This window comes from Octopus sinensis, linkage group LG16, assembly GCF_006345805.1.
Source record: "Octopus sinensis linkage group LG16, ASM634580v1, whole genome shotgun sequence".
NCBI lineage: Eukaryota > Metazoa > Mollusca > Cephalopoda > Octopoda > Octopodidae > Octopus > Octopus sinensis.
The window spans coordinates 34,907,888-35,034,131 of record NC_043012.1 but is presented as its reverse complement, the minus strand read 5'-3'; the positions used below and the strand labels follow the sequence as shown (position 1 = coordinate 35,034,131).

Below are 126,244 nucleotides of genomic sequence, written 5' to 3'. Positions count from 1 at the left end.
ATATATATATATATATATATATATATATATGTCTATGTGTTCGACGTCTTTTGGTGTCCTGTACACATATATGCGTGTATATGTACATGTAGAGGTAGGTACGTACATATATGTTTATATATATGCATATGTTCTATTTTATTAACATATATATATATATGTATATATATATATATATATATATATATATATATATATATTGTTGTGGTTCGGCTGGTATAGTATTTCTTGACCTACTTTGTTGAGAGTGGAGTCTGGAAGTCTGGAATAAAAAGTTATAGCCCTTTGTTTACGGAAGAGTAATGGCTTTTGGAGGGACCTTTGGCCTTTCGTCGGTCAAGAAGGGGCCGAGGAAGATAGAGTAAGGAAGAATCTAGTGACAGTGAAGAAGAGGAAGAAGAAAGTAGTGAGAAAGACAGATTAAGGAATCTGAGAACTAGGAGGGAGAATGACAGTGACAGCGTCGATAAAGATAGGCAGATAGGGCTGAGAGCAGATAGAGAGAGTATTAGCAGTGCTAAGACAGATTGAGGGTGTGAGAGAGCAAGAGGTTTTGGGCAGTCGGTTTTTGGAAGTCAAAGCGAGCGGTTGGAATTTTAGGAGCGAGGATTTGAGAATTCGGGGCAAGAGTTTGGCAAGTTGGAGCTAGCAGTACTGAGAGAGATGAGGTGCAATATGAGGCGTTGGCTAATGTAAGGTACGTGAATTGTGTATTGATATGTGAAGAAAAAGAAGGAAAAGGAATCGATGTATCGAAATGTTGAAAAGAAATGAGACAGTAAAAAGGAATTTAATGAACAATGTGAATTGAGTAAAGGACTTGTCGATGTGTCGATTATCGAGTGTGGTATTTATGTTCAGAATTGTGTTGATACATGTTACAAAAGAAAGTAGAAAAAGACTTTAAAGAACTGTGAACGTTATTTGTTTAATTGGATTTGAACATTGATTTGTAACGTGAATTATTTGTGACATGAACATTGTATACCTGTTTCTTGCATGTGTTTTCTTTAATTGCTGTTGTTATTGAATTTGATGTGTTGTTACCGGACGGTTATATTGTATCTGCATGTTGTTAAATGCTTTGATCTGTGGTATACCTGTATGATGTATTGAGTTGTTACTTGCATATCCTCTTTTAAATGTACCTGATATGTATTTGATGTTGTAACAATTGATTGTCATAAAACTAGTTGTTAAATGTAAGCCAGTTGCCTTGCCTCTTTTTGTCTCTCTCGATTGCCTCTGTGCTGCTGCTGCTGTTGTTGTTGTATCTCTCTCTCCTCTCCGAGTTTCCGTGGCGAAAACATTCGCTGCATCGAACGGGCCTGGGTGTGAGGAATTCCGTAACAGTTTTCGGAGGACACCCCCCGCCTCGTAACAATGTATATATATAATATAATATATATATAATATATATATATATATATGTGTGTGTGTGTGTGTGTGTGTGTGTGTGTGTGTGTGTGTGTGTGTATGTTTGTGAGTCTGTGTCTGTCCCCCAACATCGCTTGACAACCGATGCTGGTGTGTTTACGTCCCCGTAACTTAGCGGTTCGGCAAAAGAGACCGATAGAATAAGTACTAGGCTTACGAAGAGTAAGGCATGGGGTCGATTTGTTAGACTAAAGGCGGTGCTCCAGCATGGCCGCAGTCGATGACTGAAACAAATAAAAGAATAAAAGAATGTACTCAATGCATGAATTGTCATTTTGGGGCTCAAGGACTAATGAAGAGCCCTCCACAGGAGCTAGCTTAAAAGCCGCCCGACACACACACACACACACACACATATATATATATATATATATATATATATATCACGCTGACGAGAGGTCAATACCTCGAAACTCGAGTCCGTGTGTATCATAAGTTGAAGACGGGAAGGATGACTTCCCTTTGCAAATACTGACAGGACACAGAAAGTGTGTCTATGGCCAGCTGGAGGAGTGTGTCCTCCTGGGGCTAAAAACTACAGTAGCATCCACCCTTAGGGGTTAGCCATATTGAAATGGCAAAAATACGTCACGATGTGTTACCGCTACTGTATATAACTCACTTTGATATTTATCATTGTTTGATTTCACTTTTTCAATATCAGCGACAGTGGGCGCTGGAAAAAGTATAAGTATTTGTGAAGGAAATCTAATTCTCGGCGACAACTATGATTGTCACACGCTGACGAGAGGTCAATACCTCGAAACTCGAGTCCGTGTGTATCATAAGTTGAAGACGGGAAGGATGACTTCCCTTTGCAAATACTGACAGGACACAGAAAGTGTGTCTATGGCCAGCTGGAGGAGTGTGTCCTCCTGGGGCTAAAAACTACAGTAGCATCCCCCTTAGGGGTTAGCCATATTGAAATGGCAAAAATACGTCACGACGTGTTACCGCTACTGTATATAACTCACTTTGATATTTATCATTGTTTGATTTCACTTTTTCAATATCAGCGACAGTGGGCGCTGGAAAAAGTATAAGTATTTGTGAAGGAAATCTAATTCTCGGCGACAACTATGATTGTCACACGCTGACGAGAGGTCAATACCTCGAAACTCGAGTCCGCGTGTATCATAAGTTGAAGACGGGAAGGATGACTTCCCTTTGCAAATACTGACAGGACACAGAAAGTGTGTCTATGGCCAGCTGGAGGAGTGTGTCCTCCTGGGGCTAAAAACTACAGTAGCATCCACCCTTAGGGGTTAGCCATATTGAAATGGCAAAAATACGTCACTATATATATATATATACCCTCCGCAAAAAATTCTAAATTTTATTTAATTCGCTCTGAGAAAAGGACTGTTTCAACGATGTCGCGTTTTGTCCTTACATTCGATACGCGGAGAAGATGAAACAGGAACAACTGAAGAAGGGGAATATTCCTTGTGTTGTATGCCTTGTACTCTATTTTTTTTCTTTGTTTAAAAATAGTTCGTTTCTATGTTTTTGTTTTCGCTTTTATGTCTTCGTTTCTCATTGTGTTCCACGTTTCTATGTCCTGTGCCCATATATGTATGTATATATGCATATATATGTAGGTATGTACATATATCTCTCTCTATATAAACGGCAGTTTGTCTGTGCGTGTTTCTGTGTGTCTGTTTGCTTGTACCCTCACCCTGACCACGGCTTTCAACCGATTCTGATGAAACTTGACACACACATAGCCCAATGTCATAATTCAAAACTAACGCAGCGAAAATTTTGAAAAGTTCCCCCAGTTCTGAAAAAAATCGATAAATTCGACATGGGGTCGAGAATCAGGAACACAAACCACAAACTGTGTAGGGGACGCAACTCCACCTTTTTTAACTATCAAAAAAAAATTTACCATAATTTTTTTCCATTTTTTTGCTACTTTTTGGCTATAACTCTCTAAAAATGCTTTATAGTTATTTCCCTTACAAACCTGAGCAACGCCGGGCGATACTGCTAGTGTATGTATATATGCATATATTTATATATTATTTATAATATATTATATCATATTATATTATATATATATATAAATATATATAAGAGTGTGTATGTATATGTACACAAGGAGGGAATTGGGCTTCTCTGCTCCCGTGAAGGTGGAGGACTGTCGGAGTCAGAAAACTCGGAACAACATAATTTCGAAGGCCACCTTCGACTCCCTCTTCATCCAGTCAGACCAGTTTTCAAGGTGCCGCTTATTGTCTGCTAGCGCCAAATACTCGCGTGACTGGATTGATGCCATCCCTGTGGCTAATGGTTGGTGTCCTTCTCAGCTTGGACGAACTTCGTGTCTCCGTTGCCCTCAGAGTGGGAGCTTACGTATGCACGGGTTTGATCTATCGTTGTGGCAAGCTCCTCCACTCCACAGGCCTCCATGGTCTCTCTGGGTGCCTGAATGCGGGTTGCTTCGTGCATCATACGGAGTTGAACCGGATACTCAAGAGGAGCTTGGCCCGGGCAAACATCCCCTCCATCTTGGAACCGTCTGGATTAAAGATCTGACAGCGTTACCCTGTGGCCCTGGGCGCGAGTCAGATGCCTTGTCTGGGATATCACACTTACTGACACCTTTGCTTCTTCTCACATCTTGAAGCTGCGGTTTTATAAAAGTTCGGTCAGAGGACAGACAGTCTCTGTACAATGAGGAATGAATCTACTGTAAAAATTAATCAGTCCAAGAAATTCTCGTAGTTTTCATAAGGAATGAGGAATAGGGAAATTGCGAATAGCTTCCACTTTAGATGGCAAAAGACGTATAGCATCTTTATCAATAGTATGTCCGAGAAAAGTAAGAGAAGAAACACCAAAAAGGCATTTACTGAGATTGAATTGCAACCTTGTATTGCAACAGGCATGTAGAAAGTTGTAGCAGATGTTCCAAGGATTCTTTTGTAGAACTCGCTATCAATATTTTATCAGTATAGGTAAAAACGAAATTCAAACCACAAGCGACTTCATCCATAAATCGTTGAAAGGTGCTAACGGCGTTATGTAATCCCCAAAACATTCAAATAACCCAAAAGGAGTGGTGGTAACAGTTTTAGGAATGCCCATGAGGTTGATAAGAATTTGTTTATAGGCATATCCCAAATCGATTTTTGAGAAAATCGTGCAACTGTGCGAAGAGGCAGGAAAATAGTACCCGTTGGGGACCGGATAATGGTCTGGCACTGTAATGGCATTGAAACGTCTGTAATCACTGCACAGGCACCAGTCTCCAGATCATTTAAATATGAGATGTAACGGAGAAGACCGATTGCTGCCGGAAGGACGAATTATACTAAGGTCTGGGCAAAATTCTTCCTTGTTGGTTTAAATATAGTTTATAGTTTTAGAAATTTTGTATGAATGGAGTATCTTGAAAAGGGTGTAATTCATAATTTCGCCACATACAATTAAGAATAATAAAGCAAGGTATGGGATCTTTTCGGTTTGACCGGCAGTTTTTTCTAGCAGTGTTATATGAAATTGTCACCCATAATTATGACCCTAGTATCGATCTATTGCATTTCAATCTGTTTTAGGGTTAGGGGTGGGGGGAGGGTATCTTTCTTTTCTTCAGAAATGTAAATAAACCCAATCTGGTTCTTAAACGAGGGACATATTCATACGGCACAGAATATTTTCACCTCAATAGACGTCATTGATTGGTTGAAATTACAGAAATTGAAGAAAAAAAGCAATAAATATCTTACAAACTATAGAATTTTCTCAATAAAGCCAAAAGAAAAAGATGTTTTATAAACACATTCTACCAGTATACGAAGTTTAAAAGTGTTTAGTTACGTGGAAATTATTTTAAAAAACTGCCGGTCAAACCGAAAAGATCCAAGGTATGTTATAATTTTCTGTGTGTTTTTATTTTTTTTATTATTTCATGCACAACACAGCGAGAATCAGAAGTAGTGAACTAACTATTAATTATATAGTTCCACAGTTTACTCTCATGGCCAAGGTCGTCTCGTATTTAAATTCATTCAGTGTCTTTTGTTGTTTGCTTTAACACACAATGAACCAGTAATGTTTTTATTTGATCTCCAAAATACCACGAAGTTAGAAAAATTCAGAACCACTGCCCTAGAAATTCGACAAAATAAAACACGCTGGATAATGGAGTCCTAAAAAAAAGGGTGGTCACATTTGGAAAGCTTTTAATCATATATATCTGGTGCTAGGGGAAAACAAGGGCCTCTGGAACTTATTTTATGCCTTGTCTTCTTTTTATAGAAGTGGCATTCATCAATAATAATGTGAATCTTTCACTCGAATAATACATCTGGATTTAACGACAAATAAAATTTCTTGATGTTTGACTTTTCTGCTTCTAGTATTTGTTGTAAAACATTCAACAAATACTGGAGGCAGAAAAATCCAGCAACAGGGAGATAACTCTTTTGTATATAAAGGGAGCTAACTTAGTCCTACAACTATCACTAAAATACCTCTGAAATTTTAATCGGCATGAGTTTTGAAGAAATAAAAAAGCACGTGTTTGTATGTATTTGTTTTGCAAGATTCTTCAAGTGAAATCGTGTGTTGGAACACATATTGGGTACTATTTAAGAAGAGTGGTCCCGGTGCGCGCACTCGCGTATCCGCGTTAGCTAGTTGTGACTAGTCGATCCTTACTTTGTGTTTTGTTTAACAAAAATTATTTACTTTGTGTAAAAAAAAATATTTATTTTGCGTTTTATTTACTTTGCTAGGTAGTCGTTGTAGGATCGACTAGTCACGACTAGCTAGTGCGGATGCGTGACTACGCGCACTGGGACCACTTTTCTTAAATAGTACCCACATACTGTTGTATTGGTGATGGTCATCTTTTGCCAATTAAACATACGCCCTGTTTATCTTCACTTCAGCTTTATTTTTGCAACTTTAGTTTTTTTGTCAAAACTCTTCCAAATGGAATAAGCAGAACAAGAAAAAACACGTGGGATAAAGAGTCGATGAAGAGGTCACGGAATACGTGACGAAAGAGATTTGACACAAAGAAACTATAAAGATAATAATAATAATAAACCTGAAGTGAAGACTAAATAGATAGGAGGGCGTGTGTTGAATTGGCAAAATATGACCGTCCCCACGTATAACAATATCCTTTACTTGTTTCATTTGTCTTGCTGGAGCACAGCCTTGAAGGATTTTAGTCAAACGGACTTTTCATAGATACAGCCAACTCTGTCATATTCCTCAATGAATAATGCATTAATTGACCCTTTTTCAACATTATTAAGAATACCATAAATAACTTGTCTGACGCAAGTGGAACCAGAGAAGACAGATGGATAACTCGTAAGTTCAATCTGATTCATTAGAATGATTCGCCATCAGCATACTGAACTAAGAAATGATACAGACAGTTGATATCTTTTTAATCTGTGAATGAACCGTTCTGGTAGAATACAGTTGTGACAACACTTCCTGGGACCTGGTGATTTAAAAACTAAATTGTCCGTTTCAAAATATTCTTTCAAATCAAAATAAAATTCTACACCAATATAACTAGGAACTGATTTACTTATTAATTTTGGCAATTTTTTCCTCTCTGCAATTTTGAGAAAATTCAAAATATTTGTAATAGCTTTTTCAAAGGAACTTTGATTATGAAGCCAATATAAAAGTGACAGGAACTTAGTATTTTTCTTCCGATCAATAATTTGGGGGCCAAAATTATTTTGGGCTTTCTTTATATTGCAAAAAAAAGATTTATCAAATATTCCTTTGGAACTAATACAGTCATTCCTACAAAGTGTACTAAAAAGTGGCAGTAAACTTTTATTCAATCCAGGGAAACAAATCAATGAAATTTTTGCTGACATAAATTCGACATTCCAAAAACTTGTACATTTTGCCAGAACTTTCTTCATTGAATGATTTGGGGTTGTAATCCACACTGTCCGACATTATAAATCCTCCAGTTACATCATAAATGTAAAAATCACTATCATTGCTAAGCACTGGACAATTCCATTGGTTAGCCAAAAGTATGATTTGACTGTCTGCTTCAAAATCTCATGCAACACAAGGAATGCCAAGATCTTTTATAACATTGAGAAATGTTTGTGAAGTCAGAGCTGGTGTCACATTTCCAGATCCTCCTCGTGCCAGAGACTGGGATGTATGTATGCATTTATGGGCTCTAGAGAGGCAAGTATCTAATTTTTGATTATCAGTTTCATAGGTGCCAAGAGCACCATCCGAGCGTGATCGTTGCCAGAGCAGCCAACTGGCTTCCATACCTGTGGCATGTAAAAGGGCACCATTCGAGCATGATTGTTACCGATGTCACTTCACTGGCACCTGTGCCAGTGGCAAGTGTAAAAAGATTCGAGCAAAGTCATTGCCAGTACCACCTGACTGGCCCCTGTGCCGGTGGCTTGTAAAAGCACCCACTACACTCTTGGAGTGGTTGGCGTTAGGAAGGGCATCCAGCTGTAGAAACTCTACCAGATCAAGATTGAAGTCTGGTGCAGCCATCTGGTTCACCAGCCCTCAGTCAAAATCGTCCAACCCATGCCAGCATGAAAAGTGGACATTAAATGATGATGATGATGATGAAATACAAAATAAGGTGAGATATTGCAAGATTCAAATTTTCTTAAAATACATTTTGATTTTAGCAACAAATTAATGATAATCTCCACTACATCAGTAGGGTACTTTATGATGATTATACAGGTATACCTCACCCTAAGTTGTTAACTGGTTCCAGGAGACTTAAGTTGAATTACTTACTTATAAGCTAGGCTAGGCCTAGCTTAGCTTAAACTGCTAATAGCCATTCCCTGGTGTTATACTTTATTTATGAATGTATTTTCGATAAGATACAGTTAATGAAAACCTATTTTAAGCTTACAAACAAATAATTATTATTTTGTAATAAAGTATAAAAAAAAAAAAAGGAATTTTTAATTTACCAATATGTAAAATTTGGTGGTGTTTACATTGTAGATGTAGATGGCTGAGGATCATCATCATCAGTTGATTCTGGTAATTCCCATTGTTATTAAAGAACTGCTCAAAAGTGCCTTGAACTGTCTTCTTTTTGTCAAGGGCTTCATTATAAGGAGCAAAAGCTTCATGACAAGCTCCCATAATCTTGGAAAAGCACTGAACATTTGGATCCAAAGTTTTGAATATAGCAACACCTTTTTTGATGCATGCAAATGCTCTCTGCATTTTCTTAATGGTAATGTGGCATGGCTCAGGTTCAACTTGCTCTTCTTCTGTATTTTGTTGCTTGTGAAGCTCCATCAAATCCTCACTCGTCAGGGGCTGCTTGTCTTTTTCAAATAAATCTGTGAAATCCTCTTCCTCCAAATCCATTTCCAGTTCTTTGCTCGTAGTCACCAAAGTTTTGTTGATAACAACACTATCCAAAGCCCTTAAAATCATTCACAAAATGTAGGCATAACTTCTTCCCCACACCATTCATAGCCATGCTCTGAACATCATTCCATGCTGCTGCTATGTTCTGTACCGCTTTGTAGATGTTGTATCCCTTCCAAAAGCCACAAAGTGTGATGGACTCATCAAGATCAGTTGCAGCTATTTCTTGCCACAGTGTACACAGTAATGCTTGAAGATAGCAATTATTCCTCGATCCATTGGTTGCAGAAGAGACGTGGTGTTCAGAGGGAGGTATAGAATGGTAACGTTGGGGTGAAAATCTACAATACTTTGCAGGTGACCAGGAGCATTATCCAAGACAAGTAAAACCTTGAAAGGAATCCCATTCTTACAATACTTCTCTGCTGCTGGGATAAATTCTTCAAAAATAACAACAGTAACTCACACTTTTGAATCAGCCGTCCATATAACAAGATGCCTTGGGTATGTTCTTCAGGCTCAGGGGTTGTGTGCATGATACACAAGCAGTGACTTTAGTTTAAAATCTCCTACACAATTACCACCCAACATTATGGTCACACATTCTTTTGAGACCTTGTAGCCGGGAATTATTTTCTCTTCCTTGGAAATGAATGAATGAACCTGCAGTTTCTTTCAATACAATTCAGTCTTAACTATGTTGAATATTTGTGTGGGAAAAAACCCATTTTCTTTGATGATCTTCAATGTCGCAGGAAATTCTGCTGCTGCAGGTTCATCAGCTGATGCACTTTCACCTCGCTTCTTAAAGACTGACCTTCCTCATCCGAGTTATAAAGTATTTTAGTTCCCAACAAATACTCACCTAATGAAAAGCTCATTTTGCCCCAGTTACCAATTTTATCTCTTCACACACACACACACACTATTAAATTAAACTATTGTCATATTGCCATTGAAAGATGCTTTCATAGTCTCATCATGAAGGAAATAACTGCAGAGCAGGAAATTAGTTATCCAGTGGTTCTGAATGTTGGAGAACCATTTTGGTGGTTATTGAGTAGAGACAAGAAGTAGCTTCTTGATGACACTAGTTATGACTGCTTACTCATAGTTTAGCCCTGACTGAAAAAGCCTCTGATCAAAACCGTTCTGGCCATGACCATTCCATCTCTTTCTCTTGCTTTGCTTATCCAAGTTCATGTTTGACATTATATCCCCAGCAAACCCTGCATATTATGGGCATAAAATACAAGCAGAAACTAAAATGACAATACAATTACAAACGTCATTAAACAGTGGAAACGTTTAGAATTAAGTAAGGCTTAAGATATTAAAGAAAAAAAAATATAGCATAACTGGCACTTGTGCCCGTGCTAGTAGAATGCCAAGAGCACCATCTGAGCGTGATTGTTGCCAGAGCAGCCAACTGGCTTCCATACCCGTGGCACGTAAAAGGGTACCATTTGAGCGTGATTGTTACCAACATCGCCTTACTGGCACCTGTGCTGGTGGCATGTGTAAAAAGATTCGAGCGAGGTCGTTGCCAGTACCGCCCTACTGGCCCCATGCTGGTGGCACATAAAAAGCACCTACTACACTCTCGGAGTGGTTGGCGTTAGGAAGGGCATCCAGCTGTAGAAACACTGCCAAATCAAGATTGGAGCCTGGTGCAGCTATTTGGTTCGCCAGCCCTCAGTCAAAATCGCCCAACCCATGCTAGCATGGAAAATGGACGTTAAACGATGATGATGTATTAATTCCATTGTGCAGAAGACAGAAATGAAAAAATTTTGTGAAAATTTTCAAAAATAAAAAAGTTATGAATGGTTTTAGCAAGTGCTTCGATCTGAACTCCACTCAATCATGTGCACCCCACCCACTTCCAGTTTTTTTTACCCAAAATTTCTTCAGATCCTGATGTTTTCAATATATGAGAATATGATTTTGCCCAAAAATCATGTTTTCAAAATTTTAATTTCTCACCACCACACCCTAATTTCTTAATTTTAAACTTTTTTTAGAATTTCTTTTTAATCCACATAGAAAAATACAAAGATTATGAATCTGGGAAATTTTTCTTTTTTTCTAAATTTAATTTTCCTTAAATAAACATACAATGCCCCTTCCCCCACCTCGCCAACCCATCACCTCCCCGCTTTCAAAAACCTAAAAACTCCGACTGTTTCACTTTCATGCATGCGTAGAATTCTACTGAAATAACAACCGTCAATAATATCAGACCACCACCAGAAAACCCGACATGCTAGAAATAATAGCTAAATGACAAGATTTCTGGAAAAACTTCCCCGCTTTCAAAAAAGCTAAAAGTGAAACATTCAGAGTTTTTAACTTTTTGAAAGTGGGGAGGTGATGGGTGGAGGTTGGAGATGAGGATTTGAGTGTTTCTTTAAGAAAAACTATTTTTAAAATTTCTGTGCTGGTGGCACGTGACCTGCTGTGCTTGAGGAGACCTATTGAGTCAAGTACATCAACATCAAAATAAATATCAAATGGAAATAGTAGTTGTGATACCTGTGCCGGTGGCACATAAAAAGCATCATCCGAACGTGGCCAATGCCAGCACCACCTTGACTGGCTTCTGTGCCGGTAGCACGTAAAAAGCACCAACCAATCATGGCCGCTGCCAGCCTCCCCTGGCACCTGTGCTGGTGGCACGTAAAAAGCACCAACTACACTCACGGAGTGGTTGGCATTAGGAAGGGCATCCAGCTGTAGAAACACTGCCAGATCAGACTGGAGCCTGGTGCAGCCTCCTGGCTTCCCAGACCCTGGTCGAACTGTCCAACCCGTGCTAGCACGGGAAACGGATATTAAATGATGATGATGATGATGTAATATCTCTATTTGTATATTTCTATGTGGATTACTGTAAATCCTTGAGTATAGTTCACCCTTGAGTATAATACGCAGGGGATTTTTAGGGGGCTGTACCTCTGAAAAACCTAAACCTTGTGTATAATACACACCCCTTCTCTAACTTGAGTCAAGGAGGTCTGTAAAAATGTTTACAGTAACGTCCTTTATTATTGCCTTCTTGCCTTCTTTATCTTTGGCGTCTGTTTAATTTCATCTTTATATCTTCTCCATAACCTGACATTGCTTTCGTCAACATCAAATTTTCTTCCGGCGGCCCTATTACCATGCTCTTCAGGAAACACTCAAACCCTCTTCCCCAACTTCCACCCATCACCTCCCCACTTTCAAAAAGCAAAAAACTCTGAATGTTTCACTTTTAGCGTTTTTGAAAGCGGGGGAGTTTTTTTCAGAAATCTTGTCATTTAGCTGTCATTTTTAGCATTTCTGGTGGGGATCTGATATTTTTGACGTCTGCTAGTTCAACAGAATTCTACGCATGCGTGAAACATAAAAATGAAAGTGAAACATTGAGCTTTTTAGCTTTTTGAATACGGGGAGGTGATGGGTGGACGAGGTGGGGGAAGGGGCAGTGAGTGGTTCTTAAAGAAAAATTGAAATTTAAAAAAAAGTTTCCCAGATTCGTAATCTCTGTATTTTTCTACGTGGATTTATAAAAAAATTCCAAAAAAGTTTAAAATTAAGAAATTGGGATAGGAAAGGGAAAATTAAAATTTTGAAAACGTGATTTTTAGGCAAAACCATATTCTCCTACATCTAAAACATCCGAACCCGAAGAAATTTTGACCCTACTTAAATAGAGGTTAGGGTTAGGATTTTTTGGAGGTTAGTTTTAGGCTTGGTTAGGGTTAGTTTTTAGGGACCTCTGCATGTAAGTAGTCCCAAAATTCTAGGGAAAAAAAACTAGAAGGGGTGCACGTATTTTACGTACGCCGCGATCTAATATAAACTTTACGCATGAAAATTGCTTTACGTAATGAATTAAGCAGATATTGGATAATTTTGAAATTTCTTCTAAAAACAAAACTTACCTAAATTACAAACAAAACATCGTTGTAACTAAAATCCAAATTAGTTTCTCTATATTTGGAGAAAAAAAAATGTAGTTAACATAAACAAACACTTAAGGGAATTCTTAGAAAAAGCCAAATATTACCGAGTAGTGAAAGGGTAATAACATAAGATTCGCTTGAAATACCGGAAATATCGTAATGGTCAATATAAAGATCCTCACCCGTTAACGAAAAAAGGAAAAAAACAGTCTTTTGGGTGTTAACAACTGTGTAGAAAACGAATATGAAAAGAAAATTGCGCAAACGAACCTGGCTGTGGTGGAAGGAGTTTCGGAAAATTCACAAGATCCGATTTTCTGAGATTTGGCTGCTATTTCTAGCATGTGGATAGTCCGCTTGAAGGCCAAGGCCGTAGAATTAAGAGCGGGTTGGATGTATATATATATATATATATATATGTGTGTGTGTGTGTGTGTGTGTGTGTGTGTGTATGTATGTGTATATATTTTGTCTCTAATTTAATATAATATATATATATATAATAATAATAATAATAATAATAATAATTGTGTACAGTGCTCAGGTGCACTACATATATATGTATGTATATAATAACAAAATAATAAATAAAACATGCATATATACATATATATATGTACATGCCTACATCTATATGTATCATGGTTTTGTGTTTATGTTTTCGTTTCTCATTGTGTTCTTCCTTTTTTTTTTTGTGTCCTGTACCCATATATGCATGTATATATACATATAGATGTAGGTATGTACATATATGTATGTATATATGCATGTTTTATTTATTATTTTGTTATTATATGATCGAACGACACGCATCCACTTCCAAGTAAATAAATAAATATATATATATATATATTAAATTGAAATTATACAAACAATTTCTTTTCGGAATCGGATTCTCCATGGTCGAAAACGTGTGATTCCGTAAAAAAAAATATCAATTATATATCTATTTTTCTGAAAGTTACAAGGGAAAAATCGGATCTTGTGAATTTTCCGAAAGTCCTCTCCATCCTCAGGATCGTTTGCGCAATTTATTTTCCCATATTCGTTTTCCACACAGTTGTCAACACCCAGCAGGTTGGATTTTTTCTTTTTTCTTTTTCGTTAATTAACAGGTGAGGATGTTTATGTTGACCTAGAAAACTTGTTTGCTTAATACGCTCGTCCACTAATTCTCTGCCTCGAATGAATAAATCCATTTTTTAAAGAAGACATACAGCACACACACAGGCCACAGATGAGGTCCAGAGATTCTCAGCATAGAAGATATTTAGTAGTGCTCAAAAGATTCGAACTTAGACGCCGATCCCTTCACAGGGGATTGATTCCGCAAGGTGAAGAATTAGAAGAGGGACCAAGTTGAACGGATGTAGAGGCAATCAGGAAGATAAACTAATTTGGCACAAAGCCGAAAAATTTTTTTATAATTTTCTAATTCCAAAAATAGATGATGTTCACGTCTCTTACCTGTACCAAAAAAAAATTATAACTTAACTTTTCAATTGTTGATATAACATTTTTTTTTCCCTCCGCTGCCTTCCTATTTTCTTCGTGGTAGTTGTCTGCAGACTGCAGAACTACTAAGGACGGTCGTCAAATGGCTAAACCGATGCTAAATTCGACACCGAAACTAAAGGATTATATATTTGCCGAGAAACTTGGCAGTGGGAGTTATGCAACTGTTTATAAATCATGTAGAAAGGTAAGTGTAACCGAAAATAAAAAAATAATTGAATGATTTTTGTTAATTTGAAGGCATTTTTATTGGTTTTGTTTGATACGAAGCCAACACCATGTCCTGTTTTGTCATTCATCGTCTGCTTTTAACAGCCTACAACACACCTTGACACCTTCCAGGATGGGAACATATCTTTATTTCGAACTTGGGGACAAGGTCCTGAATTTTTAGTCAAAGTATGGTCGATAATATCGACGTCAGTGCTTGACAGTTACTTATTTTATCGACTCCGGATGCCGAAAGCCGACGCCAGCGAGATTTGAACTCGGAACTTAAAGGACTGGAGTTAAAAACGCCTGAAGGCGCCTTATTTTCTGTTCTAACGACTCTGCCTGTCCAAGAAAATATTGATTTCAAATATAAAGACGAGAAGCAAATTTTTGGATAGCACTTAGTTGATCATATCACCCCCAACACCAACAACACCAGTGCTTGACTGGTACCTTGTCGACCCCAAAATTGATGTAAAGCAAAGTTGCCCATGGCGAGATTTGACCTCAGAACGTAAAGATATGGAACTAAATACCGCAAGGTATTTTTGTCTTGTCAAATTCCATTTAATTGCTTTGAATGGTGTTTGACAAATTACATTCTTCTCATATATATATACCGTGTTTGATGAATGTAAATCTTCGTTGACTGTGTAAATATCATAGATTTTTTAATTAAAGGTGATGTGCGTTTTAATAAATGGTTACCTGTTTATATTTAATTTTAATTCAGGTGTTCCCTAATTGTCTTTGAAATACGGGAATACAAGACACTAGCTAAAAGGTTGTCCTTGTTAACAATACAGCAGTTTTATTGTCAAGTTTATTAAGTCCCCATTATGTAGGTGTAAATAGGTAATATTAAGTTGCGTAGTTCCTTCCTCTAATTAGAGAGAATTCATTGGGTTTGAATATGTCGCAAAACACATCTAAACAATTTCAGTATTGCTAGCCACGGGTAACTCAGTTTTTTATCTTTAAGAACACAAGACTGCAACGAACCAACCAAACCCAAACATGCATGTTTCCAAGGAAGCATGTTAGGAACTAGGGACCTTCAGTCGATGCAACATCGTCTGCCCCATTGCACACCACAGGTCTAACCCGGCAGTGCAGAATGTGAAGACACCTAAGCATTTGATTAGCCACACGTAAGCGGAACTATCTTACTATAACGAAGGAACCGCTGCGTAGTTGCTCGATCTGCTAGAAATAGCAGCCGACACCCCTTCAAAACTACACCCTGCTCTTAAAAAAGGACACAATGTAGTTCTACATCAGCGTCGTCAGAATTTTAATTTATTTGATAATCCTGCTCTGAGGGTGTCTAACGTATACATCATCATCATCATCATAGATAAGGAGAGTGTTCATTGAGGCATAGCTTTCTAAGCCGAATTTCCTTCCTGGCATCAACCCTCGGCTGCTTCCAAGCAAGATTATAATTCTCCAGTCTACTGAACCTCAAACAACCTGGACATGGTCAAGCGGAGAACTGGAAACAAATGACGGATGGGATGAATGAGCCTTTTGTTTACAAAGATCGCACATGTCAAGAAGCCTGGTCATGTTTTCATGGTGGACTGCAAGCAAACGACACCGTAATGGACCGCAGGTGAAGACAAGGAAAATACCGACTCACACCCGCAGACACACTTTACATACAGACAGACATACGACTTGCTTCTTTCGGTTATTATACAGTTTAAAACACCTGGTTATCAAAAAAAAACAAACTGTTTATTAGTGGTAAAAAAAATGTGTAGAAAACGAAGGTACTACTAGCAAACAGCGGTCCCGGTGCGCGCACTCGCGCATCCACGGTAGCTAGTCGTGACTAGTCGATCCTACAACGACTACGTAGCAAAGTAAATAAAACGGCGATACTTCGGTATAGGTACACACGTGAATTTGTTTACATTTCTGAAGATAACAGAAACCCTTTTCTTCCACCCCTAACCCTAACCCCCCATGTATATAAAAAAAAACCCACTTTCTTGAAATGTATCCGGTACTTACACCGGTACATATACCGAAGGTTCGCCAATAAAACACAAAATAAATAATTTTTTGTTGATCCTTCGGTATACGTACCGTAATTACCGGAAGTGGCTTTGTTTACATTTCTGAAGATAACAGAAACCCTAGGTTTTTTTACACAAAGTAAATAATTTTTGTTTAACAAAGTAAATAACACACAAAAACACAAAGTAAGGATCGACTAGTCATGACTAGCTAGCGCGAGTACGCGTGTGCGCGCACCGGGACCACTGTTCGCTAGTAGTACCGAAAACGAATATGAAAACAAAAAATTTGCACAAACGAACGGGGTTTGTTGAGGAGAGGATTTTCAGGAAAATTCACACAATCCGATTTTGCCTCGAAACTTCCAGGAAAACGGATATATATTAGTGAAGATATATATATTAGTGAAGTTTTATAGAGGTACCTTTCAAATGGCATTGATTCAGAAATAGGGCTTTTTATTGCCACACATACATATACACAAACACATACACACAGACATATACACACCGTACTGGTAGGTTTTGCTCAACAAAGACAGTGCAGGATGCCTTAGGGAGATTTGGTTATTTCCAAAAGGACGAATGCTACTGGAAAGGTTCCCTTGCGAACAAGTACTGACCCTCGTGTAAAAATTTTCCCTGTGAAATTGGAAAGGGTGGGAATTTCCGAGGGTTCCAGCCCCTGGTTTTGTGGCATATTAAAAAGCTCACCGTAATTCATTCAACGGTGAAAAACAAATTTTCCAAAGAATCCGAGGCGAGGGGTGGGGGTCACCCCCTACTTTTTTTTTTTTTACCGAACCACCAAAATAAGGAATTTGTGATCAGGGGAGTTGATTCCATGTGAAAAATCCAATTTTTTTTTGTGGGTGCAAAGTGTGAGGGTGAGTTTGTAAAAATTTACCAAAATTTTATCCTGGATGTGGGGAGAAAAGATTTGAAAAAACGGTGTTTTGGATCAGGAAGACCACATAAGTTCTGTTTTTTTTACTCCCCCCTCTATCCCCGCCTCCGGACCGATTTTGGCTAATTTTTTGCCCTATGGGAGGAGCCTTTTCAGTAAAAACAAGACAGAAATTGTAAATATTTTCAGAGGGAAAAGTGTGATTTAAGGGAGATTTGGCTGCCATTTCTAGCACATCCCAAAACAACCCTCCTCGTTTCTTTCTTACTCTCGCATGTATTGATGTTTTCCAATATTTTTCTCCCCATAAACACATTTATGCTATAAAAAAATTTCCAAAATTTATGATTTTTCTTCAACCCGACTCGCCACCCCTGATTGTTTCTATTTGTAATTTAAAATATTAGAGAACCTGAGGTCATTTCTGGTATTTATCAAGTGATTTTTAAAAAATAGCTATGTTAAAGATAATTCATTTTAAATAGCATACTTTCTGTTAGAAAATGTTTTGTTTTGTTTTTTCTTACACACATGGCCTCGCTTAATTAAAGTTGGAGTAAAAGTTTAAATTACCATTTTTTTTGTTGATCTCACCAATGGAGCATGCATGTGGTCCATTGGTACCATCATTGGCACTTAAAAGGCACCATTCAAGCGTGGTCGTTACCAGCGTCGCATTACTGGCACTCAAGCCCCGTGCTAGTAGGGTATTAATAGCACCATCCAGGCGTGATCGTTACCAGAGTGGCTATCTGGCCTCCGTGCCAGTGGCACGTAAAAGACACCATTTGAGCGTGATCGTTACCAGCATCGCCTTACTGGCACCTGTGCCGGTGGCATGTGTAAAAGATTCAAGCGAGGTCATTGCCAGTGCCGGCTAACTGGCCCCGTGCCTGTGGCATGTAAAAGCACCCACTACACTCATGGAGTGCTTGGCATTAGGAAGGGCATCCAGCTTTAGAAACTCTGCCAGATCAAGATTGAAGTCTGGTGCAGCCATCTGGTTCACCAGCCCTCAGTCATACGTCCAACCCATGCTAGCATGGAAAGCGGATGTTAAACGATGATGATGATGATGATGATTAAAGGGTGAGGAGAGTAAAAAAGATCATAAATTTTCCAAACCATTTTTTTTCATAAAAAGATGCTCTCCATCATTTTGAAGTCTGTGGTGAAAAACAATTGGAAAAATCCCCGTCAAAATGGAGAAATTCTAACTTATGTGGTCTTCTTGATCTGAAACTCCTCTCCTCACCCCATGGAAAAAATTCCACCCCACCCCCAATTTCTTTATAATTATAATCTATGCCTTTTGAAAAGTATTTGTATAAACTTTCATTTAAAGACATCCATTTTCCTGAAAGTTATGAGGGAAAAAATCAGATTGTGTGAATTTTCTGAAAGTCCTCTCCCCACCCACCCTGTTCATTTGGGCAAATTTTGGTTTTCATATTCGTTTTCTACACATTTTTTTACACCTATTAGACTGCTTTATCTATTTATTTACTTATTTATTTTTTGGTGACCGGGTGTTAAACTATGTATTAAACCCTTCTTTCAGGTTTCATCAACCAAATGAAGTCACAAGGATTTGGTCAACCCAGAGCCAAAGAAGACACTTGCCCAAGGTGTCATGCTGTGGGATTGAACCATGATCATTGTTGGTCACCCCACAAAAATCCCTACTGGGCCTCATTGTAGATTCACTTGTCATAGGTTCACCATCACTGTCCTAGATACTCTGTCTGAAAATAAGGTGAGCTGACCCTGGCTAAAATACAAAGTGCATTCCAGAAGTTTTGAGACGTTTTTAGGTGAGGCAGTTTTTTTTAGCTGTTATAGATTTATTATGATTTTAGTATATCAAGATATATAATAATGGTACACTAAAATCATAATAATCTATATCAGCTAAAGAGGCTTTAAGTGAGGCTATAACTGCCTCACTTAAAAAAGTCTCAAAACTTCTGGAATGCACTTTGTATTTTAGCCATTATTATATACCACATGAAGGCGTGTGGCTTAGTGGTTAGGGCATTCGGCTCATGACTGTAAGGGCGTGAGTTCAATTCCCAGTGACACGTGTTCTTGAGCAAGACACTTTATTTCACGTTGCTCCAGTCCACTCAGCTGGCAAAAATGAGTTGTACCTGTATTTCAAAGGGCCGGCTTCGTCACATGCTGAATCTCCCTACGTTAGGGGTACGTGTGTCTGTGGATTGCTCAGTCACTTGCACGTTAATTTCATGAGCAGGCTGTTCTGTTGATCATATCAGCTGGGACCCCCCCTCATCGTCATAACCGACGGAGTGCTCCTTATTATATATCTTAGTAGCTGACCTACAGCCAACTTTTGTTATTCCAGATTCAAGGATACGACTGAAATATCAATCTGAGCACACCCTACTAAACAGTGCTTGTCTCAGCTGACTAGTGAGCAGGATGTGAAAATAAATTGGAAGCTTCCTATGCAATAGAATTTTGTATCAAACTAGGCAAAAACGTTACAGAAGCTTGCACCTTTTTTCCTTTTCCTGGCACAAGAAGCCAGGAAAAGCATGTCCTATGGGAAGTTCATGATGATCCCCTTTTTTTGACAGCAAGGGCATCATCTACTGGATTCTTCTGACTAAATGGTTTAGCAAAGAATACTTTGTGGATGTTTTGAGGGAGTTCAGGAAAAGATTTCATCACAAAAGGCCAGAAAAACCTGTACCAGGACAACACGCCAGTCTACAATTACATCCTGGTAACCAATTACTTGACAAAGATGGGCATCAAATCTATCCCTCATCCTCACAACAATCCAGGCCTTGTGACCTTTAGTTGTTCCCCCAGCTGAAGGAGTCTGACAAGGGTCTTGGACACCTTCAATTTGGAGGACTTCCATGGGGCCTTCATGAAGTGTTTGGAGCACTATCACAATTTGCATTAAAATCAAAGGATCTTATTTTGAAGAAGATTAGAGTTTTGAACATCTTTGAAATTAATGAATGTCATACTTGAAAAAAGTCTCAAAACTTCTGGAATGCACCTTGTACCTATGATTCCTAGGACTGCTCAGTCAAGCTGACCTGGAGCCCAACAGAAGACCAAATAGGCCTCCATAAGTTTTCAACTAAGAATTGGTTGTGTAGAAAACTAAGCTCCAGTGTTTTAGATACACTCATTTTTCTTGTAATTCTGATTCTAAAGATTTGGTGTTTTGCTAACTTCCACTGGCCACAAGGCCAACCATTATGATGCTACGTCAGTCAATTATTCATAGTTCTGACCTTGTAGAAATCGTTATCATTATTATTCATAGATAAATACAGTAAGAATTTTCTTTTATTACATTAAAAATAGTTGAGTACATCTTGGAAAACATACATGAAGGTTAGTAAATTCTCTGTGTGAATAGCCTACACTAGCTACAGATCCTGGTATTTGTGTTTTCTGGTACCTGTAAATCTACCTGTGTTTTTACACAAGTGATTGTATATGACTGCAGATGTACCTGTTACAAATTGGAAGGCAGATTACTGCCAAAATGGTTTTAATTCAGCCCCTAAGTAGTTGCAGTTCCTTAGCTTTTCAGCAACACATGATAGTCCTTTAGTATTTCTTTGCTATTTATAAATGTACTCAACAAACTGATGCAGCACAGAATTTTGTCAGTGAACAGGTCGCGGTCTCAAAGTGCCAAAACTATTTTGACAAATTAGATTTAAATGATGAAGGGGATCTAACAGTTTTTGTGTGTTTCTTAAATGGCTTATAAACACCTTCCACGTTGCAATTGTTTTCGTTCCAGCACATGATCTCAGATCAGGTCACTTGCTATGCAAGTACATCTCCGTAATATAAATGTACTGTTATTATTTGGCAGAATCACTAAAGTGTTAGACAAAATGCTTTTCAGGCAGAATTGTTAGTATGCTGGGCTTAGCGATATTTCACCCATCTTTACATTCTGGGTTCAAATTCAGCTGAGATTGATTTTTGCCTTTCATCCTTTCAGAGTCAGTACTAGGGTTAATGTAATCAACTTAGCCCCTCCCCCCAAAACAGCTGGCCTTGTGCCAAAATGGGAAACCAATATTTATTCCAGCTCTTCATATGCTGACTTATGTTCTGAGTTCAAATCCTGCTGAACTCAACTTTGCATTTATCCTTCAAGGGTCCTTAAAAAAAAATACCTGTCAAATACTTGGGGACGATATAACTGATTGTTGGCCCCTTTCAGAATTGTGTCCTGTGTTTTATGTAAGAAACCATTATTGTTCGCTTCATATTTTCAACAGTTTTATGTGAGTTCCTTCTGCACGAGCAGATGCACCTCTGCACTACTGTGAGGTGTGTGCTTTATTGCTTTCTGGGATTATAGAATTATGTTTCTGTGTTATATCAGTTGCTTCGATGAGGCACCTTGTTTTTTTAATTTATTTTAGTATTTTGTCTGCTGTGTAGAATCTGTGGTGTGTGGTTTTTGTTGTGTTAACAGGTACAGTTGTGCACAATATGAGTTGTGGTGCAAGAAACTTGAGTATCAGTTATATAAGGGTGTATTTCGTGTTATTCTGTTGGATGTTGATGTATTGAGTACATGTCAGGTCAGTTGTCTTACTTCGTGAAGTGATTGTTGCATAGAGTATAAATTGTGTCTTGTGGGTGCACTTTCTGAAGGTTATGATTCTAGATTGAAAGTGACTTGTGTAGACTTGGCTGTGTAGTAAGAAGCTTACTTCCCAACCACATGGTTCCAGGTTCAGTGGCACTTTGAGCAGCTATCTTCTACTATAGCCTCAGGCTGACCAAAGCCTTGTGAGTTGATTTGGTAGTCAGAAACTGAAAGAAGCTCAGCGTATATATATATATATATATATATATACATATATATATATATATATATAAGTAAATAAATGGAGTTGAACGCAGATGCTATTCAAATTCTTTTACTTTCGACATATGTTTCGAAGACAACGTTGGTTTAATTCCAAAGGAATAAATGGTGTAAAATGCAACCTTCTCATCAGGAAAGAAAGAGAACCTATCTCAATTGTTATAATGTTATAAATTGTTATAATGTTTTGTTGTTGAGATAGGTTCTCTTTCTTTCCTGATGAGAAGATTGCATTTTTTTACACCGTTTATTCCTTTGGAATAAAACCAATGTTGTCTTTGAAACATATGTCGAAAGTAAAAGATTTTGAATAGCATCTGCGTTCAACTCCATTTATCTACTTATAATACACAAATTACTGCACATTAACCCGGAATTTCTACCTTTGAATAGGTTGCTACCTCCTTGTTACTTGCTTGAATTTTGTTACCCTAGTAACTGTTTATTGAATTTTCCATGTTAATGGTAAACAAAGGATAATTCATTCATCCATTTATATATATATATATATGATGATTGCTTCATCTTGACAGATGATAGCCATCCCATCAACACACACCACACCCAGTTGACTTTTAAGACCAGCTGCTGACAAGGTTTAAAACACAAGTGACAGATATCATACAAATTTCTTCTACATCTTTGCCCTTTGGAATCTGATCCTAAAGGAATGTTTTTGTGTTCTAGCATATGTCTTCTAAGTCTAGATATTGTCTTACAAGTTTTGTGACATATGACACAAGTCATAATCAGCAGTTGGGGTTGAAGATCATTACCTACCTGGGCATTTCGATTTTCATGTGACTTCATATGATTCCTGTATCCTGCTTCTGACAACAGAACACGATCACACATAATACATATATCCAATATTCACTCTGTATTTTAGTTCCAATTGTTCCTTTACAACTGGCTCAAAGTGCTTGATTATTTTTTCCTCCCAGGTGTTGCAACCAGTCCTAACAGCACCTCTCCACTTGTTCCAAACCAGAACATCAGTTTCCCAATCACTTTTGTTCATATCTAGTTTCTTCAGGTTTTCCTTTACACAGTCTTTATACTGCTTCCTCGGCTTATGTTGAGCTCACCATAAAAAAGACACTTTGGAAATCGCTCATCTTTTATTCTAATAACATGTTCAGCCGATCTCATTTGAGCCAAGATAACATGTTGTTCAATTCAGCTACTACGTGCCATGTGCAAAACTTCTGTATCTAGTATGAAACATTGCCACTTGACGTCTGAGGCACTTTTGATGAAATCTCTCCAGCATTTTCATATGATGCTTGTAAGTGGTCCATGTCTCACCCAAATAAAGAAGTGCTGTTAATACAAGCATTTTACAGACACTGACTTTTGTCTGCAAGAAAATACCTCTATCTGCCCATACTCACTTTCTGAGCTTTCCAAATGCAACACATTCTTTCTCTATTCGATAGTATATCTCTGCATCAAGACCACCATCTCTTGACAGTGGTAAACAAAGGTGTCATTGATTTCTAACCTTGTTCCATTTACAAAGATGTTTGGTCCAGAATAAGTTTGTCTTGGCATGGGAGGAAACATTACCTAGGTTTTCCCAAGACTAACTAGTAAATCAAGTTACAGGACAAAGTCTGCAATACAGAGGTTGTTACAAGATGTGACTTTCAAGGCGTAAAGAATTACCATATCAAAGTACAACTGAAGTGGGTTGGCCATGTGGTATGCATGGAAGAAACTTGCTTACCTAAAACCCTCTTTTATGGCCAGCTTAACTCTGTTGCCAGGCACCAAGGTCACTTGCTACTCCATTGTAAAGTTACTCTAAAGTCTTCAAGATGAATATGAAGACATGGGAAATAGTGGAACTGACTGGAGCTCAGTCAAGGAGCTTTTGCTACAAAACCATCTGCGACTTTGAAGCAGCCAGAAACAACACCGTGAGAGAGAAAAGAGCTGAGCACAGAGCCAGGTCCAATCTACCACCACTGCAACATCTGTAACAGGATCTGCAAATCCCAGATAGGTTTGTATTCCCATATGAGACCACAAAATGTCAAACTAAGAACACTGTCCATCAGTGTCCTGCTGAATCCTCATTCATTGAAGCAACAAGAAATTTCAATGCAATGTAATATGCATGTATGCATGTCTATGTATGTATGTATACACACAAACACATTTTTCATATCAAAATATAGGCACATGCATGATTTTGTTATTAAGAAGTTTGCTCTGCAACCACATAGTTCTGGCCTCAATCCCATTGTGTGGCACCTTAGAAATATGTGTCCTTCTATGGCCTAAGGTTGACCAATGCCTTCAGATTAAAATTTGGTAGGCAGAAACTTGTGTGTGGTATGATCAATAAGGATCTCCCAACTGCTGCCATAATAACAAAGCCAAAGCACATAGAGTGAAACTGCATAGCACGGATTGACCTTGAATTCTGCTGTGCATGTACACTAAGTTTTAACATTCTAGATCACTTCGCTGTTTATAGCAGTACTTGGAAGGTAAGTGTGTAGCATGTGATCATTGCATTGATGATGACAGAGAAAGTTTGATACCAGCTCAGAAGTCTATGCTAAGTTTTCATTGTTCTCAACACAATTAAGGAGATCTTGTGCAACTGAAACCCGAGTGTCTTTTAGGTCAGCTGAAAGCAGTTTTGGCACAGACTTGACAGACACGTGCCTCACACCCAAATCTTCTATAATAATGGACTGAACTGAACTGTAACTAGTCTGCACATCCGCTGATTTTCCTTCACAACTACACACCCATCTGCAATGTTTTTCCCAGTTCTGCTGGTTACAGGTCTCCGAGAACGTTTGTCTATATCAATATTTTATTGGCCATCTTGGAGATGTCTGAACTTCTCGTACACTTCTGTGCAACTCATACAATTCCTGCAACTTTGTGTCGGCCTTTGAGCAGGTATCGCCTTGAAGATCTTCTCTGTTATGGTCAATGTTACGATCACACACTACACACCTTCCTTTCAAGCACTGCTGTAAGCAGTCTGCTCCGATATCTCATCAGTTATTAAGACAAACGCTATGAAAAAAAAAACGTTGAATAAAGGGAAATTACTCGAATAGGCATGGGGAAAGTAATACTTCATTCATAGAATCCACATATGCACACATACAAACACGTATGTATATATATATCTATATATATACTCACACACACTTGTACATATACATACAAACACATATATACATATATGTCTACGCATACACGCGCATACACACACATATATACCCATGCACGCATCACCGATTATATTCACATCTCTACACGCACACTCACATACATACGTGGATATACGAAACATAGTTTATACGCACATGCATATACATACACAGAAAGACATATATACAAATAAAAGCACATACAGAAAAACGCACGCATCATTATGTTCATATACACATCTCTATCCACACATACACATATATATGCAGATATACAAAACGTAGTCTATACGCACATGCACATACATACGCGGATAGATGTATATACAAATAAAAACACATATGCAAAAAACATAAACCATAAAACATTCACATTTGCCGCAAAACTTGAATATACAAATGAGTCATATATGTATATACACGAATACATCTACATTGGTGTAGATAATAATAATAATAATAATAATGAAATTATTGTATACAGTGCTCAGGTGCACCACAACTTGTCAGAAAGTGCGTATAGAGTATATGCAGTAATGTACAAATGTCTGGAAAGCGAACAATGTATGAGTCAGATACATGCTTGTGTGTGCATGGAGGGGAGGAAATCAGGTGTAGTGTTGGTGAATCTCAGAAAGCATGGAAGTTTTGAAGGATGCTGTGCTCCGACAACTAACAACTGATGCCGGCAGCTTGTTCCATGCCTCAGCAACTCTCAGCGTGAAAAAATGTCTCCTAAAGTCATGGGAGCTGTGCTGTTTTCTGACTTTGTAAATATGTCCACGGGTGTTAGATGGGTGGAGTTTGAAAAGGTGCTCAGAGTTATTGTTTGTAAGATGGTTAATAATTTTATGGGTGTCTGCCAAGTCAGCTGCCAGACGTCGGAGTTTCAATGTGTCCATGCCCAGGGAAGTAAGGCATTCAGAATATGGCAAATGCCTGATGGAGGGTATTCCTTTGGTTGCACGTCGCTGAACAGCTTCCAGACGATTGATATCCTGTGTCTGCCAAACACATCTACACCGATAGACTTAGCTATATTAATGTAGGTTCCTGCCATTCCCCCATAGTATTTAAGAATTTAGTTAAAAACATTAGCAAGAGAATTTCTAGCCTCTTCTCCAATATAAACATTTTTAATAGTGCTGCCCCAATATATAATAAAGCTCTAAAAGATAGTGGTTTTAGCAAGGAAATAACCTATACACCTGTCATTAGTGCAGTAACAAAGAAAAGGCAAAATAGGAATAGGAAAATTATCTGGTTCACACCACCATACTCCCCCAAAGTGACCTTTAATACAGGTAGATATTTCTTATCACTTATAGATAGGCATTTTCCAATCAATCATAATTATAGAAAACTCTTTAATAGGCACAACTTAAAAATTAGCTTTAGTTCTAACTTTAAAAATATAATTGAACACAACAAACAAAAATAACAAAATGCATTTTTCTCTGAACTTTTCGGTAGATAATCCATTTCTCATCACCTGTCACAATTTACTTAAAAAAAAGGCGCATTTTCATTCCGTTTATAAAGCGAATCACAGATGGAAATGCGATCCAAAAGGTTCTTCTCACTCAACTCATGTGGTACCCAAACATCGTAGTGATTTGTGTACCCAAGCTTTACCAGGTGCTCATGAATGACGGATTTTGATAGGTTGAGGCTTTCTGCCAATTGTTGGGTTGTGCAATGTGGGTTATTCTCAATTAATGACTTGATTTGGTCATCATCTGTAGTGGATGGTCTGTCTGATTGCTCTTTATCAATAAGGCTACAATCTTCAGCTTAGAACCTTGTGAACCACTTCCGTACAGTTCTTTCAGAGAAAGAAACATCACCGTAAACTGCACATATTTCTTTGGTTGTTTGTGAGGCATTTTTCCCTTTACGGAAAAAGAAAAGCATCAAGTGCCAAAAATGAACTTTCTTATCTTCCATTTTAAAGGGTTATAGAATTAACACAGGTTATAGGAACATAAAACTTCTTCCACAAAAAGATAGTTTAAACTGTGCTCTAAATGGAGGTGTAGTCAAATCCTATTTCATGGACTCAACCATGTTCTAAAATAAGTCGAACGGGAAGCTACTATAAATTGGCACGAACTTTCCGGACAATCCAATATATATGTAAAAACATATGTATGTATATCTATCTTTATATATTTTTGTATTTGGGGATGGTCATGTTGCCAGTTTAGCCAATGAAAACACATGCACTGTATATTTGGTGTTAATTTCCTTCAGTTTTATTTAATTTTTTAGATTAACTATATTTCGGCCAGAGTTCTTTCGTGTGGGGGGGGGGAAGGCCTGTATTATCTGTATCCCCTGTTTATACACGTTCGTTTGATTTATTTTTATACATTTTGTTCATGTGTTTATACCTACTTATTATTTTTCTATTCTTTCATTTTTGTATTTAATTTAATTTAATTTTTTTTTTATTTTAAATTTTATTAATGTATATAGTTATTTAATTCCATTTGTTTATCTGCGTATTGTATTATGTTTTGTTCATATTGTTATCAGTTAACAATCAGTTAACTGATAACAATATGAACAAAATATAATACAATAGACAGATAAACAAATGGAATTAAATAACTATATAGCCACTGACCAGAGTGATTCTGAGATTGTAAACCTTCTTAAATGTCATCAGGTACTTTGTGATTAAGTTGCAATGTTATTATCTGTCTGAATATGTTTGATGAATGTTCATCTGTTTCTGTCTTCATTCCTGATCTCTTTCTCTCTCTCTCTGACCAGGTAACCTTGTACCTCCTCTACAGCAAGACACCTGTTTCTGTCTCTCTGTCTCATTATAACCTTTCATCATCTGACATAAGATCACCTCCTCCAATGCCCCCTCTCCTCTCGAAAGAGTTGTTTTTTGTCTTGCAAATACTTGGTGACCCTGTCAATGCAGGTACCACTTAAAAGCACCCAGTCCACACTGTAAAGTGGTTAGCATTTGGAAGGGCATCCAGCTGTAAAAACCTTGCCGAAACTGACCTCACCTGTGCTTGTGCTACGTAAAAAGGTCTAAGTCCACTCTGCTGAGTGGTTGGTGTTAGGAAGGGCATCCAGCTATAAAAATCCTGCCAAAACAGTCGCAGAAGTCTGGTGCAGGTTTCTGCCTGGCTGGCTCTTGTCAAACTGTTCCACCCATGCCAGCATGGAAGGCGGACATTAAACAATGATGATGATGATAACCATACAGTTCATGTGCAGGTTAAAATTTCAGTGACTACAACGACTCCCTCTATGATAATGCAAATGTTACATGCACACGCCCCCCCCCCACACACACATACGTACATTCATGCATACAAACATACATACGTTATTATCATCATCATCATTTAATGTCTTTCTTCCCTGCTGGTATGGGTTGGATGGCTTGACAGGACCTAGCAAGTCAGAAGAAGATTTCACCAAGCTCCACCATCTGCTTTGGCATGATTTCTGTGGCTGGATGCCCTTCCTAATTCAACCACTTTACAGAGTGTTCTGAATGCTTTTTATGTGGCACCAGCAGCAGTGAAACCATCAAGCAACTTGCAAGGCACAAACCCCTCAACTAAGCGGGGACTAGTATTGAGTAATGTGGCTTTGTGCTACGTGATGAAATGTTGGGGTAATCAAAACGCACAACATGCCTTTTAGATATATTAAATAAGAAAAACATCAGTTTGCAACACTTGTCTCTGTATAATTGTTTTTGCTTTTTGTTTTTATACTGAATATTATTTTTCACAGTAATAATAAAATATTTCAGCCTGTGTTTCTAAGTGTCTTTCATTTTTCTTTTTGATATTGTATCTTTGTTGATCTGAAGTTGAATCTGAGAATTTCCAAATGGGAAATATTTTAAAATCTGGACATTAGCTTAGGTTAATGAAACAAATATTTTTTAAACAAGATTCTTTGGTCACTAAACTCTGCTTCCGAAGACCTGTTGAGGCAAGTGAAATCAAAATCAAAATCAAATTCGATGACTGGCATCCGTGCTAAGTGGGGTGCAAAGAGCACCAAAAGAGCACCATACGAGGATGATCATTGACAGAGCGGCTAACCGGCTTCCATGCCAGTGGCACATAAAAGGGTACCATTCGAGTGTGATCATCACCAGCGTCGCGGTGCCAAAAGCACCGTCTGAGTGTGATCGTTGCCAGAGCAGCCAACTGGCTTCCGTGCCGGTGGCACGTAAAAGGGCACCATTTGAGCATGATCTTTACCAATGTCGCTTTACTGGCACCTGTGCCGGTGGCATGTGTAAAAAGATTTGAGCGAGGTCATTGCCAGTACCGCCTGACTGGCCCCGTGCCGGTGGCGCGTAAAAAGCACCCACTAAACTCTCGGAGAGGTTGGCGTTAGGAAGGGCATCCAGCTGTAGAAACTCTGCCAGATCAAGACTGGAGCCTGGTGCAGCCATCTGGTTCGCCAGCCCTCAGTCAAAACCGTCCAACCCATGCTAGCATGGAAAGCAGATGTTAAACGATGATGATGATGACAACGACGACGATGACGACAACAATTCATTTCCTCGTAGAAATACATCAACTGTGATGTAGAATTAGTAATGGTACTTTAAAATATGTATTAGTGAGATCATGATGTAAAGATATATGCAACAATGCTATAAGGCCATCACCATTTTTCGCTATCTATCCTGAATATCTTAATGCGGAACTCAAGTTGTCATTTAAGGTGAAATGTTTTAAATGTTTTAAATGTTCTTGTATGCTGATGGTGATGGTGATAGTTATTATAACTGGAGATGTTCATGACTGTAACATTGAGATTAATAATGACGATTATAATAACAATATAAGCAATTTCTAAATGGGTAAAAAGCACCATCCGAGCGTGGCTGATGCCAGCGCCACCTTGACTGGCTTCTGTGCCAGTGGCACATGACCTGCTGTGCTTTAGGAGACCTATTGAGTCAAGTACATCAACATCAAAATAAATAGCAAATGGAAATTGTAGTTGTGATACCTGTGCCGGTGGCACGTAAAAAGCACCATCCTAGCGTGGCTGATGGCAGCGCCGCCTTGACTGGCTTCTGTGCTGGTGGCACGTAAAATGCACCAATCGATCACGGCTGCTGCCAGTGTCCCCTGGCACCGGTGCCAGTGGCATGTAAAAAGCACCCACTACACTTACGGAGTGGTAGGTGTTAGGAAGGGCATCCAGCTGTAGAAACACTTCCAAATCAGACTGGAGCCTGGTGCAACCTCCTGGCTTCCCAGACCCAGTCGACCCGTCCAACCCATGCTAGCATGGAAAACGGACGTTAAATGATGATGATGATGAAGCAATGTTGATTGTACAAAAGATAATAGTAATGATAATGTAGATCAGTGGTTCTCAATGTGGGTGGTGCTAACCCCAAGAGGGTGCTGGATATATCAAAGGAGACATTAGGCTTTAGCAGGCAATGAGGTAACATAATTAGTATACTAAATTTGACCTGTAATAGTAATCATATTATACATGATAAAACTAGCAATGGTTATTAAAATAAAATCTCATCAGGCAGAGGGAATCCATTAACTTGCAATGTATAAAATAAATTTACAACTTTTCTCATTATTACATTTTTTCTTTTATCATTTTACTGTTAAAAGTTTAGACAATCCATTTTAGAGTAAAATTTACAAGTTATCCATATTAAGTTAGTTTAGTCACGGTGCTTCGACTACTACTTAAAGGCTGATGGGGTGAGGGGTATTACAAAAAAGTTTAAAAACCGCTGATGCAGATAACAAGGATATGATATATTGATATTGTAGAAGAAGATGAAGATGACCATATACCTGAAACAACTGACATTTAAACAACGATGTGGGAAGAATGTTTATATGTCCTACAAAACAAGCTCAACCCGTAATGGCTAGCTATTTACTAGATTTGATATGATTTCTCCTGAGAAAAAAAAAAATCGAAGTTGGTTGGACTATATATTATACATTATTTATTGTTTTTGTATTCATTATATATACATTATTCTGCTATTGTATTTTACTGTATTCATGTTGCATAGTTTAACTTATCTTTTCACAGACTGGCGTTAGAGAAGTGGTGGCTATTAAATGTGTATTGAAAAGTACACTAAACAAAAGATCAACAGAGAATTTACTCACCGAAATTGAATTATTGAAAAAATTAAAACATGAACACATTGTAGAGTTGAAAGACTTCTTGGTAAATATATATTTCAGTTAATCATATCTTTAGTTTTGGGATTTGGTTTGCAAGATTCTTTATATGAGTTCGTGTGTTGAAGCATATTCTGTTGTGTCTGGGGAGAGTCATTTTCTTTTTGTGCCTTATTATGTAACACACTCACTGCTAAAATTTCCACTTTTTTCTTATTTTTATTTTCCTAAAATTTTCGTTGCGTCTTGCAACCTTTTCAATAGTTTTGAAAAGGTTGCAAGACGCAACAGAAATTTTAGGAAAATAAAAATAAGAAAAAAAGTGGAAATTTTACCATTGAGTGTGTTATATTATAAGGCACAAAAAGAAAATGACTCTCCCCAGACATAACAGAATATCTTTAGTGTTTCATGGCAAAGCATATAGGAAAACAAATAATCTTATATTTGATAATATATTGTCTTTACTTTGTACAGTCCCTCATATTACTACCCTGGCCACAGTCCTTTTTTTAAAAGGCAAATCTCTCCAAAAGTTCTTTTAATGTTTAGTTTTACAATTGGATAAAGGCACACGTCAAACTAACCACATTTTACTACACCAAATTTAATAGAGACTATTCAATAGAGACAGTGGTTTATTATTTTTTTTAATCAAGACTTAATTGAAAATTTGTGTACTGCAAGATTAAATGCATTCCATTCAGAGGGGATGTTGGCTTGCCCACTTAGCCAATGGGTAACATCCATCGCTGCAAGAAGTGATATCTGATAATATGTTCGATACTGAGGTACTGTGATATGTATATATATCAGAATTATGATATTTGGTTGATAACTGATGAGGGAAGGAACATGTCCATCTCATGTGTGTGTATTTTGTTTTGCTTTTTCCATCTCTTATTCATCATTCTCCTGTGCTATATTTCTATTATTATTTTTTTAATTACATACACACACACACATATATATATAATCAAAATAAGCAACAAGGATATCCAAGGTAGTGCAGTACAATCGTTTCATGCTACTTCATTTTATTAAACACTGTAAGTACTACATCAGTTTTAAAAAATTCTATATGTGACTGAAGATTGCTCGACATTTTAAAACTGATATAATACTTACAGTGTTCAATAAAATGAAGTAGCATGAAACGATTGTACTACACTACCTTGGATATCCTTGTTGCTTATTTTGATTATAATCACCCCATTTGATTTATATGGATAATACCATACCAAATTCTGGTGCCTTCAACTTAAGTACCATAGTCATCTGAATCTAAATTTTGCTGAACTTATAAATATATATATATATATATATATAAATATGTGTGTGGCTGGTGTTTGTAAATCAAAATCTTGTGATTGTGCTACCACCACAATCTTCCTCATCATCATTACTTTCTTGTTTCAGTGGGATGATAAATTCATTTATCTCATCATGGAGTATTGCATTGGGGGAGATTTATCACACTTCTTGAGAAAGAAGAGAGCTTTACCAGAACTTGTTGTACGTCGGTTCCTGCAACAAATAGGTAATTCATTCATTTTTATTTTCTATCTCCTTATTTTATATTTTTGGTTGAACACAGAGAGAGACAGTGAGAGAGAGAGGTGGGGACAGTGAGAGAAATATATATATATATATATATATATAATAAACCTTTACATAAATAAATAACATGAAATACACGAACGGACGAACAAAAAGACAAACGGGTCATTCAAAGCCTTCATTCTTCAGTCAGAAACTGATCCCTCATCGCAGATTTCGGCTGTTTAATTCTGAGATCCGCTCTGAATCAGCCAGCCACAGAAGGAAAGAATGCAACGCAACAGAGATGAACATGAAACGAAAAATCTTTTTTGGAGACAGTAACGGTTAAAAACATGGATGACACAGACACCCTACGGCTTTGAGACAAAAAGAGAGACACAAAAACAATATCAGCAAGCATGGAAAAATAATTACCTTTTCGGTGATAAGACACATGTTGAACAAGCGGCCGATAGTGAGAATTTACAAAAAGAACAGAAGACAAAGATAGGTGTGTAAACAACAAACAGATGTATTAGTTTAATGCTCAGTAAGTGAGAAAACCTTTTATGTTTCGAGCCTATGCTCTTCAACAGAAAGGAACACAGAAACAAACAGGGAGAGAAAATAGAAAAAGGTTTAGTGGCTAGCAATCTATCATGGCGAATATATATATATCGGACAGTGTCATGTGTTCTTGAGCAAAACACTTCAATTCATGTTGCTCCAGTTCTGCTTTCTGTCTGCAGCTAATGTTGGCTTGCTCACCTAGCCAGCTGGGTGGCATCGTTCAAAGGCTAAAACGATGCAAAATGCATTATGACCAGTGATGTGTTGTAGCATCTGATAGTCTGGTCAGTCACATGATATATTATTTTACTATTTTACTTGTTTCAGTCATTTGACTGCTGCCATGCTGGAGCACCGCCTTTTAGTCGAGCCAATCGACCCCAGGACTTATTCTTTGTAAGCTTAGTACTTATTCTATCGGTCTCTTTCGCCGAACTGCTAAGTTACAGGGATGTAAACACACCAGCATTGGTTGTCAAGCAATGTTGAGGGGACAAACATAGACACACAAACATATACACACACATACATATATATATATATATATATATATATATATATATTATATATATATATATATATATATATATACGACAGGCTTCTTTCAGTTTCCATCTACCAAATCGACTCATAAGGCTTTGGTCGGCCCTAAGCTATAGTAGAAGACACTTGTTCAAGGTGCCAGGCAGTGGGACTGAACCCAGAACCATGTGGTTATATATGTATACATATATTTATTCTTATTTTTTACCCTTTTACCACTATCTTATTTTTTATTCCTTTCTCCGATCTCTCTTTCTCCCTCTCTCATAAACCCACTCACAAAACCCATTTATGTCCATCATACTTTCTGTATAGACATTTACAATATGAATACTTTCAAAACACTGCCCGACTTTACCTGGGATTTTAACTCAAGACCTGCACCTTCATGGAGGTACTGACCAACATCTATATCCTCAGGAAAAAGATGAGTTGTGAACATTATTCTCCTGCTTATATTCTTCGAACTACTTTTACTCTTCATTCTTCTATATTTGTTCCTTTATTCTTCTATTTTATTCCTTATAAACTGTGAACTTTATGCCTTGTAAGCTGTAAATTTTTCCCCATCTAAAATATACCTTGTCTCTGATGATGGAATATCCAGTGCATGGACATGCTAACCTATCATTTGGGTTATCCTAGAAACAGCTGTAAGACTTCAAATTAAATTATTCTAAATGACTTCAGACACTCGTTCTGCCTTGGTTTTGGTTTTTCCTCTAATATTATACATAGCTGCTATTACAGAACCCTAACACTAATCCCTTGATCCAGCCTTAGCTGTGATCTTGAAACTTAACAGTTGACATACTACAGCACTTACCCAGCATACCTTTTCGTTTAGTAAACCTCTGATGAACTCGTCTCTTTAGTTCTGTCCACATTTGCTCAATGATATTTAAGTCAGGGCCCTGAGCTGGCCAGTCTTTCAATACTTTAGCACCTTCATCAGCCAAACTCTTTTGTGTTGTATGTCATTTGTGGCATGGAGCTCCATCATGCTGAAAAATCTCACCTCCTTCATCCAAGTCTGGTATCAAATTGTTCTTTAGCAACCGGATGTATTTGGCACTATTCAAGTTGCCATCAGTTTTAACCAACTTTCTTGAACCATCACTTTTTATTTATCCCCAAAGTATCAAACTCTTACCACACAAACTTTACTGTTTTCATCATGTAACATGGGTTGTTTCACTTTGTAAGAAGTGAGAATTTGTCAGAAGGCCTCCAGGAAAGCAAAACAACCCACGTTACGTGATGAAAACAGTCTGATGCTTTGGGGATACATAAAAAGCTGATGGTTCAAGAAAGTTGAACTTGAATAGTGCCAAATACATCCAGTTGCTGAAGGACAATTTGATACCAGACTTGGATGAAGGTGAGATTTTTCAACATGATGGAGGCTCCATGCCACAAATGGCATGCAACATGACAGAGCCTGGCTGATGAAGGTGTTAAGGTATTGATAGATCAGCCAGCTCAGAGCCATGACTTAAATATCATTGAGCTAATGTGGACAGAACTAAAGAGAAGAGTCCGTCAGAAGAATCCATGCAACTTTGAAGAGTTGTGGGAGCTCAGTCTCAGAGAATGGCATCTCGTGCCTGTGAAGATGGTGAAGGATTGGTATGCATCTCTTCCCAGGTGCATTGAAGCAATTATTCAAGCTAAGGGAAGCCATAGGCATAGGAGTGGCTGTGTGGTAAGTAGCTTGTTTACGAACCACATGGTTCCAGGTTCAGTCCCACTGCGTGGCACCTTGGGCAAGTGTCTTCTACTATAGCCTCGGGCCGACCAAAGCCTTGTGAGTGGATTTGGTAGACGGAAACTGAAAGAAGCCCGTCGTATATATGTATATATATATATATATATATATATGCATGTGTGTGTTTGTGTGTCTGTGATTGTCCCCCTAGCTTTGCTTGACAACCGATGCTGGTGTGTTTATGTCCCCGTTACTTAGTGGTTCGGCAAATGAGACCGGCAGAATAAGTACTGGGCTTACAAGGAATGAGTCTTGGGGTTGAGTTGCTCGATTAAAGGCGGTGCTCCAGCATGGCCGCAGTCAAATGACTGAAACAAGTAAAAGAATAAAAGAAAAGAATAATACAAAATATTAACAATGTACAGTAACTTCTTGAAATGCGCATTATGTAATAAATTTCCATTATGGACATTTTTCTGTTTTAAAATGCTGTATCTTGATTGGTTTATGTGAGGTGGATGAAAACTTTTGCATGGCTATTTTTGGTGGATGTCTCACATCTTCCCCTTTCATTCAGAGCCCCCACTACAAAATATAATGATTAGGTATGAAAAGGATACCAACAGGGCCAATGTTTCATCTATAAAGAAAAACAATGCAAAACATCCACTTATAAGTTGGCAATTAGTAGAAATTTACAATAGTTTAAAGTGGCAGAAGACTTTTGCATGGTATGCTCCCTCGCTCTCTCTCTCTCTCTATATATATATGTATATACACACACACACACACACACATATATATATATATAATATATATATATATACACACACATATACCTACACATACATACATGTGAACATAGACATACACATTTAAATATAAAACATAAAGCCTATCCTCATCATCATCATCATCGTTTAACGTCCGCTTTCCATGCTAGCATGGGTTGGACGAATGACTGAGGGTTGGCGAACCAGATGGCTGCACCAGGCCCCAATTTGATCTGGCAGAGTTTCTACAGCTGGATGCCCTTCCTAACACCAACCACTCCGAGAGTGTAGTGGGTACTTTTACATGCCACCGGCACAGGGCCAGTCAGACTGTACTGGCAACGACCTCGCTCAAATCTTTTACACATGCCACTGGCACAGGTGCCAGTAAGGCGACGTTGGTAACAATCACGCTCGAATAGTGTCTTTTACATGCTACCGGCATGGAGGCCAGATAGCTGAGGATTTTGAATATTCATTCACTCAGTTTTGTAACTGAGTGACTAAATTTGGTAGATGGAAACTGAAAGAAGTTTATCATATGTGTGTGTCTCCTTGTCTTCACATTGCATGATAGTTGTGTGTGTATGTGAGTGTGTATTAAATTGAATTAAATATTATATTAAAGATCTTTTCTTTCAAAATTAATTGCCATATCATGTCTGTTTGTTTATGTGTGTGTGTGTGTGAAATTTAATATATATGCAGACACCTTTTATTTTATGATCCACCTGAATTCAACAAAGGTCAACGTCTGCCAGAAACTTGGCAGTGAAATGAAACAGGAAGAATTGATTTTCTCTGGAAGTAAGTCTGTTGCAGAACACAGAAGGAAATCCATCAGAGAACTCATGATCACACACATGCTTACATGCATGCTCTGTGTGTGTGTGTATGTAAGGGCAATAAAATGAATTTTCAGATTGCCTGATTCATCATCATCATCATCACTTAACATATATGTTCTGTACTGGTAATGGCTTGGATGGTTTGAGAGGATCTGACAAGTCCTAAGACTGCATTGTATTCCAGTATTCCATGCTCTGGCATGGTTTCCACAGCTGGATAACCTTCCTAATGCCCACAAACTTTGCAGTATGTACTGAGTGGGTGCCTTTTTTCATAGCACCAGCACCAATGGGGTTGTCACCCAGCCTGCAAGACCAAGATTCTCTTTTGACAGAGTACGAGAAAGAGGCACCTTTATGATATGTGATGAGAGGTTAAAGTGAGAGAGTAAGTCCAGAACAGAACAAATTGGAAATGTTTTTAAGTCCAAATGATTTATTTGTAAATTGTTCCATTTTTCCTCAGATACATTTGGCTGTCACTCATTTCCCTTGTATCATATCACTCTCTCTTCACCAGTGTGACCTGGAAATATTATGAATTATTATTATTATTATTATATGTGATTTGTTTATTTACAGCACTTGCCATTCATTTTTTATGGAGTAATAATGTTGCTCACATGGACCTAAAACCACAGAACATACTCTTAACTTCCTCAGAGAACCCAATACTAAAGATTGCAGGTAAGTCTTCTTTGATACTTCTGTCTTACAATCACCACCTCTTGCAGTGTAAAACATTACAATTTCTAACAAAGTTGGGGATTTGTCAGTCAATGCCGGGTAAAACTGAATCTGTAAATTGGTTTTATGTCCATGCCAGCATAGTCTTGATAAAAACAGGTTTGCTCTGCATATTTTCCGTTCCCTATACCTAGAGCTTCTCAGTCAATAACTCTTCCTTAAAATCACCCTGTTTGCACATTCTTCTCATCTTGTGAAATTTTTGTGTTTAACCCTTTAGTATTTAAACCGGCCATATCCGGCCAAAATACTTAATCTGTTTTATGTTCAAACTGACCAGATCCAGGCTCTCACACCTACCCTACAATGTTATTCTACATTAAGTAATTACACCATCAAGATCTTGAAGATATGAGATAATGCATGATTAATTCAAATCAATGTGAATCAATAAGTATTATGTTTGATAGAATAATCTGAACACTAAAGGGTTAAGTAGCACGTAAAGCCACAGTCGAACCAATTCTATTATATGGCTCAGAAACCTGGACGTTGTCAAAGAAGCTTGAGAGGCAGTTGGATGGAACTTACACTCGCCTCCTTATGAGAGCTCAAAATCTCTCGTGGAAGCATCATCCAACCAAAGTACAAATATATGGGAAACTATCACCTGTATCATCTCTTGTGAAAGGCAGAAGATTCCAGTTTGCTGGACATTGTTGTAGAGCTGAAAACAAGGTAATTTCTACTCTTCTCCTCTGGAAGCCATCTGCTCGCAATACCAGAGGGCGCACACTATCCTACCCTGATGTAATCTCCAGGGATACAGGCATCCAGCAACAGGACTTCCGTAATGCTATGATGGACTGTGAAGTCTGGCGTAGTATAGTAAATTCCATTGTCTCGACCACGGTCGAACAATGATGATGATGAGCACATAAAATGCACCTAAATTCAGCTACCTGTAGAGGACAGGCATCCAGTCTTCAAGAAATGTTGCCTACAATAAACAGTGAAGATTTACATTTTCATCCACTTAGTGCTATGAAAAATCTGGTCTGCTCACAACAGATGAAAGAGTTGGTGGAGATGTAATTAGCATGATAACTACTGGAGTTATTAGGAAAGTAATTTTATGCATTTGACTGTATTCTCTCTTAAATATTTTTGTAATCTTACAATAATTATAAGATGGAAATAGCAAAATACAGGATAAATGCTAAACAGTATTTAATTTGATTCCCTCCATTATGAGGTGAAATACTGCAGAGGCTACTTAGACTCAAGAATCAAGAAAATAATTACCAGGTAAATATTAGGTTTACTTCTCCAGGTAGGTATGTAGTCTCAAACCAATCTAAGAAGTTATCATTTAAGATATCACATAATTTCTTTTCCAGATTTCGGATTTGCTAAACATATGTTAGAAGGTACCGAAATGCATTCTTTGAGAGGTTCTTTGTTATATATGGCACCAGAAATCCTCTGCAAGCGGAAATATGACAGTCGAGTGGACCTGTGGTCTATTGGCGTCATTTTTTATGGTAAATAATAATTGAAGAATTATTTATGTTTCATTTGTGTATTTTCAACTCCCTTATTTGTTTTTGTATTAATGTGTTTTTAAATGTTTGTTTTTGATTGAGAATTCCCAATGATAAAAATCGTTAGACATAGTGTTGGAAACTTTTTAATCTCTAGATATGTAGTAAGTTCTTCAAGAGATTTCTGTTTTGGCATCTTTTGAATGGGGCTGCCAAACTATCAAAAATAAAGCTTTTAGTATTCTTATAGCTTTCCTTCTGTCCTTAATTCAGGCAACCTAAGTTTGTAGGGTTTCATGTTAAGTACATTATCACAATGTTTCAGCTTGAGGAGCGCATTAGGCTGGCCACCAAGTCGAGGGTGCACCAAGCAGTTGTATTGCATTATGTAGCCATCGTAATATTTCTCTTTTACACGTGCTTTCTCAATTTTAATTATTATTAAGGCTTACTTTATCAAGAGCTATTATTTTCCTTAAAAAAGGAAGAGTTATTTCCCTTCTATGAAAAAAAACATAGTTAACCGTAAGTTGATGCAAGGCACATTTTTTTGTAGTGATTATTATTGTATTATCTCTATATTGTAAGTTTTAAAGCTTCGACTGACTGGTACCTTGCTATTTGAGAGAAATTTAATTGCTCTCTGGACCTCTGCTTCTGTCACAAACTTTGCCAGAGAAGTGTTGGAAAACAAGAACAATGCAGATGGGCCGGTTGGTTGCTGTTTAGTCCCATGTTAGTCCTGATTGAGCAGATGGGGCCATCCTGTTTTTATAGAAATACATTACCTAATGTGTCCTTCATCATCATCATCATCGTTTAACGTCCGTTTTCCATGCTTGCATGGGTTGGACGGTTCGGTCGGGGTTTGGGAAGCCAGGAGGCTGCACCAGGCTCCTGTCTGATCTGGCAGTGTTTCTACAGCTGGATGCCCTTCCTAACGCCAACCACGTCGTGAGTGTAGTGGGTGCTTTTTACATGCCAGGCAAGGCTGGCAACGGCCGCGATCAGTTGTTGCTTTTTACGTAAAACTATAGATTGTGATTTGAAGGAGTGTGAGCTGTTATTTCTTGCAGGACCTATGACTATTGCAAAGACTTCCTTATTTGGAAGAATCAAACAAGACACTTGGCAGTATTTAGTTATATTTTATATTCCAATCCTGTTAGGATTGACTTTGCCTCTCATCCTTTCGGGGTTCGTTAAATTAACAACACACATCCCACCCAGAATTTATGGCTTTGTTACTAAGCTAGAAATCCTTAGTAATGTTTTAATATAATATACTAGCAGTATCGCCCGGCGTTGCTCGGGTTTGTAAGGGAAATAACTATATAAGAATTTTTAGAGATAATAGCCATCTCAATATGGCTAACCACAAAGGATGGGGTGTTACTGTAGCTTTTTACGTTCTGAGATTTAATAATAATTTTTTAGAGAGTTACTTCCCTTATATATGCCAAAAATGCATTAAAAATGGGAAAAATTGATGGTAAATTTTTTTTAAATTGTAGACTCATCGTAGACGCGCGCTAATACCCAGAAGGGCTCGATGTGAATCACGACTATAAGATACCCGGTTTTGGTTAAACTGCACCGCAAAATGTGGGAGTAGTTAGGAATCTAAATCGTAGGAGACAGACAGCACACAACCTCACTTTTATATATAATATATTAATGTTTAATAATTCTGTTTAGTAATAGTTTTCCATTTTCATTTTTAGAGTGCCTTTTTGGCCAAGCACCATTTGCATCCAGAAGTTTTACAGAACTGGAAGAAAAAATCACTGATAGCTGGCCCATTGCGGTAAAGAAAAAGCCTTACTATGTTTTTCTCATTTTTATCATTATCTTCTTCATCCGCATTATCATATTCCTTTCCTTTAATAATAAATCACACAATTATGAGAACGATACCTTTTTTTATTACAAAATCCTTGCTTTAATATCAAGTAGCAGTACCCGGGAAATTCCACAGCCCATTTTGGGATTTTCCAATGTCATTTGTACAAATTATTCTTGCCTATCATTGTCATTCATGTTTTGCTTTCTTTCTTGATTAACAATTCTCGTCCTTTTCCCATTGATTTCAGCTTCATCATTCATCATACACCATCTTTTAGCGCCATTAATTGAATAAAATTTATTCCTTTCCACCTGAGTTAAATTTTCTCATAATTTTTGGCCATTTGCCAGCCTCATCCAGCCCCCATGCCGGTGGCATGTAAAAAGCACCCACTACACTCACGGAGTGGTTGGTGTTAGGAAGGGCATCCAGGTGTAGAAACACTGCCAGATCAGACTGGAGCCTGGTGCAGCCTCCTGGCTTCCCAGACCCTGGTCGAACCGTACAACCCATGCTAGCATGGAAAGTGGACGTTAAACGATGATGTTGAGGATGATGATGCTGTTCATCAAATATCATCATCATCATTTAATGTCTGTTTCCATGCTGAATGAGTTGGACAGCTTGACAGGAAATGACGAAGCTAGGGGCTGCACCAGGTTCCATAATCTGTTATGACTTGGTTCCCATAGTTGGATGCCCTTCCTAATGCCAACCACTTTACAGAGTATACTGGGTGCTTTTTACATGGCACCAGCATGCACATGTATGCTTTTTACATGGCACTTAGGTTTTAGGACTTCAACTGTGTTGTGGTAGGTAGGTCTTTGTGAGTGGATTTAGTTGATGGAAACTAAAAGAAGCCTTTTCTCTGTGTGTGTGTGTCTTTGTGTTTGTCCCCCACTACTGCTTGACAATTGGTGTTGGTGTGTTTATGTCCCTGTAACTTAGTGGTTCAGCAAAAGAGAACGATAAGAGAACAAATAAAATGACAATGAAAGTGATTGCCTTTCATGAATAAAACAATAAAAATAACTTATAGATGGAAAACCCGGAAGTTGAGGCTAATTATCAATTACAGACATGTTTATTTATTTTATAGCAATACCATATCTCTTGTAAATCTAATGTGTTTCTGTTGTTGCATTCTTCATCAAATCATTAAAAAACATATTTATTCTCCATTAATTATGTTGTGTCTTTGCAGCTTCCATATGGAGTTGAAGTTTCTGACAATTGTCGGGATTTACTCCTCTCCTTGCTAAAAAGGGACCCAGACAAACGGATCAAATTCACTGAATTCTTCTGCCATCCATTTATTGATCTGGTTCATGCTCCATCTTCAGAATCTTTGGAAAAAGCTGTGAGTTTCTTTTCCCTTCCTTCTTTAACTTATCTGTTGTTCAGATTTATTAGTTTAGGGTCAAGGGTCAATAATTTTAGCTATTTGGATCACCTTTGAAAATTGAAAGCTGGACCATTTTTCTATCTTTTTTATCAATCTAAAATAATCTATCGTGTCAGAATCACAGAGGCTGGTTGAAGTTTATTGAGATGCACCCAACTTGTCCAACCCGTCGCTAGAAACCATAGTTAATTCCCTTTCTAGTTCACACTTCTACATCTGTTCTTCAGAGCCAGGCTGTGTCCTCCATTTCAACACCCCCAATTTCCAGGACAACCCCCATTACCAAGCTGCTCACATCTCATCATATGGTCCTGTTCTCCAATTTGAGCACATATCAGTTTCTTCTTACCCTCTCTAGGATTCTAGGATCTTCCTCTTCTGCTCTTACCCTCTCTAGGATACTAGGATCTTCCTCTCCTGCTCTTACCCTCTCTGGGATACTAGGATCTTCCTCTTCTGCTCTTACCCTCTCTAGGATACTAGGATCTTCCTCTCCTGCTCTTACCCTCTCTAGGATTCTAGGATCTTCCTCTTCTCCTCTTACCCTCTCTAGGTTTCTAGGATCTTCCTCTTCTGCTCCTACTCTCTCTAGGATTCTTGGATCTTCTACATCGTCTCCACCATCCTCATTGTCTCCCCAGTTTGACCCATCCACTTACCTCTTGACGTAACTGAATGCTGTTTGAAGCCACCCCATGACTGGAGAGTGAGCCACCAGTCTCCCACACACTGAGAATAGTTCTTGTCTGTTGGCACTGGTACCCAGCTCCAGAATCTTATCTCGTCTCTGAAACACCAACACACCTGTTTTGTCTCTTTGAAACTCGAGCCCCAGTGCAGTACCTTCCAACTTTTGGCTCCAGTGGTTTTGTGATAAGCCTGAACTTCTTGTTTGGCATGATACATACAATTCATGTTTCCTTGGATCCTAACTTCTTTCTTGGTGGCCTAATATAAGAATAATTCAATGCAAAGGTGAAATATATCAGACATGGTATATGATTTGACTCAAAATGAACCAACTGACACCTTATTCATTAATACACTATATTTGTTAAGAAACAGAAAGTGTATTCCTACATCTTATGAGCAATCCCTGGACTCTGTATGAATATAATAATAAATAATAATGAAATTATTGTATACAGTGCTCAGGTGCACCACAGCTTGTCAAAAGTGCGTATAGAGTATATGCAGTAATGTACAAATGTCTGGGAAGTGAACAGTGTATGAGTCAGATACATGCTTGCGTGTGTATGGAAGGGGAGAAAGTCAGGTGTAGTGTTGGCGAATCTCAGGAAGCATGGACGTTTTGAAGGATGCAGTGTTCCGATAACTAACAACTGATGCTGGTAGTTTGTTCCATGCTTCAGCAACTCTTAGCGTGAAAAAATGTTTCCGAAGGTCATAGGAGCTGTGCTGTTTTCTGACTATATTTTATATTGAAAATATTGAGTCAATCTTCACCCCCTTATATCTAACAAGGTTGATGCAGCTAGAATTAGAACCTTGTAGAGATCAAAGTTGAATGCTAGCAACTGCATTTGCTTCCACCATCTATAAGTCAAACAAACTAATATGCTATCCACTTAGCCTTAAATGAACATGTTATAAATGCCATTTCTATGGTCTTACTTTAAATTTAGTTGTATTTGTATATTCTTCTTTTTATTATAGGCTAAATGTATCAGCACTGCTGTGACAGAAGATAAAGCTGGTAATGTTCCCACTGCTTTGGAACATTATAGTGATGCACTGGAACATTTTGTGGCAGCAGTCCACTGTAAGTTTTTAAAATATTGTTATTTTTTACAAAAAAAAACAAAACTGTAAGCACTTTCAGCTCAGAGTTTCTACTGGGTCATTGCTAGAACTGCCATATTAGGGATGGGTTATATTCTAACTTCATAGACTACATTAGGACTTTTGGAAAATTTCATGGGCCATGCTGAACTTATATTGCCTATGTTATATAATGTTCTTGATAGGTGTAGGAGTGGCTGTGTGGTAAGTAGCTGTAGAAACTCTGCCAGATCAAGACTGGAGCCTGGTGCAGCCATCTGGTTCGCCTGCCCTCAGTCAAACCGTCCAACCCATGCTAGCATGGAAAGCGGACGTTAAACGATGATGATGATCATCATCATGGTAGAACGAGAGAAGTATTTTCCCCACATCCATACATATACGTACCTGTGCATGTTTTGTTTTTAAAAAAAAGCCCACCCCTACTCCATCTCTTTCTCTTTAACCGTCACCACCTCACTATTATTCCCCCTTCATTCTTCAATTACATACTAAAAAACAAAACAACTGGACTTACAGTCGCTGTTTCAATGATGACACGCAGGCTAATGACGGGAGAAACCGATGTAAGGGACATAACTGTAACGAGCTTACGGGACAACCGTGTTTTTTTCCTTCACTCTTTTACGTCATTTTTCACTGTCTTTTATCTCTGAGTTTCATAAACCCTATTTAGCGTTTTCACACATCCAATAAATAATTAAATAAATAAATTAAGAAAGAAGGCCGAAGTTATACCGTTCCATTCAGCCATTTCTACCAACTGTTAATTTACCTTTCCACACTTAAAAGGTTCTTCAACACGAATTTGCTGCTAGCATTATGATACTAAATTTATAATATTCTACAAATAAATATCTACTCTATTACCTAATCTATGAGTGCTTCTTCTATTCGACTGAATTAGAAAAACTTATTGGACTAGTGCTTCCCAACTTCATGGTTTAGGATCCAGTTCCACTTTGTGACACCTTGGCCGAGTGCCTTCTATAGCCTTGGACTAACCAAAATATTTCATGAATACATGGAACATCACATGAATTGTCGGTCATCACCTGTTGTTCAGTGTCATATAATTGGGCTTAGTAGAAGTTATTTTTTTGTCTGAGAAGAATCAGATCATTTGCACCTCAGCAGGATAACTCAGTCTGTTCAGGAGCTTTTTTTGCCTTTGTCAAGGAATTCTCTTTGGGCCTTGGCTGTCAGAATTTGTCCCTTGCACCTCTTGTACAAGTGGTAGGAAAGATACTTTGATTAACACACACACACACTTCAGATACCCTGGACCAAACTCAGCCTCTACCAAATTTATCATCTTCATCTCCATCTCTACCGTCATCACTACCTCTGTCACCTACAGAATTACTTAAACATTACCTTTATACAACTACTCAGTGCATAATCCACACAATGTACTACCCTACGTCTCTCATGCTGACCTTATGCTCTTTGAGTCAGCTTTGCTAATTGATCACTCATTATTCCTATTTCTTTACTACCCACAAGGGGCTAAACACAGAGGAGACAAACAAGGACAGACAAAGGGATTAAGTCAATTACATCGACCCCAGTGCGTCACTGGTGCTTAATTTATCGACCCCAAAAAGATGAAAGGTAAAGTCGACCTTGGCGGAATTTGAACTCAGAACGTAACGGCAGACGAAATACTGCCAAGCATTTCGCCTGGCATGCTAACGATTCTGCCAGTTCACCACCTCATTATTCCTGGCAGTTTACTTCTCACAGACATTCCATCTCCTTTCTCTACTTTTTCTACCTCAACTACAATGACCTCTGCTTTTCAGAAATAGTTGGTTTTGCATCACTGACACTCAAGGACTCCCTATTTATTCATCTCTCTTTTTTTCTCTTTACTCACTCTTAGGAGACACACTAACTGCTGTATTTAGTCCTTCGTTTTCAGAATGTTGGTCATCTGAAACTGTTTTCCCTGCAGCCATCAACTTGCAACTGTTAATGATGTTAGTGTCACAAGTCTTGAAGAGCCCATGAAAGCCGAATGCTCAGTCCCTTAATATCTAACCTTTTTGACACTAATTCCCTGAGACCACTTCATATTCTGTGATATGGCACCACCTGTTTTAAAGGGCTCAAATGAAAACTCCTATAATAGGCAAGTGAAAACAAAATCAAATTCGACGACTGGTATCCGTGCTAGCTGGGTGAAAAGAGCACCATACGAGGGTGATTGTTGACAGAGCAGCTAACCGGCTTCCATGCCAGTGGCACATAAATTGCACCATTCGAGTGTGATCGTTACCAGCTTCACCTTACTGGCACTTGTGCCCATGTTAGTAGGGTGCCAAGAGCACCATCTGAGCGTGATCGTTGCCAGAGCAGCCAACTGCCTGTACTAGTAGGGTGCCAAGAACACCATCCGAGCATGATTGTTGCCAGAGCAGCCAACTAGCTTCCATGCCCGTGGTACGTAAAAGGGCACCATTCAAGCGTGATCATTACCAACGTCGCTTCACTGGCACCTGTGCCGGTGGCATGTGTAAAAAGATTCAAGCGAGGTCATTGCCAGTACCACCTGACTGGCCCTGTGCCAGTGGCATGTAAAAAGCACCCATGACACTCTCGGAGTGGTTGGCATTAGGAAGGACATCCAGCTGTAGAAACTCTGCTAGATCAGGATTGGAGCCTGATGCGGCCGTCTGGTTCACCAGCCCTCAATCAAAATCGTCCAACCCATGCTAGCATTGGAAAGCAGACGTTAAACGATGATGATGATGAACTTACTATTACACTCCAAATACCAGATTAAATAATTAAAATCTTAGTTGTTTTACAGTCTCCCTCCAAGGTCTTGATTATTTTCAAAATTAATTGGAGTACACGGGTTGTGTAGTTTGTTAGAAATATGAACCACAAAACAGTTAAAAACTACCAAAACCACAATTTTCGCTATTTTAGATACAAACAAATTTTTTTCAGATGTCTAGTTCAGTTTATTAGCATAATTTTCTCAGCATAACTCCTCATTATTCATTTGTTTTTGAAGAGCCAACTGCCAAAGTGTTAGCTTCTGTTGAGAAAGTTTGTTGATCTAATTTCATTTTAGAACAGCGGTTGTATTAAAAATTGGTCTTTGTTTTTATTCATAACAAACTTCATTTATGAGATTTTATTTATAGAAGACATCTAAACTGATTTGTTTTCTTTCTGAATCTGGCTGATTCAGGTGTCTGTGGTGATATTCTGATGAAGCAGTTGGGTACTTCTCTTTAAAGATCTTTCTGCACACGTATAGGCGTAGGAGTGGCTGTGTGGTAAGTAGCTTGCTTACAAACCACATGGTTCCGGGTTCAGTCCCACTGCGTGGCACCTTGGGCAAGTGTCTTCTACTATAATCTCAGGCTGACCAAAGCCTTGTGAGTGGATTTGGTAGACGGAAACTGAAAGAAGCCCGTTGTATATATGTATATGTATGTGTGTATGTTTGTGTTTGTTCCCCCAACATTGCTTGAGAACCGATGTTGGTGTGTTTACGTCCCCGTAACTTAGCAGTTCGGCAAAAGTTACCGATAGAATAAGTACTAGGCTTACAAAGAATAAGTCCTGGGGTCAATTTGCTTGACTAAAAGGCGGTGCTCCTGCATGGCCAAAGTCACATGACTGAAACAAGTAAAAGAGTATAAGTAATATTTATAGGAGTGCATATATACATATAATATATATATTGAATTCATTCACCTATATGTATACTCACTCACAGACATACATGTGAAGATTAGTTTGGATATCTGTATTTATATATATTAACAGAAAAGAACTCAATACATGATATAAAGATTAATTTTTTTAAATAATGGAACATTGAAGTAACTGCCACTTAAAATATGCACGTATGTATGCATATTTGTGTGTCAATACATGTGTGTGTGTGTGTGTGTGGTACGTGTGTAGCTGTGTCTGCTTATATGTGTATATATGAATAAACAACTAAGATTTTGACTATAAATGCTGTTAAACATTATCAGACATAAATACTAATTTAAACTCTCAAATAACAAACCCACTGACAGAACTTAAACAAGATCTCTTTTGTTGTTTTTAGACTTTAAGCTGCCCTAAAAACAGATTTTGTCTACTAATTGCCAGAATAATCTCAGTTAATCAGAATTTTTTTCTTCTTTTTAATATCACTATATTATATCTGGAGGCGCAATGGCCCAGTGGTTAGGGCAGCGGATTCACGGTCGTAGGATCGCGGTTTCGATTCCCAGACCGGGTGTTGGGAGTGTTTATTGAGCGAAAACACCTAAAAGCTCCACGAGGCTCCGGCAGGGGGTGGTGGCGATCCCTGCTGTACTCTTTCGCCACAACTTTCTCCCACTCTTTCTTCTGTTGGCCTGCTCGCTTAGCCAGCGGGGTGGCGTCATTTGAAGGCTAAAACAATGTGAAGCGCATTGTGACCAGCGATGTGTAACAACATCTGATAGCCTGGTCAGTCACAGTGATATTATATCTATCATATTTTTCTATATTTGCATTTAGTGTACAAAATTCTCGTGTAAGGTATTTTTTTCTTCTCAGTCATATTGTTTACATGTCACTCATTTACCAAATGACTCATTCTCAAACTGAGTATTTTGAATATTTATCAGTGGAGATATAAAACTTTGATTAAATATCTCACTTGTTTCACAAAAGAATTTATCAACCTCTCAACATATGCATGGCTGTGTAGTAAGATGTTTTCTTCCAAAGCTCCAGGTTCAGTCCTACTACATGGCACCTTGGGCAAATGTCTCCCACAATAACCTTGGTGCGTGTGTGTGTGTATGTGTGTGTGCGTGTATTACTGTCATTTTGCCTTAACCCTTTCGTTACTGTATTTATTTTGAGATGTTCTGTGTTTCTTTCAATTACTTTAAATATAACAAAGAATTTAGTAAAATAACTTAGTTATCATTAAGCTAGTGTTTGGAACATAGTGGAGGTGCAATGGCCCAGTGGTTAGGGCAGCGGACTCGCGGTCATAGAATCGCGATTTCGATTCCCAGACCGGGCATTGGGAGTGTTTATTGAGTGAAAACACCTAAAGCTCCACGAGGCTCCGGCAGGGGATGGTGGTGATCCCTGCTGTACTCTTTCACCACAACTTTCTCTCACTCTTACTTCCTGTTTCTGTTGTACCTGTATTTCAAAGGACCGGCCTTGTCACTCTGTGTCACGCTGAATATCCCCGAGAACTACGTTAAGGGTGCACGTGTCTGTGGAGTGCTCAACCACTTACACGTTAATTTCACAAGCAGGCTGTTCCGTTGATTCGGATCAACCGGAACCCTCGTCGTCGTAACCAACGGAGTGCTTCCTCCTCCCCAATTAGGAACATAAATTGTGACTAAGGTTTGGTGGAAGATTTTAATTCAAAACTTATGAAAACAAGACATTTGCCCAAGGTGCTGCACATTGGGACTGAACTTAAGACCACACAGTTAGGAAGTAAGCTTCTCTACCACACACACACATACACACATAGGTATATATACTATTGTTAAACTTTGGATATTTGATTTCTTGACTATTAATTTTAAGTTTGTCACTTTCCCTGTGGCCCTTTAATAGATTTTTACCATTTTTGGAAACTAGTGAGGGTTGCTAACAAGAAGGCATACAGCTACAGGAAACTGTGCCCTAACAAATTCTGTTTGTCCCATGTCAGCATGGAAAGGCAGGCATTAAACGTTGATGATGTGTGTGTGCGTGTGTTTGGGTGTGTACATGAGTATATGTATGTATACACATTTACATACAACACATACACATCTCTAAAACATGCTATACTAACAAACATAAACAAAACTATTTATTAAAATAATAAATATGATTTCAATTATTCATATTTACAGAGGGTGGGTTTTTTACAGGTTTAAGTAATTTTAATTAAAATACAAAGATGGGCAGAAGGGGAAAAAATATGTTAAAAAGTAATATTAAGCGGAAAATTTGTTTGGAAAGCAATTTACAAAACAATTGGGAGATTGTTTTATTATATCCATTATATAATAGTAAACAAACATTTGTATAGTTTTTGTCTTCTCTTCCATATTTTTTTAAGCTATCATGACATATACTTACGACTGCTAAGGAGGAAGATCAAGAAAACTTGAAGTGATGAAAGCTGATCATAGGCTGCTGAGCCTCAGAGAATACATGACAAAGTACTGGGACAAGTGTAGAGACATCATCATCATCATCGTTTAGCATCCGCTTTCCATGCTAGCATGGGTTGGACGATTTTGACTGAGGGCTGGCGAACCAGATGGTTGCACCAGGCTCCAATCTTGAGCTTTAGATTCTAAGCATCATCTTTAGATTTATTTCCTTTATGTCAGAATGATAAAGTAGATCATACAATCAATCTTAGTCATAGCAAAGTTTATCTAAAATCTCTCACGTTTATTCAAATTAATTAGTTTTAAACTTATTCAGCTTTTGAAGACTAAACTGCAGAAGAATGGAGAATTTGTCTTTTATGGTTTTCAGTGGCGATGCCAACAGAAAAGACGTCCAAACGCGAGCCCCTCAGAATCACATTTATTTCTCGTTTACAAATGTATTGTTTATGTTTGCACTGATATTTCATCTAAAAACCATAAAACATCCCCCTTTTAGACGTTTTATAAAAATATTTTGTAGAAGCTTTAGAACTTTGAATAAAATGTTGATAGCTTTATTGGGTGTAGTTTGAGAATGGTTAGGAATATTGACTTGTATAAATACAGCTTGTATACATTTGAGTAGTGCTAAGATAAGATGATATATATATATATATATATATATATGTATATATAATATGTATATATGTATATATATATATATATCATGAAGCTAACATTTAGTAGAATACATATTGTATGTTTATATTGGATAATGTTTCTTGTGTTAAATATTGTATTTCTCAGTTGGGTTATGTCAAACAACCTAACTTGATATAGAAAAACTTCAGTAAATTTGTGCCAACATTGGAATTAAGATGGCTAATAGCTGGGCTGGCTCTGTTAATAGTAGAAATACCAATTTTGTTCATATCAGAGCCTTTGTTTGTTTCTTTCTTTGCCTTTAAATCTGTCAATTATGTTTTGATAACGTCTCTGTGATCAGAATTAAGTCCTCCGCATTCCGTCTAAACTCTTGTAGTAACATGAAAACATGGCATCTGACATTGGACTCATAAAGCTCTTCTCTTTCCCTCTTAAAGCATATTAGCTGGAGAATCCCAGATCAGAATAAGATGGCCAACTTTTCAAGTTAACCCTTTAGCATTTAACCCTTTAACAATATCCGGCCCAAATTTTCTACTTCTTTTATGTTCAAACCATCCAGATCTGGCCTCTCACGCATATCCTACAATGCCATCCTCAAAATAAACCACCACATCCTCAAAATAAACCATCACGTCATCAAATTCTCAGAGCTACAAGACAATGCAGAATTAATTCAAAACAATGTAAATGAAAAAACATTATATTTGACAGAGTAATCTGAACACTAAAGGGTTAAAAACTAAAGGGTTACATTTCCTTAAATAAAAGGCGGCGAGCCAGCAGAAACGTTAGCGCGCCGGGCGAAATGCTTAGTGGTATTTCGTCTGCCGTTACGTTGTGAGTTCAAATTCCGCCGAGGTCGACTTTGCCTTTCATCCTTTCGGGGTTGATTAAATAAGTACCAGTTATGTACTGGGGTCAATGTAATCGACTTAATACCTATGTCTGTCCTTGTTTGTCCCCTCTATGTTTACCCCCTTGTGGGTAATAAAGAAATAGGTTACATTTCCTTAAATTATCATCAGAGTTTGACTGAACCCCACCCACTGTATGTAGACCTTTTTCTTTAGCATTTTATTTGTTTGAATAGAAAAAAACATTGTTCTTAGTGTACAATGGCATTGAAAAATTGGTGGTTAGTTGAGAAGAAGGCTTTAGGTGTGTAGTCTTATGCAGATACAGTCTAGTATAGAAATAGGGGACATTTTTTATGTTGAAAGGGCACATTGAAGTTAACTGCTGTCTGACAATGCCATATTTCAGAACTAATTTTATACTGCTAACCCTGTTATATATTTTAAAAAATGGATGAAGTTTTGGATTAAGCACCCTCCCACAGTAACCCTTTTTATTAAATTTCTTCAAAATTGCTTGAAGTTATTTTCAATTGTTTTATACACAATTGTAATTACTTTAAACATGGAATCACAAGTGGAGATTAAGAAATATAAACATTTCTTAAATTCTCCTTTTGCTGAGAAGATAGGCTTCAATAACTATTGAATCAACAAAAATATATTCCAATATAATGATTTTCTCTCAAATATATGTCTTCCTGACTGGTCCCATACCGGTGGCACATAAAAAGCACCATTCGAATGTGGTTGTTGCCAGTGCTGCTTGACTAGCTCCTGTGCTGGTGGCATGTAAAAAGCACCATTTAAGCGTGGTTGATGCCAGTACCACCTGACTGGCCCTCATGCTGGTGGCCCATTAAAGGAACCCACTACACTCTTGGAGTGGTTGGCATTAGGAAGGGCATCCAGCTGTAGAAACTTTGCCAGATCAGATTGGAGCTTGGTGCAGCCTTCTGGATTGCCAGCCCTCAGTCAAACCGTCCAACCCATGCCAGCATGGAAAGCAGACATTAAACGATAATGAAGGTTGTGCTTTGCCCTTCAGACGGCCACAGGTTCCCGCTCTCTGGTTTAGCAGATAAACCTCGGCTTTGTGCTAGTCACAGATTTGGGTTGGCCCACAGCAAGTTGTCTCATAGGAACTTCCAGTTGTCCTCTATGAAGCAGGATTTTGTGTTAGCGGAAAATTTCTTTCTATAAATTTGGTATGTCTATATCCCTGATCTCATGGATATAGACAAGGAATTGTTCACTGAGTCATCAAAATAAATACTAAAATCCATTCACCTACTCATATCTATTTAACAAGTTGTCTTATCCATACCATGTAGTTAACCTTCATCCATTCTTATTAATTGCTCGTTACTTCACCAATCTGTTTACTTAGTCATTTCATCAATTCCTAACCATTAACCCTTTCGTTACCAACCTGGCTGAAACCGGCTTTGGCTCTTTAGTACGAATGTCTGGTTTTCAAAAGTTCTGAATTAAAACCTTCCACCAAACCTTAGTCACAATTTATGTCCCTAACTCTAACTTAATGATAACGATGTTATTTTACTTAGTTCTTTGTTATATTTAACATAATTGGAAGAAACACTGAGCATCTCAAAATAAATTCAGTAACGAAAGGGTTAAGCTATCTCTATCAAACTACCCATTTTTTTTGTCAGTTTCTTGAAGCAAAACCTAAATATTTTTTCATTTCTTTTTTCTTTTACCAGTAATCATCTGTGTTTGTTTTGTTCTATTTATCAGATGAAAGAGATTTTACGAAGAAGAGAGCCCTACAAGCAAAGGTTAATATATATTTTAGTATATACCATATTGCAATTTGCACAACTCTCATTCAACAATTTTGTGTAGTAATTTTCTTTTATTAATAACCTTGTTCATTAAAAACTTCTAATTTTGTCTGAGGTTGGTTATGCTTCAGAGAGTTTAAATATTTTATATTAATTCTGCTTGTCATTATGTTACTTAGCCTGTTGGTAATGCTTTCACATGATTGGAGAAAAAGAAGGAGAAAGAAAAAAGGGGAAAGAGAAAAAGTGAGGTGAGGTGGAGGGAATGTAAATGTAACGCTTTCAAGTGATTGGTTGAAGAGAAAGAGAGGAGAAAGAAAAAGAAGAGGATTAGTTAAAGAGGGAGAGAGAAAAAGAGTGTCCATGATGTGTGGTGGTGGTGAGGGGACGTAATATTTATTACTTGGTTAAAAAAAGTTAGTTGAAGGCAGTGACATAAAGAAAGGGAATTAGAAATATAATTTTAGGATTGGGATGATGTTCTGATGGTGAGGTTAAAGAAAATCACAGAGAGAGGGGGAGGGAGATGACGATGGTGGTGCTGGTGGTGTGTGGATGGTGAAAAGTGTATTTTTTAAAATTAACTTCAGCTTTTATATCACCTATCACTTAACACGTGCACATAAGTGCAATTCCGTGAAGTACTCATGCTTATTTACATGGCAGATATATGCAATTTAACGAAAGGTTGCAGCCTATGTACTGGATATTTTATTTTTGTTTATGGGGGAAATGGGAAAATGAGGGTGAATATTTATTTTATTTATTTTAGAAGTGCTGAGTCTATAAAATTGTGCATAAAATATATAAAGTGCATTAAGTAATCATCGTATTCCAATTTCTTCCACTTTTCAATGAGTAGCAGATGAGAGACTATCTTTCCATACAGACACAACAGAGGCTATGCTTTCAGGTTTTTGGATAAAGTTTTCAGAAATAACCTAATATATTTCTTTACTGCCCACAAGGGGCTAAACATAAATAACCTAATAGGTTTACAGTTAGTTCCATGAAATATTCATGGGTCTCTTTAGTAAAAGAAAAACGACGATGCCGTGGTGATCTCATTCTCGCTCACAACATCATAAGCGGAAAGTGTAACCTCTCGAAAGAGCTGTTCTTCACTCCTGCTCCAGAGCGTGGGCTGTGGGGTCACTCCGAAAAGCTCTATCTATGATGATTTCATCTCAATCGAAGGAGAGAGGCTTTTTCCGTCCGGGTTGCAGATCCGTGGAATAAGATGCCAACGACCGCTCGGTTCAAAGTCTCTCTTGACCAAAAATGGCCTGAACTCTTTGTATGACCACCCTCCCCGTACATAACTCCCTGTCCCCCTACATGGCCTTGCTTTTGCTTTTTGAGCCAATAAAAATTGAATTGAAAAAAAAAAGAAAAGTAAATTATTAAAGAAAAAAAACAACTTTACTAAAGGAGAGTTGATACCCATCAGTGATATATTAACAATCCGTCGGTATTATCTTGTCTACTTCAACAATTGGCATATTTTTATATATATATAGAAAAAGAGTTACAAATAATTATTGGTCTACATAATTTGCATAATTAAAAATAAAATGAGCTAATATAACTAATTACATTGCAGTATATTCTATCATTCCACTCCTTAAGTTGTATAATATAATTTGTTTCTGCAATGTCTCTCTCTTCTGTTTCAAATTGATGCTGCTTATGATATCTCAAATCATTTACATTAGAATCATCATTGTTTAACATCCGTTTTCCATGCTAGCATGGGTTGGACGGTTCAACCGGGGCCTGGGAAGCCAGGAGGCTGCACCAGGCTTCAGTCTGATTTGGCAGTGTTTCTACAGCTGGATGCCCTTCCTAACGCCAACCACTCCATGAGTGTAGTGGGTGCTTTTTACATGCCACCGACACAAAACAGTTAATTCAGAATTCCATTCATGGGTTTATTTCACAAACATTAAATAATGACAGGACACCTTGCCACATTGGACATTAATTAGTAGAGTCACCTCTTTAGCTAATTATAAATGACTAAAGAATTAGTTTATGGAGATAAAAATAGCACAGTGTAAATAGTAGAATCAAATAGTCCTTTGTACTACAGGCACAAAGCCTGAAATTTGGAAGAAATTTGGATAGTTGATTACATCAGTACCAGTATATGACTGGTACTTATTTTATCAACACTGAAAGGATGAAAGGTGAAGTTGACCTCAGTAGAATTTGAGCTCAAGACACAAAGATTGACGAAATGCTGCTAAAGCATTTTGTCTGGCATGCTAACGATTCTGCCAGCTCACCACCTTATAGTAGCAGAGTCAAATAATGGTTTTAAATTTTGGCCCAAGGCCAGCAATTTCGGGGGAGTGACTAAGTTGATTACATCAACCTCGGTCCTCAGCTGATACTTATTTTATCGACCCTGAAAGGATGAAAGACAATGTTGACCTTGGTGGAATTTGAACTCAGAACATAAAGATGGACAAAATGATGCTAAGCCTTTTGCCCAGCAGGCTAACAGTTCTGCCAGCTTACTGCCTTAGCAGAGTCAAATAATGGTATCTAGCTTGAGGAGACATAATGGCAGGCACCATTCAGGACATGTAAGACACAGGTTCAAATTCTATCGGTGAACTTTGTTTCACTTTTTCTGTTTGTCATAAATTACTGCTTGTTATGTCTGATAGTTTAAATATTACTGCTTCATTCCTATATCTTCATACTCTACTCTTTTATTCCATATTTACCATTTTCCATTTCCATCCTCCTCTTTACACCTTTTCCATTTTATTTTTTCATTTTTTGTGCTTCTCTTCATATATTGTTCCAGCCTCCATATTAGATCCTCCTCAGTTTTCAATTCACACTTTTCTTTACACCCTACTCCATCCAAAACTTCATACTCAGCTTCACATTTTACTCATTAGCACCATATTCTTAGCATCATAGTCTTTATCTTCACCCTTTCTTCCTCTCTGTATTATGATTCTTAATACCAGCTGTACTATTTAATCAACACTTCTTCTTAACTGCTACCCTTCAATCTTCTTAAATCCCTAGTTGGCACCTGGAAGGGGAAGCTCTCCCCTCAGCCAATACACTGCTCTTGTGATGATGTTATTGCATGCTTTTTGATCCGTGGTATTGGCCTCAGCATGCACGGAATCAAGGCGCTGTGACCTCAGGCCATCCTCAATTTGTTGCACCCCTGTCTTCTTTGGTACACTGCACTGAATTCTTCAGGGTGGGGGTTACAGCTGCTACAAAAGTTGGTATGGTAATCTGCCAGTGCTCATCATGCACATGTGCAAACCACTGCAGCTTGTGCTGCTGGACTTGGGTCTTCTGAGGCTGGCTGCACCTCCTGCTGCTGGCATCATTCAATACCTTGTGCCCAACCCCTAGTAATCCTTTTAAAATGGTCTTCACACTTCTCAGTCTCATCATCATCATCATTTAGCGTCTGCTCTCCATGCTAGCATGGGTTGGACAGTTCGACCGGGGTCTGGGAAGCCAGGAGGCTGCACCAGGTCCAGTCTGATCTGGCAATGTTTCTACGGCTGGATGCCCTTCCTAACGCCAACCACTCCGTGAGTGTAGTGGGTGCTTTTTACGTGCCACTGGCACAGGTGCCAGATGGGGCTGGCAAAAGGCCACGGACGGATGGTGCTTTTTATGTGCCACCAGCACGGGGGCCAGGCGAGGCTGGCAACAGCCACGATCGGAAAGTGCTTTTTACGTGCCGTCTTTTAGTTATAGTTCCCTGTTTTAACAAGTTTCAATTAACTCCTCACTGCCTTAATATAAAACTTATTTGCTTAATGTTTAAGTTTTGTAATGATGATGATAACGAGGAGGAGCAGAACGGAAAGAAATGAGACAATTTATCGACCTCTTTTTTTACTGTTTTTATTTGCTCCAGATTTTTTTTTCTTATATAAATGAGAAAAATAATTAAAATTTAGAAAATCATGGGAGTAAAAAAAAAAAAAAAAACTATCATCATTAATTATCTTTTGCAAGTCTACCTTACTATATTTAATTGTAAGCAACTCCCCCCTCCCCGCCCAGTCAGACAGAGTTTGTTGCTGCTATCAACTCACATTACTTTAATTTTTCAGTTCAATGACCTTTAATATTGCTATGAGCCAAGACAAACTACTAACATATGATGGCAAAATAGGAATGAACAGCCCACTTCCTTATTCTCAGAAGTTGTTTATTTATTTATTTATTTATTTGTGTATTTATTTATGTATTTATTTATTTTTAAATACTCTCTGCTGAATAATTCTAATAGGAAATTAAATATGTATTACTTGGCAAAGAAGAAAAAAAGCTAAAATAAAATAAAAGAAAAATGAGTATTTTTTTTAAAAATTAATAGAAATACTTTTCTTAAATAGTAATTTTAATTGTAAAAGAATTTGGTAAATGGATGAGATGAGGAATTTGAGAAGTTGTCCCCCAACAACATATTTTATTCCTTAGCCTTAAATAGAAGAGGTTATGGTTATGGCATCTTTAGTTCCACTTTGATTTGGGCTAATGAATAATTGGCTGAGGTTAATGTAATTATAGAAGAAAGATCCCAAATCGGAGGTAACTAAAAATGGCCGATGTCAGCAACAATTATTCCATAGGGAAGTTCTTAAAGGAGTTTAATTACTGAGAAGAGTGAATAAACTAACATTCCATGCTTTTCTTGCCCTTCATCTGAGAGTGTGTATGTACCCTTTTACTCTTTTACTCTTTTACTTGTTTCAGTCATTTGACTGCGGCCATGCTGGAGCACCGCCTTTAGTCGAGCAAATCGACCCCGGGACTTATTCTTTGTAAGCCCAGTACTTATTCTATCGGTCTCTTTTGCCAAACCGCTAAGTGACGGGGACATAAACACACCAGCATCGGTTGTCAAGCAATGCTAGGGGGACAAACACACATACACATACACATATATACATATATATACATATATACGACAGGCTTCTTTCAGTTTCCGTCTACCAAACCCACTCACAAGGCATTGGTCGGCCCGGGGCTATAGCAGAAGACACTTGCCCAAGATGCCACGCAGTGGGACTGAACCTGGAACCATGTGGTTGGTTAGCAAGCTACTTACCACACAGCCACTCCTGCGCCTATGTGTATGATTTTGTTGTTTTGACTGTAGGCTTTTGAGTGGTGAAAAGGTTAAAATGAAGGATAGATGTGGGAAGTGATGGGATAGGACCACAGGTTTGTGTGGTTTATATACGATTTGAACTTTAGTTACTGTTCGTAAGAAATACATGGAAAAGAGAGGGGTTCTAAAAAGAACAGGGATTTTATGAAGGTAAAACAAAACAAATAGTAGCTTACACACTGGAAAATACGGTAATTGTAGTGGCAGTGACAAGTTTGCCCACTGGTTGCTAGTTGATAGTGTAGAAGGAAAGCGTAAGGAATGCACAGTGCTGACTAGAAAAGAAGAAAGGATAAAAGTGGCATCATCTTTGCTTGACCATATGAATAGAACAGAGTGGTGACATTTAGTAGAGGTAACCCGGAAGTGGTTCCTCTTTGATTACTATCACAAACAACAGTAGCTTTCTTCAACCGAATACACGTCATTGATTAGTTGAAATTACCCAAATACAATAACTTTAACACGAAATAACTTCTAAAATACCAAATTCTGTCGAAAATGTTCAAAGTAAACTGTGTTCCGCATGAGACTTTCCACCAATATACAAAGTTTCAAACTGTTTAGTTAAAAAGAAATTAATTAAAAAATCTGTGAGCCAAACTGAACAGATCCACCATGACTATCTCCTCCTCCTCCTCCTCCTCCTTCTCCTCATCATCATCATCATCAAATGTTTGCCTTCTAAGCTGGCATGAACTGGATGGTTTAACAGGTGCCAACTTGTCGGAAAACTGCATCCAGCTTTACTGTCTGCTTCGGCATAGTTTCTATGGCTAGGATGTCGTTCCTGATGCTAACCACTTTACTGAGCATCATGGGTGTTTTTTTATATTTGGCTCCAGCTGCAGTGAGGTCTGCAAGTAACTTGCAAGACAAGACCCCCTCAACTGAGAGGGGGGAGTAGAATTGAGGGAGTTGGTTCTGTGGCAGCTGAAGAGAGGTTAGAATATGAATAGCAGGACAGAAATAGGAGATATATGGCAACCTTAGTTGGAGGTAGGGAGAGAGAAAGAGAGAGAGAGAGAGGAGAGATAGGGAGAGAGAGAAAGAGAGGCAGACAGACAAAGACAGATATGGGGATGGAGAGGAAGAGGAAGAGAGGGAGAGAGAGAAAGAAGATGGTGGAGATGTGACAGGATGGTACCTTTCCTTCTTTTATTAAAATGATAGCAAATGGCGCAGGAGTGGCTGTGTGGTAAGTAGCTTGCTAACCAACCACATGGTTCCGGGTTCAGTCCCACTGCGTGGCATCTTGGGCAAGTGTCTTCTGCTATAGCTCCGGGCCGATCAATGCCTTGTGAGTGGATTTGGTAGACGGAAACTGAAAGAAGCCCGTCGTATATATGTATATATATATATATATATATATGCGTGTGTGTGTTTGTGTGTCTGTGTTTGTCCCCCTAGAATTGCTGGTGTGTTTATGTCCCCGTTAATTAGCGGTTCGGCAAAAGAGACCGATAGAATAAGTACTGGGTTTACAAAAGAATAAGTCCCGGGGTCGAGTTGCTCGATTAAAGGCGGTGCTCCAGCATGGCCGCAGTCAAATGACTGAAACAAGTAAAAGAGTAAATGAGTAAATGATATGCAGCTGATTTTTACCATTTTTTTATAATTGGGAGAATGACTACAAAGCTTACGACTGTAGGGTCATTGTAAATAGCAGACGAGAGGTGTACAGGCGCTTGTTTTAGATATCCCTGTGTCGAATGATTGGATTACTTCTTCTTTGGATAAGAATGGCAGTCTGTTGCAATCTTTTACCAACAGGAGGTCTGTCTGCAGCAGTGTACTGCAATGCAGTGTCAACTATTTATATATTAGTGAAATGAGTTGTTGTGAATTAAGAACCTCCCCCAAGAAGACCAATACACTGTCTCATTAATAGATATGTATCAATCATCATCATCATTATCATCGTTTAACGTCCACCTTCCATGCTAGCATGGGTTGGACGAATGACTGAGGGCTGGCGAACCTGTTGGCTGCACCAGGCTTCAATCTTGATCTGGCAGAGTTTCTACAGCTGGATGCCCTTCCTAACATCAACCACTCTGAGAGCATAGTGGGTGCTTTTACGTGCCACCGGCACGGGCCCACTCAGGCGGTACTGGCAAAGACCTTGCTCGAATCTTTTACACATGCCACCGGCATGGAGACCAGATAGCCGCTCTGGCAATGATCATGCTGGGATGGTGATCTTAATACCCTACTAGCACGGGGCTCAAGTGCCAGTAAGGCGACGCTGGTAACGATCACGCTCAAACGGTGCCTTTTAAGTGCCTCTGGCATGGAAGCCGGTTAGCCACTCTGTCAATGATCACACTTGTATGGTGCTCTTTGCACCCCGCTAGCATGGATGCCAGTCATTGAATTTGATTTTGATTTTGATTTTGACTTTTGATTTCACTTGCCTCAACAGGTCTTCGCAAGCAGAGTTTTAGTGTCCATATGCATATCAATGTAACACCATAATGCATTCAGTGGATAGAGTAACTTCATAAGGACAGTCTCATAAACTTTCAGGTAGTTTGCTTAAAAAAAGAATGAAAAAAGAAAAGAAAAATTATCAAAACAACTAAATACAAATTTTAACAGATAAATATAATTGCTTTCTTTACATCAATACTTCAATTTTTTTTTTCTTTTTGTTTATAGGTACAAACATATTTTAATCGTGCAGAAGAGTTGAAGCAAACTTTGAAACCGAAATCATCACCTAATCAGAAGACCCTCCAACGAAGTACCAGTTGCAGTGCTGCTGAGACATCATCACTAAAACCACTTGATGAACTAAGTAAAGAGCAAAAATATTTTTAAGCAGTTTTGTAATTTGTTTGTTTATTGAAAGAAATTTGCAATTTTCAAGATTAATTTGAAATATGATCTTTTGGATAAGTGGTTTAAGCCCAACTCTTTAGAAGATAATTAATAATTGTGATTGGGTATTTAAAGCGACTGTTACATTGATGTAGATATGAGAACAAGTGTGATGAATGAATGAATGAATGAAGTTTATCTTAAGCTGATCTATCCACAATAGATGAGGTGAGATGGTTGTTAAAAGTGGTTTTGAAATCAATCTTCACAGATGGCACAGAAGATTTATCCATCCGATGAATCAATAATGTTGAGTTTGTTTTTGATATTGTGATTAAGTAATCAAATAAATATACAGTAAATCCACCACATTAAAGTAACTAATTTAAGAATTGGAATAAGCATCACAAGAGGAGACACATGGGAGAGAGAGTCATTGAAGAGGTCACAAGAGTGTGATGAAAGAACTTTGACTAAGAAGCTAAAATAATAATATTAAAGCTGAAGTGAAGACCAAATATATAGTGTGTGTGTATTTAACTGGCAAAATATGACCATCCCCAAGTACCATAGTAACTGTTTCAACACCCAATGTGACATCAGTCTTGCAAAACAGACATAAACAATTTCAGAATTGCTTCATCAGAATTTTTGCTGTCAATACACCATATTTATTTTTTGGTTCATTCTCTTAAAATTTACAAAAGTTTTTGTAGGGCTATCAAATATATTACTTGAGAACAATCTTGATCATAATTTTGCTGAATCAGGGCTGACTTGTAACTAAACATCACACAAATCAATAAATTCGAAATATTTCTGCTTGGTTATTTTTGTATGACTAATATTGAAGTTATAGAAATGTATGCGATCATTGAACTTTGGTATATCGCTCTACTGGACTTTCAACTGTTGCTATGGATATATGAATTGTATAGTGAAATAATTCAACAACTTGCCTTTGTAATTCTTTCATTAACTTACTTTTGCTTTTGTAATTTATTGTTTCATTAAATGGGCTCTGACTCAGCTTTGATACCTATGCTGTAATTGGTAGACTGCTTTTATTGATTCCATTTATAAGTACAACTCTAGTATTATTAGTAATGAAGATTTATTTGGCCACCATTTTAAATAAAGTACTGGTCGAGTACTGAGGGTGGTTTATTTGACTGATACTAGTGTCTCTCAGCTTCAAGCAAAGGACTACAACCCAGAATCCCGAATGAGTCTTCTCGGTGCTGATTTCACTCTAAGGGCAGCTGAGAATCCCACCAGTCACTACTCCAGCAAGGAGCAACAATTCTAGATATTATTAGATTTGAAAGACCTGTTGATGAAACAATGCCACACTGATCTTATAAGGGGATATATACTCTATGTCTGCCTTTGTGCCTGACACAAGTTGACAAAAAAAAGATATTGAAGGTTTTAAAAATAGTATGGAGTCTGTTGAGGGTAGATTTGGCCACAATATAGAAGAGATCAACTGACCGAGTAAAACCATTCTCATTAGCTCATCCAACTGTATTTATGGTAGTAATGGCAATTGTTAAATAAATTCTACTACTATTACTACTACTCTCCCTCTCGAGGGTTCCGGTTGATCCGAATCAATGGAACAGCCTGCTCGTGAAATTAACGTGTAAGTAGCTGAGCACTCCACAGACACGTGTACCCTTAACATAGTTCTTGGGGATATTCAGCGTGACACAGAGAGTGACAAGGCCGGCCCCTTGAAATACAGATACAACAGAAACAGGAAGTAAGAGTGAGAGAAAGTTGTGGTGAAAGAGTACAGCAGGGATCACCACCATCCCCTGTCGGAGCCTCGTGGAGCTTTAGGTGTTTTCGCTCACAACGCCCGGTCTGGGAATCGAAACCGCGATCCTATGACCGCGAGTCCACTGCCCTAACCACTGGGCCATTGCGCCTCCACTCTCTCAAATTACATAACCAACACTTTTTCTTTTTCAGTGATCCTTTGTACCAGTGAAAAAGACCTTTTAAATTCCGTACAGCAACTTAAACAAGCAGACAATGAGGTGAGTTCCTGAAGCAAGTGTTTGAAATTTACCCTGTTTGATTACATCATATGTTAAGTATTAATTACATTTCGTCCCAATCATATATGACGTATGACATCCCATCTTGACAATATATTATGTCATGTGTATTGTGATACAACATAGTTCTCAGCAATAAAATCTGCTCCTCACTTTCAGTTCCCACATTGAACCACTTCATTTTATTTATAAATAGTCTTGGATAAGGCATGAACACTATAACATCTTTTTTCTTCTGTCCGAAACATCTCAGATTTAAGACAGTAATATATTACATCATACCTTAGTTACATATATTTTATTGTTTCTTAGTTACATATAACATTTTGCTTTTTATCATTTTGAGGTCAATAAAATAAAGAACCAGTGAAATACTGCAGTTGATATAGACTAAACCCTACTCCCTTAATTTCAGCTTTGTGCCTATGTTTATAAATTAATATTAAATAAACGAAGATTTTAATCAATAGCCTTCTAACGTTTACTCATTTTGCAATATCTTAGGATGCTCTACCACTCTTCACTTTGTTATATGAAATCTAAGTTTCCAGCTTTGCAAAGATATTCTCTATATAGGCACCTGAAATGTTACAAATAGCAGACAAGTCCTTAAATTACACCATACCATTTTAAAAAAACGAAGGACACATTATGCTTTTGATAAATAAGTTTGCTGGCTTAGGGCTAAGAAACAATAGCAACAGCTAAGGTCACAACTCATCATCAGTTTTCGTAATTCCATAAAGTTGTTTGCAACAAACCAACATTAGCAATGTGAGTAAAAACTTACGTTTGATACCATTAAAACAGTGGATTTCCCAAAGCAACTAATTGCATTATATCAGCTGCATGGTTAGAACTTTTGATTAAAAACTGGTGGGCTGGTTGAGAAAGATTTAGCTGATAAATAAAGTTCTCTTGAAATTATTTATTCTAAACTGTGAAGCTACACAGATTTAAAAGTCCATGAGAATGGAATTTATTTTAATTATTCTTTCCACTGTATTTGTACCATTAATTAATATGTAGGATGTTATTCTGATGTTAATAACACATGTTTATATTACAATTAAACTTTCAACAGTTAATTCCATTGAAAATTATCTGATCAAAATATCTGGGTGTGTAAAAAATGGAGGAAGCAGGTACCTATAGATTTGAATAGTTGTAATGTCCAAGGGAAGGGAGTTGATGCCCTTATTGTCAAAAGCTGAACTGTTTGTGTTTCTGGATGTTCTAATTAACTAGTTGATTAAATTAGGCACCAGTTGAGGGTGAAATTATGTAATGTAGTGTACTTCTTGGTTCTTGAGAATCAAGTTTGAGTTCTATCAAGAGCTAGATTAATGTTTATTTCTTACCATTGTAGAAATTATTCCCTCGAATGCAGACCTGTGTAAAATATCAGATGATCACTGCTGTGTATCCATGTCCTCACAATCATTTGAAGAATTTGTTAATGGCACCATTAATATAGTGGGTTCTTGGGTAATTTTGTTGTGTGAGAACAAGATAGGAACTGTTCACAGCAGGCATAAAAAAACTTAATAAATTCTGCAAAAACTGCTTGTGCAGAATACTGCACATTTGTTGACCGAATAAAACTTCATATGTCGAGGTCCTTAATTGCACAGCATTGCTCAGCATCTACAGTTTACTATACAGGGCCAAGTTACATTGAATTGATTACATTGCAAAAAATGTGTGAATGACTTTCAAAATATTTTTTCACAGTAAGTGTGTAAGGAAAGCATTTGATCAATCAGCAAGGCAAAAACTACAAGGATACTTTCAAGATCTCACTAAAATATTTCCATATAAATCCAGAGTTATACGAAAGCTTCATAGCCGAAAAATCTACCTATCAAGATGTTATAGTATCTGAGCAGAAAGTAGAGTTGAAAAATTCCAAAGCTATCAGCAAATTGACAAATAAAATAATAAAGAACTTATCTACTTCTCTATGGTCATTATCGTTATGGATTAATGTATGAACAGCAAAGTTAGTAAAATATCAAAAACACCAGCCAGGAACTGAAACAGGTTTCACTCTATTGCTACTCAGTTTTTGGCTCTCTTTGAAGTTAGACTTTTATTACCGAGAGGCTATTGTTGCACACAACAGCTTTTGTTCTGCTTAGAAAGCTTAATAAATAAACTCATGCATTTGGTTCTTCAATGCAAACGTGGTATACTTTGCCTCTGCATTGCATCATTTTGTACTGTTCATGCTATGAATGATCTACAGTGGTATGCTGGGAGCTTGCTAAAGGGTTTTCAGTTCAGTGGTGGCTGACTCCAAGATGTAGCATTCACTTGTCATGAAAGCTACATCCTGGAGCAAACAGCATGCAAACAAGCGCAAGGAAAAACCATTTGCTGGTTCTTTCTTGTCTTATTCTTGAAATGTTGCACATGTTGACCAATGAAGCCAATTCATTCTGAATTGTGCTTTGATTAGAACAACTCCATTGCCACTCAGTCTTCTACTCACTTTTTGTGGGTAACAAAAAGATTTCTTTGTTCTCTGGATCACTGTTCTTGATGAGAAACTCAGAGTAGCAATCAAATGACTCATCAGCTTCAAACACATATTCTTTACTATGTGCACATCTGTTGTACATCTGTTGTACATCTGTTGTACATCTATGCATTGTATATGTATAAGAGACACTGGTGTCACCTATTATAAGCATAGGCATGACTGAGTAGTTAAGAAGTTTGCTTCAGGGCCACATGGTTTAGGGTTTGTCCCTGCTGTATGTCACTGGGTCAGGTTTTGACTATGGCCTCAAGATGACCAATGCCTTATGAGTGAAATTTATAGACGGAAACAGTAGGAAGCCAATCATATACATGTGTGTGTGTGTGTGTGTGTGTTTGTATCTTCCCTTTGTCTTGGCATTGTTTGCATGCTGCACGAAAAGAAGATTAACCCTCCATACAAACATTATCATTATTTACAACCTAATGTGAAAGCATATCCAGCCTTTGGGCTGTTTGTTGATCAGACAAATGTATTCACACATATGCACGCACGCACACACACACACACACACACATCTCTGTATGTGTAACTAACCGTTGTTTTCCTTTTCCATTTTTATTCAGGTAAAGAGTGAAAATTACAAGGCAGCTTTGAGTCTCTATGAAGGATCTTTGGAGGTTTTATTGAAAATGTTAAAAAGTGAGCTATTTCTTGTTGTTATTGCTATTTTGGTGTAGTTCCTGGTTGCTGTAAGAAACCCGTTATGAGTAGAAAAGATGAAGTACGTCAATAACCAATGAGAAATGGACACAATAGCATTCTCTCGATTCCCTCATACAAATAACTGCTACCAAAATAAAAGAACTGAGAAAAGTTAGGGTTCCAAATAAATCCTGAATAATTTGTAAGGAATTATAAACTCCTAAGTAAAAATGTTAAACCTAGTGGAAATTCATATTTTCCGTCGCCTTTCTAGATCTTGTGCTGGTGGCATGTGAAACATTCAAGTGAGGTCGTTGCTAGTGCCGCTGGACTGGCTCCTGTGCAGGTGGCATGTAAAAAGCACCATTTGGGTGTGGCCGTTGCCAGTATCACCAAAGTGGCTCTCGTGCTGGTGGCACGTAAAAGGACCCACTACACTCTCGGAGTGGTTGGTGTTAGGAAGGGCATCCAGCTGTAGAAACTCTGCCAGATCAGATTGGAGTCTGGTTCGCCAGACCTCAGTCAAATTGTCCAACCCATGGTAGCATGGAAAGTGGACGTTAAATGATGATGATGATGATTCCTCATCCTCCTCATCATGATCATTGTTTGTTCTTCCATGCTAGCTCACACAATAATAGGGAATAGCTTGTTAACTGTGTGATGTAAGTCATTATTTTTGGCATGGATTATTATTGCTGGATGTCCTTCTTTATCACCAACAGCTTAACATGACATGGACTGGCTGCTCTTTTAACTTACTACAGATTCTAAGGTTGTCCTTGTCAAAACTATTGAGCTCCTTTTACTGTATGTTACTTTTGTTCATCCTGGTATGACTTTTATTGCTGGATGCCCTTCCTAACACAAACCCCATTAGTCATTAGTCATTAGTTAGAATCTAAAAACTATGCAATAGAATAACAGTAAAATTGCTCTAGGGTTCAATTTTTGTCCAATTTTTGTTCAATTTTTGTACAATCTTGGTATGATGTGTCAACTTTGGCATGCTAGACCCCCAAAGTAGAAACAGCCGTAAGAGTAGAGTTATATTCACTCATTTATTCTTATTTATTAATTTATTCATATGATTGTAATTAATAAATAGATCTCGCTAATGTTTGTCAATTATCTTCTTCCTTGCCTTATATAATATAAATATAATATATATATATATATATATATTGTAGTTAAGATACCCGTGCCGGTGACATGTTAAAAGCACCATCCGAACGTGGCAGTTGCCAGCGCCACCTGACTGGCGTCCGTGTTGGTGACACATAAAAGCACCAACCGATTGTGGCTGTTTGACAGCCTTATCTGGCCCCTGTGCCCTAGCATGGCCGCGGCCTTCGGGCTAAAACATTTTTAAGGATTTAAGGATATATGAGTGGTTGTGTGGTAAATAGCTTGCTTACCGACCACATGGTTCCGGATTCAGTCCCATTGTGTGGTACCTTGGGCAAGTGTCTTCTACTATAGTTTCGGGCTGACCACTGCCTTGTGAGTGGATTTGGTAGACGGAAATTGAAAGAAGCTCATTGTGTGTGTATATATATATATATATATATATATTATATATATATATATATATATATATATATATCATCATCATCATCGTTTAACGTCTGTTTTCCATGGTAGCATGGGTTGGACAGTTCGACCAGGCTCCAGTCTGATCTGGCAGTGTTTCTACAGCTGGATGCACTTCCTAATGCCAACCACTCCGTGAGCGTAGTGGATGCTTTTTACGTGCCAGTTGAGGCTGGCAAACAGCCACGATCGGTTGGTGCTTTTACATGTCACCGACACGGACGCCAGTCAGGTGGCGCTGGCAACTACCACATTCAGATGGTGCTTTTAACATGTCACCGGCATGGGTATCTTAACTACAATTTCCATTTGATTTTCATTTTGATGTTGGTGTTAATGTATTTTTAAAAAATTCTGTGCATGAGAACACTGTACTACCAAGAAAGTAGAATGCTTCCATTGCATTTATTTAGAATCTTTTATTTAATTATTCTAAAAAGTATACTGAGAGTACATAGACTGAATGAAGAAAAGTGAGTTGAAGTTAAGACCTTAGGGTGGCATTGCAACAATATTTTCAGCATTAACATTATGTTCCTAAGTGTTTTATTGATGGTTGAGCATGTAGCTGTGGGAAATATACTGTCCTAAAACAGAGTTAGGCTAAGCTTGTGTTAATGAGGACTCTGCTGTTAAGAGGGAGACAGTGTGAATGTACTTTTGGAAAAGGGTAGAGTTAGTTAATATATCTAGTGACATGCTTTTAAAGTAACAATTGGATGTTGTTGTTATTTATCGCCAAGTCAGCCATGGCCGAGCTGGCCTATGGCCAAAGGTAATGAAACTATGAACATCTTGTCTTTTTGTAGAGCAGGGACTACCATTATCCAATGTGTCCTTCAACAGTATGAGTTGAAAAAGATTTAGCTGCTATTTCTGGCAGGACAGTAAATATTGGCTCATGCTGAGAGTTATGTGGTGATTATGTTGTAGAATGGTGTGGTGTGTTAGGGTGGGGGTGGTGATTTTTGTAATTATGTTAATGTTTTTGTTAATGGTATGGTTGTGTTTGGCAATGATGTTTGCATTAGGAACAGGGGAGGTTGGGAGTAAATGAGTGAGAGAGAGAGAGAGAGAGAGAGAGAGAGAATGAATGCTTGATTGATCTGGATAAAAACTCTGCTGACACAAGGATCTGATTAACTTTCTTAGGAAATTATTTTCTGTAACAGGATCTCAAGGATTATTACTATTAGTCACAGCAGGAAATTTAGGCTATCATATTTTGATCAAATGTTAATCCATTAATTAACAATTTGAAATATATAAATGAGATAAATAAACAAGTAAATTACTTAATAAATCAGAATTAGAAGAAAAGCAAGAGAAAACTTCTTTCATACACCAAGAAATTTTGGAAAATATATATTTTATCATTTCTTTTAAAGTTTGCGAGAAGTATTCATTTACATTGCTAATGTGTGAGTGTTTATATATAATTAAATATATATATCAATATGTTTATTCATACAAAGATATATATATATATATATATATATATATACATATATGTGTTTATATATGCACACATGTGCTATTAATTTCAATTGCCATAATGACATTTCAAAAACACTTCAAATATATTTTTGGTAATAGTAACAATATTAACACAAATAATAATAATAATGATGATGATGGTGAGGTATTCTCCCTATTTCCTTCCCTTACTCTGGGCAACCCATTCAGCCTCACTCGTCTTGCCACTCATGCCCACCTTTTGTTAAACACACCAGAAAGCAACATCTGCCTCTCCACCCTTACCTTCTTCTTCTTCAAGTATTACTTCAAGAAATTGATCAGAGCTTGGCTGGAGAAGAAAATGTCTGTCTTCACACCTTTCAGACAAGTTTACCATCACACCACTTCTGTCACCATAGCTACCAGCAATCTGTGTCTTGTGCAGTAGTTCAGCATGTCTACCACTTCATCTTACTGAAATTGGTTTTAAACAGCGCCTGCCTCCCTGTCCAACAATTATGGCAAACTGTTGAGGCAGGCATTAAAGTGCTCCCTTTAGCCTGTCATTCATCAAGAACTGTTTTGTAAAGTACTGCTAGAGAACCACATTCAACTATTTGAAATTAGGGGGCATGCACTCATTGGCGCTCATCATAGACCGAATTTTGGGTTTGTTACCATGCTACACTTCTCTGCCCAGGCCTATCCACTGAATTTCAAGTCCTCATCTTTTTTTTTAGTGCATGCACTTTAGCATAGACACTGCTTCTGTATATCAGGCTGGGGTAAATATATATTTACCTCGTTGCAATTGATATACATCATCAGAACGAAGAAGGCAAAGATAAACGAAAGGAAATAGAGGGAAAGAAAGTGTAAGGAAAAAACAGGAAGAAGAAAATGTTCAATAATTTGATAGTCTTACATTTGAGTTAGGTTCAAGGTTCAGTGAATCCGTTCTTCTCATCTATCATACAATGGATTCACACAAGTACGTCCAAAGTTCATAAATAAACAGAGACTTCCACAGGTCAAATTCACCTATATCTTGAAAAAAGGTCTTTTTACTCTCATCACACAAGTACGTCCAAATTTCATAAATATATATTTCTTTACTACCCACAAGGGGCTAAACATAGAGGGGATAAACAAGGACAGAGAAAGGGATTAAGTCGATTACATTGACCCCAGTGCATAACTGGTACTTAATTTATCGACCCCAAAAGGATGAAAGGCAAAGTCGACCTCGGTGGAATTTGAACCCAGAACGTAACAGCAGACGAAATACGGCTACGCATTTCGCCCGGCGTGCTAACGCTTCTGCCAGCTCGCCACATAAATAAACAGACTTCCACAGGTCAAATTTACATTGGTCAATGGCCATTTTGGGAGCTCACCACTGCAGTTCAATTACACTAAAGTGCATCACGGCGATGACTCCCCCCCCCACCTCTCATCAGGATGAACATGAAACAGGAAACACACACAAAGCAAAATGTGAGAAGAGTAAAATGACTTTTTCCAAATATTTTTAATCATTTGATAAAACTTTTTTAGTCGTTGGATATTTATTTTATCTTTGTCTATTTTTTGGTAGTTTACAAATTTTTAGTCGTTTATATTTACCCTTTCGATAGGCCACTCTATTTGTATTATATTTTATTTTATTCAAATATATATATTTTTACCTTGTCTTTTTATGTATATGTATTTTTTATGAGTTCAAGAACCATGGTGATATTAACTATAAAATAACTAGGCTTTGACTGAGAATCTAATAATTTATTGAACTTTATATTCTTTGTGTGTCCATGCACATACTTTGTCTTCTTACCGTAATCTATCCAGGAAGATGACATAAGAAACTACTGAAATGTTTGAACTGATAATTAGTTACATATAACTTAATTTCTGTGTCATCTCACTCTCCTCCTGTAACTCCTATCATAACAAGGTATATATCTTGCTTCAGTCAACCACAGTTTAATAAAAGTAGCCAATCTTACATTTAATTTTGAACAGTTAGTGCATCGAAAAGACATTCAATTATATGACATAGTGCATCAGCCCTTCTTCCCTTTGAAGGGCTCTTGTTTAGTTCTGGTTTTATGGCAGTTGAGAGATAAGTCTCTCCTTACTAATATCCTGGTTTATGTTTTATTCTTTTATCATCATCATCATTTGATGTCCATCTTCCATGCAAGGGTAGGATGGAAGACAAGAGCCTGCCAGGTAGAAAAACTGCCCTAGGCTACTGTGAATGTTTTGGCAGGGATTTTATGGATAGATGTCCTTCCTAACACCAGCCACTCTGCAGAATGGACTCAGTGGTTTTTACATGGCACTAGCACAGGTGAGGTTAGCTTTGGCATGATTTTTACGGCTGGATGCCCTTCCAAATGCCAACCACATTACAGTGTGGACTGGATGCTTTTAATGTGGCACCAGCACTGGCAGGGTAACCAAGTAACTCACAAGACAAGTAATTATGAGAGGGGCAGGGCATTTGAGGTGGGGAACTTGTGTCAGATGATGAAAGGTTAGAGAGTGACCTTATTGTGGATTTTCAAAAGCCTTAAATAATATCTTTTAAAACTCTGCAATACATCATCATCATCGTTTAACATCCGCCTTCCATACTGGCAAGAATTTCTGTGTTAAAGATGAAATATGAAGGACATTCTGAGTCTTGTTAGAAACAATGAGATATGAAAAGTTTTGCAATTCTTGTGTATAATTTTAGGAAAGATATCCCAGGTAGTTTCTTTGGCATCACATTATGTCACAAAAACTATCTTGTTGGGCAGCAAAATCAAATAGAACATATCTGCACCACCAACGTGCCAATCTATGTAATTAAACACTGTGATGGAGATAGAAAGATAAATAGCTATTTAGATAGATATGGATAACTCTCCCTGGTCTAAAATAAATTTTTGAAACAATAATGAATGGAAAATGAAAATGTTATATTATAAAACCCTGCAAAATCAGTTCACAAAAAAACAAAAAACTATACAAGGACAGCTGCTATTTATATGTGTTCATATAAAGTAGTCTATTCATACAGTCAAATTGTAATTATGTTTATTCTGAATCTGCTACAACACAGCACAACAGATGGACTAAAACAACAACACAGCATTGTCTAAGATTAGCAAGAGTCACATATGCATGCACACATGCACACACACATATGTTCTCAAGTTCTCTACTTTGTTTTAATTATCACAGCTAAAGGTTATGCCAAAGCATTTCCTTCACAATTAAATCTTCTGTCTCTTGGGCTGTCTTTGTGCATGTCCACGGGTCCAGTGTTTTGGTTTAGCCAAGTTTTTTCACAACCATCATCATCATCATCATCGTTTAACGTCCGTTTTCCATGCTAGCATGGGTTGGACAGTTCAACCGGGGTCTGGGAAGCCAGGAGGCTGCACCAGGCTCCAGTCTGATCTGGCAGAGTTTCTACAGCTGGATGCCCTTCCTAACGCCAACCACTCCGTGAGTGTAGTGGGTGCTTTTTACATGACACCGGCATAGGTGCCAGGGGAGGCTGGCAGCGGCCACGATCGGTTGGTGCTTTTTACATGCCACCGGCATAGGTGCCAGGGGAGGCTGGCAGCGGCTATGATCAGTTGGTGCTTTTTACGTGCCACCGGCACAGAAGCCAGTGAAGGCAGCGCTGGCATTGGCCACGTTTGGATGGTGCTTTTTATGTGCCGCTGGCACAAGTATCGTACAGTTTAAACCTCCAGATCAGAATGTGAATGAAAGATTCATTGGTTTTCCCAGCATACATTTCCTCACAGGTTCTTATTAGCTGACATTTGAGTCTTACTACTGAGTATAAATGCTCCCTACCACTAGTCTTGCTTCTTAATCTCTTATAATTCCTTTTGCATTTTATATATATATATATATATATATATTATAGCAGTGTTTTTCATAGAAGAGAAAGGGGGACCCAGGATGTTGTGAGGATTGTAATAAGAACAGACATTAAATTCTACTCTCCTCATAGCAACTGAACTTATGCAACTCCCCTGTGGACAAAATGTCGCTCACAGATTTGTGCCAGTTTTCCTGGATTCAAGAGTTTACCCTCCAGAATGAGAGAATGTTTTCCCTTGGAAAGTATACATGTCTATTATAACCTCTTATATATTAGGGGAAATCTTCTAAGGAAAATTTCCCACCCATGAAGAAACCATTTTATATATTCACAAAATGAATTTAAACATGCAAAGAAAATATTTTTTTCCAAAATACAAAGATCTAATTATTTTGACAGATGGTAAACAACTGGTATTACAGCCTTTGTAATTTTAGAATCTGCATAATGTTTTTAGCCATATCAAAAATTAATACTTGAGACAGAACATAAAACTGGCTGTAAATATTTTTGATAGGATTATGTAATTAAATTGTGTAATAGCTTTTGAAATCATGCATATTTTATGAATAGGACTGCAAGCTGGCAGAATCGTTAGCAAGCCAGATGAAATACTTAGTGGTATTTCGTCTGCCGCCACGTTCTGAGTTCAAATTCCGCTGAGGTCAACTTTGCCTTTCATCCTTCTGGGGTCAATTAAATAAGTACCAGTTACGCACTGGGGTTGATGTAATCAACTTAATCCGTTTGTCTGTCCCTGTTTGTCCTCTCTGTGTTTAGCTCCTTGTGGGTAGTCAAGAAATAGGTATTTCGTCTGCCACTACGTTCTGAGTTCAAATTCCGTCGAGGTCGACTTTGCCTTTCATCCTTCTGGGAAGTACCAGTTACGCACAGGGGTCGATATAATCGATTTAATCTGTTTGTCTGTCCTTGTTTGTCCTCTCTGTATTTGTGGGTAGTAAAGAAATAGGTTGACTGTAGAATTCCAGACTTTATGTCCTACAGTTTTATAGTTTTATTTTTTAAGTGTTTCTCTCTCTTCAAATCCCATCATTTGAAGTCTGATTTTTATCCATCTTGGGTCTAGTGGATAAATGTCTGATACCCTTCTTCTGACAATGTGTCAACGAGAGCAGACAATATTATTGTTGCTGTTGTGAGGTAACAAGATGGCAGAATTTTTAGCAGCGTTTTGTCAGTCTTTACATTTTGAGTTCAAATTCCACCAAGGTAGACTTCACCTTTCATCCTTTCCGGGGTCGTTAAAATAAGTACCAGTTGAACCCTAGGATTGGTCTGATCAAGTTATCCCCTCCTAACTTTGCTGGCCTTGTGCTAAAATTTGAAACAAGTATTATTATTGTTGTTAATGTGAACTTATCATCATCGTATCCTCTCAACATACCCAACTACCTAAACAGCTGAACTAACCTAAATAAAAAAGATTTTGCTTTAGTTTTTAGTTATGTTATTTAGACTTGAAGTACATGAACAACCATTATCTCTCTATATATAAACGGCAAAATGTCTGTCTGTGTGTGTGTGTCCTTTATACAAATCCACAATTTTTCAGTTAGAGGGCTCACACTTTCTATGGTCATTCAAAACCGTCCAAGGGTGGTCGTGCACATCTTTACATTTCCCCAGTCACCCCGCAAAGCCATTAAAAAAATCAATAGAAGTGACTGTTTTGTGAATTTTCTATCCAAAACCCAATCAAAATGCCCGAAACTTGATACGCCAATTGAATGCCAGCTAGCTGTATGTGATTGGTTGGAGATTTGGACAGTACTCACGTGTATGTGCGCACGAACGCAGCTGTATATGCATGCACTAGCACTATGACCCGGCATTGCCAGGTCATAGTGATAGTTTACTATATTATTTACTATATTCTCAAACACAGCATATCACCAGAAGTTTCAGTCCCTTGTCATTTCCTCTGTGAGGCTCAACATCTGAAAATCATTTCTTATCCATCGTCCCACATCTTCCTGGACCTGCCTCTTTCACTGCTTCCCGAGTGTTTATGAAATTGTTTATAATCAGTTACTTATCCATTTCTAATCAATTAATTGTTGCACACATCTAATAAAGTTTTCTTTTTGTTTTCATTTTTTATTTATTTCCCTGTTTTTGCACATGAAAGGTAGAATGACACTTATATGCTATCAGATCTGATTAAAAAGCAAATATCATATTTATTTTCATTTTCACTCATATATATATTCAAAATGTGACCGCGTGTGTACCGTTGGCGATTTTTTTCCTCCGTCTTCCCTTCCTTGGATCTTTCCTTTTCCTATGTTTCTGACGAAGAGCTCTGCTCGAAACGCTAAATCCCCCGTCTTTCTTTCCTTTCCTGAGCGTCCAATAACACTATACTTGTTCCACGTCCTCGTGTTGTTGTGTTTTCTCTTTGTGTTTTCATGTTTGGATTAACTATATATATATATACACACACACGCATACACAGTTTACTTTTCCATTCAGGTAAGAGCAACTTGTATCGGCCATGTGCCCAGAGCCTAGAGATTACTTGGAGACACTAGATGTGCTTTAAAAACCTGCTTAGATAAGATCTTCAATGCATGAAACTATTTGTAGCTCATAGCTATGTACTGTATATATTAATGTGTGTGTGTAAATATAAGGATAAAATCTATATGAGATTTTATCAAGTAGCCAGTGTCTAAACCAACTTTAGAGTCGCATTAAAGCATGTGGCTTTTACGCACAGTAATAGCCCTTGATATTATGATATATAGATATATATACACACACACACACACAGACACACACACACACACACACACACATTAATAGAGTAACTATTATATATTACAGGTGAACCAAAAGGCAAGAGAAAAGAATTACTACACCAAGAGGTAAGTTGAAATTTGTCTTCTATGCTCACCAGCAAAAATTGTTGTGTTGTTATTATTTAACACTAGGTCAGTACTGAGTGAGTAGATCCATAATCAAAACAATCTGAGACTATTCCATCTTTTTATGCTGCTTCTAAGAATATATTGTCCACTGCCTCCTTTCATTTTCAAGTTGGTAGACTGGGATTTAAGAAAGATATCTGGCTGCTCTTTCTGGCGAATCAAATAAATGTGACTGCCTTGTCTCTCACTGTTGTGTATGTGTTAGTTGTGTGTGCTTATGTGTTTGCATGTGTATGGTGTTATGTTATGTATAGATAAACATATGGAGTGTACTCTTCCTTAAGTAGAAGTATGTTTGCTGATGTGTACATATTCAGAAATTTAAGCTTTATGTGTGTGTGTATGTGTGTGTGTGTGTGTGTGTGTGTGTGTGTGTGTGGTGTGTGTGTGTGTGTGTATGTGTGTGTGTATGTGTGTGTGTGTGTTGTGTGTGTGTGGTGTGTGTATGTGTGTGTGTGTGTGTATGTGTGTGTGTGGTGTGTATGTGTGTGTGTGGTGTGTGTGTGTGGTGTGTATGTGTGTGTGGTGTGTGTATGTGTGTGTGTGTGTGTATGTGTGTGTGTGTATGTGTGTGTGTATGTGTGTGTGTGTGTTGTGTGGTGTGTGTGTGTGTATGTGTGTGTGTGTGTGTGTGTGTGTGTATGTGTGTGTGTGTGTATGTGTGTGTGTATGTGTGTGTGTGTGTGTGTGTGTGTGTGTATGTGTGTGTGTATGTATGTGTGTGTGTGTGTGTATGTGTGTGTGTATGTGTGTGTGTGTGTGTGTGCTTATTTAAAAAAATATAATGTGCTCGTTTTTAATTATTGTGTGTGTGTATGTTTTTGTGTGCTTGTGTTGGTCTACATGTGTGTACATGTGAAATCTATGTAAAGTCCTCCTCCCTAACTCTAGCGTGTGCATGTCTACATGCATGCAAGTATGTGTGTGTGTTTGTGTGTGTGTGTGTGTGTTAATCTGTGTATTCATTAAAAAAATATTTTCCCTCCAAAGTGACTAGTTACAAACATACTTCTGTTCATCATGGCTTATCTGACAGTGAATAACCAATGCAGTTGCCTTTAAAATTTTGCTAAGGCATGTCTGCATGCACCAATAAAATTTGTTATACAAACATAAATGACATTAGATAAACAGAGAAGTATAGTGTGGCTGGTTTCTGTCATCTTCATCTGTTATATTTTTATTTGCTTTTATTTTAGGCATGTTTCTTAATATAGGCGTAGGATTGGCTATGTGGTAAGTAAATTGCTTACGAACCACATGGTTCTGGGTTCAGTCCCACTGCGTGACACCTTGGGCAAGTGTCTTCTACTATAGCCTTGGGCCGACCAAAGCCTTTTGAGTGGATTTGGTAGACGGAAACTGAAAAGAAGCCCGTTGTATATATATATATATGTACGTATATGTTTTTGTGTCTGTGTTTGTCCCCCAACATCGCTTGACAACCGTAACTTAGCGGTTCGGCAAAAGAGACCGATAGAATTAGTACTAGGCATACAAAGAATAAATCCTGGGGTTGATTTGCTCGACTAAAGGCAGTGCTCCAGCATGGCCACAGTCACGTGACTGAAACGAGTAAAAGAGTAAAGAGTATATCAAATGAAGGATAGGAGTCTACAAACCAGTGAGAGGAACCTATTTGCAGTCATTTAATTTGCTAAAAATATTAGTCAAATTTCCCTCAGCTGCTGCTGTATAGAAGAAAGACCTGTTGGATAATGTAGTACTACATGCAGTATCTTTTATCTTTTACTTGTTTCAGTCAAGAGACTGTGGCCATGCTGGGGCACCACTTTGAAGAGTCTTAGTTGAACAAATCAAGCCTGGTACATAATATTTTAAGTCCAATACTTATTCTATCAATCCCTTTTGCCAAACTGCTAAGTTATGGGGATATAAACACACTCAAGGTACAAAAAGGAAGAATAGAAGAGAATGTAGAGGAACATACAATCGAGAAGGATGGGTGAGCAGAGATTGCAGGAGCGTATGTGGGGGATGAGAAATGGTTAGAGGTGAAGGTAAGGGTGAATGTAGTGAATGGTAATCAAGAGTAGGAGGATGGTTGATGGTCTAGATGTAGTTGTATGTGTGTATGTAATATATATAGGTGTTTTTTTATTAAGTTAATACATAGATGTGAATACAGATTAGGGATATATGTATATATATATATCGCCATGATAGATCGTTAGCCACTACACACATTTTTTTGTCTCTTTTTTTTCTCTCCTTTTTTTTCTCTCCTTGTTTTTTCTGTGTCCCTTTCTGTAGAAGAGCGTAGGCTCGAAACGTAAAAGACTTTTTCTATTCCTGAGCATTATACTAATACATCTGTTTGTTTTGTACACCACCTATCTTCGTCTTTTGTTTTTTTCGTAAACTCTCCCTATATATATATAAGTATAAGCATAAGTTCCATACATAAACCTAGTGGCGAATGAAGAAGGGGGGAGTTCAAAAGGTTCGAAGGATGTAAGTTGAGGTGAGTAGTAAAATGTGTATTGAGTGCTTTGGTAGAGTACAAAGTACTGTATTTTGAACTCTACTCTCATACTAGAGCACATTACATCATGGGTGGTTGGGTCGTCTACAGCATTTCTTGTCACCAATCAGCATAGTTCTTTGTTATGCAGCATCTTCAGCTCAGCCTTCCCTACTTCATCCAAAGTCTCCCATGACCTAGGTTCCTTTAACTTTGAGAGTTCTTGGCATTTAGTATTATTTTTGTCTTCACTTCACTAAAACAGGATTTGTCAGCAATTATGAAAAATTCTATATGTAACTACATGCTTTTGAATTTAAATAAACATTCTCATATATATTTAGTTTTTCTCACCTGTCCAGGCATACAAAGCATTGGATAAAGCTGAAGAGATCAAACGGTATCAATCTGTACCAAAGTTGACACAGAACGATATACCAACACTTGATGAAGAATCAGAAATGACAAATTGTAAGTAATATTTATATATCCAAGAATATACACACTATGCAAACCCTTATTTCTTCAAAGATTGTACGATTTTTTTAGCTTTATCTTAGTTGTTTGCTAAGTTTTTTTTTTGTTATTTATTCATAATTTATCATAATTCTATTTATTTTAATTTTATTGATCTCGGTTCTTTTTTATTTTTTTTATTTTTTTTAATTGTCTTGGCAGTTATCTGCTCATGTCAGCATGGGCCATCTATATCTGTTGAGACTGACTCACAGAAAAGATGACCCAAAATGAAGAGAAGTGGCCATAAAATATACTTCAAACTTAACCAACTTATGTTGTTTGGAAAAACAGTCTTTAAAATATTGTATATAAATATATGAGTGTTTATGTGTGTGTGTGTCATTGTCCACTCATACACAAAAATATCTTGTAAATAAAGCATCGTATAATCATTAATATCCTTTTAGACTGGTAAATCTCATTCACATTGATCTGTTAGAAATAGCAGCCAAATCTCCCTCAAATCAACCCCTAACAAACTGAATACTGTATATACTGGATACCTTCATACTGTATAATGTCAAAGAATAAAATGGGATGGCCATCAGTGGAATGTCTTTGATCATATGTCTGTTTGACTTTCACCAGGAGAAATCTTCAATGATAATGGAGCCCTACAATTGAAGTAATTGTGAAGTAAAATGAAAATGAGTAGAAGGATGAGGTGTTTATCTATCATACTTGACTAGAGTGAGCTTTCTGCCTAAATTAGAACCCATTATTGTTATCATAATTCTCTCTAGTTTTAATGTTCCTAGTTACCTATATCATGTCTCAGCTCCTTCCTGCAACTTATAGATGCAACACTTTCCTTAACACATGCACTGTTCCAAATATGGCTGCCTGGTGTCTGATAGTTCCAACTTTTCATGCCAAGTTTTTGTGTTCTTTGAGTTGATTTTTAGTGCACCAATCACAATGAGTATCACACTCATTATTGAGGCTCTACAAATATGCTCCGCTTCAAATGCCAGGTTGTGATATCTTTGAGCTTTCTCATTCTCCACAATGTTCTGATCTACAGGTCCTGTTATGTCAATGAAGATCCATTCTTTAGTCTTTTTCCATAGAAGAGTGATAACTGGATGATTATGTTGCAGTATCTTATCTGTACAGACTCCCATGAACCACATGCATTTCACTCGATTATTCTCCAAATCTGGAAAGGGTTTGTGTTTGTACTAATTGCCAATACACTTTAGCCCATACCCACTGTACAACTGTGTCATGGTATTTTCTGTATTACTAAAAGGCGGCGAACTAGCAGAAATGTTAGAACACCGGGCGAAATGCTTAGCGGTATTTCGTCTGCCGTTATGTTCTCAGTTCAAATTCCGCCGAGGTCGACTTTGCCTTTCATCCTTTCGGGATCGCTAAATAAAGTACTGGGGTCGATGTGATCGACTTAATCCGTCTGTCTGTCCTTGTTTGTCCCCTCTATGTTTAGCCCCTTGAGGGTAGTAAAGAAATATATCTACAACAGAAATAATCCCTGTTGCCACTGATTGAGTATTGTACACAAACATTAATGAAAATGCATAAACTTTGTTTCGCTTTTCTACATTTCATTTTTCTGCACAATCTACACAGAAATGCTTCTATTGTTTTATCAATGCTGTACTTACTACTATTGTTGTTGTTGGTGGTGATGTTGGTGGTGTTGGTGGTGATGTTGGTGGTGTTGGTGTTGTTAAGGCAGTGAGCTTGCAGATTCGTTAAAATGCCAAACAAAATGCTTAGTGGCATTTCAGCTTTCCTTATATTCTGAATTCCAATTCCACCAAGGTCAATGAAATAAGTACCAGTCAAACACTAGGGTTCATGTAATCCACTGGCTCTCTCTCTCTCCCCTAAGATTTCATGCTTGTGCTTATAGTGGAAAGGATTATTGTTGTCATTACTGTTGTTGTTGTTCTTGTTGTTCAATAGTCTTATTTTCACTGGAGCTTCCACTGCACTACCGAGTAAATGTAGTTCTATGTACTTTGCATATGCAATATTTTGTTTAGTTTTGTTGTGTTTACTGTATCAAAAGTGATTTAAATAGTATACGTGTGGTGACTAGCAGTGTCATTTTCAGTACATTTATCATATTTTTAAATCCATGAGTTTTCGTTCAAGAATTTTTGTTGTATGGTATTTCTCTGAGCAGAAATGTTAGCACACCAGGCGAAATGCTTAGTGGTATTTCGTCTGCCATTACATTCTGAGTTCAAATTCTGCCACGGTCGACTTAACCTTTCATCCTTTCGGGGTCGATTAAATAAGTACCAGTTACGCACTGGGGTCGAATTATCGACTTAACCTGTTTGTCTGTCCTTGTTTGTTCCCTCTGTGTTTAGCCCCTTGTGGGTAGTAAAGAAATAGGTATTTAACATACTGGTGTTTATCTATCTTATTGAAATGCATGTCACTGGCCACTTTGAGTTATTTCTCTTAGTTCATTTTTGTCTAAATTATGCAAATCATCTATGCCATAACTGCTTTCTCTTCTATTTTGTATATGTCTATGTCAGGGGCGGGGAACCATTGCTTTAAGGCTGCATACAGCCTTTTCGGTCATTACGCATGGCTTTTTGAACAAATCTTTTGTTTTTATTAATAGCTTTGTCTTTTATTATTTTAATTTTAACTTTAAAATGAACTTCTTTAAAATACGAAAGAGTAAAATAAAGTTCATTGAAATAATTCTCCCCAACAAACTGCCACAATTAAAAAATTAGTAAGTCATCAGGATTATTTTGGCACCTAGTTCTAATGTGACTCTAGATAATATGTTAACTTCGTCATGTGACTAGCGCTACTAATAACCAAGGATGGTTAACGAGAGCCCATGATGGGTCCAGTGCATCAATGATTATCAACTTGTGACAATGGTGCACATGGTTTTCCATTTGAACTGGAATTTGAGAATAGTTGCATAGCCTGACCATATCTGCATATTTACTCTATTGTTTTTATTCTGTCTGCTTAACAGTCCTTCGTGTCAAAGAAGACCGAGAGAACTCTGAAGGAAGAAAACAGAGGTTTCCATGAGGATTGGGAATGGCAAAATTATTATTTTTTTATCTGCTAAAGATAAGAGGATTTGCTTGCTTTGTGACGCTGCATATCAACATTGAAAGATTTTCATGCTCATCAGCATTAAGCCACTTGTAATGATCACAAACATTTCAGACTGGAGGAAGGGATGTGAAAGGTTGCATTATGGGAAAACAAAAGCAAAAGCAGTTGTTTCAAGCAGGGGTAAAACCTGGGAATAATGCCACAAAAGCAACTTATAAAGCAGCTTATATATGTTGGGGGGGGGGAGGAAAAAGGAAGCCATTCAGGGATGTGGAAAACATAAAAGAATGCCTTGTAGAAGTTGCAGGATGCTTAGCCCCACCATAAGGTCTCAAAGTACAAACAACTGCCCCTTTCAAGGAGAACCCTAACTGACCAGCAGCATGAATTAGCAGAACAACTTCACACAATACTCCAAAAGGAAAATATATATTATTGAATTACTTTGCCTGAATCCACTCATACAACTGACTCAGTGCAGGTTTTATACTTCATTTGGGCCGCAACAGAATTGTATTTTCACCTCAGGTAGTTGATGTCTCCAAAGCTCCTAAAGAACTACAGACAGAATTGAGCTTTCAGAAGATGACATTTTAAAGTTCTTATTTAATATTGAGAAAGATCTCATTGCAATATGGAAAAAATGCTTGTCTTTGGTAATAAGCACAAAAAATACTTTCTTGCTTTTCAACCACTTATTGCTGTAAATTCTACATTCTCCTGCCTTACCAAAATCAAGACACCCTTAAGGTCACAAATGACAAATACCCATCTAGAGGATCGGCTGAAACTAAAGATTTCTATGTTGCAACCAAATATTTGAAGGCTTTCCTGCAACTCACAGTCAACAAACTCATTAAAAGGTTAGTTAACTTTAGAATTAACAAATTTTTTGCATTTGTTAGACTTTTACAAAATAATGTAGACTTTGAAGAGTATTTAATTGAAGTTTTTTGAATGCTGCCTTTCAACTAACTTAATGTGGCCTTTCAGCGTAAAATGGTTCCCCACCTCTGGCCTAAGTCCTTCGGCTGTGTGGAGATAAGGCTGGGCAATTGTCATGCTGATGAAGGCTATTGAGCCGGAAACGCATGTCTATGACCATTCTCTTATCTCTAGACAATAAGCCTGTCCATTTCTTTAATGGTCAACCAGTTTTGAAGAGTCCTTGAATCTTAAGATTATCTCCCCTCCTCAAGTGGAGCTGGTCATAATTGCCAGTTGGTGCTTCAGATTCAGCCTCTAGCAGTAGAGATAATTTTAATGAACCAAGAATTTTTGTTGTATGGTATTTGACATACCAGTATTTGTCTATTAAAAGGCTGGTTCTGTTTTCAATCACCTCTTTCATGTTACCTCTTGTTATTGGTGTTGTTGTTGTTCTTCTTCTTTTTCTTCTTCTAGCAACATTAGTAGTAGCAGTACTATCTTATTATCCATGTTTTGAGACATACATAAGGAGTTTCTAGAACAAGGATTAAGTACATGTTGTTGGTGGTGTTGTCGTTGTTACTAGTTAACAAGATCGTTCAAGATTAGCAAAAATATTCATTGAGGGGTTCAAGTTAAAGAAGAACATTCTAGGTTAACAAATGTCAGAATATCCTAATAATGTTTTTAGACCCTAGTGTTGCTATTTTCTGGAATTACCTCTGTTTATTCTCATAAATAATTTGTCAATGTATTTAAAGAAATGGTACCGTATCTAATGGTTTCATAGATACATTCCTTAACCACCACATTCTTTGTTTGAACAAGTTGTATTAATTTTTGCCGTGCAGATCATCACTAGTTTACTTGGATTCTAACTTTATTAACTCTCACCGACTTGTACCATAAATATCCACAAATGTCACCAAATCCTGAACTGCAAGTGACTGTAGCTCAAGAGGTGTCATTGTTTGGAACTTGAAAATAAGGACTAAGCACTCTTCTGTGTGAGACACAAACATTAGCCTCATTTTATAAAGAACTTTCTGTCAAAAGACTTCCTGTTTACACCATCTGTGTTTAATCTTGTTTATTCAGTGAATTTGTTTTGGGTGATTTTTGTTTTGCTGTGACTTTCAGCCATCATAGCACTCAATACTCAAGCATTGAAATAGAATTAGGTGATGTTATTCATGGTTTAATCAGAAAAAGAAAGTTTGGACTTTAAAAAAAGATAATCAGAATGATACTTCAGTGTCATCTGTACACACTGACTGAGTGGAATATATTTCAAGCAATGATGACAGAGTTTATCCAAAACAGGAGTGGAATGATAACATTTGGTCATTGCATTGATGCTTTTATTAGAGATGTTGACTTTAAAAAAAAGCCTTTTAAGTTAAAAGAGAAACCCACTGAGCATTTTATCAACTTTTCCCTGAAGAATTTTATATCAAGTTGAGCAATGAAGCCGTAATCATCATCATCATTGTTTGACCGTGGTCGAGACAATGGAATTTACCATGCTACGCCAGACTTCACAGTCCATCATGGCATTACGGAGGTCCTGTTGCTGGATGCCTGTATCCCTGGAGATTACATCAGGGTAGGAGAGTGTGCGCCCTCTGGTATTGCAAGTAGATGGCTTCCAGAGGAGAAGAGTAGAAATTACCTCTTTTTCAGCTCTACAACAATGTCCAGCAAACTGGACTCTCTTACCTTTCACAAGAGATGACACAGGTGGTAGTTTCCCATATATTTGCATTTTGGTTGGATGACGCTTCCACGAGAGATTTTGAGCTCTCATAAGGAGGCGAGTGTAGGGCAATACCAACTTCATTACATTAATGGAGAAGATGAAGTTATATCTCAGAATGCTTTTTCTCTTGGGAGTTATGCAACCTCCAGCTTACAAAGATTACTGGAGCTCAGATAAGAAAACAATGCTCAAGATATCATCATCATCATCATCATCGTTTAACATCCTCTTTCCATGCTAACATGGGTTGGACGATTTTGACTGAGGACTGGCGAACCAGATGGCTGCACCAGGCCCCAATCTTGATCTGGCAGAGTTTCTACAGCTGGATGCCCTTCCTAATGCCAACCACTCTGAGAGTGTAGTGGGTGCTTTTTACGTGCCACCGGCACAGGGGCCAGTCAGGTGGTACTGGCAATCATGCAAAAATATCCTTGTCTAATGAACAACAGGTAAAAACCTTATTGACAATATACAGTGACAATCATTACATCTTATCACCAAGTTTCAGCCAAATTCGTTCAATAGTTATTTTTTTATGATTTTTATTGTTATGACTGCATTTTCACCAAAATTTCTAATTTCTAACAGGTGTAGGATATTTATATAGAAAAAGCACTGCAATAACTTTTAAGAGTTAAAGAGAATATCAGTTGATTGATTTTTATATAATAAAATGACTTTTTCAAAGAATATACAGGTATGACTACTTAATGAATCTGCTTCAGCATGGTTGCTTGGGCTTCTAGAAATAGTAGCAAATTCTCCCTCAAATTACATCCTCCCATTTAAAAAAAATGCAGGAAAAGAATATAATAGTTCTATGGTGTCTGGGGAAAGTCATTTTCTTTTTGTGCCTTATAATCTAACACACTCACTGGTAAAATTCTCACTTTTTTTCTTATTTTTATTGTCCTAAAATTTTCGTTGTGTCTTGCAACCTTTTCAAGAGTCTTGACTCTTGAAAAGGTTGCAAGAAAGACTATTTGAAAAAGTTGAAAAAGACTATTGAAAAGGTTGCAAGACGCAACGAAAATTTTAAGAAAATAAAATAGGAAATAAGGGGAAATTTTACCGGTGAGTGTGTTACATAATAAGGCCCAAAAAGAAAATGACTCTCCCCAGACACAACAGAATATGCTTCAACACACGAACTCATATAAAGAATCTTGCAAACCAAATCCAAAACTGAAATATAAAAGTTATGTAGTTCTAAAATTAATGTGATGGTCATAGCAGGAATACCTTTGATCAGAGATCTTCATTATCAATGTTGACCCGGGACTAAAAAACATCAACAACAATGATATGCAGATCTGATGACTAAAGTATCTTAATTTCAGCGTCTTGAAGTCTCATTCAACTTCCTATTCCTGATATTATCCTTCCATTTTTACTGTGAGAAAATTTTTTATTCTTCTTAGGGTTTAAACCTTATTTCTGCCCAACGCTTTAAAAGTAGCCACCAGTTCATTGAGAGAAACTTAATGAATCTGCTTCAGCATGGTTGCTTAAGCTTCTAGAAATAGCAGCAAATTCTCCCTCAAATCACATCCTCCCATTTAAAAAAAATGCAGGAAAAGAATATAAAAATTCTATTGTGTCTGGAGAGAGTCATTTTCTTTTTGTGCCTTATAATTTAACACACTCACTGGTAAAATTTTCACTTTTTTTCTTATTTTTATTGTCCTAAAATTTTCGTTGTGTCTTGACTCTTGAAAAGGTTGCAAAAAAGACTATTTGAAAAAGTTGAAAAAGACTATTGAAAAGGTTGCAAGACGCAACGAAAATTTTAAGAAAATGAAATAGGAAATAAGGGGACATTTTACCGGTTAGTGTCTCAGATTATAAAGCCCAAAAAGAAAATGACTCTCCCCAGACACAATAGAATATGCTTCAACACACGAACTCATATAAAGAATCTTGCAAACCAAATCCAAAAATGAAATATAAAAGTTATGTAGTTCTAAAATTAATGTGATGGTCATAGCAGGAATACCTTTGATCAGAGATCTTCATTATCAATGTTGACCTGGGACTAAAAAACATCAACAACAATGATATGCAGATCTGATGACTAAAGTATCTTGATTTCAGCCTCTTGAAGTCTCATTCAACTTCCTATTCCTGACGTGATCCTTCCAATTTTACTGTGAGAAAGTTTTTTATTCTTCTTAGGGTTTAAACCTTATTTCTGCCCAACGCTTTAAAAGTAGCCACCAGTTCATTGAGAGAAACGCTGCTACATTAAACATTGAGTAACTCCATAGTTGCTTCTTTATTTACTGATAAATGCTTCAAGAAACTCACATATTCACGGTCCATTAATACTTAAGCTTCTTTCTTTTTTCTTTCCCTCTCACTTTTTTTCTCTTGCACTTTATTCCTCCATCTGTTATTTCTCTTTTTCATCTTCTCCCTCATACTCTCCTACTCTCTGTTTTATCTGGTGTTTTCACTAATTTGATCTCTATCACCTCTCTCTCTCTTTCTCTCTTGCTCTCTCTCTCACTCTCTCTCTTGCTCTCTCTCTCTCTCTCACTCTCACTCTCTCTCTCTACATATTTTTCTCTTTAATTTTAACTTTTTCATTCTCATTATCTCCAACTCTCTTTTTCTTTCTCCGTCTTTCCCTCTGTCTGTCTTTCAGTCTGAGCTTTTCTTCACTTCTGTCCCTCTCTTGTCCTGTCTCTCCCCTCTTCCTCTCACCTCCTTTCTCAAAAAGAATCCCATTAACTGATGTAGCAATCAAGGGTCATAAGAGATATTATTTGGTGAAGGGTGCCACTTTACCAGCTGTCTACCATTAATCACCTTATAATATCCAAAACTTAACCTTCTATTTTTACTGATTTTCTGTTGTTTTTTTCCCCTTATAAACCAGACAACTAGAAGAGAGAGAAATATCAAATGGTACCTCCTGAAATAAACATTCAACCATCAAATATGCCAATTTGGTGTGCGTGTGTGTGTGTTGATTTACAGTTTATATGTAAATATTTTGATATATTTGTACATATATAGATATGTGTGTATATGTATGTATAGATAGACAGACTGACATATAAATAGATAGACAGACAGACACATGTTTATGAAAGTGTGAGCGCACATTGATATATACACACATCTAAACACATCTATGATAGGAATAGTCACTCACTAAATTGATAAATTTGTCAGTTCATTTTTCCACATCAAAGATATGAAAATTCTGATTGAATATAGAATTACAGACTCTCTTTGACTTACATTCTGTCAACTTTTGTTTTACTCCAAGTTTAAAGTGTATCGCATTTTCATACTTAAACAATATTCTCATCATCACTTTTAACCATACACACTTTTATTCAGATGACATCACTCTTCACTCATCCATAAGATTTGCCACTCATCACTCACACAAATTGTCTAAGTTGGATTCTTTTCTTTTTTAATCTTTTTTCTTGTTTCAGTCATTTGACTGCAGCCATACTGGAGCATCGCCTTGAAGGGTTTTAGTCAAACAAATTGACCCCAGGACGTATTTCTTAAGCTTCATACTTATTTTATCAGTCACTTTTGCTGAACTGCTAAGTTACAGGGATGTAAACACACCAACACCAGTTGTCAAGCGGTGATAGGGGGACAAACACATACACAGACACACACACACACACACATAGATATATACACATATATGTGTATATATATATATATATATATACAACATATATATATATACAACAGGCTTCTTTCAATTTCCGTCTGCTAAATCCACTCACATGGCTTCGGTCATCCCAAGGCTATAGTAGAAGACACTTGCCCAAGGTGTCACTCTGTGGGACTAAACCTGGGAGCATGTGGTTGGGAAGCAAGCTCCTTACCACACTGCCACCCCTGCACTTATACACCATTTTCATGAGTAGGGATATGAAAACATCCTTCAAAGAGAGAGGGCAACCTGGTTTCATGTAACAACATCAGTACACAACATATAACATTCAAAAGTGGTGAGCTGGCAGAATCATTAGCATACAAGACATTTCATCTGTCTTTAAACATTCAGGGTTCAAATGCTGGTGGGGTTGACTCTGCCTTTCATCCTTTCAAGGTTGATAAAATAAGTACTGGTTGAGCACTGGGGTTGGTGTAATCAACTTAGTCCCTCCCCTAAGATTTCTAGCCTCGTGCCAAAATTTGATACAAATTTATAGCATTTTTATAACATTCATATTTCATGGTCACATGGGTTGGATCATTCATTATTTCATGGGCTGCATCATTCATTAATTCATACTCACACATACATATAACATTTCAATTATAATTACACACACACATGTTGAGATAGATATTTACTTGCAATTAATAAACATGCTTGCAATTAATAAACATGGAATCACAATAATAATAATGAGTTGGAAGTTCCCCCAAAATTTTCATGTATACACCAATTAAAGGACACGCTGAAAACATTGTATATTTAGAGGCCCTAGATAATTAAAGTGTGATTGATTTAGGAATTTGTTTCAATACATTTGTTTATACTCCCGTCATCCGATAGAATTTTTGTAAAATGTATTTATTAACAGAAGAAGAGAGCCCATAGGGCAGTTCTTCTCAAATTTATACATTTTCAAGTTTAACTGGCACCTGTGCCGGTGGCACGTGTAAAAAGATTCAAGCGAGGTCATTGCCAGTGCCGCCTGACTGGCCCTCATGCTGGTGGCATGTAAAAAGCACCCACTACACTCTCGGAGTGGCTGGCATTAGGAAGGGCATCCAGCTGTAGGAACATTGCCAGATCAAGATTGCAGCCTGGTGCAGCCATCTGGTTCGCCAGTCCTCAGTCAAAATCTTCCAACCCATGCTAGCATGGAAAACAGACGTTAAACAATGATGATGATGATGAACATGTTTCAAATAAGTCCTGACTATTGAAGGTGATTGCAAAGGCAAAGAACTACCTTCTTTTTTTAACAATTTTAACAGTGAGAACATCGGGCAGAACATGTTATTGACATATACAGTTGGTACCTCAGCTAATAGCTGTTGAGAACTGCATAATCCATGTTTCATTTTACTTAGAGATTTAACCCTTTCGTTACTGTATTTATTTTGAGATGCTCTGTGTTTCTTTCAATTATTTTAAATATAATAAAGAATTTAGTAAAATAACTTAGTTATCGTTAACCTAGTGTTAGGAATGTAGATTGTCACTAAGGTTTGGTGGAAGATTTTAATTCAAAACTTATGAAAACAAGACATTTTACCACAGAGCCAGTTAGTAACAAAAGGGTTAAAAGGCATACTTAAATATCATTATTTTCAATAACCTGGGAAATGCCCGGTTATTAACGTATACAGTTGGCATCTCAGCTACTAGGAGGTAAGACCTGCATAGTCTATGTTTCGTGTTAGTTAGAGAACTAAATTTCATTATTTTCTTTAACCTGGGCAATGCTGGGTATTTCTGCTAATATATATATGCCTGTATGTGCATGTGTTTGTATCTGCATGTATATATCTATGTATATATTATATATAAATATATTTATGTATGTGAATATTTATGTGTGTGTGTGTGTGTGTGTGTGTAATATACTGAGTTTCAAAAAACAATCTATAGGGAAATAATTCTAGAAAAATTTTAACGAACATTAAAATACTTGGGCCTAAAAATACTGTTTGCATTTATGCATAATGCCTTACTGTTTGTAATTAGATGCCAACTGGAAAAATGATAGCATACACCCTTGAAATTATTTTCCACATTTATGGAGAACTTTTCTAAGTATGTTTTAGGGATATCTTTTTTCATCATTCCTGTTAAAATTTTCTCTTTTTTGTTTTCTCATTTCCATCACATAATACTGAAATTTTATAGGTTTTCGTTGTAATTTAGTTTTTTTTAATGAATTTTTGTCTGATTTATAACATTGATATTGTGGGTTATTTGTTCTGGAGTACTTTTGGTCAACTCTTAGAACATTGAGTGTGTGTGTGTGTGTGTGTGTGTGTGTGTGTGTGTGAGTGTGTGTGAACGTGTGTGTGATTGTGTGTGTGTGTGTGTGTGTGTGTGTGAGTGTGTGATTGTGTGTGAGTGTGTGATTGTGTGTGTGTGTGTGTGATTGTGTGTGTGTGTGTGTGTGTGTGTGTGAGTGTGTGATTGTGTGTGTGATTGTGTGTGTGTGTGTGAGTGTGTGATTGTGTGTGTGTGTGTGTGTGAGTGTGTGAGTGTGTGTGTGTGTGTGTGTGTGAGTGTGTGATTGTGTGTATGTGTGTGTGTGTGTGTGACTCTTTGTATCTGTGTTTCTTACCACACTGCCACACCTGCACTTATATTTTAAAATTTTATATTCTACTCCACCCCATGTAGAGTTTGTGACTCCCAGCTTGAATATTAATAATTTAATGATACAAAAGAAGACATAGAAGTTAAATCTATGATCCTAAGGTACAAATGTAAAGGAAAATAAATTATACATAGATTTCGTTTGGGGATTTGGTTTGCAAATATACATATACATATGCATACACATACACATATATACATACATATACATGCAAACACACACATACATACATACTTACATGCACACACACACACACATTGACCCACACACATGCGCACAAACAAACAAAAGGGAACGCAGTGTAAATAACGGACAGGGTCAAGACTATTGAAAAGGCTGCAAGATGCAACGAAAATTTTAGGAAAATAAAAATAAGAAATAAGTGGAAATTTTACCAGTGAGTGTGTTAAATAATAAGGCACTAAAAGAAAATGACTCTCCCCAGACACAACAGAATTACACATAGAGTTATTGCATTTACCATTTCTCACATAAGATTCCTCATCGCCTGCAATATTTCATTGTCTGTTTGGTCTTCTTAACAACTGCTGTTCTACAAGAAAGGACTAAAAGGGGTCACACTATTTTCAAACAACAACAACAACAACAAATAAAAGAAAAAAAAATAATAGTAATATTTGTGTTTTTCCAGCAAAAATATCATAAACACCAATTCTTTTAGCTTTGGCTGGGTATGTCATGTCAGAAGTGAGAATGTTTTTTGCCCTGACAGATATCAAAGTTAGATTTTCTCTTTACATGAAAGATGTGTTTGTTTGCATACCATTCTTCAGCATTCTTATCATTTGAATTGAAGCTTGCTATCATGACATTTTCAATGAAGCTAACCTCATAAGATAACACAACAAAAATGAATAAATATGAAAATAAAAAAATTTGGTGGTCTATCATCCATACACTGTAGTCTTCAAGCTATGTAGCTCACGGTGGAAGCTGAATTTGCTGAAACACTCCGGCAGACATATTTGTCAAATCTCAATAGATGTCTATTTGAAACCTCAAAAATGTCTTTATATGCACGGATGCATACACATACATTCTACATGAATATATGTATGTGTTGTGAGCATCATATAAATATGTATGCATGTAATATGTGTATGTATATAGGTATGTGTGTGTGTATGTTTGTGTATGTGTATTTTAAAGTATATAATCATAAAAATATAATTATAATTAAGGGCACTGGAATGTCAGCATCAATACGCTAGAAGTAGATGTCAAATACCTACACTCCACTCTAAATGTGTTCTCTATTTATCACCTAAGACCGAATGTGAGGAAATGAGCAAGAAGATTTACAAATTTTGGGTAATCCTATATCTTGGTCACATACACCATAGGAACTGAGTAGCTATCATTATTATTCTTGATGCAGATGGAGCTGTGTGGTGAGATGTTTGTTTTCCAACCATAATTCTGGGTAAATGTCTTCTGATCTTCTACTGCAGCCTCAGGCTGACATGAGTTTTGTAAGTGGATTTGGTTGACAAAAACTGAAAGAAGCCTGTCATATATATATGCTAGCAGTATCGCCCGGCGTTGGTCGGGTTTGTTTCAACCCTTTAGAATTGGAATTTTTGAAAAGTAAAAATTTTGCATTATGTAACTTGTTATTCTCTTTAAGTGAACATTTTTCTGGTTGAAATACACTGAAAAATGGCAACACAGCAGTCAAAAAATCGTAAAAAATAGGGATTTTCATAGAAAAAAAAGCACCTTTTTGATATAAGTAATTTTTGGTGTTAACATGGTCCGATTTGATTTTTTTCTTCTACAGAAGGAAGAGCAAGCCTTCTTCTATCATACTCTCAATTTTGGTCAACTTGTGCCACAGAGTCTTGGAGGAAATAGTGTTAGTTGAAGGCTACCAAACCTGCCATACACAGACAACTTCAGCTTTATATATATATATATATATATATATATATATATATATAATATATATATATATATATGTGTATGTGTGTGTGTGTGTGTGTGTGTTTGTCCCCCACCATCACTTGACGACCAGTGTTGGTTTGTATACATTCCTGTTACTTAGCTGTTCAATTAAAGAGTCTAAAAGGATAAATACCAAACTTTAAAAGAAATGTAAGTTCTGGGTGCAATTTGTTTGACTCAGTCCTTTTAGAGAGTGCCCCAGCATGGCCGTCGTTCAATAACTGAAACAACTAAAAGATAAAGATAATATATATGTGTGTGTGTGTGTATGTATATATGTAAATATATATATATATATATATATATATATAATAATAATAATAATTGAGGGATTATTATTCCTAACTTACAGGGAAAAATTCAATTTAGAAATACTAAATCAAATTTCACAAAATATAACATATATATATATATATATATAAAAATTAGAAAAAACACCTTTTATCAATTCAAAATGGACAATTAAATTACACCATCTAGAAAGTTACATATAATAGAAATATTAAAATTAAAATAACAATAATATACCGATGATTAAGTAAATTGCAAAATAATAATAAAAACGTATATATTTGATAGAATAACGACACGTGTTTCATGGCTATATTTAAGATATGATTATTGTAAAAAAATTAATAGTAGTAGTAGTAAATATATATGTAGTAAATCCAAAAAAAGCGAAGAACAAATATAAAAAGCAACAACGTGAGGACGTAGTACATGTAAAGAATTAGCAGATGCCCAGGGAAGGAAAGAAAGATGGTTTTACATTTTGAGCAAACCTCTTCAGAAACAGGAGACAGGAAAGTCCAATAAACTGAGGGAAAAAAGAAGAAAAAAAATCCCCAACAATTCACATGTATATATATATATATATATATATACATGTGTGTGTTTGACAGCTGTAAAAATCATGCCAAACTTGATCTCACCTGTGCTAGTGCCATGTAAAAAGCACCGAGTTCACTCTGCAGAGTGGTTGGTGTTAGCATCATCCAGCTGTAAAAACCTTGCCAAAACAGACACAGTAGCCTGGAGTAGTCTTCTACTTGGCTGGCTCCTGTCAACTGCATGCATGGTAGATGGATGTTAAACAATGATGATAATATATATATACATATGATGTTGTGGTGGCTGTGGACATACTTTTGACAGAAAAGGGTCAATAAAGTGAGTGTTATTGTGTGTGATCGAAGAGTTAAGCCTTGGCAAGTCTTGGAAAATACAACTATGACATTTATCTCTGTCTATGTTCCCCAGCTTGGATTGGCATACGGACAGAAGAACTGATTCTACAGAACCATAGATGACAAATGACAGTGAATAATGAACTTGTCTTCAGTAGACTTGTTGGGTTCAATAGTTATACATAGAGACTGCAGCTGTAGCTATAGAAATGAGAAGGAAGCAAGAGTGTTTGAGTTCTGTGATGCAATCATAGTGGTTGAGGACAAAAATAGTCAAAAACAATGAGTGACCAACTGTAGGAATTTGAACAACATAGACAGCAGCCTTTCATCAACCAGCTGTTTGAACTGGCAAATGGGAAGAACTATCTGGGATAAGCACTATAATTCTTTTCTTTTTTTTTTTGTTATGTCAGCTTCGCCTTACTGGCACTTGTGCCCCGTGCTAGTAGGGTGCTAAGAGTACCATCCGAATGTGATCGTTGCCAGAGCGGCTAACTGACTTCTGTGCCAGTGGCATGTAGGAGGCACCATTTGAGCATGATCGTTACCAACATTGCCTTGCTGGCACCTGTGCCATTGATATGTGTAAAAGGATTCGAGCGAGGTGGTTGCCAGTATCGCCTGAGTGGCCCCTGTGCCGGTGGCACGTAAAAGCACCCACTACACTCTCGGAGTGGTTGGTGTTAGGAAGGGCATCCAGCTGTAGAACCTCTGCCAGATCAGACTAGAGCCTGGTGCAGCCATCTGGTTCGCCAGCCCTCAGTCAAAACCATCCAACCCATTCTAGCATGGAAAGCGGATGTTAAACGATGATGATGATGATTCTGTGTTTGATGTCCATCTTGTAAACAATAAATACCTTATGAAGAATTAAAACTTCATTTTCATGTTTCCACTTCATATTCATACAATTGTTTTAGACATATGACATCGTTAAACTTCAGGAATCTGATGCACAAATGAATTTTAATCCTCTTTATTTACTACAACATAAAAATTAAGCAAGAATCTGAAATCTTGATTTGGGAAAAAAAACTGTATGAAAGAAAATGGATCATAGAATTCTAGAGTGATATTATTATATATGTAGTCTAAACCATTCCAATAATATTTAGTGAGGAATGTTGTCAATGTTTTATTTTGTTTTCATTATTTCCAAATTAAAATATGTAATAGTTGATGAAATAACATACATACATGTCAAAGGCCATGACTTTCAGCTCTGATACAAATTTTATGGCGTGTCATCTTTTTATGAATGACACATACATGTCCTAATTTCTTTTCTCTGGAAAATAGGAATTCTTTAAGATAGAGTTATTGGTTAGAAAGGACATCCAGATGTAAAACACCTGTTGTCAAGATGAAAATATCTGCGGTCTATTCATTCCTCAACAAGAGGTTTAAAAAGAAAATAAATGTCTGTTCGTCCCTATTGGCTGATACAAATGAACATTAAATGAAAGCTACTGTGTCTAACAATGATCTGTTGTAATGAATGCTGGAACAAAGTGTATAATGTAGCAACATAACATTGACAAATAACCATACAAAAGTTGTCTATTTATCTGTTATTCTTTGTGGTAAACCTCTTCCCATCAACCTAATATCTCAGGAATAAATCATCAACACAGTAGGAAAGGATTTTTTAAATGTTTTTTTCTCTTCCAAACAAACTTTCAGTTCTTCTCTTTTGTCAGTTAAGTCTCAGCTGAAAACTAAAATTAAAACTATATCAATATCTATAATCTTTCATATATTTTAGTAGTGTAAAGTTTTTCTCTGAGGGTTTATGTTAATAGTTTAAGAGAACTTTTAAAACAGTCGGGGTCAGATATGAAATTACTTAAGTGTCTTCTTTTTTTCTTTAGAAGCTGTAAATCACAAAAAGAATGAGATCGTTTTACAACTTTCTTTGCATGGTGGTGGAAACAGTAGAGTGATATATAAAATGCTTTGTAGTATTTACATAAGTTATGAGTTCAAATCCCACCAGTACTACCTAAGTTGTTTATTCTTTCAGGATGTAAAATATAAAGTGGAACCAGTCAAGTACAGGGAGCAATTAAGTCAACTATCAACTTCATCTTAACTTTTAAAATAACACTTTGCCCATGAAAGACATGATTAACAAATTGATCATTAGAAAGCTGCCTATGTTTAAGTTATAATAAGAACGCTTTTCATAAGAATATTGGCAAGCAATGATCAGAAATATTATTGGCTTGTAAATTCATGCTTCTGGAATCTAACTTTCTCTAATAAAAGAGTCTGTGGTCTCAGAAGGGATATCAATTGAACACAAGAATAAATTGTGTAAGGAATGAAATTCAGTAGCACTAAATCCTGGAAAACAGTATAATAGGTCTAAATATAATAGGTCTAAATATTTAGCAGCATAGCAAATCAATATGGAAAGAACTGTTTAACTAACTATAGAAGATATTTATGAATGGCTAAACTTATTCCATGAAATTTGGCTCTATAATCATTCAATTATCTGGCAGAAGCAAATATTTGTACCAGATTAGCAAGGAAACACTGGAAGGAAAAGCCCATCATTTGCCAGTTGGGTGTAAAATATGTAAAACAATAATATAAAAAAATGAGAGCTAGATCTGCAAATATGATCCTATGAAGCAGTAGTCATCACAATGGAAGAGACCTTCATCTCCATGACCAAAGAAGATGACGCTCGGATGGTGCTCTTAATACTCTACTAGCACGGGGCTCGTGTGCCAGTAAGGCGACGCTGGTAACGATCACATATAATTAGCAAAAAAACAAAAAAGAGATTGGACTTTTATTGCACAAGTGAACTATAAAGAGTTACAAAAATTGTTGAAAAGACACCAGTTTTGAAAAATGTTCTTGTGGGTAGCAGTCCCTCACCATTAGCTCTACCATTAGCTATGCCACTGTTACCACTTATCAATTAGTTGGCTATTCTAGTGACGTAGATCAACTTAATCAATGATTATCAATACTATCTAGAAATAACAACAATTGAATTAAATACTGCCTTTTTTAATCATTTGTTATCATGCAACAATACACATCTATTTAATGGAAAAGCGTATCGCCTTCGTGTTAGAGTTAAACTTTAGTAAAATAAATTAGATATTCCCATGGTGAGTGACAACAGTTGAATGTGTTGTATATGGCCTGTTGCTGCTGTTAACTTAAAACATGATTAACTCACCAAACTCAAGCCTATACCACACGTCTGATCATGTTGTCACCATCAGATATTGAAATATATTTACATCGTATCAGTAATTAGGAAAACTGAGTAGGTTTGCATAATTAATCTTTATTACTTTTTATTTATGTTTTTACTTTCAAGGAACTTTACTCCCTTCATTTTCTTAATTTCCAGCAAATGCCAACAGCTGATTCCTTCATTGCTTTTTCTGGTGAGAAATGTTTTATGGTCCACTTACCTTTTTCGAAGTGCCATATATCATACAATACTCCTGGTAATTAGAAAACTCTCTGAAATGTTGAAATAATATATCATTGCTATAGACTAATGCTTTATTAATATCCTAAAGTAACATTTCTGAGATATTCTTATGGAAATCTCATGTTGCAAACTTCTGTAAGTTCTATTAAGAATTTCTATATGATTTCACTACATTCCATGCTTCAATGAAGCTCAATTTTGAATTTTCTCAAAACTTCTGAAAAAGAAAGAGAAAAAGCACATTAACAGTTCCTTTTATGTAAGAAGAGAATGTCAAAGACAAACTAGTGCAACCTAGTTGGATTGTCAGGTAATATATTAGATCACTCCAAAAGTCTACTAAACAGATGTTATTGTCGATGCTGTTTCTTCCATACAACCTTTTGCCTCCCAATAATTTACAGCATTTGAAACCTGATAGTAGAGATCATTAAACTAATATACACCACACAATTCATATAAGTTTGAACAACTAACAAAGCTACAACCAAGGGGCATTTGGGAAGTTTTATTTTTGAAAGTTTCAATGAGAGGAATGAAATTTTTAATGGCTTTAAATGAATTTTAAATTAGTTATGCAGCTCCAAAAATAAAGATAATTTGGTAATTTTTTCCTTCCTTTGATGAGAAGATATACTTTTGAGGGCCGTGTCACTCGACTGTGAAATGGGAATAGTTGAACATATATGTACATTGAGGCATGTAGAGTAACATGTCTAGCTTCTATACGATACAGTGTAATTGATGCTGAAGGATAAAGGAGGTGTAAATTTGGATGAGAGAGAGAGAGAGAGAGGAGAGAGAGAGAGAGAGAGAGAGAGCAGCCTCATTATTACTGTCTTTCATATCATTGCATATTTCAATATCATCCTTCTTTGGTATGGATTTACAAGGCAGCGAGCTGGCAGAATCTTAGCACATCGGGCAAAATGCTTTGTGGTATTTTGTCCGCTGCTGCATTCTGAGTTCAAATTCTGCCACGGTCGACTTTACCTTTCATCCTTTCGGGGTTGATAAATTAAGTGTCAGTTATGCACTAGGGTCGATATAATCGACTTAAAGTGTTTCTCTGTCCTTGTTCATCCTCTCTGTGTTTAGCCCCTTGTGGATAGTAAAGAAATAGGTATTTTGTCCGCCGCTCATGGTCGATAAATTAAATACCAGTTACACACTGGGGTCGATGTAATCAACTTAATCCATTTGTCTGTACTTGTTTGTCCCCTCTATGTTTAGCCCCTTGTGGTTAATAAAGAAATAGAAATAGGTATGGATTTACATGTACTTCTAATGATCAATTATAGTTTGTTAATTCTTGATTCCTAATTTATAATTAAACTGAATAACTTTCAAGTTTACACTTGAAGTTTTAAGTCCATTACGGTTGTGCTGGTGATACTAACGTCAGCAGTAATTTATGAAGTTGATAACAGGGAAGTTAACAACAAGATAAAAGAAATGTATTTTGGGATGAAACAGTGACTTCATATGTAGGGAGTCAACCAACATAAAACTAAGATATTGCTTCCTCTCCAGCAGTTGGTGATGTTGGAGACGATTTATAGAACACTCCAGAATGTCATGGCAGTGTTTGAATTTGCAGAAGAATCTGACTTGTTTTAGCATGGGATAGAAATACAAAAGGTAAAAGAATGTGGGAAGCTGGCTCTCACCGTTTTGATTTTACTGGCATCATCAATAAATTCTTGCTGATTCATCATATCCGGAAATTAATATGAAGGAAGCAAATTGTGTGTGTGTGTGTGTGTGTGTGTGTGTGTGTGTGTGTGTGTGTGTGTGTGTGTGGTGTGTGTGTGTGTGCACATGTGTGTGTGTGTGTAACAGAAAGTGGAAAGAAGGAGACACTTGAATTTTTCATTTTTCATGTCTGATCTGATATTGGCCAGATTTCTGGTAACCTTTACCCAATTCCAACCATTCATTCACTCTACTCAATCAAACAACTTTTCCAGTCTTCTTTAATGAAATCAACTCTTAACTATTTTCAATCTTAAATTCTCATCCATCATACTCTTTCTTCTCGGTTCATTCCATGCATGACAAATCCTGATGTAAATACCTCTACATCACAGAAAATAGACTTGTAGGCTACAATTCTTATACTTCAGCTACCATTTTCTTCTCAACTACCACCACAACCCCTATGCACGCCTACCTCTACATAATACCACCACCACCATCACCAACACCAACTATCATCACCACTAACATTACTAATACTGCCACAATATTAGTTGGCTTGTTTTAAAATATATTTCATTTAATTCAAACGGTGGAATATGTTTTATTTCGTGAGGAAGAAGAGTTGTCGTGGGTTTCAGGCAGAACCTTTTCATGGAAAGGGATGAAATTTTTTATTGGTGTTGAACAAAGTGAGGCTGATAAGAGTGGACAAAGGAGAATATTGTTTCCCTTTCATTCTTTCAATTTTAATTCTAAAGTGATAACATTAACATCATCTTATTTCTATTATATTTGAAACAAATGAATAATTCACATCCTAATGTGAACAACATCATGCACCGACAACTTTCCGTCTTTACGACCACCACAGCAGAATGGTGTGTCAGTGTATGTGTTGACTGACGTAAAGAACGGCTGGGGGTGAAACTCTTGACAAAAAACAATGAGGCGTCAGGTCCAAGGAATATAAAAACACACTTTTACCATTCAATTACCAGTTAATAATTATCGCAGCAGTTGCAAGGTTGCAAGATATTTACGGTTACATATTTACCCTTAAATTAACATTTATTATATTAATATATATATTTAATATATATATATATATATTAATATATATATTTAATATATATATATATTAATATACAAATTGAGATAGGGGTTGTAAATGCATATATATCCAATATACTGCTAGTGGGGTACCCAACAAAGTTAATGCATAAATTGCGATGCAATTAATTCATTTACTGCATTATATGGGCAAAGGTAAAATGTTTTACCACAAATTCATAATACAAAATAAGAAAATGGAGAAATACATCGAAATCAAATATCAACTACCAGATAAAAGTATGTGATTGGATATTATCTGGTAGTTGATATTTGATTTGGATGTATTTCTCCATTTTCTTATTTTGTATATATTAATATATATATTTAATATATATATTAAGAAATTTATCTATAATAATTACTGTGGCATTTACCATTAAAAGAGCAGTTCATACATGTGCTTCTGTTTGGTTAATTTATACTGCATACAAAAATAAAAACATACTACATACATAAAACTGCTTACAAAAATAGGGATTAATGTCTAATTTGTTCTTCTATGTTTATAATTGTTTGTTTACAATATTGAAAAAAATATTCCACCATAGAAAAGAAGTAATCTCTTCAGAAACAAGTATAAAACAAGGAGGATTGTAGAAAACCAAAGGCAAGAGTCTGAAGAGAGAAGTGAGATGAGATTTTCTCAAGATCAGCCAATGCATGTTGCAGCAGTTAATGCTGGATCGTTAAATCAATGGTTTAATGATTAGACAGAGGTCCAATAGAATAGCTCTCAGAAACAGACTATGTACAAATTCTTTCTTCACAACTCTTGAAGCTGCTTTCAGATATGATCCATCCCATTCTTATAAAAACAATAATTCTGTCCAAACTGGTGTGCTAAACACAAATTGTCTTTTCTGTAGAGCTTTAAAATTTTCAAATAAAACAAATGGCATGTGCTGCTCAGGCGGTCAGGTAACATTGCCAGCACTACCAGCTCCTTTTCGACCCCTTATGGATCTTCTAGTAGGCACTTCCATCCAGTCAAAGGATTTTCTGAACAATATTAGACAATACAACTGTGCTTTTCAAATGACATCGTTAGCTGCATCTAAGAAGATAGTTAAATATGAATTTACTCTGACGTCAAAGTTCAAGGGCAAGTCTATCACCTCAGTGGTTCCCTGATACCCACAAATGAACAACCACAGTTCCTCCAAATTTACTTATGAGTGATGTAGGATAGCAAACCCGAAGGTGTCAACATTTCAGATGATGGGTCATGTTAGACACAGCGCCGACTGCTGCAAAGGAGAGTATATCCACTGACAGCTTTTTGGTGCGTTCAAAAATAACATAACCCCCACCCCTAATTTTCCATGACAGGTTAGGGCCTGAAATACTCCAAAAGGACTCATAGCATATCACTTAGTCAAATTTACTCCACAAATGTTTTGTTATCAATGCTGCACTTTCCCATATCACCTATTTCAACATAACTGTAATATATTATATACACACTATGCCATTTTTATACCGAGCAACGCCGGGTATCTCATCTAGTATATTTATATATCCATGTATTTGTGTCTTTGTGTTTGTGTTTGTTCCCATCACCACCACTTGACAACCAGTGATGGTTTGTTTACATCCCTATAACTTAGCAGTTTGGCTTTCAAAAAAAGATAAATACTGAGCTCAATTCAATAACTTGTCTCCACTTTCAGAGTGAGCAGGCAAGATGTTGTGTGACAGCTTACATTCATGAAGAATAAAGGATCTTTTACTTGCAAAACATATAATGGTTAGCTGCAGGAAGAGCATCCAGCTGTACTAGAATGCAAAACTTGTAAAACGAGTGGCTGAACATGTTTACGTAGGTGTATATATATATATATATATATATAATATATATGTCTATACATGTCTCTCTCTCTCTCTCTCTCTCTATATATATATATATATATATATATAATATATATATATATATATATATATATGTCTCTGTATATATGCGCACACATGCAATCACATATGTAAGAATATGTATCTGAGTATGTGTGTGCATTTGCCGCTCTCTCTCTCTCATATGTGTGTGTGTGTGTGTGTACACATGTATAAAACTCTATACATACATATGTATATATAGATGTATATGTATGAATATATGTGTATGTATGTGAGTATATTTATGTATGCATATATATATATATATATATATATATATATATATATGCATACATAAATATATTTACATACATACACATATATTCATACATATGCATCTATATATAAATATGTATGTATATATATATACACACACTTATTTGTATAGATATGTTTATACATGTGTGCGGATTTGTATAAATATGTATATATACATGTATTTATATATGTGAATAGATATATGTATATACATGTGTGTGTGTGTGTAAAAAATATCTACACATGTGGATATTGTATATATATGTGTGTGTGTGTGTTTGCATAAAATTCCAAATAATACTTGTGCTGATTATTTCAATATCTGGGATGAACTCACACAGCTGCTTCGTCCCACTGATGTTTGTTTAATATGTAATTGGTATTCTGGCACTACGGTAATTAGAACCGCTTCTTTCTTTCTTCTCGCTCCTCCCACTTCACCCCCTTTTTTTTCTTTCTCCGATGTCTTGCATCCCATGCCTCAATGCCAAGAATTCTCTCATTGCACTTCTTCCACCGTCATTTATTACCATCGCTACTACTTCGCTCACCAGCACCACAAGTGCAATGTCATCAACACTGCCACAAGCTGCACTTCCACCACCACCACCACCACCACCACCGACACCAACACCACCGACACCACCACCACCACCATCACCACCACCAACACCACCACCATCACCACCACCACCACCACTGACACCACCACCACCACTGACACCACCACCACCGACACCACCATCACCATAAACAACAACAGCTACAACAATACCATAATCACGAATGTAATAATCACAACCTACCCTGCCATCTCTATCACTGGTATCCACTTCTACAACATCGCCTCCACCACCACCACCACCACCACCACCACCTCCACCGCCATCAGTAAATTTAACATTAGCACTACTAGTATTCCTGTTATTTCACTGACCTCTTTCTCTCTCTCTCTCTCTCTCTCTCCTTTTGCTCGCTAAGCCATCTCTTCCTCTACCCACCACTTAACCTTGGGGGTAATTCTAATAATGATTATTCATCAGTTAAGATCAGTAAGTTTTGGGTTGGTTTCCCAGTTCTTAAGAGGTGGTAGAGTGGTGAAAAGGAAGGGGTGCCTGAATGTAGGAAATTGCAGAAGGGTGGAGGGTGAGGTGAGAAACTTTGTCCCCGACATTCAACTGGAGACTTTCTTGCTTATTCAGTTATTTCCGTTTTGATTCTAAGCACCCCCTCCACTTCTCCCATTGTCATTTAATCCACTAACAGCACAACTGCTATCATAATCACCATCAATTTAACCTTCGTCGTCAACTTCATCATTTCTGTCATCATCATCCAAGAAGGTATGGGTTAGATGAGTATATTTTTGAAGCATTGTTTTACAGCCAGATGCTCTTTCTGTGGATAATCCTTGCCTATTTTCCAAATGAAGGGTCTCTTATTCTACACATCTTTGAAGATGCAAAGACTCCAGATGATTCTTTGACTAGACATATGATGCCGCTGCTTCTAATGAAATGGTTTCAAGTGAAGTACAGATGCTCACACACACACGTGTGTGTGTATGTATATATATTTATAGTATGTGTGTGTATATGTGTGTATCTGTAAATGTATTTTTGTCCGTCCATCTGTCCAACAGTACTTAGTCATCATTATCATCATCGTTTAACGTCTGCTTTCCATGCTAGCATGGGTTGGACGGTTTGACTGAGGGCTGGCGAACCAGATGGCTGCACTAGACTCCAGTCTTGATCTGGCAGAGTCTCTACAGCTGGATGCCCTTCCTAATGCCAACCACTCCGAGAGTGTAGTGGCTGCTTTTTACATGCCACTGAAACGGGGGCCAGTCAGGCGGTACTGGCAACGACCTCGCTCGAATCTTTTTACACATGCCACCGGCACAGGTGCCAGTAAGGCTATGCTGGTAACGATCCTGCTCGAATGGTGGGATCCCGCTCGAATGTGCTTATCAAAACCTTACCATTGCATCAGTAACAGTTTATTTTTATTTTATTTTATCTAGTTTCAGCTCACGAGCTGTGGCCATGCTGGGGCACCACCATTTATGTCAATATTTGTCCAGTTAAAGTTTCATATGTTGTCTTATAACAATGTTGAATAATGTGAATTTTAAATTGCACGTAACCCTGTCTGCCTGTTACACTCCATCAATCCTACACCATAGCAACTATATTATATGAAGTTTAGGGCCATGCTGAAGAATGTATCATCTCAAGTGGTAGCACCATGTATCGATTGTTTGCATGCTACTATAAGCTCAAGATGTAGGTTTGCACTTTTATATACATACTAGCACTATGACCCAGCGTTGCCGGGTCACAATTCTAGTGCATGCATATACAGCTGCGTGCATGCACACATACATGTGAGTACTGTCCAATTCTCCGACCAATCACATACAGCTAGCTGGCATTCAATTGGCATATCAAGTTTCGGGTATTTCGATTGGGTTTTGGATAGAAAATTCACAAAAATGTCATTTCTATTGATTTTTTAATGGCTTTGCAGGGTGACTGGGGAAATGTAAAGATGTGCACGACCACCCTTGGACAGTTTTGAATGACCATAGAAAGTTCGAGCCCTCTAACTAAAAGATTGTAGATTTGTATAAAGGACACACACACAGACAGACATTTTGCCTTTTATATATAGAGAGATATAACTGTAGCCACCAACTTCCCTAATTCTATCAACTGCATGCAGCAACAAAGTTGCTTTAATATGATGTTACATGGAGAGACTCAACTCCAAACAAATGGATAAATAAAACAGCTAACTTTGAGACATGGGAATTCGATGATAGCATTCAGTCGGAAACTAATAGTTGTCTTGAAACATAAAAATATCAGGATCTTTGCAAGCACTTCATGGCCCTTGTTCAAACTGTGAGATAGTCTTATATAAAAACCAGCAAGTGAGGTTCTGTGCAGCCAATTGATATTTTTGTTGTCCAACCAAATCTTCCATCATCCCCAGTAAACTTTCTACTGTCTTTGAAATGGAAACCAGATGCTTGAAATCTTAAATATTAAGAAAGTATATCTGCAATTAAGTCGAATACTTTATTTTATCAGCAAAACTATGAGTTAACTACAACTATCCAATAGTAGATGCGCTACCATTTTACTATACTATAGTAAAAGAGCACTTTTGAATAAATCTCTTACGTTTATTAATGCATTTATATAGTTGTTTTGCAAGATTTTTTATGTGAAATCGTGTGTTGTAAACAGATATTGTTGTATTTAGGAATGGTCATTTTGCCAGTTTAGCCAATAAAAGCACACGCACTATATATTTGGTGTTACTTTGCTTCAGCATTATTTATTTTTTACATTAATCTTAATCTTATTTCGGCCAGAGTTCTTTCGTCACACTCCTGTGACCGCATCAGAGGTCCTTTGCTTTCTTCTTTCTTATTTGAGTGTCCCTCCTTACCAACAGTCAGGAGTGTGACGAAAGAACTCTGACTGAAATATGATTAAGATTAATGTAAAAAATAAATAACGCTGAAGCAAAGTAACACCAAATATACAGTGCATGTGTTTTCATTGGCTAAACTGGCAAAATGACCATCCCCAAATACAACAATATTTTATTAATACTCTTCCTTTTTCGCTTTGTCACTTTTATCTGAGACTTTGCAACAATAAAAGCAACAGTAAATCAACTTCTTTTGATGAAAGCGAAAGAAAATGTTTTTTAAAATGTGTGTGTGTGTGTGGTGTGTGTGTGTGTGTGTGTGTGTGTGTGTGTGTGTGCGCGTGCGTGTGTGCATGCATATGTCTGTATATAATACGCTTGACTGAATAAACTAAATGTATTAGTGGCAAATAAAAGCTAGAGTCTGAGAAAACTAGTGGTGGTCTACAGAGGCAAAAATTATTTAGTAGCATTCCTAGATTTAGGTAGGTTTTATGTCATGGGGAGATGAAACTCCTGACATTTTGAGAAAAGCCCAACATTGAAGAGAGAAGAGGGATGAAGGGAATGTCAATGTTGACAGAATTCAAACAGAGAAACAGGAGGCCTTAAATCAAATATTGAAAACATTAAAATGGTATCATATGTTTTCAGTCTTAAATGTTAGGACAACATACCTCCAGTAGGGACATGATGATTATTGTCAGCAGAATTGTACTGAGGCCAACATTCCAGATGTCTTATATCTGCATGTCTGGCTATTTAGCTTCTTGCTTGGCTCTGTCTGATCAGCTACCATCAATGGTGTTGGTCACTGAAGCCTAGTTGAATGGGGTTACTCAGCAACAATAACCCTTTTCATTACTTAAAGTGCTGTCAGCTTGGTGCAGAGAGGATCAAAATGCTTGTAGTACCAGGTCTTCTCAAGTCTAGCATTATTTTTGTGGCTGGTTCCAATGGACTTGTCACTTCTTTTTATATGACAGAAAGCAAAATTCAAACTTGGAATGCACAAAGCCAAAATAGATGACTTGAGGCAGTTTGGCACTCTGAATTGTTTCTTTGTTCATCAACTCTGCAACATGTGGAGGCACATGGCCTAGTGGCTAGAGCAGCGGACTCGCAGTCGAGGGATCGCGGGTTTCGAATCTCAGACCGGGCGATGTGTGTGTTTATGAGCGAAACACCAAAACTCCACGCAGCTCCAGCAGAAGGTAATGGCGAACTTCTGCTGACTCTTTCGCCACAACTTTCTCTCACTCTTTCCTCCAGCATTTTGCAGCTCACCTGCGACGAATCAGTGTCCCATCCAGGTGGGGAACCTATACGCCAAGGAAACCGGGAAACCGGCCCTTATGATATTAAAAAAACTCTGCAATATGAAAGACAAAGTTGACTGACGTGGGATCTGAACTCAGATAAATCCTTTAAAGAATTTTCTCTCCTACTGTAAAGAGTTTCACTTCAATGCTATATGTTTTATGTACACTAGTTCAAACCCATTGCTATGCTGCTTGATAAATATATTTCTATATCATGCACATACCTTCATAAATTGTGCAAATGCTTCAACTGACTTATTTATATATAAATATATATATATATATACACACACGTGCGCACATGCACACACACATGTATATGTGTGTATATATATATATATATATAGAGAGAGAGAGAGACAGAGAGAGAGAGAGACAGACAGAGTAAAGATTATTTGCCAACATAATGTGGCAGTCCTTGATTAAGATGAATATATACATGTGTGTTTACATTTGTGTAAGCATATGTGTGTGTGTGTGTGTATTTACATATGTATATGTATATGCAATAATGTGCATGTGTATATACTTATTATATCAATCTCTAACTCTCTTTCTCTGTTTTCTATTTTACAAAATTTGCTCTTTATTCCCCCCCCCCTCCTCATCCTACCATCTATACGACTCCTGATTACTAGCTATATATAAACATTTCACCCAAATGTAAATTTTGTATTATTTGATTCTTTTGTCTGAAGAATTTCCAATAGGAGACATCTTACATCTTTCTCTTATGTGTACAGTTTTGTGACTCCTATTAGCAAACGAAACACATGTAATGGTGAATAGATAAAACCAAAAATCTTTTGAAATCTCCTGTTTTTATGTGTATATATATCAATAGATAAATATGTGCATATATACATACCCCCCCCACATACACACACACACTACAGACACACGCACACACACACACACACACACACGATTGCTTGAACTTATATACAGATAAATGATCCTTAGTAAAATAAACAGTGCAGTTATTATTATTATTATTATTATTATTATTATTATTATTATTATTAGTACTAACAGTAGACTGTTGCTGTCTTATTCTAAGAAACATTTATATGAAACTTGATAAAGCCAGAGACAACCAATAAGTACAGTTATTCTAACATCCGGTTGCAATAGTTTGTATGAAGTTTTAAGATAACAGATTTACACGATATTAATCATTTATTTAAATCTTGAATTCTTTATTTTTTATTTTAAGAAACTTTTTTTTTCCTTCAGGGAAAGTCATTTTTTATTTTCCTTTTTTTTTTTTTTCATTTTTGTTTCTGGGGTGCTGGAAGATTTGTTTCCTTGGCAGTTTTTGTTGAAGTTTATCTCAATTATCAGTTTGGTATTACTTTGAAGATAGTAATAGTAAATATTACTTTGATGCTATTTTGATAGTAAATATTACTTAAGAATCAGTTGAGTAAACAAGAATAATAAATAACCAACTGATATTTGACAACTTATATCCCATTATTAGCACAGATATGGAGAACTGATAAAGACACTTGTGTCTTAATTATTGAATTAATTAATCTTAGCTGTAAATTAAAAACAATGAAGTACAGTATACATGTCATTATTGTATTGAAAAAGCTTTCTGGGTATTTAACTGAAGAATGTTTTGTTAGCTTGCAGTTCCAGACACAAATCTTTTCTTAGGCAAAACATCCGTAGATTTGTGTTTCTCTACAGAAAGACATCCATTCTCAGCTACTTCCAGTGGATGACACACACAAGAATCTTCCATGCTGACCCTCTTCAAATTTTCCTCTCTCTCAGCATTGGAGTCATCATCATCATCATCGTTTAACGTCCACTTTGCATGCTGGCATGGGTTGGACGATTTGACTGAGGACTGGCGAACCAGATGGCTGCACCAGGCTCCAATCTTGATTTGGCAGAGTTTCTACAGCTGGATGCTCTTCCTAACGCCAACCACTCCAAGAGTGTAGTGGGTGCTTTTTACGTGCCACCGACACAGAGTCCAGTCAGTCAGGCGGTACTGGCAATGACCTCGCTCAAATCTTTTTACACATGCCACCAGCACAGGTGCCAATAAGGCGATGTTGGTAACGATCACGCTCAAATGGTGCCCTTTTATGTGCCACCGGCACGGATGCCAGTTGGCTACTTTGGTGACGATCACACTCAGATGGTGCTCTTGGCATCCTACTAGCATGGGTACAAGTGCCAGTAAGGCGACAGAATAAAATTAACTCCGATCAGAAGCAACTATCTTGATTTTCTCTTCCTGGGGATCATGGATATCCATTCAAATAGCTGTGTGAAAAGTTGGTCTGAATTTTACAAAGTACTTTCAAACACCTACAAATTTGTTTATGTGTATTATGTTTATGATAAAACAGAGGAAACCATTGTGGTTTGACATCAGCCAAAAATAATCCAAAGGAAATCGAGAGGTCAAAATTTTGGGTTCTTGCCCTTTATTAAGAAATGGATTGTTCGTTTGCTGATGGTTGTGCAATCAGGTGTTTTGTTTTCAATATAATTTTAGGGGTTAAAATTCATACATGTAAACAATATTTTGCTGAGCTATTTTTGAATTTAGGGATATTTGTTGTGGAAGGTTTGGTTGACTATAAATGAGCACAGCCTCCTTCAAGTGACTGTGCTCTTCAGTATTCGTCTTAAATTCCCCCAGGATTCAGCGTTTGAATTTTGTCTCAATGGGAAGGTATTCTTCTGCCACTTGTTGATTAGAAGTGGCAAAACTATTATATATTGCATTTAGGGAGTCAGACAAATCAGTCAGAGGAATTAGTGTAGGAGGAGTCAGAGTTAAAAATAAGCAAGCTGTCTCACCATTTGTAGAAATGTCAAAAACTTAAAAGTTTGTCTCTCAAGGCAAAAACGGAGGAGAGTTGTCTTAGAGAGGGTATTCTTTATGAAGTAGTAGTAGCAGCAGCAATGGTCTCTAGAAAAACACAAAAGCTAAAGTACTGTCCTCTAACTGAAGCACTGACTTCTTTAGTAAGGTGAAATATTCATGCCATTCCTATTTATTATCTGCAGAGACTACACCCTTTGTAATTCAATTGATGATATTTAAGAATCCAGTTCTACTCTTACAAAATCCACCCACGACTACCACAAAAACGACAGACACAGATTATACTTTAGAGATATCATCTCGGGTACTACCACACTTCTTCATGACCCAGAAATAAAATAAAGAATATATTGGTCTGTATGTTAATGCATCAAGAACTTTATAAATCTATTACAATCAAGAAGGTTCAATGAGTGCAATCAAACAAAACCCTCAAAATTCTTACAAGTTGGTGAGATCAACTTTGCTATTCTTTACCTTAAAAAAGAACATGTAAAAATGGGATCTTTTCACTTTGACCAGCAGATTTTTAAAATAATTTCTTTGTAACTAAACACTTTTAAACTTCGTATACCACAAATAATTGTTGTTGACAAAATATGGCAGAAATTGTATTCACCTCAATAGACGTCATTGATTGGTTGAAATTGCTGAAATGCAAGAAATTAAACAACAAATAGCTTACAAACTACAGAATTTTCTCAAGAAAGCCAAGAGAAAAAGATGTTTTATGTAACACATTCTACCAGTATACGAAGTTTAAAAGTGTTTAGTTACAAAGAAATTATTTTAAAAATCTGCCGGTCAAAGTGAAAAGATCCTAAAAATGTGTCAAAAGATTGAACAGTAGAATCCTGCTCACAAATATAACAGTCGCCTTATCCATCAAGAAAATTCATCTTCATCCCCTAACTTAGTTATAAAGATTGAAGTAGCAGTTAGCAGAAATACACATATATTGAGTTCTTCTTCCTTTCTCTCTTGGGTGCTGGTGCTGTCATGGTTCCTTTATTACCCTAATACATAAATGTAAGGGACCATATATAACCCAGTTCTTCTAGCTGATGGTAAGGTTTATCAGACCTGGTGAAAAATATTTTCTCTCATTTGCTTAAGCACTGGCTTTACAGCCCCTATCATCTGAAGAAATACCATGTTTCACTTTCCAAATTCTAAATCAAATTGGTGTAAAAGAATCCCAGGATTGGTAGAATAAGTACCAGTAAAACATAATGCATAAGGTAGCAAATGATATTCCATTTCTTTTGCAAAAACAGTTTGGTGATTAAGCCAAAGAAATTATATCTTATACAAGTAATATTAAAGATTTCCCATCAACTCTGCTGTTTCATTCTGGTTCTTATTTCTTCAAAAATGGGCCAGATTCCTAAAGCTTCCATTCTTCATGCCATTATTACTGAGATGTAATAGTCGAAAAAAAAAATTGTATTTATTACCATAAATATTGTTCTATTAAGATATGGTTCTTCACTTGTACTATGCCTAGCATATAGCTAGTTTCACTCACAGTAAATTCCTCATCTTAACAACTGAATATTTCCTTAGACAGCTATCACCATCATTTCCACTCTGACAAGCAGCGTAGCCTTTCTCCTGTCGGAATAGATTTTCTTTGATTGGTCTGCATTTCTCAGTTTTTTCATTTTCATTCCCACAACCACCTCTTCGTCTCCCACCAGAACTCTAGCAAACTTCTAAAAGAAGCATTATTTCAATTACTTTTGCTATTTTTATTATAAATAGAAAAGAAAATTATGAGGGTGAACGTGGCATAAAGCTCCTTTTTTTCTCTTTTTTTTTTGTGAGGAGTACACTAGATTGAATTGACCCTGGTGTATTACTAGTATTAACTTAGTTTATAATTTCTTTCAACAACTACATTATCTGATAGTCTACTAGGGAAGGAAAAAAAATTTATATATGGGTTTAAAATGATTCAGTGATGTAATATAGATAAATGCTGGGGGATGGTTAAAAGCAATGAAAGTGAAGGATACACACTCACACACACATATATATATAAGTATATATATATAAGTATATATATATAAGTATATATATATATATATATATATATATGCGCATGGCTCAGTGGTTAGAGCGTTGTGAGCTCGAATCCCGGACCGGGCTGCGTGTTGTGTTCTTGAGCAAGGCACTTTATTTCACATTGCTCCAGTTCACTCAACTGTAGAAATGAGTTGCGACATCACTGGTGCCAAGCTGTATCGACCTTTGTCTTTCCCTTGGATAACATCAGTGGTGTGGAGAGGGGAAGCTGGTATGCATGGGCGACTGCTGGTCTTCCATAAACTACCTTGCCCGGACTTGTGCCTGGGAGGGTAACTTTCTAGGTGCAATCCCATGGTCATTCATGACCGAAGGGGGTCTCTACCCTTTATATACTTTTATATATATTATCATCATCATCATCATCATTTAACATCCACTTTCCATGCTAGCATGGGTTGGATGATTTGACTGAGGACTGGTGAACTAGATGGCTGTACCAGGCTCCAGTTTGATCTGACAGAGTTTCTTAAAGGTGGATGCCCTTCCTAATGCCAACCACTCCGAGAGTGTAGTGGGTGCTTTTACATGCCACCGGCACGAGGGCCAGTCAGGCGGTACTGGCAATGGCTACGCTCAAATGGTGTTTTTTACATGCTACCTGCACAGGAGCCAGTCCAGCGGCACTGTCAACGACCTTGCTCAAATGCTTTTTTTGTGCCACCGGCGCGGAAGCCAGTCAGCTGCTCTGGCAACGATCACACCCAGATGGTGCTCTTAGCGATGCACTGGCACGGGTCATCGAGTTTGATTTGATTTTAATTTGCAGGACTGCATACTAGGACGTCCGCACAAAGTCAGACTTCTGAACAGTACTACCCATTACACTCGTGGCTACAATTTCAAATGTCCTCGTTTTGGCGCGCTACTTTATTAAAAGGTAGGAAAAATATCACAAAAAATTTTATTCAGAGTTTCATGTTCCCATTCGTGGGACAGTTTTTCTAAACAAAACTGGCCGACGAACGGGAACTGGGAACAGTTTTTCTGATATTTTTGCTGCTTTTTATTAAAGCATATTACTCAACCTCTGGTGTTCGACTACTATTTTTTCACCTTATATATATATATATATATATATCATCATCATCATCATCATCGTTTAACGTCCATTTTCCGCGCTAGCACGGGTTGGACGGTTCGACCGGGGTCTGGGGAGCCAGGGGCTGCCCCAGGCTCCAGTCTGATCTGGCAGTGTTTCTACAACTGGATGCCCTTCCTAACGCCAACCACTCCGCGAGTGTAGTGGGTGCTTTTTACGTGCCAGCTGCACAGGTGCCAGAGGGGTCTGGCATCGGCCACGATCAGTTGGTGCTTTTTTTTTTTTTTTTTTTTGGTGCTACCGGCACAGAAGCCAGTCAAGGCGGTGCTGGCATCGGTCACGTTCGGATGGTGCTTTTTATGTGCCACCGGCACAGAAGCCAGTCGGGGCGGTGCTGGCATCGGCCATGTTCGGATGTTGCTTTTTATGTGCCACCGGCACAGAAGCCAGTCGGGGCGGTGCTGGCATCGGCCACGTTCGGATGTTGCTTTTTATGTGCCACCGGCACAGAAGCCATTCGAGGCGGGGTTGGCATCGGTCACGTTCGGATGGTGCTTTTTATGTGCCACCGGCACAGAATATATATATATATATATATATATATATATATATATATAAGTAAAGGCTATTTGCCAACATAATGCGGCTGTCCTGGAAGGGACGATGTTATTGCTGTTTTAACCCCAGGAAACATCGTTTCTAGCTGGCTATGCGACTAAGTATTTCTAATTTTAGATCAGTGATTGTGTGTCACTTTGAAAGCTATTTCTTCGAACGGTGAGTTCAGCAACGCCGTCTTGCCAAGCAGCTACTCTTTGTTGATAAAGGGCAATAACCTAGAAACTAGTCCACAGATGTTGTTTTGCACTAGATGGGGTGCTGAACTCCCCGTTCGAAAATATAAGGACACAGATAGTGTGTCATATAGCCAGCTAGAAACGATGTTTCTTGGGGCTAAAACAACAGTAACAGCGTCCCTTTCGGGACAGCCACATTCTGTTGACAAACAAGCCTTTAAAGAACTGTTACTGAATGTCTCTCTTTGAGAGATTTAGAAATAATATCTTTCTCTATATATATAAATAAATATATCTAAATACACACACACACACACACACACACACACACACACACACATATATATATATATATATATATATATATATATATATATATACACACACACTCATTTATATATATGTATGTGTGTGTGTGTGTATATAATGTACTGTTCGTGAAGAAAATTCAACAAAAAAGTACTCCATCCATTGAGATAAATATTAGTTATTTGTGCTGTAGCTATGCCGGAGTATCGTGTTGATGAGCTGAGTCAATCAAAGACGGCGAGCTGGCAGAATCGTTAGCACGCCGGGCGAAATGCTTAGCGATATTTTGTCTGTCTTTACGTCTGCGTTCAAATTCCACCGAGGTCGACTTTGCCTTTCATCCTTTCGGGGTCGATAAATAAAGTACCAGTTACGCACTGGGGTCGATGTAATCGACTTAATCCGTTTGTCTGTCCTTGTTTGTCCCTTCTGTGTTTAGCCCCTTGTGGACAGTAAAGAAATAAATATTTTTTAGTATATATTTTAAAGCTGGTACTTATTGTACTGGTCTCTTTTTTTACTGGGGAGATGTAAACAAATCAACAGTTATTGTCAAGTAGATGGGGCCAACACATCTACGCATGCACAAACATATATGACAGGCTTGCATACGGATTTTATCTACTAAATTTACTTACAAGGTATTGTAATAGCAGAAAACATATAGGACTGAAACCCAGTTTAAAAGAAAACTACCGTGAGCCTATATATTTTAAATAAAGAAGTATTATTACCGTTATTAATGACTAGCACTATGACCCGACAAGGCCAGGTCATAGTGCTAGTGCATGCATATACAGCTGCGTGCGCTCATACACGTGAGTGCTGTCCAAATCTCCGACCAATCACATACAGCTAGCAAGCTTTCAATTGGCATATCAAGTTTCGGGCATTTTGATTGGGTTTTGGATAGAAAATTCACAAAAAACTCACTTCTATTGATTTTTTTAATGACTTTGCGGGGTGACTGGGGAAATGTAAAGATGTGCACGACCACCCTTGGACGGTTTTGAATGACCCTAGAAAGTGTGAGCCCTCTAACTGAAAAATTGTGGATTTGTATAAAGGGCACGCACACACACACACACACACACACACACACATTTTGCCGTTTATATATATAGAGAGATTAAATATCTTTATATATAAAAGTCAAGTTGTGTGTCTGTCTCCTACGATTTAGATTCCTAACTACTCCTACATTTTGCGGTGCAGTTTAACCAAAACCGGGTATCTTATAGTCGTGATTCATATCGAGCCCTTAGCGCGCGTCTACGATGAGTCTACGATTTAAAAAAAAATTTACCATCATCTTTTCCATTTTAATGCATTTTTTCGCTATTAAAAAAAGGGAAGTAACTCTCTAAAAATGTCTACGATGAGTCAACGATTTAAAAAAAAATTTACCATCATCTTTTCCATTTTAATGCATTTTTTCGCTATTAAAAAAAGGGAAGTAACTCTCTAAAAATGTCTACGATGAGTCAACGATTTAAAAAAAATTTACCATCATTTTTTCCATTTTAATGCATTTTTTCGCTATTAAAAAAAGGGAAGTAACTCTCTAAAAATGTCTACGATGAGTCAACGATTTAAAAAAAAATTTACCATCATTTTTTTTCCATTTTTAATGCATTTTTTGCAACTTTTTGGCTATAACTCTCTAAAAATGCTTATATAGTTATTTCCCTTACAAACCCGAGCAACGCCGGGCGATACTGCTAGTGATAATATAAATTATTTATATGTCTTTAAGTTACGAAACAATGTGTCGTAATATTAAAGGTTTCTTCTTGTTAAATAAAATTCATCAAACTATTTCTCTAGTATTTATGACTTTATATACTCCCTATCGTTTTCTCTTAATATCGTATTATATATATTCAACCTGTTTTGTAGAATGATGCATTAAGGAACTTTTTTTATGAGTACTTCCGGGTTGCTTGAATCCATATATTGTGACTTAAATTTATACACATACGCACACGTGTTTATCCCTAAAGCATTTTGTTAATTTTCATGTTTCTAACTGTCATATTTTGTTTCCTTTCCACCAGCTTTATGTGCAGTGATGTAACTTACCCATTGATCTAAACCATCTGACATTCCATTGGAACTTACGTTAAGTGACCTTAACTTTACTGAGAACACTTCCCACACTTCTTTGTAACTTGTCGCCGTAATGATCTCCCATCCGTCACCCTTGCGGCATTAAAGGAAAGTATTATTATAAATAAAAGAAATCACTATTATTATTATGAAAGAAATCATTATTACTATTATACTTTGACCAATAAAGAAATTATTATTTTTTTCCTGTCCTCGCAAAGCGTATTTTGATTCACTTCATAAATTGAAAAAGAACTGTTAAAAGTGTCTGTCTCAGGGATTTGCATTTGTTAATTTCTGTGTCATGTTCCAGAACAGATCACAACTGTGAGGGATTGGTCAGTACCCTAGTTTCTAACCTACTTAGGGTCAAAAGACTGGAAAGAGACAAAGATTCTAGCAGAATTAAGACATGAATATGGTGTCGTTGTTGGTTACCGGTCAACAAGAGATGGCGGATGAATGTAATGCCAACAGCGAAGAAGAATACAGTTCTACGGTAGGACTCACTTTTATTTCTTTCACTAGGAAGAGCTTCTCTCCTCGTCAGCAATGCAGCCGTCACCATCTCCACTGCTATCATGGACCATGTTGAAGAGAAAGAGCAGGTAACAACATCAGCAATAATATCAGCACCACATTCACAACCACCAACAGTCGTAAGAAGATCACTGCCACATACATAATGGAACCTAGAACGAGGAGAATACGCAATCGTATCTAAACAAAAGCACGAACGTTACCACTGCCACGTCCACTGCTGCACCGGCTATGAATAGATCTGAACGGTACGCAACTACACGCTTTGTGAGTAGACAACTCAGCTGTCATATGTATAAGCATAATTTATCTGAGAACGTTCTTCCAAAAGTACCGAGCAAAAGAGAAGTGTTCTGCATTGTTGCCAGCCACAACCAGAGCAGCGACAACAGCGGAGGCGCAATGGCCCAGTGGTTAGGGCAGTGGACTCACGGTCGAAGGATTGCGGTTTCGATTCCCAGACCGGGCGTTGTGTGTGTTTATTGCGCGAAAACACCTAAAAGCTCCATGAGGCTCCGGCAGGGGGTGGTGGCGACCCCTGTTGTACTCTTTCGCTCCAGCTTTCTCTCACTCTTACTTCCTGTTTCTTATCCCCGACTTCCTACGCAACCGCTGAGCCTGGATGCGCATTCATTCATCCGTCGATGCTCTCGGTGTCGGGGGTTGACCTGCTTTCTCTTCTGCGGGTCTTACGAATAGCAAAGGACCACGTTTCGGACTTCTCCCACTACAGCTGTGACAAAGACCGCTTCGCTCAACAAACAAACAAACAAAGCAGCAACAACAAAAGTAGTAGAAGCAAAATTAACCGCCAAAACAACAGCTATAAAACAAGTCATCACAACAAAAGAAAGCTCCAGCGAGAGTTCCTTCTCCTCAGCAAAACATACACGCACAAATACATTCACCCGCCACTTCAATCATCTCCGATTCCGACACCTCATCTTACGATAAGGTCAAGGAGAAAGAGTGGCACAAGAGGTCTTTGGCGGGAGAATGAGGAGAAAAAAGAAGGCCACCCCAAGCTAAAGATGGAAGGTTCGAAGGAGTAGTAACTTATCAACCAGTCACACATTTACTTTACCCCCACCACTAACCGCAACACCTCGGCAACAATAACAATAGCTAAACCCACAACAAATGTAATAGCAGTAAACATAAAAGACGTGAAAGAAGTACTTTCAGACTTATGGCTGTCTTTGCTCCAAAAGGAGAAGAGCGCCAGGATCTGTGTGTTTAGAATGTTTCTTGGAAAGCCCTGCAGTTTTGTTCTAGTGGAAAACTGGAATCACATTTTAGGTCCATGATCGGGTGAGTGAGCTTTGCTAATGAGGAGAAAGAGCATAAAAATCTCACAAACCTGATCAATCTATTGAAACGGTCTGACAGGTTTTAACCGGATTTTTCGAACGTATTGGTGTGGACATATAGCAACTACATCGGATCATCTTGATCATATCTAGATAGAGTATTTGTTAGGTAAATCGATAAAGATAGTGTCGGAGTCCATAATGGTTCGATGCGCAGATCTTACAGTCAGCTTTGACAGGACGCATAAACAGTGACCCGGTACTAGAAACTGAAAGCAAAATTGGTGAAAAATTGGATATTAATTTGATAACATCAAATTTGATAACACCAGTGGTCTAGCATATAAAAAACTGAAGGTTCAGTAAATTGTATAACACACATATGAGAGGGATGACCACTATGTGGACAACCCTAATGCTAGAGGTAGATCCGTTATGGTTTTACCACTAAGAAATGTTCTCTAGAAAATTTCCTCATTTTAATTTTAATTTCAAATTAATACGCTTTCAAACCGGCAAAGGCTACTGCAGTGAATTATTTTATGCAGTATTATTTCCGGTAATTTAGCCCGCCAAAACGAGGACTTTTGAAAAATAACTACAAGTGTAATAGGTAGAACTGCATACATGTTCGACTTCGTGCGGGCGTCTGGTGTGTAGTTCTGCAAATTATATTTGTATGGACGATCATACTGAAGATCTACGGACAAATTGCGTAAGTAAGATTACGTAATCTATTAATAGTGAAACATTACTCTTTTACTCTTTTACTTGTTTCAGTCATTTGACTGCGGCCATGCTGGAGCACCGCCTTTAGTCGAGCAAATCGACCCCGGGACTTATTCTTTGTAAGCCCAGTACTTATTCTATTGGTCTCTTTTGCCGAACCGCTAAGTGACGGGGACGTAAACACACCAGCATCAGTTGTCAAGCAATGCTAGGGGGACAAACACAGACACACAAACATATACACACACATACATATATATATATATATATATATATATATATATATACATATATACGACAGGCTTCTTTCAGTTTCCGTCTACCAAATCCACTCACAAGGCATTGGTCGGCCCGGGGCTATAGCAGAAGACACTCGCCCAAGATGCCACGCAGTGGGACTGAACCTGGAACAATGTGCTTGGTAAGCAAGCTACTTACCACACAGCCACTCCTGCGCCTATTGTTTATAATTAATCTATATTTTTGTTACTTTTCATTTGTCTTGCTCGCTTACGTTTCTGGTGTTTGCTAAATTTTCTAGAGAACATTTCTTAGTGGTAAGACCATAGCGGATCTACTTCTAGCATTAGGGTTGTCCATATAGTGGTCATCCCTCTCATATATATATATATATATATATATAATATATATATATATATATATCAGTTATAAAATGAGATAGGGGTTGTAAATTCAACCCTCCATGGGATAACATATATCCAATATACTGCTAGAGAGGTACCCAACAAGACTAATACATAAATGTTAAAAATTGAGGTGCAATTAATTCATCTACTGTATTATGTGGGCAAGGGTAAAATTATTACCGTAAATTAATAATACAAAATGAGAAAATGGAGAAACATACCTAAATCAATCATCAACCATCAGATAATACCCAATCAATACTTTATTAAACCATTACATAACAGCAATGACATTATGCATAATATATTGCAAATATAACTAGACATGGAAATAGAAATAGAAAATACAATTACGAGACATCCTTGTTAATGTCTCATTTATACCTGCTTTATATGGCTGATAGGTTAAATGAGACATACCTGTCTTCACGGCCGAAACAGCTGTCAGATATGATGTAATTGTATTTTCTATTTCTATTTCCATGTCTAGTTATATTTGCAATATATTATGTATAATGTCATTGCTGTTATGTAATGGTTTAATAAAGTATTGATTGGGTATTATCTGATGGTTGATGATTGATTTAGGTATGTTTCTCCATTTTCTCATTTTGAATATATATATATATATATATATATATATATATATATATATATAGTTCAAATTTACGGAAAACAAAAGTGAAGACAGGTGAGGGAACAGCATATATATACATACATTTACGTGTGTATGTGGGGGGCACCCGTGTGCGTGTGCAATACGTGCTCACATACATAAAAATACAAGTTGGTCTCCGTTGGCGTGTCTTTATTCATTGATTTGTTCGGCTAAACAACAATATAGTATTCGGTTTATTATATTTTTAGCCTAGGCACAAGGTCTGGAAATCGGAGGCGGAGGATGAAGTGTGTTCAGGTTCTGAGTGGAGTTTTATTTGATCAAACGATAAAAGATAAAGTTGGCATTGGTAAGATTTGAACTCAGGACGAAGAAGGTTGAAACAAGTGCATATAACACTGATTTCACATTTTGGTTCAAGAACAGAATTTTCGGGGGAGGGGATAAGCCGATTAGGTCGACTTCAATGCTCAGTCGGTACTTATTATTTCGGCTCCAAAAGGATGAAAGGCAGGTTCGACCTCAGCAGAATTTGAGCTCAGAACGTAAAGACGAACGAAATGCTGCAAAGCATTTTGTCCGGCTAGCTCGCCGCCTAACATGAATTTTCAGACATAGAAACAGTTAGAAATTGTAGAGAAGGATGCAGCCGACTCATTCGACGCTCCTCTAAGGACTCACACTTTGAGTTTTGTCGACAGAAAGGTATTTTCTATATAATTTGAATTCAGTCCGTAGAGACACGTAACAAAATACCGCAAGGCATTTTGTCCGATACTGACTGGACCGATTCTGTTAATCCACTGATACTTAACTTGTCCATTTCAGGTAAGAAGGAGGTACAAAGAGAGAGTTGATCCCTATGAGATATGAACTTAAGATCTGGAGAAATGAAATTGCAAGATATTTAGGCGAATATTAAGCTATAGCCATTTCTTCATCTGAAATGAAATAGTAAAACTTTCATAAAATCAAGACTACTAATTGTTTTATTTTCTGGAAGCTTCGCCTAATGATAATTGGCGATTGAGGAATGGCATGCAGAATTCAGTCTGGTTATATAACTGACCACCCACTTCTATTTTGATGGCAGAGTTCCAGGGAATATTTTTCTCTGGAACTCCAAATACTAAAAATTTCGAAGTTAAATGATTGACCATAATTTCTGAACAGAAAAGATTTGGAGTCCGGTTGATCAAAAGAATAAACAAAAAACTTCTTTCTGGCCAAAGACCAGAAAGCGTAACGAAAGGAATCGAGCGAACACAGCTGCGAAATCTATTGGTAAATGCGGTAGCGGTGTTGATGATGATGATGATGATGATGATGCGGGGAAGGAGGAGATGGAAGTTGGTTGAGATGTTGGAGTAGTGGAAGCACTCCGTCGGTTACGACGACGAGGGTTCCGGTTGATCCGAATCAACGGAACAGCCTGCTCGTGAAATGAACGTGTAAGTGGCTGAGCACTCCACAGACACGTGTACCCTTAACGTAGTTCTCGGGGATATTCAGCGTGACACAGAGAGTGACAAGGCCGGCCCTTTGAAATACAGGCACAACAGAAACAGGAAGTAAGAGTGAGAGAAAGTTGTGATGAAAGAGTACAGCAGGGATCACCACCATCCCCTGCCGGAGCCTCGTAGAGCTTTTAGGTGTTTTCGCTCAATAAACACTCACAACGCCCGGTCTGGGAATCGAAACCGCGATCCTATGACCGCGAGTCCGCTGCCCTAACCACTGGGCCATTGCGCCTCCACTGTTGGAGTAGTATTGATTGTATAAACCGTGGTGATGGTGTTGATGGTTGTAAGATGTTAATAGTGGTGCTAACGATGGTGAGCCTTATACGAAACAGTGGCAGTGATGTTGCTAAATATAAAGAATTTTAAAAAGTGTTGCGCATGATCATAATGATGATCCTTCAATGCGGCGAGCTGGCAGAAACGTTAGCACGTCGGACGAATTGCGTAGCCGTATTTCCTCTGCCGTTACGTTCTGAGTTCAAATTCCGCCGAGGTCGACTTTGCCTTTCATCCCTTCGGGGTCGATAGATTAAGTACCAGTTACGCACTGGGGTCGATGTAATCGACTTAATCCCTTTGTTTGTCCCCTTGTGGGTAGTAAAGAAATAGAAAATGATGATCCTTCTGGGTTCGGTAAAATAAATACCAGTTGAGCACTAGGGTCGATGTGATCGACTTAGACCCTCTCTCGAAATTTCTGGTCTTGTGCCAAAATTTGAAATCAGTATTAGCTAGCTCGTCTTCCAGCTTACAAGGGAGCCTCTAAGTGTTGTTCGTTATGCTAGAAATAGTACCTAAATTTCCCTCCAACCACACCTACCATCCTAAATAAAAATGGAATCATCGAATAATATAGTTTCTGATATTCAGAATATGGGATGGTCACGGCTGGAACACCTTAGATTATATGTTCGCTTGATACTTGATAAGGTTTGACCTGGGGATAAGCAACTACTGCAGCAATATTTCTCCCAATGTATGTTCACTGAGAGCAATATAAGAAAACCGCTCCGTTTCTCAAACACTCCTAAATATACGAGATCTGATCAATAAGTATCCGGCCTGTTGCCATAGTAACGAAGCTAAAACACGTAGAGTAAAACTGTATGGCAAAGATTGACCTTAAACTCTGCTATGCATGTGCACTGAATTGTAACGTTCTAGCTCACTTCCGCTGTTTACAGCAGTGCTTGGAAGGAAGGTGTGTAGCATGTTGTCGTCGCATTGACCATGCTCAGAGGCCTGCGCAAAGTTGCAGAAAGAGTATGGAGAGGAGTATATAAGTCGCATACAAAGGTACGAGTAGGTCAGATATTTCCAAGATGGCCAAAAAAATGTCGATATTGACAAACGCTCTGGGAGACCCGCAACCAGCAGACCTGAGAAAAACATCGCTGATATGCGTTAAGACTTAGTATGCATACACAGCAGAGTTCAAGGTCAATCTTTGCCAAGCGGCTTCATTCTCTTTGCTTTAGCTTCGTTACTATAGCATCAGTCCGGATACTTATTGATCAGATCACGTATTTATATTAAAATATTCACCGACCCAGATCTCTATAAGCTTACTTTCAAGTTTATATTGAGTACAAGTTCAATGTAATAGATAAATAAGACTAGGTGGGGGAAAAACGTGTTTCTGAAAACCCTGAATGAAAAAGAAAGCATGGAAACAAAAGATAGAACAAAAACACAAGTTTTCAATAAATAGTTGGGTGTACTCTTTTACTTGTTTCAGTCATTTGACTGCGGCCATGCTGGAGCACCGCCTTTAGTCAAGCAAATCGACCCCAGGACTTATTCTTTATAAGCCTAGTACTTATTCTATCGGCCTCTTTTTACCGATCCGCTAAGTTACGGGGACGCAAACGCACCACCATCGGTTGTCAAGCGATGTTGGGGGACAAGCACAGACACACAAACATATACAAACACATACATATACATATATATATATATATATATATATATATATATATATATATATATATAAATATACATATATACGACGGGCTTCTTTCAGTTTCCGTCTACCAAATCCACTCACAAGGCTTTGGTCGGCCCGAGGCTATAGTAGAAGGCATTTGCCCAAGGTGCCACGCAGTGGGACTGAACCCGGAACTATGTGGCTCGTAAACAAGCAACTTACCACACAGCCACATGAAAAAAGATAATAGAGGGTGTCATTTCAGACCTGATTGGATCCCACCAAACGGGGGGGGGGGGTAAAACAATTCTTTCGATGTTCTTTCTGAATTGTCGCTCACAACACTGTTCTCTGCCTTCTTACAAAGCGGCTTTTTTTCTTTTTTTTCTCCCCACCACTTATTTCTAGCGATGACGGTGGTGGCGATCGGATTCACGACGGGGGCATGGCGATTGTTGGCCGTGTTGGTGGTGTTTGTCGTCGTAGTGCTTGGTGGTGGTGGTGGTGGTGGTGGTTGCAGTAGCGTTGAGACTGACAAGTATGATAGCGAGATTATCAAAGACTGCGGTAATAACCTGTTATAAGTGAAGGCGATGGGTAGTAGTAGAAGTAGTAGTAGTAGTAGTAGTAGTAGTAGTAGTTGCGGTGGTAGTTGCGGTGGTCGTTGTTGTGGTCGTAGTAATAGTACTAGTAGTAGTTGTGGTGGTAGTAGTGGTGGTGGTGGTGGTGGTGGTGGTGGTGGTGGTAGTGGTGGTCGT

At 37.4% G+C, this 126,244-nt stretch overlaps 1 protein-coding gene across 7 annotated transcripts; it reads left to right on the top strand.

Moving 5' to 3' along the window:
* The first annotated feature begins 14,266 nt into the window (after positions 1-14,266).
* On the top strand, positions 14,267-118,404 carry LOC115220465 (serine/threonine-protein kinase ULK3). Of its 7 annotated transcripts, XM_036509984.1 has the most exons (16): positions 14,327-14,463; positions 18,982-19,176; positions 31,569-31,709; positions 33,083-33,203; positions 38,230-38,334; positions 39,735-39,878; positions 41,603-41,685; positions 42,932-43,087; positions 44,810-44,915; positions 54,348-54,388; positions 62,229-62,367; positions 64,368-64,435; positions 67,568-67,643; positions 77,437-77,477; positions 80,388-80,496; positions 80,704-80,953. In XM_036509984.1, the coding sequence occupies exons 2-16, from the start codon at positions 19,072-19,074 to the stop codon at positions 80,763-80,765; spliced, it is 1,497 nt and encodes a 498-aa protein (XP_036365877.1). In that variant the 5' UTR covers positions 14,327-14,463; positions 18,982-19,071; the 3' UTR covers positions 80,766-80,953. The 7 variants fall into 7 exon arrangements, with proteins under 7 accessions (XP_036365876.1, XP_036365878.1, XP_036365879.1 ...); XM_036509983.1 differs by lacking the exon at positions 18,982-19,176 and having other exon boundaries at positions 14,267-14,463; positions 80,704-80,947; XM_036509985.1 differs by lacking the exons at positions 18,982-19,176; positions 80,704-80,953 and adding an exon at positions 83,522-83,888 and having other exon boundaries at positions 14,268-14,463.
* The last annotated feature ends 7,840 nt before the right edge of the window (positions 118,405-126,244 follow it).

Excerpts from the sequence above, each read along its gene's own strand:
- LOC115220465 (XM_036509984.1), top strand. The coding sequence starts at position 19,072 with ATGATCATTGTTGGTCACCCCACAAAAATCCCTACTGGGCCTCATTGT. Across the intron at positions 31,710-33,082 it reads TAGAGTTGAAAGACTTCTTG|TGGGATGATAAATTCATTTA; the intron begins GTAAATATATAT and ends TTCTTGTTTCAG. Across the intron at positions 54,389-62,228 it reads AGAGAGCCCTACAAGCAAAG|GTACAAACATATTTTAATCG; the intron begins GTTAATATATAT and ends TTTTGTTTATAG.